At 39.7% G+C, this 144,179-nt stretch overlaps 1 protein-coding gene across 6 annotated transcripts; it reads left to right on the forward strand.

Moving 5' to 3' along the window:
* Positions 1-42,252: 42,252 nt before the first annotated feature.
* On the forward strand, positions 42,253-117,590 carry UREF (urease accessory protein F). 6 transcript variants are annotated; one of them, XR_016260616.1, is made up of 2 exons: positions 42,253-42,931; positions 78,529-79,407. XR_016260616.1 is itself a non-coding variant. In XM_089431715.1 (2 exons), exon 2 carries the CDS (start codon positions 116,560-116,562, stop codon positions 117,370-117,372), a length of 813 nt encoding a protein of 270 aa, XP_089287841.1. In that variant the 5' UTR covers positions 42,253-42,931; positions 116,424-116,559; the 3' UTR covers positions 117,373-117,590. The 6 variants fall into 6 exon arrangements, 5 of the variants coding, with proteins under 5 accessions (XP_089287841.1, XP_089287842.1, XP_089287844.1 ...); XM_089431715.1 differs by lacking the exon at positions 78,529-79,407 and adding an exon at positions 116,424-117,590; XM_089431716.1 differs by lacking the exon at positions 78,529-79,407 and adding an exon at positions 116,424-117,590 and having other exon boundaries at positions 42,253-42,901.
* The last annotated feature ends 26,589 nt before the right edge of the window (positions 117,591-144,179 follow it).

Here is a 144,179-nt window from a genome sequence, read left to right on the forward strand (position 1 = left end):
CTCTCACCAGGAGCAAATTCGAGTACCACCGAGGCAGGATAGGGGTTGCTGATAATCCATATCTTGTCGAGAGGGAGTGTTGAGATTGCAACAAGATTATGGAGCTTAGTGAAAAGAGTCGCCTTCACTAAGTGGGCCCGCAGGCTATTTTTGGCGCAAGTCTATTTTTAGACTATGTCTATTTTTAGACATATGGATCATGTCTATGTTTATGGATGATTGATCAAGTTGGGAAAAATAGATGGACTTCTATTTTTTATGAAAGTGTGAGTGATCACAGTGTGAGTGATCAAGTCTATTTTTAGACTGGCTGTCAAAAATAGAAAAGTCAAATATTATTATCTCACAATAATATTTGGACTATAAACTTAATCTTATTCTCTTGGAGCACTTCAGTTTGAGCTACGGAAGTGGCACATGCAGCTGTCAGAAGGAAATTCATTTTTCTTATGAGTCAGTTGAGTTGTTGCATGCATGACTTCAGTTAGAACTCAAGTGAGTTGAGTTTAGTGGACTGGAGGTACAGTTGATGGAGTTGTGTTCAGTTTAACTTAGTTAAACTGGTTGTAGTTAGTCTAACTGCAGATAGACTAATGATGAGTTGTTAAACTAATTATTAACTCATAATACAACTAAAGAATACATCAGTTAACTCAGTTGCATGTCAGTGCATGTTCAGTTCAACAGGGACAGGTGGTAGAGAATCAGATTGCTATCAGTTGTGACTATAGTTGTGCACCAGATCTTGCACAATCAAAGGATTGAATATGCCAATGAGTTTGCTCACGTATTTGGCCCGCATTTTAGCCTTTTCTCACGTCCACAAAAAGTGAGTGACTATTTTTCAGGTGAAAATCGAGTTTGGGAAGCTAATTCTCATAAGTTCTTGAGCAGGTATTGAGCAGTGGAGGCAGGCAAGCAGTGGAAGAGATTTGGAGATCAGATCTGAGCTGTATTGTGTGTAACAGAGGTGGAGATACTTGTGAGAAGTATTATGCTGTGTAATGTTACATGACTCAATCATTAATATACAGATAGTGTGGGGTTTTTAGCGAGATGCTTTCCCTGTGATACATACTGTGTTAATGTGTGAATGCTCTTGATGTTTTATTGTTATTGATGCTGCTATATTCTTGATCAACGTAGAGGAGCTTATGTATTGTGTATGTTTTCCGCATTAGTACATGATCAGGATAATATCCATTGAATATGTGTTAAATTATTCAAAAATTTTACACGTTTCACCCAAAAATCGCCCCATAAGACCCTTGAAAATGCTGAAATTTAGTGACACATGTCCACTCGTATTGCCACGTCAGTAATGACATTAGTTTCCATGTCATCTCTGAGGACCAATCATATGCCGCCACATGGGCCCCCCTGGAGGAGAGAGAAATGGCTTGCCCAACCCTATTTTCGCAGGCATTTCCTTTGTTAAATGATTTAGGCCTTTCCTTGGCAATCTAACATTGTATCACAAATTAGAGATATCACAAGGTTCTTAAAGTTAGAACCTCACGGCCACGTTGATCGTCGATATGTGGAATTTACTGTGATACTGCGAGACCTGCAGGATGTGGGATCGTGGTACTAGGGGGTCGCCGATATGTAGGATGTGAGGTGTGGGACTTCCCACCACCGATAAGTCTTACTGTACCATCACGTGGAGAAGAGAGAAAGGGGGCTGCCCTGCCTTTCTTTTTCCATAAAATTCCTTTGTAAACTATTTTCAGCCTCCCCCTGCGATGTAACACAATATCGCAAAATCGGCGGTTCGCAAGTCTTTTAAGTTTAGAACCCTGCCAATCCGTCGATCGCAGATATCACGGGACTGAGGGACTGCGATATCAACGTTCGGCACTGTGAACCACCGATAACATTAAGTCTATGCCCTCGGACCCCACTGATGGCCGATATGTGATTTGGCCCCGGATCTTAGATTGCAATTTGCCTTGCTCCTTTAGTGTTTTCTCTTTGTTTTCCAACTTTCCCAAGGGTAACTTCAACATGCTCTAACTTCTACTCCAGGAGTCCATTTTGGGACTTCCATATACCATTGGAAATCTCTTTCTAAGCATTGTGCAATGGAGGTGGTCTAACTAAGCTCTAGTAGCATTATATGGCTTAGAAATGCCTTCAAATTCACTTCCCTTTTCCACTCTTTTCACAACTGCAAGCATATTTGGCAGTGAGTGATAACAGATCCTTTCAAGAATGAAATTCTCACCTTAGACCTAACAAGGGGGAATATTAGATATCATTGATGATAGACAGGCTTCAAGATTTGAAATCTTATCACAATCAAAATTAAATCGGCATTTGGGAATTTTAACATAGCAACTAGTCTCTCAAATAAATCAAATCAATTATTGAAATTGTAATCATAAGGAATGAGAATGTTTAGACATAATAAATGTTCACTTCTAGATGAATTGGAAAACTTTCAAGCATATCGTCATTGAGGCTCAGTTCAACAGTTTATATTGAACGCGACAAGAGTTATTAGTATAATTATTTAGACTTGCAATTGAGGGGGGAATTTTAGACTGTGAGTCCCTAGACAATCACAAAGTATGATACCACCTTCGTATGAGTTGTAAATCTTATCTTTGATGAGGTGTTGTCATGATATACTAATGGTTTAGTCATTGAGATCTAGATATAGAATGATCCAATTGATGTACTATAAATTCAGATAATGAGGTTAATATAATAAGTTAAGAGAATGAATTAAGGCATTTTTTCCACTTGCTTGTCTTGTCTTGCTTGTTCCAATTCTTAACAATCCATTTATCATATTAGACAACACCTTGTTGAAAACTCAAGGCTGAAAAGTGTTTACCTATTCCTACTTCTAACTAGACTTTTCAGAGATGGGATTTCATTGAAAAGTTGCATAAGATATTGGATGAAGATAACATAGAATTATAATAGTTTAAAACATTTATGATAATGATAATGATAATGATAATGATAATGATAATGATAATGATAATGATAATGATAATGATGATAATGATAATGATAGCGGTTAACGTCCACTGAGACCAAAATGGTCTATCGGACCTATACTTTTCTTATTTTTTAATTGTCTGGCTCCTCGTCTTTCTTGGCGAGATTGATGTTGTAGCTTTCTTCTTTTTTTCTCTACGGTCTTCCAACTTCCTTCATCTTGCATCTCTTCTTTTTCTTGCGACATTGGTGTCTTAGCTTCGCGATCTATTGTGTTCATCCTTTTGAAGATAGTTGGAGAAGAATTTTGGTCTAGGAGATTTGCTTTGTTGTTAAATGAATATTTATTTTGTGCGATATTCGACTCCTCATAGCTGTTGATGCTTGAGAGGACGGGGCTTTCTCCATGCTTGCCTTGAGAGTTGTTTCTTTCTTGCCCGATTTCTTGTGATTCAGAGTTTTCTTTAGAGAATTCTTCTTTGATGACAGTGTAGTGTTCTTTTTGTGCTCCTTCCCACCATGTAGATCTGTGGTGGTTTTTTCTAGCAGAATTTTTTTGTGAGGATTTTGGGCAATTTTTGGCTAGATGGCCTATCTCAAAGTAGGATCGGCATCTGAAGAGGACACTTTCATAATCAAGTTTATAGTTCCACACATAGTCTTTACTTGTTAGGTTTATTTCAGTTGGGAATCCAGCGCTGAAGTCCATTTCCACACAGATGCGTGCATAGGTGGTTCTGGCATATTCCTCTGTTTCTGGGCACCTGCAATAAAATTTCCCAATTGCATTTCCAATGGATTTTAGCGAGGAGAGATTCCAGAGATGCAAGGGTAGGCTTGGCAATCACCCAAACTGGTGTTGAGGTTATGACCGCTGTTGAGGGGTCGAATGATGGGTTCCATGGCTTCATGAATAGGCCTGATTTTTCCCAAAACCAAGGGCCGAAATCTAGAATACATTATCTGCTTTCAGGATTTTCAAAATCTACTATAAAGAAACCCCTAGCACAGGGGTAGATATTAATTTCATCAGAAATGACAGGCTTCCATACCTCCAAGATCCAATTGTGGAGAGTTGTCAGCCGCAGCCAAAAACCATTGAACCGACAAATTAGGGCACTTTCGAAAAACTTCAAAGCCTCATCGAGTGAGGCCTGGACCACCTGGACAGTGGGAGCTGGGGCTTCATTGACGATATGGGCAGGAGCTTGCCCTCCAGAAGCAGACGGAACTGAGCCAGCAGCTATTTTCGCGAAGCTGGGAGCCATATTTTCCTGTAGAAATAAGGCAGAAGATTAGATCCAGATCTAGCGGTAGAAAATAAGGCAGAAGATTAGATCTAGATCTAGATCTAGCCGCAGAAGGTTAGATCTAGAACCCATCCAGAATTTAAATTAACTTCAAACCTTACTAACTTTATTAACCCATTAACCTTATGCATGGATGGCATATCATTGATCTTTATGCTTCCAGGCTCATGACAGCGTACAAATTACCCTCCAAAGAACTTGCGGCTGTGGTTGCGGCAAGAAAATATGGCAACAAACGATCCTTTATGACTAAGTTGCCGCAGAGATGAGCCGCAGAAATAAAAGATTAGATCAAGCTTCGATTGAGCCGCGGAGATATATTGAGCCACAGGGAATATTGAGCTGCAGGGATATTTATCAATTGAGATATAACGTATTTGAACAATTGAGCCACAGAGAAATGAAAAACCCCACGAATTTTCCGAACAGATCCGCAGACATGTATTGAGCCGAAGAGACTACAATTAAAGGCCACTGAGTCGCAGAGACCACCGAGCGGTGAGCCGCAGAGACTACCGAGCGGTGAGCCGCAGAGACCACCGAGCCGCAGAGCCGTAGTGAGCCGCAGAGCAATGATATTTAGAAATGTATTGAGCTGCAGAGACCCTGAAGTTTAACACTTTAGTTCCCTAATTGTACACTTAAAATCAATTATTTTCCTTTTCTTTTTATTACGTTCAACCCAACAAGAACAACTTATATATGTACTAACTTTAAATTCCGTATAATGGGCATTGTTAGGACAATATCAATTGTTCCAATTATTGTTGTAGCTAGCAGTAAAAGTCATCATTATCCTATTATAACTCTACCCATCATTATATTGACAAAAAAGTGTGGTTGAAGGGTTGTGTAAGTTAGGCATCATGCACTTGGAGTTTGTTGCACCAACAATACCATCTTCTAGCAGGTGTTGTTACTGCTAAAAAAATTTGACTGTTAGAGGATCACCATTAATATCAAGTCCATAGTATTTGATATAGATTGGATCATTATATTAATTTTCATCCATATTGATGCTTTTAGAGTGGAAAATTTGGAGGAATAGACTCAAACGGCCATTTTTATCAGCAAGTCCCAATTTGGATAATCAGAGTCTAAAAACTTCTAAAGGAAGTTTGAGGTATCAAACAAAGGTTTTTGGGATCCAAAAAATATCACTTGTGCTATACCCCTTGGTGTTATTCTACATTAAGAGGCATTTCCAAAAAGTGTAAGAAAGATGTCAATTAGAGTTCATATGCAAAAGTTATGCCACCTAGAAGTTGGACTTCTTGTTTAACCACCATAATTCAATAGGATACCACATTAACCCTGATTACCCATGGAAAAGGGGTTAGTCATGTGAAGAATATGAAGAAGAATCTAAAAGGGTAAAATTTGTAACTTTGATTAAGAGTTGAAGGAGTCACTTAATCCCTAGTTGGTTATCAATCTATGTTATAATCGGGCCACTAGGAGGAAAAGAATCCCATTCATATTCAATTGTATCTTATTCCACAGTAGAGCATAACAACTTGGGACAAGGAGTGAGAGAGCATAAAAAAGGGGTTTTAGTGTCTATAGCATCTTATGAGGCCACCGAGTTTAGGTAATACCATAGGGAGTACCTCATAAGGGTTTACCAAAGCATATTTTGTGTTCATTATGGTTGGCAGTTGATTGTATTTCTTTGTTCTCTATTTTCTGCATTTTTTCTATTACACCCATAAGTAGAAATGATAATTAATAAATCTAGAATGTAAGGAAATTAGCCCTCACAACATGTTGAAAATTGGTAGCTTGGGGACAAATTCCCTCCTTAGAGAGGCCCAAAAAACCCTAAGGAACCCCTTCTAGCCCTTGGAAAAATTGAATTTGCTCATGGAAAAATATTATTTTCAAAGTCAACACAAAAGTACAAGTCAGCCCAAAAGGAGAAATTCATCCACCAAATCCACATATAAATACACCTAAGTTCACATCACTTGGAGGCATCACATCACATCAATCATTCTTCTTTATTGGTTCGATCTAGTCTAAAAATTGTAGGGTTCGAGCTCACTCGTGTGAACAGGAGAGAGAGATTATTGTTGATCAATGTTGACTTTTGTTTTGGGGGTTGTTTGAACACTGTTGGTTAGGAGTGTATTGACTTTGTCTGACATGGTTTCTAATTTGTTCTTGAAGGCCAAATTTAGGAGAGATAAGACCAAAGTTTTCTAGGCATTTTGACTAGCGTTGACTGCAAATCTCAGGCTAAGTTTTCTGTAGGTCAAACTTTGACTTTGACCAAAATTTGTGGGCAAAATTTTGTGACTATTTTGACCAAATTTAACTAAGGGAATGAAGCAGCATTCGTTGACTGGTAGACCACAATTTTTAGAATTGATTTGACCATTGACCAAGGACTGGTTAGCGTTGTATTGACTTTGACAAAAAAATAAAAAAATAAATATTGTTTGACCAAATTTGACTATATTGCTCATATTTGATTGGATATTGGATTTGTTGACTTGAAAGTCAAGGATTTGACCTTTGACTTGTTGTTGATGTAGTTGGACTATGTATCTCTTTGATGAACATCTAATAAAAGAAGAATCTGGTTAGGGTTTTCCCCCTTATGGGGTTTTTCCCTAGTCTTTTTCCGAAAATCTCAGTGTCTTTATTGATCTTGGTTGTCTTTTATTGTGAAAATTGTTTACTATTCTATCTATAATTTCTTATTGTTGTTGGGTGATTGAAATTAAATGGAAAAAGTGATTTCTACTGAAAGAAGAATTTGTTAAAAGTGATTGTTACAACTAGAACATTGAAAAAATTAACATGGTGTCAAAGTAGAGGTGAAGACAAGCCCAGGGAGACAAGAATAATAACCCTTTTGTGGAGAATTTTATCTACTTTTTAAGTTCATTTCATTTGGCCAAGATGACTACCTCGTACTTCAAGATTAAGGAGAATTTGAATGACTCTTCAAAATTTTCTCCATGGAGGGTAGGCTAGATCTAACATTGGAAGAAAATCATGTCATGGAATATGTTGTAGGTAAGGTACCTGAGCCACTGGAAAATGATTTTGTTACTGTCAAGAACAAGTACAACAAATGTGAGATCAAAGTTAATAAGGTTAGTATTGACTCTTTGAGAGATCACTTGATTACTTATGTTTTGAAGTTGAAGAAGTCTAAGGAAATGTACAATAAGTTGGTTGGGATGTATGAAGTCAACAACTTGAATCAAATTATTTCTTTGAATAATCAAGTCAAGGACATCAAGATGAACAACGGTGAAACCATACAAGTACAATTTGTGAGAATATCTCAACTCAAAGGTCAAATTTTGATTGTTAGAGAGATTGTATCTGATATAGAGCTGGTGTTGATTTCCCTTGGAGGTATTCCTATGATTTGGAAGACATTTATCACAACCATTAGCAACAATGATAGGTTTCCTTCATTTGATGTGCTATTGGGAAAGTGCACTCAAGAGGAGACCAAGATGATCTCTAAAGGAAGAATTCAAAAGCATGAAGAGGCTGAACCTATTGCATTTGTTGTTAAAGCCAAGAAGAAGAAAGAGAAAGGAAGGCCCTCAAATTGGAAGTCAAAGAAGCAAGGTCAACGATCCAAGAACAATAATCAAGGATTCAAGAAAAACAATAGGGGCTTCAATAAGGACTTGTCGAACATCCAATGCTACAATTGTCACAAGCATGGTCACTATGCCCTAGATTGTCCATAAGAATGAAGTGATCCCAGTCACAACTACAATCTAAGGAGAAAGAGAGGAGGACCCCCTACTTGTGAAGAAGGCCATCATCCTCAAAGAGATCAAGAAATACAAGGTATGGTAATATTGCAACTAAAACTCAATATGAATACTTTCTTGTTTCTGATCTTTCTAGTTCCTCTCCTCTAGATTCAATGGATAACTGGTTGGTAGATAGTGCAGCCTCTAGACACTTCACTGGCTATGGAGAAGTCCTCTCAAATTTGGTTGAGAGGGAGTTTGATTTGAATATCATTCTTGGGGAAAATTCTAAATATCCTATGAAGGGGTTTGGATCTATTTCTTTTCATTTGAACTATGGTCAAATCATGCATCTACATGATGCCTTATATGTGTCAGGGTTAAAGAAGAACCTTGTCTCAATTTCTGCTATGGAGGATAGGGGTTTCAAGGTTGCATTCATTAATGAAAATGTCCTTGCTCGATTAAAGATAACTAGCATGAGATATTCCTTCACTCTTGGAACAAAAAAATGAAGGCCTATATAAATTTTGTGGGAGCCCTATGTGAGCCTTGGTTCATGATGCTTCTCATCAATGTGAACTGTGGCACCAAAGATTTGCTCACCTTCATTATGAAGCCTTGCCTAAGGTGAGGAATACAGTTTATGGAATGCTTGAGGTTCGAGTAAATCATGATGGATTTTTTCCGGGATGTGCAAATGGAAAGGAGGCAAAGGGACCCTTCCCTTCAAGTAGGAGCTGGACCAGTGGAATACTTCAACTCATACATTTTGATCTATGTGGACCCATGTCAGTGACTTATCTTGGTGGCTACTTGTATTATATAATCTTTGTGGATGAATTCTCCCGCAAGACATGGATTTTCTTCTTGAAGCACAAGGACCAAGCATCTGACATGTTCAAGGACTTCAAGGCACTCATAGAAAATCAAACAGGAAAGAAGATCAAAGTCTTTAGGTTTGATAATAGAGGGGGGTTCATTTCAAATGATTTCATTGACTTTTGAAAGAAAGTGTGAATAAAAAATGAGACCATTGTACCATACAACCCTGAACAAAATGTTGTAGCTGAAAGGAAGAACAATACTATCATGGAAGTCGCTAGAGCTATGTTGCATGATCAAAAGTTACCAAAGTTTCTATGGGGAGAAGCTGCCAACATTGTTGTCTATGCTCAAAATAGGATCCCTCATCAAGCCCTGGGTGACAAGACTCCCGAAAAAGTTTTCATGTGTAAAGCCTGAAGTTGGACATTTGAGGATCTTTGGTTGCCTCATCTACTTTCATGTCTTGAAGGAGAAGATGACCAAGCTGGAATCTTCTGGAAAGAAAGCTACTTTGTTGGTTACTATGAAAATTCTAAAGCTCATAGAATATATGTACCTATTCAAAGAAATATATAGTTTAGCAAGGATTTGACATTTGATGAAGATGATAACCTTGGGAAAGTAAGGGACACTCCTACCATTGCCAATGTTGGAAGAAGGGTTGATGCCATGGATGATCAAGAAGAGCCTCCTATGACCAAAGTTAAGTCTGATCTTGCTAATGATCCTTTGGAACCTATTGTCATTGCGACAGACACCCTCCAAAATTTTGTGTGCACTCGAATTCTAGAGCCTACTGTGGATCTTACAATCGTTTGTTCCATAGTCACTTCTTGTTCGACTGATGCTTTTGAGCTCCCTGCTTGGATCGGAAGTGTCGAAGTCACTTGCTCACACATGCTCAGTCTGCAACAAGTTCATGAGTTTATCCTTTTACGCAAGCTTGGACAAGCATATCACGTTCCATCAATACTGTGCCTATGCGATGTCCAATCCATGTCGATAGTCAGTGTGCACTCACAACGACAGTTTCTCACATTCTAGTTGCATTTGTACTTCCATTTTGGTGAGTTTTGCAAATTGTCGCTTCCGCACACATTTTTTTTTGCGAGTGTCATTTTCATGTTTTCGGTTGTCTCTTTCACTTTCCTTCACTCTAACTAGTTTCATTTTCATGTTGTATTTTCTCTAGCATGTGTTACTTTCATTCTCATCCAAATATCGTAAGATTCGTTCAAACTTTAGCAATGGGCATCTTTTCACATGTTCGTTGTCGCACAATGTATGTATGCATGTTATGGTGGTTTCAAGGGGTTATCTTTGTGAAAATGAGTTGGTCTAACCATGTAAACATAATTCACACTCATTCCCAAAGTTTTTAGCACTATCGCACAAGTGTCGTCATGGTTGTCGCAAAGTGTACCTTTAGTGTCGCACTTGTCGTAAAGTCGTCGCAAGGTTGTCACATTGAGGGAAATATGTTATTAACGTGTTCTGGATTATCTATGTTGTTTTGTCATCAAAGTATTTCAAGTGTGTGATCATAGCCAAGTCATATCACTATCCACATCAGTCTCTTTGGTCCCACACTTAGCCATTTTCAGAAGTTCCCCAGGAACCTAGCCTCATTCGGCCTTCCTCAACTGCGCACTATGCAATTCTAACCCTCGCGCTGCATCCTTGTCCCTTGACACTACACAATGCACAAAACCTACTTCTCAGAAATGTTGCACTGCGCAATTCCAGTGCTCAAGCCCGATCTTGCCTCCCAGAATTGCACAATTCATCCTCCTAGCCTCGCCTTAACTGCACATTATGCAATCTCTAGCCTCAAGCTCATCCTTTAGCTCCCTAACTTCGCAATTGCGCAATGGACTAGCCTCCTTTGCCTCCCATAACTACGCAATTCTCCCAAGCAGTGTAAAACCCCGCATCTAAGCTCACTGAGTTCAAAAATTGCATAGTTTGTCTCCCCAGTCCTGCCTCAACTGCGTAGTTTTATGGCTCAAGCTAACTAGTCTCAGGGCTCAAGCTCACTACTGACTCCCTGAGTTGTGCAATTGCACAATCAATTCAGCTCAATTTTCCTACATAACTACGCAATAGGTTGATCCAATGCCTATCCCCTCAACCTTTCACCCTGAGCTCCTAGACTGCATAGTTTTCTTCCTCAACCTAGCTTGAACTACGCACTACACAGTCTAAAGGCTCAAGCTCACCCCTGACTTCTTGAACTTCACAATTGCGCAATTACTAATCATCTTTCCCAGCTTGTCATTCAGTTCCAGCTTAGTCAGGGGGATCAATATACACCATCTTAGATTAGGGATTTATCATACTGATATCATCTTGTCATGAGTGGATTGCAGACACAGGTACTCTATCATGCTATGGCAAGATGATGAAGAAGGAGATGGAGAAGGAGGACATGCTAGAAGACACATATGGAGCTGAAGAAAGAATATTATCATCAGGCAGGAAGACGAAGGAACACCGAACTCTAACAGAAGATGAAGATCACATGGAAGACCCCTCATCTTCGAGTCATAAGGAGGAGGAAGAAGAATAACATGTACCATCTTATGTTCGAAAACCACACTAGCTAGTTCAAAACCCGTTGGCAAAATTTTCTCCTATGTGATTTCTACCGAAAAGACTCTTCTTAATGTACCATCTTTTCGAGAAGACACAAAGAAAGAGGCAGCAAGAAGGACAACTTCGCATTGTTACATCATCATGTACTTCAAGTCATCAGTGTCATCTCATGTCTTGTCACAAGTGAAAGAACTTTGACACACATATGATTGAACACTCACCAGGCATGCCCCCCTTTTTTTCGAAGGCATATTTGCATTCCTCTCTCTTGCTCACAGTCGAAGTTAAGGAAAATATCTAATAATACATGGCAACTAGGCCGATATTCCGAATGTGGATCCTACTCTAAACAGTGTGAAGTCTATTCGAGACTTCACATCGGGAGACCCCTTGGTTGACATATTTCTAGCACCATCAACAACTGGCGCTAGAAGGAGGGCCAGACAACAAGCTATGCCCATTGAATCTATTTTGAACCTCTTATCTCAAATGACTCATCCTCAAATCTTAATCTTGGGTGTTTCTATAATTTATCCATTTATCAATTTTCAATCCCCGATGAGCCTCTCTATCACTTGTCTTAGTTAAAGTTTGATGGTGAGGATGGAACATCCATAACCGAGCACATTTCTGATTTTCTTAAATTTTGTGAATCTTACGAAATCGATGATGAAGAGTTTGCTTGTGTGCTTTTCTTCCTCACCATTAAAGGTCATGTTAATCGCTGGTGTCATACCTTGCCACCTGCTTCCATCCATTCTCTTCATATTTTCCTCAGGGAGATCCATCAAGCCTTTGATAGGTATAATTAACGAGATATTTATAAAAGAATCAATCACTTAAGAATGAAGCATAATGAATCAATTGCGGTTTTTTCTGATCGATTCCTTCACCTTTGTTATGAATTTCCTAAAGAAGATATGGATTGGGATTTCTTAAAACACGAGTTTGAGGATTTTGCTCTTATCTCTTTACACGGTAAACCTGAACCACCTGATTTTCCTTCTTCCCCAACTCTTGTGAATCATGACACACCTCTAATTTCAAAGGAGGAATTTACTGCTCCTTTTGTTCTTTGTCCTCCTTATTTTCCAGTTCTGATGAGGGTGCCTCTATGCAATGGTAATAAAGCTAGAAAATATGCAAATCAAATTCCTAATCCATATTCTCATTTTTCTTTTGTTTCTCGTGACTTAGATTCAATGGAGGAAATCCCAAAATGACTCATAAAGCCTACGGTAAAGACTAACTTCCCCATTCTGCAACATGATAACTCCAGCCTCCAGTCTAATTTACATTCCAGTTATCCTCTATCATCTACATTCCATGAGTCTTTGTATTGTGATCTGCTCGATCAATATGCTCCACCAGCTATTTTTTCACACTCTCTTGATTTTCACGTTGTTGGTTCAAATTGTGATCATGTACAAGGTAGTCACATTACATAGGCAGAGGAGCAGGAAGGTGAAGATGCTTTCAATATTTATTCTATTTTCCAAAATCCTCCATGTGAATATGATGCGCTTCCATTCTTGGATGATTTTCAATTTCCCAATCTTGGTAGTGAATCAAATGTAATCAATTATTTTGATCAATTTGTAGCATTTGGAAATAATCATTCTAATGGTGATAATTTTGTTGATGTAAGCGATGATGAACGCCCAAGTGCATTGTGTGATCTTCTGGTTTCTCACGAAGACTTTAGATCTAGAATCTAATTTGGTCAAATAACGTGTCCTCATCGAAACTTCCTCTTCATCTCACTACCCCTTGTGCTCTACCATTTGTGATGCATCTACTTGCGACGAAGATACCCCATTCTCTTTAAGTTCTTCATCCGATGAGTTAACTTCTCAATTGACACAAGGTGGTGATATTACCAATGATGAAAATGAAAATAATCAAATCATTGAGTACTCTTTCCATCCCTCATCATCTCTTCTCTTACATGAAGACAACCATCCAAACCAACTTGCTCATGAAATTTTTCCGATTCATGTATCTTCAGATTTGTGATTAGATGAATCTTTCAACTTGAGTAATCTAGTTGTTGAAATTGAAAAATCTAATCAAATTAGTGAAAGAGATGGATGCCACCCAGTTAATAATTATCTCATCAAAATCTGTGAAAGCAAATATCCTCGCACCATGCATGATTTGGTTCAATCTTTAGAATGCGATTTTTCAATCCTTGAAAATTTTTGGACTTGCTAGGGAGTCAAGGCACTTCAACTTCCATTGATGGTTATGTCAGGATCTCGCAACTCTGGCAAGACCCCCAAAATTAGTCAGGTCTGGTTTTCTTCAAAAAAATATTCTTTCTGCATGGTTTCACTCAATGTAAATTATTTATTGAAATATATTTGGCATTGTGAATATGATCTTCCGAACTTTCAAGATTCGATTTTTGAACGGATTCAAGATGATTCATCTTCATGTAAGTCTCTTGTATCAAACGCGGGTTTGGAATGTATCTATCGGAAAATCATGGAACTATGAAGTTGATTATTCTAAAGATTATTTTTTTGCCAAAGGAGTCATATTTGTCGCACTCTTTTGAAAGCAACCAACTCCTAATCCTTCTTGTGAATACCTTGATGTTTATCCTTTTCTTCATTGCACCTGAAATCCTCTTGAGCGTCAGTGAATGCATAGATTATTTGATGAATCAAATTCTTCTTCACTTTTTTTACCCTGATTGATTTCATGTGTTTGTTATAATAACATTCCTTTTTACTTCCTTTGATGATTACGATGCTAGTGTAGTGTGTAACCAGTCACAAGAAAACGGTTTGTTACACTTATCATGTGAGGAAGATGATTCTATTATGCAAATTTTCATTTGCGGAATTGTTCGATTTGATTTGTCTTTGGTAATTACAAACTAGGAATCTCATGCTTTAATAAGCCCATCTGATCATGATTATTTTTCTGATGATTGTCATTTAACTTACTATTTTCCCGTCAACACATCAAATGACAATCATTTTACACCCTTTGATTTTTATGGCTTAACATCTCACTATCTAGGTACTTGTCAAGCAGTTGAGGCACTTCCGCACTCGCAAATGGTTATGTCAATTCCTCCCTACCCTTACACACCTATTGAATATGATCAGATCTATTTATCATCATAAGATTCTCATCGCGATCCTGTGCCTTTAATTGAAAATTCGTCTTTTCAAAGATTTTAGGGTTTTCAAGAGGATTGTCATGAGTTTTACGATCCAATAGTTGAATGGTTGGAGAAATCTTACTTGGTAGGCTATGTCGCAAATAACAAGTTTTGATCTGTTTGTGTGCTTGCTAAGTATTTTGGTTTAGTTGAAGACATATTTGCAAGAAGCTTCCAAGGTTTGTTGAATGATGGTTTTCATAAAAAAGGTAAGAATGTGAACTGGTTAGAAGTAGCGGCTATGGCCTATCTTTTTGCTAACAAGCCAGACCTTCAAATTTTTGTGCAAGCTATTAAAGTTCTTATATTTTATATTGCACATTGTTTTATATTTGTTTTAATCGATCACATATTTGTGATTGCATATCGGGGACAATTACGGAGGCTACATTGGAAATTCCATTATACATGACCCCGATCTTCTAGCCATTAGGTTAGGAGTAGGATTAGTTTCATCCTAGTTTTCCCTCTCTTGCACTCATCCCGTGCTTGTTCTCTTCAGTCTCTCTTGTCTTCTTACTTATGTCTTGCATTATGTTTTGGTTTAGCCTCTTTTTCTTATGCTTCAGTTTTTCTTTCTTGTTGTATTGTGTCTTTTCTTTTGTTCCATCGTAACACCATGCATAGAGATGTTTTCTTGGACCAAAAGGGAATGTAGAAAAATAGAAAAGGACTTTGTAACACTACAACATTTGGCTAACTCTTTGTCCTTATTCCTTTTCTGGGTTACATCTTTTGGTTGATGATGTTCCAATAGAAAATATGTTCCTTGCGTTAAAAAAACCTTGTGTGAACCATGACCTCCATGTCTATTATGGAAACCTCATGCCTACACTCAGGAAAATCTAAACGAGCAAGCCAATATAATAGGCCTTATATATGCTTCTCTAAAGGGAAAACCTATCCCACTCTTAATAAGTCGAGATCCCTCTTCCGCCCATGAAATAAATAAATGTTGATGTGCAGTCTTATATAAATAAATAAATAAAGGCAAAAGAAGAGAAAGGCTTCCTATGCCAAGAGGTGAAGCAAGAAACTTTGTCGGGGTACTGTCCAGGCTCGCTTGTAGCGGATAAATGTTTGTGTCCCTGAAGTGACTTCATCGGGGTACTGTCTATGCTTGCTGGCAGCGGAGCAACACCAAAGATGAAAAACTATACTCTAAAAATCTAAATCTTGCGAACTTTATTACCCTATCTTGATTCGAAACATTGCGTGATCATTGATCTTTTGTTTTTGTTTAACCAAGTAAAGGAATGAAGGGGACTATGTTTATGCACAGGGTAAGTGGGGAAGCCATGGTAATCTCAATGATGAATCAATACTTCCTGAAGAACTAGACCTTACACGAAATAATTGACCAAGGTAGAGAAGTTGGATTTATATCAGTGTGTCGCCAAGTGTTTTCACTGCAACAAACACCCTCCAAAATTTTGCGTGCACTCGAATTTTGGAGCCTATTGTGGATCTTGTGATCGGTCATTCCATAGTCACTTCTTGGTTGATTGATGCTTTTGAGCTCACTGCTTGGATCAGAAGTGTCGAAGTCACTTGCTCACATATGCTCAAGCTGCAACAAGTTCATGAGCGCATCCTTTTATGAAAGCTTGGACAACCATAACATATTCCATCAAGATTGTGCATGTGTGACATCCAATCCATGTCGACAATTAGTGTGCACTGACAACAATAGTTTCTCACATTCTAGTTGCGTTTGTGTTTCCATTTCGGTGAGTTTTGCAAACTATAGCCTTCGTGCACCTTTGTTTTCGTGAGTGTCATTTTCATGTTTTCGGTTGTCTCTTTCGCTTGCCTTCACTCTAACTAGTGTTTTTTTCATGTTATCTTTTCTCTAGCATGTGTTACTTTCATTGTCGTCCACATATTGCAAGATTCATTCACACTTTAGCAATTGGAGTCTTTTTGCATGTTAGTTGTCGCACAATGTATGTACGCTTGTTCTAGTGTTTTCAAGGGGTTATCTTTGTGAAAATGAGTTGGTCTAACCATGTAAACATCATTCGCACTTATTCCCAAAGTTTTTAGCATTGTCGCACAAGTGTTTTCATGGTCGTCACAAAGTGTAACTTTAGTGTCACACTTATCATAAAGTCGTCACAAGGTTGTCACATTGAGGGAAATATGTTGTTAACATGTTTTGGATGATCTATGTTGTTGTGTCGTCAAAGTGTTTCAAGTGTGTGATCACAGTCAAGTCATATCATTGTTCACATCAGTCTCTTCAGTCCCACACTTAGCCATTTTCAAAAATTCCCTAGCAAACTAACCTCATCCGGCCTTCCTCAACATCACACTGCACAGTTCTAACCCTCAAGTTGCATCCTTGTCCCTTGACACTAGACATTGCGTAATTCTTGCTTCCCAGGACTGCTAAATTGTGCAGTTCCAGTGCTCAAGCTCGACCTTGCCTCCCAAAATTGTGCAATTCATCCTCCTATCCTAGCCTTAACTACACATTACGCAATCTCTAACCTCAAGCTCATCATTGAGCTCCTGAATTGCACAACTACGTAATGACCTAGCCTCCTTTGCTTCCCATAATTGTGCATTTCTCCCAAGTAGTGCAAAACCCCATAGCTAAGCTCACTAATCCTAGAAACTGTGCAGTCTATCTCCCGAGTCCTGCCTCAACTGTGCACTGCGTTGTCTCAGGGCTCAAGCTCACCACTGAATCCTTGAGATGAGAAATTGCGCAATCACTTGGGCTCATATATCCTCCAAAACTATGCAATAGGCTGATCCTGTGCATATCCCTCAACTTGTTACCTTGAGATCCCAGACTACACAATTTTCTTTCTCAGCCCAGCCTGAACTGCGCACTGCGCAGTCTCAAGGCTCAAGCTCACCCCTGACTACCTGAACTGCGTAGTTACTAAGCCTCTTTCCCATCTTCTCATCTAGTTTCGACTCGGTCAGTGGATCATTATGCACCATCTTAGATTAGGGTTTTATCAGACTAAACACATTTTATCATGAGTGGATTGCAGACATAGTTTCTCTATCATGTTATGGCAAGATGATGAAGAAAGAGATGGAGAAGGAGGAAATGCTAGAAGACACATATGGAGCTGAAGAAATAATATGATCATTAGGCGAGAAAACGAAGAAATATTGAACTCTAATAAAACATGAAGATGTTGACATAGATTGCCATTGATGTCAATATGGCAATATTCTAGGAGCTAGAGGAAGCCAAGCAGAGCTATCAGAGCTACAGGAGGAGCAATATATATATGTCATACATATATGCCTAATAAGAACCTATCGGAGGAGCAAAACAGAGCTATCAGAGCTCAAGAGGAGCCATATTGGGAGCAAGGTATACCAAAGAATACACTATTGGGAGCAATATATGCCACAAAACAGTTAAAGGAGGCAGAAGAGTTAAAAGAGGCTAAAAAAACACACACACACACACACACATATATATATGCAATATCACTATCGGAGATAGAAAAGGGTGTATATTTCGGAATACACTATCGGAGGTGGCAAATACATATATATCAGCGGATCGGCGTCAGCGATGCCACGAGACAAGGGAAAGACCACTAGGGCCATGCGACATGCGATTGCGATGATCGACGATCACAATATCGCATCGCCATGATGTAAAGTAGCGGGGCCTATAACACATGCTACTGCCGATTACGATTACACAGGCAGACCCGATGGGTTTTATAAACCTGACTTTATAAATTTTAAGTTCCGCACATAAAGGGTTTTTCTGTGTATTGGCGGGTTTCGGTGTAAAAACCAAAATACAAAGGAAAAGTCCCAAAGGGATAAAGACCGAACTTGAAAGGATTTTTTAGAAGCGGCCCTATAGTACGTAAGTTTCATAAGCAGGATTTTAGGCATGCCTTAGGCAGTAAATGGTATTGGGATGGCTCCGCCCGATCCCATACAATGGGTAATGAGTGGCTAGCGGAGGAAAGAGAGAAACCGCTTTCTTCGGGCAGGTAACCTCCGTAGTTTTGGGCCATCCGAAAATGAATATCGACCTCTAGATTGAGGATCCCGCAGATCGACGGTGGGCTCACGATAGCGACCAAAGGGTGACCTAAAGCAGTTATAGATGCAGGTGTAAAGTTATTTGAAGTCCGCCCTTAAGCGTTTTGGTCGGGATTTTCATATATTTCTCATGTATTTCAGTATTTGTGTTGCCCAGGGTTTTTTAGGCCAAAAAGCTTATAATTTGGGTTTCGATAGTTCATTAGACCTGAACAAAGCCGATTTTGATTGTGATGGTGACGTGGTAGGTGGGGCCTCCTCGTTGGTACTATCTCTCTAATAAAATCTCTCCGTAAACAATAAAGTCCGCTAGATGCACATTATTATTAAAAAAGGCCTCTGTGACAATTTTTTAATGTGCAACAGTCTTCTCTGAGTACTTTTGGTCCTCGTTGTTAAATCAACGTGTCCCTGAAGTGTTGATGAACATGAAGAGATAGAGGAATCCGAAAAGCTGGGAAGCCGAAGGACAAGCCAGCGCATAGGAAACCAAAAAGCCAAGAAGTCGAAGGGCCAGCCAACGCAGAGGAAGCCAAAGCGATGAAGAAGAGGGAAGCCAAAGGACAAGCCATCACAGAGGAAGCTGAAGCAAGCATTGAGGCAGCCAAAGAGCCAGTGGAACATAGAAACCAACAGCCAGAGGCATCAGGAACATATAAAATAGGAAAAACAAGGAAAGTTTTTTTGTGTGCATATAATCAGAGCGAGAGGAAGCCGAAGTTCAGGCAGAGGCAGGAGAGGTAGGAGAAGCAAGAGAACAGGAGTGAAGCAGAAGCTCAACAGGCTTGGGAGCGGAGAACTACAGCAAAACAGTTTATACCAAGTTAGGGTTGGAGCCCATGAGGTTGGAGCCTCAGAACTGAAAGGATTGGAATCCTTGGGAGTTGGTGCTCCTAAGTGCAGAACTATTGCCTTGGAAAAACAGAGTTGGTGCTCTAGAGGTTGGAGCCTCACAAAAGTCCAAGTTGGTGCTTGGCAACTGATTGCAACCATTTATATATTGTATCTATTTCATTGCACTGTTTGTGTTAATAAAAGCATTTATTCCAGCTATCTATTTCTGTGTTCCATATATAAATGTTTTGGTGATAAAAAGAACAATTAAAAAGAAATATTGATTCCCCCCCCCCCCCTAGTATTTCCAACAATTGGTATCAGAGCAGGCTTCTTCATATTAGCCTAACTGATTGCAACAATTTATATATTGTATCTATTTCATTGCATGTGTTAATAAAAGCATTTATTCCAGCTATCTATTTATGTGTTCCATATATAAATGTTTTGGTGATAAAAAGAACAATTAAAAAGAAATATTGATTCACCCCCCCAAGTATTTCCAACAATTGGTATCAGAGCAGGCTTCTTCATATTAGCCTAACAGCTTGAAGAAGGATTCATAGTCATGATGAGAAATCACGAAGTGTCAGGAAAACCTCCTCTATTCGATGGCACCAATTTTGGTTTCTAGAAAAAGAGAATGACCTACTACTTAATGTCCCTTGGACCTGAAGTCTGGCATTTCGTTCTAAATGAGTACCCAATTCCTCCCACTCTTCCAACAGATCAAGACGAGAGGAAAGCCTACATTGCAAATGCAAAATCCTTGAACTCCATCACTAGTGGAATCACTGATTCCGAGTTTACAAAAGTCATGAATTGTAACTCTGCCAAAGAAATGTGGGATAAGCTAATTGGCTTATACGATGGGGACTCAAAAGTCAAGAAGGCAAAGCTTCAAACTCATAGAAGGCAATTTGAAAGTCTAAAAATGGAAGATGAAGAAGATATTGCATCATACTTTCTCCGAGTAGCTGAAGTGGTCAACTCTCTTAAAGGATTGGACGAAAATATTGAAGAAAGTACCATTGTTCAAAAGGTCTTAAGATCTCTTCCAGACAAATTTGACTCCAAAATAAGCGCCATAGAAGAAATAAAGGATCTAGATACTCTCAAGATGGATGAACTCCATGGAATCCTCACTGCCTATGAGATGAGAAAAGGTGGCCCAAGCTCCAAAGATGCAGCATTCAAGGCTTCAAAATCAAAGAAGGGGAAAGAAAGGAATGACTGTAGTGATGACTCCGATGTGGAATCCAAATTGGCACAATTTGTATGAAATCTTAAGAAAGGATCTAAGCTAAAAGGTAAGTACCCTCTTATCTGCTTCAAATGTGGAAAAATATGTCATTATGCTACAAAATATCCTCATAAGCATGATAGTGATGATGAAGAAAATTCTAAAAGAATGATATACAAAAATAAAGGGATCAATAAGAAGAACCTCTTCTCTAAGCAAGATAAGTTTGATGAAGATGAATTTGTAGTCATCAAAAAGAAATCAGATGAAGAAAGTGACCATGCTGAAATCCAAGAAACATTATTCATGGCATTCACAAATGATGATGACTTGAGGCTAGAAGGAAATGTAGATGAGATGTTAATAAGTGCCATTGAGGAAAATGAGAAATTACGGAATAAAATCATTTCTCTCAAGGCATAAAACGAGGAAACAAAGAGAAGGGAATATATCTTGGAAACAAAGCTAAAATAAAAAGGAGAAACTTGCGAAGGACGTGAAGCCGAAATAGTATCTCAAAGGAAGGAATTGGAGCAAGTTAAAAAGGGTTGGAAAAGATCTCAAATACTTAAAACTATCCTAAAAAGTCAAAAATCTCAACATGACAAATCTAGAATAGGTTTTAAAGGAGAATCATTAAGCACTAAGAATAGTGCGAAAAGCTATGTTGATGCACTTTCCAGCAACCCAAAAGAAGAAAGAGTATCTCATAAAAGGCGCATCCCGAATCACAAGAATGAAGAGAGAATCACTCCAAAAAAGAATGTGGATTCGAATCATGGATATTACAACAGATACAAACCATTATTCCATCAAAGGCCCATCTCAAATCCAAAGAATAAAGCGGGAGTAATTCCAATGAAGGAAGTTGATTCAAATTGTGGCTACTACAACAGGTACAAAACTATCTTTCTTGGACATTGTTTCCATTGTAAAACTTTGGTCATCAAGCCAAACATTGCATGGCTCGAAAGAATGAAACACCAAAACTAAAGGATCAAGTAATCAAACCATATGGCCCCAAAAGGCATGGACAAATCAAGACCTACAATTCATTTGATCCCTTGACCAAATTTGATCTAATTTGCTCATTTTGCTACAGTAATGGACACTATGAACAAGATTGCTCACTCAAAAGAGGAAAATCAAGTAGTGAGAATCCCAACGCGGATAAATGTGGCCTGGCTCTATATGCTCAAAATAATGAAAATCATTGGTTTGTGGATAGTGGGTGCTCCAGACACATGACAAGGGACAAAAGGAAGTTTGTCTCATTGAGAAAAAAGGAAGGAAATGTATCCTTTGGAAGTGGATCTGCCAGAATTGCTGGAAAAGGAACTGTTACTCTTATCAATGGAAAAGGAAAAGCCCAAAATGCTCTGCTAGTAAACGGGCTCAAACACAACCTCCTGAGTGTTAGCCAAATCTGTGATCAAGGACATAATGTTGTCTTTAGCACCAAAGACTATGAAATAAGGAACTCTTCCTTAGGGGAACTTGTGGAGAAAGGGGTTAGAACACTAGACAAAATTTTTATTTCTGAACAAGATTCAAGACGATAAATGCTACTTAAGTCAAATAGATGAAAGTTGGTTGTGGCACAAGCGACTTGGACATACAAGCTTCGACAACTTGATCAATATTAAAGCCGTACAAGAAATTCCAAATTTATTCAAACCAAAACAAGGAATATGTGGTCCATGTCAACATGGGAAGCAAACCAGAGCCAGCCGCAAGACCAAGGAGTTCTCTACATCAAAGCCTTTGGAGACCATCCATGCTGATTTATGTGGACCAACTAGAAATCAGGCACTCCAAGGAGAAAGGTACTTTGTTTTATTTGTTGATGACTATACTAGAATGATGTGGATATTTTTTATAAAATATAAATCTGAAGCATTTGAGTGTTTTAAGAATCTTAAAGCTCTTGTAGAAAATGAAAAGGACACAAAGATTAAGTGCCTCAGAACAGATAGAGGGGGAGAACTCGCATCAAAAGAATTTAATGAGTTCTGTAAAATACATGGAATTAAAAGAGAATTCTCTGCTGCTAGAACACCCTAGCAGAATGGGGTAGTTGAAAGAAGAAACCAAACAGTTCAAGAAATGGTAAGAACAATGCTATTAGCAGCAGATTTGTAGCCAAAATTCTAGAGAGAAGCAGTCATGACAGTTGTATATACCTTGAATTGAGCTCAATTAAGACCAAATCATGAAAAAACTTCTTATGAACTATGGAAAGGAAGACCTGCTTCAGTAAAGTACTTCAAGATCTTTGGAAGCAAGTGCTTCATAAAAATCAATGATGGCTCACCAGGAAGGTTTGATTCTTAGGTTGATGAAGGGATCTTCCTTGGATACTCTACATGGAGCAAAGCCTACAAGTGCTACAATAATCGACTAAGGAAAATAGTGGAAAGCATTGATGTAAAGATTGATGAATACCTTCCAGAAGAAGAAATTGAAGAACATGAAGTTGATCCTTTCATTGAAGAAGAAGAACCTGAAAAAGAAGAAATAGATCAAGAAGAAGCCAAGGAAAAAGAACCACCTCATACCCCTTCAAAGATGAAGTTTCTCTAGAAATATCATCCAGAAGAGCAAATTATTGGCAATAGAGATGAAGGGATGCAAACCCAAAGAAGGATGATAAGTACACCAAATAAAAACGATATTGCTCTTCTATCCATGATAGAACCAGAAACATATACTCAAGCAAGTAAGGATCCTCATTGGGTAAAAGCCATGGAAGAAGAGATGTCCCAAATTGAGAAGTATGAGACATGGGAGCTCGTACCTCGTCCAAAGGAAAAAAACATTATAGGAGCCAAGTGGGTATTCAAAAACAAAATGAATGAAGATGGACAAGTCATCAGAAACAAGGCAAGGCTTGTTTGTAAAGGCTATTCACAAATTGAAGGAATTGACTTTGAAGAAACATTTACACCAGTAGCTCGTGTGGAAGCTATTAGGATGTTTTTGGAATTTGCTTGCTCAAAAGGATTCAAAATCTATCAAATGGACGTAAAATCAGCATTTCTAAATGGGGAACTCAAGGAAGAAGTCTACATGGAGCAACCAGAAGGGTTTGATCTAACAGAAGGAAAAGACTTAGTCTGTAAGTTGAAAAAGGCATTATATGGATTGAAACAATCTCCTAGAGCTTGGTATGCAAGATTGGATCACTATCTACAAAAACAAGGCTTCAAGAAGGGAGTGGCAGGAATTAATCTCTACATAAATACGGATGAAGGTAAGCTACTAGTCACACTTGTTTATGTTGATGATCTGATTTTTGCTAGCAATAATGATGAGATGAGCCATGAATTTTCTCAAAACATGTCAAAAGAGTTTGAGATGTCGATGATAGGAGAGTTATCTCACTTCCTTGGACTACAAGTATCTCAAACCAGAGCAGGATTGTTTATATCTCAAGCCAAATATCTTAAAGACATGCTTAAAAGATATGGAAAGGAAGACTGTGCACCCATGAGCACACCTATGACCGCAAATTGCAAATTGAGCAAAAATGATGACTCCCCTCCAGTAGATGCAACTCATTACAAGTCAATAATTGGAGCCCTTCTGTACTTAACTGCTATGAGACCCGACATAATGCAGGCAATAGGAATGGTGGGAATATTTCAATATGCTCCTAAACAATCCATTTGTTAGCTATAAAAAGAATTCTCAGACATCTGAAAGGAACTCCTCATTTCGGTCTTTGGTACCCTAAGAGCTTAACACTGACTGTAACTGCATACACCGATGCTGATTGGGCCGGAAGTGTAGATGATCAAAAAAGTACTAGTGGAAATGCATTCTTCCTGGGAGACTATTTAGTATCTTGGCTCAACAAAAAACAGACATCCATATCATTATCCACAGCCAAAGCCAAGTATATAGCTGCAACAAACTGTTGTACTCAAATACTATGGATGAAGGAAGCTCTAAAATATGTCAACATAGGTACAAATCAACCAATTACCATCTATTGTGATAACACAAGTGCTATCAGTCTCAGCAAAAATCCAGTGATGCACTCAAAGACCAAACATATACCAATCAAGTATCATTTCCTTCGTGAACAAGTAGCTAAACAAAACATCATCTTGGAATATATCAATACTAAGGAGCAGATAGTTGATATTTTCACAAAACCTCTTCCTCGAGAAGCATTTGAACATCTTCGTCAAAAGATGGGGGTTATCTCTTTAGCATCACTCAAGTTCATTCATAAAGATGTTGCAGGACAAGGGGAGCAGTTCGACAGGGGGAGTCTGTATGCATTCCTTTGCCATTGATGTCAAAGGGGGAGAGAAGAAGAATATTGCCATCAATAACAAAGGGGGATATTGTTGACATAGATTGTCATTGATGTCAATATGGCAATATTCTAGGAGCCAGAGGAAGCCAAGCAGAGCTATCGGAGCTACAGGAGGAGCAATATATATATGTCATACATATATGCCTAAGAAGAACCTATCGGAGGAGAAAAACAGAGCTATCGGAGCTCAGGAGGAGCCATATCGGGAGCAAGGTATGCCAAAGAATACACTATCGGGAGCAATATATGCCACAAAATAGTTAAAGGAGGCGGAAGAGTTAAAAGAGGCCGAAAACACACACACACACACACATATATATATGCAATATCACTATCGGAGGCGGAAAATGGTGTATATTTCGGAATACACTATCAGAGGTGGCAAATACATATATATTGGCGGATCGACGTTGGCGATGCAACGAGGCAAGGGAAAGACCCCCAGGGCCATGCGACATGCAATTGCGACATAAAGGGTTTTTCTGTGTATTGGTAGGTTTCGGTGTAAAAACCGAAATACAAAGGAAAAGCCCCGAAGCGATAAAGACCGAACCCGAAAGGATTTTTAGAAGCGGCCCTATAGTACTTAAGTTTCGTAAGCGGGATTTTGGGCGGGCCTTAGGTGGTAAATGGTATTGGGCTGGCTCTGCCCGATCCCATACAATGGGCGACGCATGGCTAGCGGAGGAAAGAGAGAAACCGCTTTCTTCGGGCAGGTAACCTCCGTACTTCTGGGCCACCCGAAAATGAATATCGATTGTTGGATTGATGATCCCGCAGATCAATTGTGGGCTCGCAATAGCGACCAAAGGTGGACTCGAAGCAATTATAGATGCGGGTGTAAAGTTCTTTGAAGTCCACCCTTAAGCGTTTTGGTCGGGATTTTCATATATTTCCTGTGTATTTCAGTATTTGTGTTGCCCGGGGTTTTTTAGGCCAAAAAGCTTATAATTGGGGTTCTGATAGTTCAGTAGACCTGAACAAAGCTGATTGTGATTGCGATGGTGACGTGGCAGGTGGGGCCTCCTCGTTGGTACTATCCCTCCAATAAAATCTCTTCGTAAACAATAAAGTCCGTTGGATGCACATTATTATTAAAAAGGGCCTCTATTACATTTTTTTAATGTGCAACAGTCTTCTCTGAGTATTTTCGGTCCTCGTTGTTGAATCAACGTGTCCCTGAAGTGTTGGTGAACACGAAGAGACAGAGGAAGCTGAAAATCCGGGAAGCCAAAGGACAAGCCAGCGCAGAGGAAACCGAAAATCCGGGAAGCCAAAGGACCAGCTAGCGCAGAGGAAGCCAAAGCGATGAAGAAGAGGGAAGCCAAAGGACAAGCCAGCACAGAGGAAGCTGAAGCGAGTGTTGAGGAAGCCGAAGAGCCAGCGAAACGTGGAAACCAACAGTCAGAGGCATCAAGAACATATAAAACAGGAAAAACAAGGAAAGGGTTTTTGTGTGCGTATAATCAGAGTGAGAGGAAGCTGAAGTTTAGGCAGAGGCAGGAGAGGCAGGAGAAGCAAGAGAACATGAGTGAAGCAAAAGCTTAACAGGCTTGGGAGCAGAGAACTACAACAAAATAGTTTATACCAGGTTAGGGTTGGAGCCCACGGGGTTGGAGCCTCAGAACTGAAAGGATTGGAATCCTTGGGAGTTGGTGCTCCTAAGTGCAGAACTATTGCCTTGGCAAAACAGAGTTGGTGCTCTGGAGGTTGGAGCCTCACAAAAGTCCAAGTTGGTGCTTGGAAACTGATTGCAACCATTTATATATTGTATCTATTTCATTGCATTGTTTGTGTTAATAAAAGCATTTATTCCAGCTATCTATTTCTGTGTTCCATATATAAATGTTTTGTGATAAAAGGAACAATTAAAAAGAAATATTGATTCACCCCCCCCCCCCTCAGTATTTCCAATAGAAGATGAAGATCCCATGGAGGACTCCTCATCTTCAAGTCATAAGGAGGAGGAAGAAGAAGAACATGTACCATCTTTTCGAGAAGACAAAAAGAAAGAAGCAATAAGAAGGACAACTTGGCACTGTTACACCATCATGCAGTTCATGTCATCAGTGTCATCTCATGTATTGTCACAAGTCATTATATGCCACATCATTATTGTGGATTATGAAATGTATTGTAAAGTGGAAGTCCAAAGGATACATTCAGAATATGAAGAGTCATGTAAGGCCAAAAATTCGTAGGAAGTCAAATAGTCATGAAGGTAGTCAAAGGGTCACAAGGAAGGTGAAGCATCACCTCTTAGTTATGTATACACCCTCATTATATAAGGAAATGAATTTTCACCTTGGTTCCTCCCGCAAGGAACTAGAGAAACAAATTAGTTCTTTTGAGGAGCAAGGAGTGGCTCTACTGCTCCACTATCGGAACTAGTGATGTTCATTGTATACATGTGTCGTGGAACTTTTACTTAATTTAAGAAGCCTTATGGGCCAACTTGTTCTTTATGCATGGATTATGGATATTTGTAAGACTATTCTGTGAATGCTTGTAATTCATGTTTTCTTTCATCTGTGCTAAATTAGTTGAATTGTTTCGGTTATTTTGGTACTTATCATATTGAGAATGCGATGTAATTGTTATTAATTTTGTCGCATCTTGATGGACTATTCTACTAGATATTAGATAGATCCTCCTCATTACCTTGGTTGCACCGACTGTCGCATCTCTGTGGACTATTCCGCTTGATGTTGTACAAATCCTCCTTGTTTATGTGTGTCTATACTAGGGTGGTACTAATACCTCTCTCTTAGAGGCTCACTTTTCCCACTCTACACAGTGAAAGAACTTTGACACACATATGATCGAACACTCACCAGGCACACCCTCTGTTAGGTCCCCATAATATTAGTGTATTCCCTTATTATTATTGTGATTGTATCCCCTTATTGTTATTGTTGTGCCCATCTTGTCCCCATATTGTTATTATTGTGCCCCATAGAAGCCCACTATTGTTATTGTTGTTCCCTTATTATTTTTATTCGGCTTTGACTATATTGTGACCCCTTAGACTCCTATATATAGAAAGGAGGTCTTGTCATTTGTATCATCCAAGAATTGTTCATTTGTGTAATGTAAAGGAGGTTGCCCCCTCAAAGAGGCTGATTTTGAAGTCGTTGATCTATCTTTTCTTATATTTTTTGAGTTGGTTGCATAACAATTGGTATCAGAGCTTTGGATTCTAGGGTTTCACTGCTTCAAATAGGTCATCGTGGAATTTTCGTTCTAACTTTTTTTCTACGACATTTCAGAAGCTAAAATTAAAACCCATTTGAGCCGAAATATTGATGAACCTCGAGTACGAATTTCAAATCTTGTCTCACTATATTTTCGGAGATATGATCCAATGAAGTTAGGGTTTTTGCAGGCTCCCAGATTATATCGCAAATAGGTGACCTGGGGAAAATCGTCACAACTTTCTCTCTGGGCATCAGACTGAAATGTAGTAAAAAAGGTACAGAAATAGGACAGACTGTAGTTTTATGTGTATCGGTTTTAGGTCCGAAGGTCGAAACAGTGACACATGGCACTTAGTACAAGTTCGCTCTATTGAACTAATCTATAATCAAGTCATCTTGGGGATTTGGAATAACTCTTTCTTGGAGAATCCAATCTTGATCAAACTTGTGGGGTTGGAACGAGGACTCAGAGGGTGACCCCAGGTCTATTACAACCTTTATCCATTCCAAGCCAACGTTGGGAGGAGGTTTCAATGGATTTTATCACAGGTTTACCCAAGTCTGAAGGAAAGAGTGTCGTCATGGTGGTAGTTGATAGACTTATCAAGTATGCACACTTTTGTGCATTATATAATCCCTTTAAAGCCAATACATTTTCTACTGTATTTATGGAAACAATTCAAAAGCTACATGGAAACCGAAATATTATTGTAAGCGACAAAGATCCCATTTTCACTGGAAATGTTTGGACAAAATTATTTTATTGTCTGGGTACTCAGTTAGCTCATAGCTCTTCTTATCATCCTCAATCTGATGGGAAAATTGAGATAATGAACAAATGTTTGGAAGGATATCTTCGTTGCTTTGTATATGATAAACATACACAATGGGTCAAATGGTTGCCTTTGGCTGAATGGTGGTATAACACTTCCTTCCATACTTCAACAAAAATGACCCCATTTATGGCACTTTATGGATATCACCTACCGTCCATCACATCGTATTTAAGAGAAAATTATAAGGTTCAAGCAATGGAAGATCACATCAAGCATCAACAACAAGTTCTCCAACTCTTAAAGGATAACCTCACTTTGGTGTAGAATAGAATGAAACAACAGGCAAATCAACATCGCAGTGAAAGAAGTTTTGATGTAGGTCACTGGGTATTTCTACGGCTACAAGCATACAAACAAATATCCCTCAAGAAATTATCACCAAAGTATTATGGTCCGTACAAGGTGTAAAAAATTTGGTACTATGGCATACAAATTGGAGCTTCCTACAACTATCTAAGTGCACCCAATTTTCCATGTTCAATGCTTAAAGAATGTTATAGGTGATAAGCTCCCAGTTCAAACAATATTGTTAGAACTTGACGAGGAAGGAAAAATCATATTGGAACTTGAAGCAGTCATAGAAACAAGAACTCGACAACTACAAATTCGATCAATTTTAGAGTATCTCATCAAGTGGAAGAACTTATCCACTGAAGATTCCCCGTAGGAGGATGAGAATTTTATACAGACGCATCTAGAACCACTCAAGCATTTAGGACAACACTTTTATGAAGGAAAGGGGCATGCTAGGTCCCTATAATACTAGTGTATTCCGTTATTATTATTGTCATTGTATCCCCTTATTGTTATTGTTGTGCCCATGTTGTCGCCATATTGTTATTATTGTGCCCCATAGAAGCTCACTATTGTTATTATTGTTCCCTTAAATTATTATTATTATGTCATCTTTGACTATATTGTGACCCCTTAGACTCTCATATATATAAAGGAGGCCTTGTCATTTGTATCATCCAAGAATCGTTCATTTGTGTAATGTAAATGAGGTTGCCCCCTGAAGAGGTTGACTTTGAAATGGTTGATCTATCTTTTCTTCTATTTTGTGAGCTGGTTGCATAACACCCCCTTTTATTTTCAAAGGCACATTCACATTCCTCTCTCTTGCTGACAACCAAAGCCAAGGCATATCTCTAAGAATACATGAGAACCAGGCTGATATTTAGAATGGGGCTCCTACTCCAAATGATGTGAGGTCTAATTGGGACTTCACATCGGGTAGACCCCTTGGTTGATGGATTAGTGCTCATCGTCAACAAAACCCACGAACCCCTTGGTTCCCCCTCCATGTGATACTCCTACTATGAAGAGACCATTATGGCTTCATGGCACTTTACAGGAGGCGGAGGGACATGTTGCTACAAGAGGAACCTTAAGGGAAAGCAAGAAGCCATGCCAATATCATGGTTATGTTGTAGCTATGAGAAACATCATTCTAGCCAAACGATGCACCTTTGAAGAAGAAGTGAAAGAGAAAGTGTGGAAGGACGCTATGGAAGAGGAATATGAATCCATTATGAAGAATGATGTGTGGGAAGTGGTTCCGAGACCCAAAGGCAAATATGTTGTGACTTCAAAATGGATCTACGAAATTAAGCATGGTGTCAATGGAAGTATTGAAAAATAGAAAGCAAGGTTCATGGCTAGAGGATTCTCCCAGAAAGAGGAAGAGGATTATGATGAGATATTTGCACTGGTTTCCCGATATACTACCATCTAATCGATCATTGTTGTTGTCGCTAGGCAGGGATGGACACTACACCATATGGATGTGAAGACCTTGTTTCTCAATGACATACTTAAGGAAGAAGTATACTTGGAGCAACAATAGGGCTTTGAGGAGAATGACAAGAAGACTCATGTGTGCAGGCTAAAGAAGGCTCTCTATGGATTGAAGCAACCCCCTAGGGCTTGGGATGCCCATATTGATAAATATTTGATGAAGCTTGGATTCACAAGAAGCAGTGTTGGTTCGAATCTCTATTTCAAACTTGTCCAAGGTATGCCCCTAATTTTGGTATTATATGTTGATGATTTATTCTTGACAGTTGGAAAGCCTCTTATTCTTCAGTGTAAGAAGTAGCTGGCCTCTGAGTTTGAGACGAAATACCTTGGTTTGATGCACTACTTCCTAGGCTTAGAGGTGCGGCAAAGACCTGATGATATTCTCCTTTCTCAAGGGAAATATGTTGTGAAGTTGTTGGAGAGATTTGGTATGGTGGAATGCGAATCTTTGGCGACACCGATGGAGATGAACATTAAGAAACTATGTGGCGAAGTTGTGGGACCTGATATGGAAAATACTTCTAAGCATCGACAACTGATTGGGGCATTAATGTTTTTGGTGAACAATACACTAGACATATGTTTTGCAGTCAACACTCTAAGTTAATTTATGGTGGAGCCTCTACATGCACACTGGGTTGTTTCCAAGCATGTTCTAAGATACCTGCATGGGATGATCAATCTTGGATTGAGATATACTATGGGAGATGTGAGACTTCATGGATACACTGATGTTGATTGGGTCATAAATCTTGGAAGAGCACATCAAGGTGTTGTTTTATCTTGGGGTCTATAATGATATCTTGGATGAGTAGGAAGTAGAAATGTGTTGCCCTTAGTATGGACGAAGCTGAGTATCTTGTTGTGCTAGCATGGCTAGTTGCGAGGTAGTATGGTTGAGGAAGCTCTTTGGAGAGTTGTTTGAGTAGGTATTGGATATGACTATGATATATTGTGGCAACAAGAGTGGGATCCATCTCTAAGAGAATCCTATGTTCCACGATGGGTCCAAGAATATTGAGACCAAATATCACTATATCCGGGATATGGTGCAGAGAGGAGTTGTTAGACTCCATCACATTTTGACAGATGACAAGATAGTCAACATCCTTACCAAGCCTTTGCTAAAAGGTAAGTTATTGGTCTTTAGAGAGAAACTTGGACTGGTGGAGATGACCCTTCAAGGGAAGGGTCACGACTTATCACGAACACTGAGCTCTGGGAGCTCCTAGGGGCATGGGGTACTCCTTTGGAGCTATAAGGTTGGAGGATCCTTGTATTTTGATAAGTTGATCTCCCCTAGTCAAGTTGAGGACTTAACGAAGTACATACCCCAACATGTATCCTACCCACAAGCTAGGTTTGTTAGGATTGCCATTAATCTGGTTAATGAGTGAGGTGACTTAGGTTTGGAGGATATTTACCCCTCACGAATGCGTCTGGTAAATTGATCTCCCTAAGTTCGGGATGCATGGTGTTCAACCACTTGATCACTTAAGATCAAGTTGGGTGACATAGGGTTTGGAGGATCTTTACACCTACAAAAAATTGATCTCCCCTATTATCTGGATGGATTAGCCGATCTGACAAGGGTTTGGAGTATCTTTACCCTAGAGGTAAATTGATCTCCCCTATGATGATTCTTCTGCTTTAGATCGAGAATGTTCAACAGATGAGCAAAGATGTGCAAAGATGAGCATAAATGAGATATGATATGATATAATGGTGATGACGTCGAGACATCTAAGATGAGACTTATGACGCAGTCAGAAATTCCTCCCTAGCTAAGAGGGAGTGTTGAAAATTGGTAGCTGAGGGAGAAATTCCCTCCTTGGAGAGGCCTAACAGACCCTAAGGAACCCCATCTAGACCTTTGAAAAATTAATTTGCTCATGGAAAATAATTATTTTCAAAGTCAACAATAAAAGTACAGGTCGGCCCAAAAGGAGAAATTCGTCCACCAAACCAACATATAAATACACCTAAGGTCACATCACTTGGAGGCATCACATCACATCAATCATTCTTCTTCTTGGTTCGACCTAGTTTGAAAATTGCAAGCTCTGAGCTCACACGTGCGAAGAGGAGAGAGATATTTTTGTTGAATAGCATTGACTTTTGTTTTGGGACTGTTTGACCAACGTTGACTTGGAGGTTATGACTTTGTTTGACTTGGCTTTGGATCTGTTCTTGTAAGAAGAATTTAGGAGAGAGACAACCAAATTTTTTTAGGCACTTTGACTAACGTTGACGGTAGATCCGAGGCTAGGGTTTCTACATGTCAAACTTTGACTTTGACCAAAATTTGTGGGCAAAATTTTGTGACCGTTTTGACTGAGTTTGACTAAGGGAAGGAGGTCGCATTATTTTACTTGTTGTCTGAATTTTTGTAGTTGATTTGACCACTGACCAAGGACTAGTTAGGTTTGTGTTGACTTAATTTTTTGGAGTTGATTTGACCACTGACCAAGGACTAGTTAGGCTTGTGTTGATTGCTGTTGACTTTAATAGAAAATAACAAAATTGTTATTTGACCATATTTGACTTTATTGCTCATATTTCATTGGATATTAGATTGGTGGACTTGAAAGTCAAGGCTTTGACCTTTGAATAGTTGTTGATGTACTTGGACTATGTATCTCTCTGCCAAACATTTGATGGACATCTAAGAGAAGAAGAATTTGGTTAAGGTTTTCCCCCTTGTGGGGTTTTTCCCTAGTCTTTGACCAAAATCTTTATGTCTCTACTGATCTTGGTTGTCTTCTATTGTGCATATTGTTTACTGTTCTATCTATAATTTCTTACTGTTATTGGGTTATTGAAATTATTTGGAAAAAGGGATTGCTACTGAAATAAGAATTTGTTAAAAGTGATTGTTACAACATAGAACATTGAAAAAATTAACACAACGTAGATTTCAATCTATTTTAATCAAATTTGTTGTGACAACTATCTAGTGAAATATCCACAACGGTTTATGGATCAAGATCTTACTCAAATGTGGGTGGATCAAACACTAATGGTAAGAATATGAAACAAATTTTAGTTCAAAGTTTGAACCTACTTCTTCCTGGTGTAGGTTGGTGTCAAGGCTATCGAACCTTTCTTTTCATGTTATAGGTATAGTTGGGTGGGAAAGTGCCCTTGCCACATAATTTTCCTTTGCAACCTTGTTTGAATGATGTAAACACCATCCCAAGTTATCAATATTTGTACAAAATTCAAAGTCCTGATGCAAACTCTATCTCATGTTATTGATATTTGTACCAAAATTCAAATTCATACACATAAAACAAACTTCCAATTGTGAAAATGACAAATCATTATTTTATATATAAAATAAAATAAGTAATGTCATTGTAATTGTATGTGTAGATTAGAAGGACTTGAAAGAAGACAACAAGGAAGAATGTTGAGACTCATTGCTCTTGTATGTGTTGAGTTTACAACCATATAACGCCACTTACACATCCATAAGTTTTCATCTCCCTTGTAGTAGATGCTATCATAAAAATGTCATGGTTGGTTAAACATGTTTGAGTGTCTCAAAGATTAATTATTGTTAAGTAAAAGTGATTATGGTTGAATATGGGTGAGTATAAATATTAATAGTTAATTGTGGTTGATTATGAGTGGACATTGATTAACTCTTGGACAATATTTGATTATGAATGACTATGTTCGACTATGGTTGACAATAGTTTACTACAATAAACCTTGTCAATAGGGCTAACATTAGTTGACTATTATTGACAATGGTTGGCTTTGGTTCATTATAGATTTTAATAGTTAACTATAATTGATTGTAGATTGAGTATAATTATCTTTGGTTATTTATGGTTGCTAGTGTTTGACTACGATTAAACGTGTTTGAGTGTGTCAAAAATTAACTATTGTCCATTAAAAGTGACTATGGTTGAGTTGATGGTTGAATTAGGCCAAGTAGAAATCATAATGGTTAACTATGGTTGATTGTAGGTTGACTTTGTTTAACAACGATTGACTATGATTAATCATTATTGACTATAATATATCGTGTTGATAAGGTTGATCATTATTAACTATGGTTGACTACTTTTTATTTTGTTTGACTATGGCTAATTATTGTTGACAATAGTTGACTTTGGTTCATTATGGTTCTTAATGGTTAACTATGGTTGATTGTAGATTGAGTCTAGTTATCTTTGATTGATTGTGGTTGATTATAATTGATTATGATTAATAGTGTTTGATTATGTTCAAATGTGTTTGAATATCAAACAATGACTATTGATAAGTAGAAGTGATTATGGTTGACTAGGATAAGTAGAGATCACAATAGATAATTTTATGTTGATTTTGGTTAAATTTGATTAATAATGATTGGCTATAATATATGGTTGAATTTACTCTATATTAACTATACTACGTGATTAACTTTGATTTAATTTTATTTACGCAACTTTAAATGAATATCACAATGTTTAAGATGATTTTTTTAATCATTTTGTTCTCTCTCCTATATTAATTGCTTCTTCTTGAATAATAAAAAAATTACACTATACTATATTTAATCTCTCTTCATAATGTTTCATAAATAAAAATTTAAAGTTACCAAAATGGATTAAATTCTTCATATTTATGGAGAACCATGACACTCATTAATTGTTTTCAAAGGCGTGGTGTACTAAGGCCAACCCGCAAATTTGTCTAGACTGTCAAAAATGACTAGAACCCAATAAATATTTTTTCAAAATATCTGGCGGAAGGAGTGTTTGAATAGTGTTTTTGATGGTGAAAATGGATTCAACACAATAAAAAACCTTAGATCTGAGACTTTTGTGATCCATATTGTAGATGAAAGTCTTTCGGATTAATCATATCATTAGGATTGGGTCGACGTTTCGAACCAGCTAATGTGATATGATTGGGTCGACGTTTCGAACCAGCTAATGTGGTTCGAAGGATGAACCACATTAGCTGGTTCGAAACGTCGACCCAATCCTAATGATGTGATTAATCCGAAAGACTTTCATCTACAATAAAAAACCCCCGAGGCACCCAAAATCTTGAAGTTTGACAGCTGTAATTTGGATTTACAAAATTTTATGTTAGATTTTATCAAAATCTTACCGAAATTTCCATGATTTTCCAGACAAATTTGAAGTCGGGTTAGACTATGGTGTTTTCAAAAGGTTATATGTGGTCTTCTCTAATCATGCATAGGAAATGCAACGAAGACCAAACATTTCCTTTGGCTTTGCCTATCTCTTCAATGTCTTTGTTTTCTCATCTACCTTGCGTTGTGTTGCTTGGCATTGGAGGTATATTGAAATAAATAACCAATCATTAGAGACGTTGTGGTACAACAGTTAGGTGGGGAGGTTTGAACCCCACAGGTCTTGTGGTCCAATCCTGGGCAGGACTATGTATGCCTAAGAGTTGCTCTAGGCACAATTTCTTCAGTTGAAAAAAAAAATAGTCATAGAGAAGTTGTTCACTTTACGAGGGTGGGGAGGAATTTGTGTCTAATTCTTCGTGTGTTTGAAAGAGATTTGGTGCCATAGCGAGTGCTAGTAGAGAGCCACCAATGAAATGTACTAATCGGCCAAGAAGGTCTGAACCACCCTCTTCGGTTCTAATTCTTGGGAGTAGTCATCCGAAAAAGAAAACCCAAATGCAACATGGTAATGTCGTGGTTTATTTTGTTAAATGCGGGATTGTGATTTTTTCCTTTAAAATCTGGTTTTGAATGTATAAATAGATTTAACTCCTAAGAATTACTAAGGTATTTGAATTGTACATTTTATAGTTAAAATTTGTGTTTCCAATAAATCTCTACAAAATTTTGAGTAAATCTGATCCAAAAATATATCAAAAACTCCAAAATTTAGAACTATTAAACTAAATAGTAAACTTAACTTAACTTTTAAAATGAGCTTTTGAATATATATGGCTGAAAATTTCCAAAAATACTCAATTACGACCTAGTACAAAGTTGAAAATTAAGATTCCAATAAATATACTTAGTTACCACTTAGCACAAAGTTGAAAATTAAGATTCCAATAAATATCTGTAGAATTTTGAACAAAATTGACCCTATGCCAAAAAAACGAGAGGAAGAAGAACTTATTTTAATGTCCACAAGGCTAAAGATAGCCTATGGGACAAATTGCTTCTCCATCTGATTCTTGTATTCAACCATTTTCCTTTGAAGTCTCACAATAAACGCTCACAGCTTCTCAACAAACCCCTCGCTGAATAGATTATCCCAAGAGCTAGCTGCCAGAATATCTACATAAATTTCCCTACTGTTTTTGAAAGTCTCACATTTTAAAATGAAATGCTTTTCTGTTTCCACTTTTTCAGAAGAACAAAAAATACATACACTTTCATCCCACACTTCTTTTGGCCTTTTATAACGCCATGTTTCACAACGAAGTTGATGAGAATTAGTCCTTAACTGCGCAATACGAATTTTAGTTCTCGAAGAAATATTGGCCCCTATGTACGTTTTTTGTTGATGATTATGAGTAGGATTGAACTCTTCAATATAATACTTTTTCTTTCTCCCTAGCTCTTTATCCCAAGTATGCTTGTGGAACTTATTTATAACAAAAGTTTTTATCTCTTTACTGTTTATGGGACACATGTTCAAGCAAATACCCCATCTACTAAACCATTTGTTATTTTGCTGCATCCAAGTCTTCTTTCTTTTGCACAATATGTCATTAAAGACAACCTTAGGCCATATGTTCTATTCCATTTGCTCAATTTTTTTTGAATACCTTATTACTCACATCATAACAACTCTTTCAATAGGAGCAACCCCTGCGTCACTTAACCAGATAACATAAATAAATGCACTTTTAATTTTGAATTTGTAGAAATCAATTCCGAAGTGAATTACAAGTTCTTCCCCAATAGAACTTATGTTTAACTTATATTTTCTTTTGTTAAAAAACACTCTTAAAAAAACCAACAAAGTATAACCGTCAAACTACTGCTTCGTGAAACTGTCGGTATAAAATTGCAGAGCGGGTTTGTAATACCGGCGGTAAGGACGATCTGTGATAGGGTTGACAAACAACAGTTCTCAGGCTGCAACAGGCCCTGGACAGATAACGAAATTGGTAAGTAACCTCTCCACTTAAAAAGGGCATGACAGCGTTTCACAACGGACAGCTGACAGGCCACAACAGGCCCTGGACAAATAACGAAATTGGTAGAAAGAAAGAAAGAAATTATTTTAACGTCCACGAGGCTAAAGATAGCCTATGGGACAGATTGCTTTTTCATTTGCTTGATGTATTCGGCCCTTTTTTGTGAAGCTTCACAATAAATGCTCCCATCTTCTCGACAAACCCCTCGTTAAATAGATTATCCCAAGAGCTAGCTGCCAGCGTATCTGCATAACTTTCCCTGTTGTCTTTGAAGGCCTCACATTCTAAAATGAAATGTTTTTCTGTTTCCACTTTTCCGGAAGAACAAAAAATGCATACCCTTTCCTCCCACACTTCCTTTGGCCTTTTCCAGCGCCCTGTTTCATAACGGAGTTGATGAGAATTAGTCCTTAACTGAGCAATAAGAATTTTGGCTCTCCAAGAGATATTGGCCTCTATGTATGCTTTTGGTTGATGATTATGAGTGGGGTTAAACACTTCAATATAGTAATTTTTCTTTCTTCCTAGCTCCTTCTCCCAAGTACGTTTGTGGAACTTTTCCATAACAAAAGCTTTTATCTCTTTGCTGTTTATGGGGCACGCGTTCAAGCAAATATCCCATTTACTAAACCATTTGTTATTTTGTTGCATCCAAGTTTTTTTGCTCTTGCACAATCTATCATTAAAGACAACCTTAGGCCATCTACCCTCTTCCATTTGCTCAATTTTTTTTAAATAACTTATGACTCGCACCATAGCAGTTGCTTCAATAGGAGCAGCCCCTGTTTCACTTAACAAGATATCATAAGGCACTGCACTTTTAATCTTAAATTTGTTTGTAATCAAACGCTTCTGAATTTTCTCAATTTGTCTCCACTGCATGTCGGAAGTACTGCTAGCCCACAGTGCACAACCATATAGAATCACTGGAATCACTACAAGCCCAAAAAGAGTTTGAGTGGTCTTCCAGTCCCATAACTCTGCCTCTCTACACCTATTTTGAAAAGCATAAAATTCTTTCCAACCCCCCAAAGTTCTTTTCTTTCTACAACCATTCCAGCTTAGATTTTTGTTGAAGTCAACTCCGAGGTATTTGTATTCCGCAACTTCTTCCAGAATGTTGCCTTCAAAGTAGAACTTATGTTGGTTATGTTTTCTTTTCTTAGAGAAGGCCACTACTTTCGTTTTGCTGATATTGACTTGCATCCCCACACTTCTACAAAAATGCTCAAGGGATAGTAAGTGCTCTTGCAAACCAAGTGCCGATTTAGCAATCAGAATAAGGTCATTTGCATACAAAAAAAGCCTTATAACAAACTTGCACAAATAGATACCATCACCCCCTTGCGAATTTAACCACTCCTCAAGCTTGTCGATATATAAACCAAAAAGGGTAGGAGACAATGGGCAACCTTGCTTGACCCCGATATCACTTCTAAAACTTTCAGAAATGCCTGCCGAAGTTCTAATTTTGACTTTCACCTCTTCATACAGCCTATGCACAGCTGCTCTCAAATGTTTAGGAACCCCAAGTTCCTTCATTCTTTGCCAAAGTTTATCCCTAGGAACCGAGTCAAACGCTTTTCTGAAATCAACAAAGCAACAAAAGACTTCTTCCTTATTCTCCCAAACTTTTTCAATGATGTGCCTTAAAGTTATGCAATGATCAACTGTTGAATGCTTAGGTCTAAAACCTGCTTGCCCTTTAGCACGCTTATTTATTTCTTTTGCCCACTTGCTAATTTTGTTTTCTAGCATGCTTCCAAATAGCTTTGCAAACAAAGGGTTTATCATGATGGTCCTATAATTGGAGGGATTATTGATGTCACCGCTCTTGAAAAGAGGTATTGCCAGACTAGTTGTCCAATCTGTGGGGAGCCCTTGTTGTATGATGTTGTTGAAGATTTTTGTAATGTGAGGTGCAAGGATCTTTGAGCCCCACTTTAGATATTCTGCTTGGAGTTCAGCTAAGTCTTTTGCTTTTCCAACACCCAACTTCTTGATATCCATCTCTACCTCTTGTACCGTGAAGAGTTTAGTATCCGTGTTGACCAAGGGGGGAGGGTCAACCTTGGGAACCTGCTCATAGAGTTGTCTTGCATAGTCAAACCATTTAGACGCTGTAATATTATTTCCAATTTGTATCTTTTTCAGTTGGAGCTCCTTCCAAAATAATTTGGGATTATTTTTCCCAAGGAAGATTAGTTCTTCCCTCCTTGAAACCATGAAAGCAATCTTTTTCTTGCTTAATAAATGCTTGTAAGATTTGAGCTTTATGTTGTCCTTGTTTGACTCTTTCCAGATTCTCCTTGCCTTTTTGCATTCCTCGTCAAACCAAGCATTAACTGGAAAGCAATTTGTTTCAGACTTCTTAATTTTTGTTCTTTTGCACTTTGCAAGTGCGCATTGAATTAAATGTGTTAATTCATGACTATGAAGGCTGTGAATTGTAATTTTCTCCTTCTCAAAGAGCCTCTCTAACGTCATTTTGAAGGTATTACAATTTTCTGGGGTCAAAAGAATTCTGCCCTGCGGGAGATTTTGTTGGACATGCTGAATTTTTGACTCTAATTGTTTCTTTCCAATCCAAGAGAAACATAAATAAATTGGCTTGTGATCTGATTTCAAATCCCACAGCTGATCTCCAACCAGAACTTCGTCCATTTTCTCACACAAACCATGCGAGCAAATTACATAATCTACCACACTTGCTCCATTGTAAGTATTGCAAGTGAAATTACCGGACTTTGCCCATCTAGTCAAGCCATTACAAATGACTAAATCAAAGGCCCCACATAGAGTAAGCAATTGTTCACCAAAGAGATTGCAGCCCTTGTCCTCTGAAATTCTTTCCCACTGATGATTGCTTTCTTCTGTAAGCCAAATAGGGTCACAATCATCTTTACAACAAAGAATGCTAGCTTGCTCACTTGCAGTCCTAGCATTGAAATCACCCACTATAAGGACTTCACCTAGCTAAGAATATGTTGCAATATCCGCTTTTAAAGTTGCAAATGGATCTTTCTGGTCAAGCCCTCTACCTTTGTAGATTTTTGAGACCTGTGGCGCAAAATAGCATGCTACAATTCTGATGTGGTTTCCATTTTCTGATATTTTAAACCAAATGAATTGCTTATTTGAGTCTTCTTTTTCTAACTGAATGAGACGACCTTCTTTCTCCCTTACTAAAACCATGATACCCCCGTGCCCTTTGCCATTCCCTGTTGCCTTGTTCCACACTGCCATCTTCCAGTATCCTTCAAACAAAGGTGTCTTGCACCCTTCATGCTCATGTGTTTCTATGAGGCAAATTATGTCTCTATTTTCCGCAATAGGCCCTAACCTAGGTCCTCGTCTCCATGGGTAACCTCTGCAGTTCCAACAAACTAATCTCAAGGAAACCTGGGTATGACTTGATTGCTATTTATTTTGACGTGCAAGACTCACATTTGAGTCTTTGTCCCTGTTTTCCCATACTGACCTTGCTTTCTGATTTCCTGTTGAAGAGTTTGTTGCCTCTTCTTTATTACCATCTTGCTGCTCTGTTTTGGAAGGAGGTCCAAATTGCGCTATCACAGCTTTGCCTTTATAAATCCATGCTCTCTTTCCTTCATCTCTTGCTGCCCTAACCTTTAAAATTTCCTCTCTTCTTTCCTCCTGTTGTTTTACAGTTAAATCTTCTTCTAGGAAAAAACGAGAACCCCTCAAGAGATGCTTCTTGCTTAGAATAATATATTTATCACGTGAGCTAGGCATAATGACTTTTATGGGCCTGGCTCTCTCCCTGTTAAACTTACCCACCCTCCATGCTTGGTATATTTGTCCTTGCCATAGCAACTTGTCTTTCAAGAAGTCTCTTGCAAGGTCAAGAGTACATTCATTTTTTCCATAGTCTTTCACCCCTTTAATAATTATGTTTGCTGCCCTATTTTGTCTTTCCTTGCCTTCACTATCTTGCATGTTGTCAACCTTATTAGCAGAATTACTAATAACTTGAGCCCAAGTTTTGGAAACTTTGGTGGAATCTTCTTTCATTTCTTCTCTTGCGTTCTCTTCATGGTTGTTTATTTGGACAATCATTTTCCCTTTATCCTGGGATGATTTCACATTCACCACCTCTGTACTTTCCACTACAGATTTCTTTACATTTTGCACCTCCGCCTTCATGCGTTGCCATTATGTCTTCCCTATCAAGAGAGCTTCATGTAACAATACCACTTGTTCTTCTAAAATTTTATTGCTTTCTCCACTGAAAAACGGCATGATAGTGTTTCACAACGGACAGCTGGTAGGCCGCAACAGGGCCTGAACAGACGACGAAATTTGTAAAGAGCCCCGTTAGAACGCATTTGGCGTAATTAAATAAAAACAATGCAAGTGCTTGCTGACATCGGCATTCACATTGTACATACAATATATTATTATTCTTATGACATAAGGAGTGGATGCTGACATTGCCATTGACATTATTGGATTGGTAGCTGTGAACATAGTTGACCTTCGAGGATAGAGGCCAAGCTCATTCGCTCGCTTCACAGTGCAGAGTTTCAGCTATCCTGAACATCTCGATTGCATTTGGTTTCTGAGTTGAAAAGGAAAAATAAAAGTATGAGCAGAACTTCTGAAACAGTTTGTTCCCAGGCTTTTTCTTTTCTTCATTGTCCATTCTCTTGTATTATCTTTTTAGAATCCTGGGCACGAAAGGCCTAAAACAATGGGTCACAGCGTTTGGTAGATAAAATTAATTAAACTTACCCAGGGCAAGGGGTTAATGATTTGTGCACCAATCGATCACTCTCCGTTTACTTACCTTCGTCGATTAGAAGCGTTGGTTCTTTCAGGTGGGCCGTAAGTTGCTTCCCAGTAAGGCCCCGATCACTTCTGGCACCACGCGAATGGTTAGTTTTTCGAGGACAATTCTTTTCAGAGTAAGATTCCGATCGATCCAGGAAAGTCTAATCAATCCCAGTTCAAATTATGAACCAGTATAGTAATAACATAATATAATTTGTTGTTGCAAAAAGATGATGCTATGAGTTGTATTGAAAAGATAAAGGCTCACTTTGCAGACTTGTAATTCAGAAAAATCATTTAATTTGTTTACTTCAATCTGAACTTTGTTATCCAGCGTTCATGAAATAAACTAGTAAATTTGGCAGCTGTTTTAACTTAATTTGTAAATGCAATTTATTCCACGCAATTTTTAATTTTGTTCAGATTCCGATTCCGTTAACGCCCCTTAAGTGTATATATATATATATATATATATTGTTAGCAATTGGAGAACTTTATCTTACCAAAAATGATTTACATAGTATACAAGCGGCTGTAAACAGTAGAAGTGTGTGTTCAGACAGAGAGATGTCTGCAAAAAGCCAATTCTGGCCTGAAAAGCATTGGTGAGGGACCATCTCCCCTTAACAGGGAAACCGGATGATCCCTTGAAGGAAATATTAAAAATATTTAGACAGTTTTGAGCATATTCAGTACAAAAAAAATGGTGGTATCTAGATGGTGTAGTTATAAAATAGGTTACTGATCAAGAAAGAAGGTTAATTTAACCAAGAAAGGGAATGCAACTGAACATAACCATACAAGTAAAAACTCAAGATTTACGTGGTAAAACCCTGACAGGGTGTCAAGGAAACATCCACGGGGCAAGGGATTGGAATCTCTATTCAATCAATAAATGATTCTCCTTACAATAGTTCGGGCATTCATCAGTTTTATATATGAGCCTCCTCAGTTACATAACTACTGATTCGGTATGAAACTAACTTGTCAATAACTAATACAATTTACCCAAATTTACATTAATTAGTTGTCAATTACCAACAAACTCCACCTTGACAACAATTTTCCTAATCCCTTGCCCATGCCCATTCATCATCTCTTCTGCAAGCCAAGAGAAGCTAAACACCATCGCAGCTTCTCTACTGTAACTGGCTTTGTGAATATGTCTGCACAATTCTCCTGTGTATGGACCTTTTGAAGAGCTACTTTTCTGCCATCGATCACATGTCTCAGAAAATGATACCTTACATCAATGTGCTTGGTTCTGCTATGATAAGCAAGATTTGTAGCCAAGTGAATAGCACTCTGACTGTCACAAAGTACATTCACTTTCTCCCGCGTCCTTCCAATCTCATCAAGTAGACCCTTTAACCAAATTGCTTCTTTACTAGCATCTGAAGCAACTATATATTCTGCTTCGGTAGTGGACAACGCAACTATTTCTTGAAGCTTTGACATCCAATTAATTGCTCCACTTGCAAGACTAAAGACATAACCTGTAGTAGATCTTCTTTTGTCCAAATCACCTACATAATTAGCATTTACATATCTGTAGACTGATCCTTCACTACCATTAAAGATGAGGCACCCATTTCACTGCTCGCCAATGTTCTTCACCTAGATTTGCCATGAACCTGCTGACAACTCCAACTGCATGTGAAATGTCAAGTCTTGTAGATACCATCGCATACATTAAGTTGCCTACAGCATTTGCATATGGTACATGAGACATATACTGCTTTTCTTCATCAGTTTTAGGACTCAAAACCGAAGAAAGTTTAAAATGGGAAGCTAATGGAACATTAACAGGTTTCACATTGTTCATACATAAATTTTCAAGTACTTTCTCCACATACTTCTGCTGTGATAACCAAAGCTTACCATTTTTCCTGTCTCTGTGTATCTCCATGCCCAAGATATGTTTTGCTGCTCCAAGATCCTTCATATCAAACGTCCTAGAGAGCTAAGCCTTTAACCTGTTGATCTCTTCCATGCTTTTGCTTGCAATAAGCATATCGTCAATATACAAAGCTAAGATAATGAATATGCCATTGAAACTTTTGAAGTATACACAATGATCATACTCACTTCTAATAAAGTTCTGGCTCACCATGAAGGAGTCAAACTTCTTGTACCATTGTCTGGCTGATTGCCTCAGACCATACAATGATTTCCTGAGCTTGCAAACTAATCTTCTGCTGCGACTTTGTACAAAACCTTTGGGTTGTTCCATATATAACTCTTCATTCAAATCACCATGTAGAAAAGTTGTTTTAACATCTAACTATTCTAACTCAAGGTTAAGTAATGCAGTTAGTGCCAACACAGTACGAATAGAAACAAGTTTTACAACTGGTGAAAAAATCTCATGAAAGTCGATACCTTCAACCTGAGAATACCCTTTTGCTACCAGTCTCGCCTTATACCTTTTGATACTTCCATCAACTTCTGTTTCAGTTTGAAGACCCATTTGCATCCAACAACACTTCTCCCTTCAGGAAGTTCTACAAGATCCCAGGTATTGTTCTTGGCTAAGGAATCCATTTCTTCTTCCATAGTCGTTTTCCATTTTTCGCTATCCGTATCATCTACTGCTTCCTGATAACAAGAAGGTTCCCCATCTTCAGTAATCAAAGCAAAAGATGAAGCAGAATCTTCATACCTTTGGGAGTTTTTCTTTCCCTTGTAGACCTTCTTAGAGTGACAGGTTGTTGATCTAGTTCAGAAACTTCAGCAGTTTCCTTTGTATCTTCAACACTTTTTTCTCCAGAAGTCTCTTCTTCCTTTTGACTATCACCGAAAGGTCTAGCCTCCAACTGAATTTGTTGATTTGGTGATACTTGTTCCTGTTCAATTCTTTCAACATTTGATTTTAAAAAAGATGATTCATCAAATGTTACATTTCTACTAATGACTATCTTCTGCGATGTAGGTGATGAGCCCCAAAAATGAGTAACTTATTGGGCTCATTTTGCCTATTATTCTCGATTAATCCACCATTCTTCATAGTTTATGCATGCTTTTGAGTATATTTATGTTAATTGAATGAATGAGGATAGGTACTTGACCATGAAGTCTAATACGTGCTTATTGCAGATTTTTGGACATCTTTTGGACCAAGGTCAAGCATTTATGAGCCAGTTGATAGCCAAATACGAGGGAACAAGGCTGAGGATTAGTAGGAAGGGTGTCTCCTGCATTAAATGGCCCCTTCCTCGAGTTCTCCACCATCAGCTCGGAGTTCAGCAACCCACCAAAGATGATTTCCAAGGGCAGCCGAGCAGTGTTTGTGAAATGGTTGATTACTTGCAGTTTTGAACAGCCAAGCCCCTCGAGTTAAGGAGGGTTGTTGGAGGTCCTCGTGGTGCATAAGAAGGAAGGCTTCAAGCCTTGGTAGTTTAGCTCTTGAATAGTTGTTTTTCGCACTTTGGTGCTGCTCTGCCTTTCAGCTCATTTTCGAGCTTTTGTTATAAACATTTATGGGACATGGTTATTTTTTGAGTAATGGAGATACATTTCATTTTGTACCAGCGCTGAGCTTTTCTTAGGAGGCTGTAGCTCTTGGGGTTGGGCCCAACCCAAGTGCCAGTACCTCCTTTGTGTACTATTATGTGTTTTCTTTGCATTCATAGAATAATTTCTGCTATTTAGGTTAAGATCTTGCTTTGTTACTTAGGTTGCTTTTGATGATTAAAATAGCTTTTCATGCTTCAGGTTGATTTGACAGTTTGAATACAGAAAAGTTCTTCAAAAAAGGCCATCAAGCAACCCTTGATCTCACCTCTCCCTCCTTGGGACCATGAGCTGAGACCAAGGCATACTTGCTGCCACAAAAACATTGTTTTGCCTTTCAATGCAATTGCAAGTGTTGGATTTTTAGATGGAAAAGTGATACCAGTTGTGCTTGCATATTTAGATCTGTTCTTGCTTAGATTTCCATAGTTCTCTTGCATGATTTCCTGTGCATATCTTGCTGTTCATCATGATTCTGGTTTCTAGGTTAGATTAGGTCAAAGTAGATAGATCTCTGATTTTTTAGTCTTTCTTTGATTAGTTTTGAGAGATAGTGTGCAGATCACCTGTAATCCATCCCTGCCTATCCTTCCTTCCTCACACAACCTGCTCCAACCCCTAATCCAAGATTCCTTCCCTTCATTTGCCACACTTTTTCAATTTGCCCTAATTTGTACATTCTTGTGCAACATTGCTCCCTCCATCCTTGAATAAATCCAACCACCTTAATCACTCCTTAGCCTCATTTACGAGGTCCTAGACTCCTTTTCATCTTCATCCATCCTCCATTTCCACTTTCCCACCGGTTTTCCATCATCAACCCTCTAAAATCTTCTTTCGGCACTTCCTGTAGAACATCTTGTAGAACATCCTGTAGAACCCTTGCAGACTTCCTGTAGAAGATCACGTGAGCAGTTGTTCGAGATCTGATCGCTGTGAAACTCTTTGGAAGGGTGCTAGGGACCCCTTAGGCCCTATTCTCACCTTCCCAACCTCCTGCAAACGCCCACTCCATTTCCTTTCGCCAATAAACCCTTGCACAATGAAACATAGTTAAAGCACATGCATAATAATCCTGCAAAATTACTCAAAAATACAAAAATATGTGTTTTCCATATTTTCCTTCAGAAGTAGCTTAGTCACATGCATTTCACCGTTCCAAGAGTCAATGGCATCCATTTCTGCAACTTTCATCTCTTTTCTTGCACCAGTAGGGCTAGTCGGTAAAACTAGGGTTTGCTAGGGTTTGTGTTTCCTTTCAGCTTTCAGCTTCTTTCTGCAAGTAGATTAGCCTCCTTTGAGTTAGCTTTCGTCCATCACAGTTAAAAGCTTCTTCTAAGAGCTCATAGAAGTTGGCTTAAGCTCCTAGTGGACTTGTGCCAGCTGATCAAGTGACAGCCTGCGGCAAGAGCTAGTACTTGTGCATACAGCACCGTCGCTTCCAAGTTTGTTACGAACTACCGGGTTGATAAAAGTAAAGAAGGGAGTCCCAGGAGTTGCAGCATCATTGCTGCAATACTGGAGCCCACCATCGGGGAAGCGTCAGAGTATTTGTGATTGTTGCTTTTCTTCTATTTTCTACTACAACTTTCTGCTAAGTAGTTTATTTCAGCAAGAGTAGAGTAGTTGTTTCATTTCCATTCTGCAATTTCATTTCTGCAAAAGTAGGTTAGACATTTCCTGCTTTCCTAAGTCACCTGACACGGGGATTCGGGACACGTAGGATTCGTGGTGTCGGATTCGGACACGCTGACCCCCCGGAACATGACACGTTATATATTATTTTATTAAAATATATATATATATATATATATATATATTTAAAAATATATATATATATATATATATATTAAAAAATATATATATATATATATATATATATATATTAAAAATTAGATATTATCATATTTCTTACACAAATTTTAATTAATGATACAAATTTATTGATTTCAAACATAGATCTTCATCTATAGCTATTACCATGCATAGTACATACAAAATTCAAATACATGTCAATCTATTATCTATTTCTTATGCTTGGCCCTCTTGCCACCACGAGAAATGTCTAATTTTTTAGTCTTGTTGGAAACTCAGGATCTTTGTCATTAATATCACCCTCTAAGCATTAATATCCAGAGGTATCTTTGTCATTACCTCTGTATCTGTATAGGGATCTTTGTCATTAATATCACCCTTTAAGCATTAACATAAGATAGAACAAGCATAACATGTCAAGTCAAGATTTTGTTTGAGTGATGCGTACATTTTTAGGAGGGTCATGATACAGGAGTTCGACAACCAATGTCACTAACATCAAGGTACATAGAGGGATTGGTGCTCTTGATTAAATACGAGTTCCATACCCTAATACATGACAAAATTCAATGGAAACATTGCAATCCCCCAATCCTAAAATCCTGAAAAACTGATAAGTCTGCTGGATTTTGAATGAAATCTAAAATTCTACTTTCTCCATATGAAATCCAATGAGGCCGGAACCACTCTCAAACATCCTGAGTCATTTCATGGTAATGTTAAAAATTTAAGTAAAATGATGAAAATGAAGATTAAGGAGAATGTCACTTTTACTTTAAGAATTTAACATTACCATGAACAGGACACGTTTCCCAAAATCGCGACACGCTTTTGAAAATCGTGACACGACCTCGGATTCGACGTGTCGGAAAAGGACACGACGTGTCATATGATTTGGACACGAATCCGGACCGAATCGTGTCGGATTCGCTGGATTCGGGATTCGTAGGGGGTTTAGGACGAACCCGATGACTTAGCTGCTTTCCTAGACTAGCATTTCAATTTTGCAACCATAGATTAGCATTTCCATTCTGCAATTTCAATTCCGCAAGCGTAAATTAGCATTTCCATTCTGCAATTTCAATTCCGCAAGCGTAAATTGTCATTTCAATTCAGCGATTTCCTTTCAGCAGCATAGATTAGTCATTTCCTGCTTTCATTTCAATTCTGCATTTTCATTTCAGCAAGATAGATTTTAGTTAGTTGCAGTTCAATCTATTTCAGTTTTGCAGGTACAAGCAGAAAAAAGCAAAAATCAACCAAAAATATTTCATTTCATGCCTCGTAGGAACAGAGACCATATAGGAAAATTCTTACCCAACACCCCCACCACATCACTGAGTCACCCTTCTCTCTTCTTCGGTGGCAGTGATCCAGAAGAACCTATAGGTGAACCTCCAAAGATATACGAAGATCCTATAACAGAAGAAGAGCAAGAAAACGTTCCTCTTGAGACCATGGCTGAACATAGGAATGGTATAGGGAATGAGGAGAGAATAGAAGGTGCCTTTCCCATCCGAGAGACAAATGGGGACACAAAAATGAAAAACATAAGTCCCTCAGCCTTACCTCACTTCCATGGATTGACCACTGAAGACCCTGATACCTTCTTGTTTGAGTTTGTTGTCCTTTGTCGAACTTATGACTATGCAGAAGACGAGCAAAAGTTGAAACTCTTTCCCTCTACCCTCAAGGATGCAACACTACGCTAGTTCATGGGGTTACCTGGAAACAATATCACAACTTGGGCTCAAATGCAGCAGGCCTTTAACAACAAATACCGGGACTATTGTAGGTCAAAGGAAACGAAGGGAGAAATCTTTCGAATGACCATGGGAAGTGATGAGTCTCTGGAAGACTATGAAGAAAGGTTCCAACTCAGTTATAAAAGGGCCAGGTGCACACTTGACCCCGAATATCTGAAGCTAGTTCTACTCCGAGGAGTCCCTGAAGACCTTCTAGATACCCTCCATTTGCTAGCTGGAGGAGACATCTACCAACTACCTTATGATGACATAAAGACTGTGTTTGGAAACCACTCTAGGGCAGCCCGGAAAAGAGGTAGGGGGAATCCACTTTCAGCTATTGCCACCTTCTCCAAACATGAGTTTACAAATCAGATGGAAGACCTTAAAAGTGAGGTGAGACAGACCATTGCCATGCAACTGGATACTTTCCGAATCCAACAGAAAAAAGAGGAAGCTGAGAGGGCTTTGGCCATCTTTTGTCCCAGATGTACAAGGAAGCATCCTAAGAACGAGTGTCCATTGCACTCAGTAGAGGTATGTTTCGTTTGTGAGGAAGACCACCCTACAAACTAGTGGCCAACCTTACCCGGACTTAAAGCTATGTACCAAGGGGCTGAAGGAGCCATTGAACCACTCTACTTCCTCAACCAAAGGAGGCCACATGGATCCAGACCTTACCATCAGGGGATGCAAGGGACATCCCAAACGTATTACAACCCCAACAAATCCATTCACATACCTTTTTGGGGTCCCCATGCTCATCCTTCCTGGTTCGCACCCCCTCCTTGGTCATATACACCTCAATACGATACTCAACCTGTTGCTCATTTGTTTCATTCTCATGTTCAGCCACAACCTCAGTGGAATGCACCGCAACAGGGGTGGAGGCCCCAATACAACTCTCCTCCCGCCATTTTGCCTCCACCACCTGCTCAACCACAACCATTACCTCCTGCTCCTCCAAGACAACCCCAAATGCCTGCTCAACCGAACCCGAACCCCAATAACAGACAGGCCCAGCAGGTATATACTAGAGAGACAACATGCCCTACCTACGCTGTGGAGATTCAGGAGATCAACCTTTGATCTGGGAAGGTCCTCCCAGATAGCCAACCTCCTCCTAAGGAGGATGAAGCAGAGGAACAGGAAAGTGAACCCAAAGCCATTCCACCCTTTCCTGAGAGACTAACTGGAAACACGCAACCAAACCCAGAAGAGACTAAACTTCTGGGAGAACTTAAACAGCTGTGTGTAAAAATACCACTTCTCCAGGCCATCAAAGATGTACCAATCTACAACAAACTGATCAAAGAGAAGTGTTTCAGGCACCCAGGCAGGCGCAAGAGAGATGCCCCAACTATCAATGTCATAGGACAACTGTCTGACCTAATGTTGGGACAAGTAATCTGTCCAAAATATTTGGACCCTAGGAGTCTTGTAGTGGATGTTAACATCAATGGCACCATAATCCCCCACACCCTGATTGATCTAGGGGCTGCCATTAATGTGATGACCAGGGACACTATGCTCAAACTTAACCTTCAAGGTTCCCTGAAAAAGACCTCGACAGTACTGTAGTTAGCAAACCGCTCCACTGTGACTCCCGAAGGGATTGTGGAAGATGTCCTGGTCTCTGTTGATTCTTGGGAGTACCTTGCGGACTTTTTGATCCTTTAGCCAAAGGCAAAACTCACTGGATACCCCCTCATTTTGGGAAGGTCTTGGTTAGCTACTGCAGATGCTTACATCACTTGTCGAGCTGGGAGCATGACCATTAAGAATGGGCCAATATCCAAACAGCTAGTCCTATATCCTGTTGCCCAACTTTTGCTCTAACATGACTTACCTTTCTGGTTGGAGGAGGAAGATGAGGATGAAGTCTACTCTGCACCTGTGTGCACTGTGGAAGCCACCAGGGGGGGTCCTCAAACCGAGGATGACCTTATTGAGAATTTAATCCAAAATCCACCTCCCAGTGTGCTGCCATTAGAAGAGTTGGTAGGAGACACCCAAGCCAGTGCTTTAGTGGATCTCTGTGTGGCTGATCCGACCTCTTCCCGAGTTAAGAATGTGGAATTTGGCCCTGAAAGAACCTTGAAGATCAACTCATCCCTATCTCCCTCTCAAGAGAAGGAGCTGTGTAGCTTATTGAACCGCCATTTGGATGCTTTTGCTTGGAGCTACAAGGAGATGAAGGGAGTCCACCCTTCAGTCTGTACCCATCACATTTACATTAAAGAGGATTGTAAACCAGTCAGGCAGCCTCAGAGGAGAATGAATCCAGCCCTTAAGGACATTGTCAAAGAAGAATTGCAAAAGTTGTTGGATGCAGGATTCATCTATCCCATCTCTGACAGCGAGTGGGTTTCTCCTTTGGTGCTTGTGCCCAAGAAAAACAGGAAGTGGAGAATCTGTGTAGATTATCGAGAACTTAACAAAGCTACCAAGAAGGACCATTTCCCTTTGCCTTTCATAGATCAAGTGTTAGATGGTCTGGCAGGGAAGAAATTCTTTTCCTTCCTAGATGGGTTTAGCGGGTATAATCAAATCCAAATCAGCCCGGAAGACCAAGACAAGACCACTTTCACTTGTCCATGGGGTACCTTTGCCTACCGGGTCCTTCCCTTTGGGTTATGCAACGCTCCTGCCACTTTCCAAAGAGCAGTACTGAGCATATTCGCTGAGCTGGTTCATGATTCGGTGGAAATCTATATGGATGACTTTACTCCTTATGGGTCCAACTTCCAAGAAGCATTGACTAACCTGGGAAAAGTTTTAACCAAGTGTATTGAGATGAACCTGTCCCTTAGTCCTGAGAAATGTGAATTCCTGATGACTGAAGGGACCATGCTAGGTCATACAATTTCTCAGCAAGGCTTACAGGTGGATCCCAACAAGATTGCTATCATCCAAAGGGTTCCACCTCCTCAAAAGGTAAGGGATGTTCGGAGTTTTTTAGGCTTAGCGGGATATTATAGAAGGTTCATTAAAGATTTCAGTAAGCTAGCCTCTCCATTGTTTGGTCTTTTGGGGAAAGATGTTGAGTTTATATGGACTGACAGCTGTCAAGAGGCTCTAGATGTGTTGAAGGATAAGTTGGTAACTGCCCCAATCTTGAGAGGTCCAAACTGGGCCCTACCTTTCCACATTCACACAAATGCCTCGAACAAAGCTATAGGAGCAACCTTAGGACAAGTTGAAGAGAAGCTACCGTATGCCATATATTTTGTCAGTAAAAACCTGTCCAAGGCAGAATTAAACTATACTGTAACCGAGAAAGAGCTCCTAGCTGTAGTCCATTCCCTAAACAAGTTCAGACACTACATCACTGGTTATCAAACATTCGTACACACTGATCATGTTGCAATTAGGTATTTGATGAATAAACTTGATGTAAATGCTCGTATCATTAGATGGTTACTTTTATTGCAGCAATTTGATTTGACCATTGTTGATAGCCCAAGTAAGGAAAATGTTATTGCTGATTTTCTGTCTAGACTAGATTTGCCTGCAGGAGAAGAAGGGGTGGTGGATGATCAACTGCCAGATGAACACCTGTTTGCTATTTCAGTACTCTCGCCATGGTTTGCTGATATAGCAAATTACTTGGTTTCAGCACAATTCTCGCCATACCTATCCTCAAAAGAGAAGAGGAAGATCGTGAGGAAAAGCGCCCCATTCACTTGGATTGAGGGCAACCTATTCAAACTTGGCCCAGATCAGATTTTAAGGCGTTGTGTCAGGGAGGAGGAAGTTTTTGACATCCTCCTGACCTGTCATGATGGACCCTGTGGAGGCCACTTTGCAGCAAAAATGAACCGCTTTCAAAATTCTACAGGCAGACTACTATTGGTCCACTCTTCATCAAGATGTCAGAAAATACATCAGCCAATGTGACCGATGTCAAAGGATGGGGAAACTGACTCCAAGGGATGAAATGCCCCTCCAACCTCAGGTGATTTTCGAGTCATTTGAGAAGTGGGGCATGGACTTTGTGGGTTTTATCAACCCTCCTTCAAGACAAAAGTCTTACATCATTGTGTGCACGGACTACCTGACAAAGTAGGCAGAAATAAAGCAATCAAGGCAGCAACAGAAGAAAAAGTGGCTGAGTTTTTAAAGGAAAAAATCTTCTATATGTTTGGCTACCCAAGGGAATTAGTCACAGATCAAGGAAGCTAGTTTACCTCTAATCTGATTGAAGACCTGCTTGTTCATCACAAGATTAAGCACAGAACTTCCACCCTTTATCATCTGCAAGCAGATGGGCAGGTGGAAGTCACTAACAGGGCTTTGGAAGAGATCTTGACTAAAGTGGTGAACAGTAGCAGAAAGGATTGGGCAGATCGCTTGGTTGAGGCCAGTGTTGTTAAAATCCCGATAAAATCGCGATTTTTTCAAAAAATCGCGATTTTATCCATAACCCGATCAAATCGCGATTTTTATCCATAAAAATCGCCATTTTTTTTATACCCGATTTTTTTGAAAAAATCGGGATTTTTTGTGAAAAAATCCCTACTGGCGCGGGCAGCGGGCTTTTATATGCAAAAATCGATTTTTTTTTTTATTCATTTGGTTGTCCGCACGGAGGACATCAGTGAAAGCAGTGACATTTTCTCGCAAGAGGGGCAGAGGAAATCAATAGGATTAGAGTCTTAGACTTTCATTTTATTGTATATGACATTATGACATGATGAGAGACATTATCATATTTTTTGTTGATATTTTGAGGCTGAGTTGGGACTCAGGACTTACTATTCAGGACATGATTCAATGTTATGTGTGATTTTAGCGCTAGAAATGATATTCAACATCTTATATATTAGTTTTTTTATCATATTTATGTGTCAATGTATTTATTTTATGTTGTAGATGGTTTAGATATTAAAAAAATTGAAAAAAAATGAAAAAAAATGAATATTTTTGTGCCAAACGATTTTTTCCCGATTTTTTCCGCTTTTTTCCCGATTTTTACGATTTTTTCCGCTTTTTTCCCGGCGCCGAATAAATCCTGATCGCGATTTTAACAACATTGGTTGAGGCCACCTGGGCCTACAACACTACTTGGAAAACTACAACAAGTTTCACACCTTATGAGCTGGTCTACGGGAAGAATGCTTTGCTATCCATAGAATTTGAATACAACACATTGAGGTTGGCAGCTCAGCTAGACCTAGATATCAGCCATGCACAACAGGAAAGACTGCTTCAGCTGAATGGACTAGATGAACAAAGAATGCAGGCCTTCCTCCACTCAGAGGTGGTCCAACTCCAAAGAAAAATATGGCATCACTGACACCTTAAAGAGAAGCAATTTCAGCCGGGAGATTGGGCACTGTTATATGATTCAAGATACAAGGATTTCAAAGGGAAGCTGAGGACAAGATGGCTGGGACCATATACAGTGGAGAAATGTAACGACAATGGTTCAGTCCTTATCAGGACCATTGATGAAGAAGCCATCCCCATGCTCGTCAATGGGCATCGATTGAAGATCTACAGGAAGCCCCTTTCTAAGCAGGAGTTCATTGAAACTCTGGATAAATCAGTGCTGGTAGTGGAGCAGGCCCCTGTCTCCACCCCATCCACATTCTGAGCACCAAAAAAAAAAAAAAGAGAAAAAAGAAAAAACAGGAAAAGAATAAAAGATCCTTGGGTGAAAACCTCTTGGAGGCGCCCAGGGCAGGCAATGAGGGTGAAAACCTCCTGGAGGCACCTCGGCTGTCTCAAAAAAAAAAGAATAAAGAAAAAAGAAAGAAAAAACACAAAAAAATAAACCTGACTTCTGTTGAACAATTTGCAGGTTGCAGGAAGGACATTGTAGGTTAGGAGGATCACACAAAACGAGGACAGAGGTCAGCACCAAGCTGCAAGCATCCCTCACAATCAATTCCTCCATGACCACTACCCTTTCCTAAGATTTGATCTCATTCGGGCCAAAATTTCACCTTCTACAAGAAGTTTTGTGCCTTCTACAGGAAGTTCTGTGTCTTCTACACAGATGAGCAAAATTGATCTCAGAAGGGAATCCGAATGTTGGGAATCTGCCTATGAGACCTGCAAACATCCCCGTTTCTGTCCATCGCCATATGTCACCCTCTTCCATCTCTTTGCACCTCCATTGCACCCATTTTTTTATTTGTTCCTGCACAGTCACACACAGAAAACCCTGTTTTCTTCATACTGCCAGCAAAAACTCTTATTGACAAATCAAGCAACAGTTTTCTCACTCACCATGCCTGTCAATCTCCATCTCGACCCCTCAACAGCCGGAACCCTCGTCAGCAGTGTAGCCCTGCTCATTCTAGTTTGCATTCCAAGAGGAGAAGCAGCTACAGGACATCCTACAGGAATCCTGTAGCAGCTGATCCCTCTGGAAGACATACTCCGGAGACAGGGACAACCAAGAACAGCAACAGGGACATGCAAAGAGCTCTTCTTGAACGTCAGAATATTAGCAGCAGCCGAAGCCAAGCATGCAGCAACAACAAACGAAGGAATGGGTTCCAAAACTTGTGCATGCGGCAACAACACACGAAGGAATGGGTTCCAAAGCCCGAAATCTGCATAACGCGGCCGTGACCACGCAGGTAAGTGCCTAAACTCATTCGTCAATTGCATAAATCATATTTTAAAAGCTGCATGCCTATGGGAATGGTTCGGATTGAGTGGAATCGGTGGCCAGTCAACTGGCCACCCTCGGCCAGTTACATATCCTCGTGGGATCCAAACGAGCCCCGTTACATTCAAAATTGTCGACGAGAGGTGCAACCAACATGTGTGGAGTGTCCATTCAGGGAGAAATCGCCGGGACTGGTAGTGGTGGCGGCGGATAACGACAGAGAGGAGGTGATGGCGGTCAGAAACACGCTGAAACATTATGGCTGTGATGTCGAACCAATGGTCCGATCTAGCCACCTCATCCCCTCACCACGAATCACGCCGCAGTTAAAAGATGCCCAGCCGAAACATGCACCACCTTCTGTTCACTCTGCACTTACAACGTCCTCGACTAGAGTACGCATCCACCGCTTCCAAAAACAGTTAACCAGTCGTCCTCCACCAATTTTTCTGCCTGTGTTCGAAAATCTCCCGCGTATCGGGCTCGCTCGGAGGCACAGTGGCATTCTACAGGAATCGGGGGCCTTCTACAGGAAAGACAAAATAGCTTTACGGAGCAGGAAAACCTGGGATTTTCGTTGAATTTGGAGCTCCAAACGAGGTAGGCTCGAAAAAACTCCTCTATGCATGATGTGTTTGTGCAAGGTGGTGAATTGAATGACATCAGATTGAAAAATCAGAGGAAAAGTCTGCTTGTGTATTGGAAGTAAAACGTTTGCCTGCATATTGCACTAAATTTCCCCAGTTCCTCTGCATCAAAAATCTCCTTCACGTTTTCTTTTTAAATTCTCTTGTAAGGAAGATATATACAGCCGTAGAGGCCAGCCTGTGTGTGAAAAAATTTGAATTTGCATATCTACGTGTGCGTTGAAGAGGGAACCTGATCCTTATGCTCTGTCTGTAAAAGAAAAATTCTTCCTTTCATAAACAGACAGTCGAGTTCTGGGTGACAGTGGTTTTCAAACAAGGGAATTGTTGCTAGTTGATCTTGAACACGAGAAATTCCTTCTTGAGTTTAGGGGAAACCAAATTCAGCTATCCTCCATTTCAGATTGGCTGTTTGGTTGCCTAAGCATCTCCTTTTCTGATTAAAACATAAAAAAACACTTTCACCATGCCAGGAGGATTCATAAGGAAAGAACCATTGGACTCTAGCAAACTACACGAGCATCCTGAGGTGGTGGACCTTTTCACCCGAGCAAATTGGATATCCTTCTTTGACAAAATTCGGGGTCATGATGAGGAGATAACTGAGGAGTTTTTAATGTCCCTGAGACCACAGTCAAAAACACATGCCACAGTTAGTTTTAGGGGTTTGACCCTAGAACTCACCCCTGAGCTCATCAGTGTAGTTACTGGTCTACCATTGGGGCTCCCTTGGAGCAAAGAAGAGAGATCATTGGGCCAAATTGCTAAGAAGTCATTCTTTCTGCCCACGGAGCATCCTGTAGAAGACAAAAACGGGGTTAGAAGAACCAGCTTGCCTCCTCTCTGGAGTGAAGTCAGTTTCCAAATTATGAAGTACATCACATGTGAAGGGAGGTTTAGCATCATCTATGGATATCATTTCAGGTTACTGTGTGAACTAAGGCATGGGATTGACTTGCCTCCAGCCAAGAAACTGAGCATCCCCTATTTCCTTCTTCAGTCACTAATTGAATGTGGTACAAAGCTCAATGAGGGGATCCCAGATCAGTTGGCCCATCATGGGCTCATCAAACTATTGGTGGAAGATGCTTTGCACACCTACACTATCCCCATATCTGGGGAAATATTCCGAAACATGAACTTTGGCCGAAAACATCACACCATCCAACAGTGAGGAGGGAGAACACACTGAAGAAGGTGAGAAAAATAATGATGAAGGGTCACAGGACACTCAAGCATAGAAAGAACAAAAAGAAAAAGGGGAAATGGGCCAGATTGCTGAGCCTAAGACAGAGGAAGAAACAACAGCAAAAACACCAAGGGAAAAGAGGATGCAGAGTAGAACAGAGAAGGTCGAAAAAGCCCAAATGAAGGCTGCCACAGCCAAAGTAGGCACACAGAAACAAAAGGAAAAGACACACCCTGAAATCTCAGCAACACAAACAGAAACAATTGACACAAGGATTTCTACAGGAAGCAAGAGGAAAAATCACCTGAGATATTGGCAAGGGAGGCAGCAGCTATGCTTGTTGCCTTAAGCACACCTCCAAAACAAAAAGGGAAGAGAAAGAGGCAAACCTCCATGTACTTTAAAGCAAGGAGAAGCACAAGGATAAAAGTGGGCAGACCCCAGCCACAGTCAAAGGAGCCAATTGTCATTGAGGACACAACAACTAAACCAAAAGAAGTGTCTCCTTCAAAGATGTCTATCACCTATGAACGAGGAAGCCCAAAAACCTCCACCTGGAGAGAGAGAATTAGGATGATGGACTCAAAGACAGCTCTACAGGAAGTCGAGACATCTCTACAGGAAACTCTGGCTAAGTTAAAAGAGATCGAGAAATTGGAGGAAAAGGCAGCCAAATCATCACAGGGAGAGGAAAAGACCAAGGAGATACTGGAACCAAGCCCTTAGCCTAGCTTGGGCTCATACTACAACCTGTTAGAGGGTGGGAAAATCATCCCACATAAATTTGCTGTGCCACTCTTCTTTGCATTGGAACAGGAGAGGATCAGAACACACACATGGATGAAAATTGCCAAATCTAAGGGAATTGAGGACATAGGCCACATGGAGGAGAAGTTAAAAGAGTTAACAGGAGAACTGACCATGGTCAGGCATGTAGAAAGCTGCAAAAGAGCCCAGCTGCAGGAGGAGAATGAGTTGCTAAGAAAACAGTTGCAGCTATAGGAAGTCCACAAGGAAGGTAGCCCGTCCATTTTGGGAGGGCAACAACAACAAGAAGGACCTCCAGCAGACAAGGACACAACTGAGAAACAGCAGAAGGAGGCAGAGCTACAAGCTAATGTGGAGATGCTCACAAAACTGCTGCAAGAACAGGAGTCTCAGGCAGCAGAAAAGATACAGGGTTTAAAACAACAGTTGCAAGAAAAAGACGCCCAGATGGCCTGCATGGCCAGCTGGGCAGTAGAAGCCTTACAATGTAGGCAACCTGCCAAGTCATATGCCTTATATCTTAAGGATCAATGGTTGCAATTTCAAATTAACACCTTGGCCCAGAGGGGCACCGTTCCATTTTAGAATTACCATCAGTTTATGGACTTGTGTGACAGTAGCTCAACAGAAGATAAGGCCAAGTTATCAGAGTTCTATTTACACAATTTGGCCCTTCCGAACATGAATCTGTGGGACCCCAATGCTTCATTGGGAGATGTGCAACTCATGGCCATGGCCTCTTGGTTAAACCATGAGGAAAAGGGGGCAACAAAAATTCGGAATGTTATGGACAGGGAGCTACGGGAGCCACTCATGATCAGAGCAGAACTAGGAGATCCCTTAGCTTTAGTATCTGCCCATCAGCACCTCGCCAACAACCCCCAGGTTCACCCAGACTACGTTGAAAGACAAGCTTAGGCCATTGCTCACTTTGAGGACATGGAAAGCCTGTTGGGGGATAACTGCATTCATGCTTGCACAAGGAGATGGAGCACACTGTCCCATAGTCTGAAAATCAGAGAATACCACTCCCCAACAAGGATGAGGGAGGCCTTGGCAAGAGTACCACTCTATAAATAGTCAATGCAAAATTTGCAGGCCAACTGGATCGGCCTAAAGTTTAGTCCTCCATTGCTTTTAGGACTGCTGGAAGGGGTCAAAGAAGAAGAAGAGCACAGGCAATGGGAGGAAGTAGAGAGAAAAGCAGGGTTTCATGACCAAGAAGAGGACATCACCTCGGAAGCCTGGGATGTTAGAGAGGCAATCAAAGCAATCAAAGATGATGAGCTGGATTAGTTGCTCAGAGGATGAGCAACACATTTAGCAGGGGGGTGATGATGAGCCCCAAAAATGGGTAACTTATTGGGCTCATTTTCCCTATTATTATCGATTAATCCACCATTCTTCATAGTTTATGCATGCTTTTGAGTATATTTATGTTAATTGAATGAATGAGGATAGTCACTTGACCATGAAGTCTAATACGTTCTTATTGCAGATTTTTGGACTTCTTTTGGACCAAAGTCAAGCATTTATGAGCCAGTTGACAGCCAAATACGAGGGAACAAGGCTGAGGATTAGTAGGAAGGGTGTCTCCTGCACTAAATGGCCCCTTCCTCGAGTTCTCCACCATCAGCTCGGAGTTCAGCAGCCCACCAAAGATGATTTCCAAGGGCAGCCGAGCAGCTTTTGTGAAGTGGCTGATTACTTGCTGTTTTGAGCAGCCAAGCTCCTCGAGTTAAGGAAAGTTGTTGGAGGTCCTCGTGGTGCATAAGAAGGAAGGCTTCAAGCCTTGGTAGTTTAGCTCTTGAATAGTTGTTTTTCGCACTTTGGTGCTGCTTTGCCTTTCAGCTCATTTTCGAGCTTTTGCTGTAAACATTTCTGGGACATGGTTATTTTTTGAGTAATGGAGATACATTTCACTTTGCACTAGCTCTGAGCTTTTCTTAGGAGGCTGTAGCTCTTGGGGTTGGGCCCAACCCAAGTGCTAGTACCTCCTTTGTGTACTATTATGTGTTTTCTTTGCATTCATAGAATAATTTCTGCTATTTAGGTTAAGATCTTGCTTTGTTACTTAGGTTGCTTTTGATGATTAAAATAGCTTTTCATGCTTCAGGTTGATTTGACAGTTTGAATACAGAAAAGTTCTTCAAAAAAAGCCATCAAGCAACCCTTGATCTCACCTCTCCCTCTTTGGGACCATGAGTTGAGACCAAGGCATACTTGCTGCCACAAAAACACTGTTTTGCTTTTCAATGCAATTGCAAGTGTTGGAATTTTAGATGGAAAAGTGATACTAGTTGTGCTTGCATATTTAGATCTGCTCTTGCTTAGATTTCCTGTGCATAGCTTGTTGTTCATCATGATTTTGGTTTCTAGGTCAAATTAGGTCAAAGTACATAGATCTTTGATTTTTTAGTCTTTCTTTGATTAGTTTTGAGAGATAGTGTGCAGATCACCTATAATCCATCCCTGCCTATCCTTTCTTCCTCACACAACCTACTCCAACCCCTAATCCAAGATTCCTTCCCTTCATTTGCCACACTTTTTCAATTTGCCCTAATTTCTACATTCTTGTGCAACATCGCTCCCTCCATCCTTGAACAAATCCAACCACCTTAATCACTCCTTAGCCTTATTTACGAGGTCCTAGACCCCTTTTCATCCTCATCCATCCTCCATTTCCACTTTCCCACCGGTTTTCCATCATCAACCCTCTAAAATCTTCTTTCGGCACTTCCTGTAGAACATCCTGTAGAACCCCTGCAGACTTCCTGTAGAAGATCACGTGAGCAGTTTTTCGAGATCTGATCGCTGTGAAACTCTCTGGAAGGGTGCTAGGGACCCCTTAGGCCCTCTTTTCACCTTCCCAACCTCCTGCAAACGCTCACTCCATTTATTTTCGCCAATAAATCCTTGCACAGTTAAACATAGTTAAAGCACATGCATAATAATCCTGCAAAATTACTCAAAAATACAAAAATATGTGTTTTCCATATTTTCCTTCAGAAGTAGCTTAGTCACATGCATTTCACCTTTCCAAGAGTCAATGGCATCCATTTCTGCAACTTTCATCTCTTTTCTTGAACCAGTAGGGCTAGTCGGTAAAACTAGGGTTTGCTAGGGTTTGTGTTTCCTTTCAGCTTTCAGCTTCTTTCTACAAGTAGATTAGCCTCCTTTGAGTTAGCTTTCATCCATCACAGTTAAAAGCTTCTTCTAAGAGCTCATAGAAGTTGGCTTAAGCTCCTAGCAGACTTGTGCCAGCTAATCAAGTGACAGCCTGCGGCAAGAGCTAGTACTTGTGCATACAACACTGTCGCTTCCAAGTTTATTACGAACTACCGGGTTGATAAAAGTAAAGAAGGGAGTCCCAGGAGTTGCAGCATCAGTGCTGCAATACTGGAGCCCACCAGTAGGATCCCACAACCTGTATCCTTTCATCGCATAGTCATACCCAACAAAGACATAACATTTCGATTTTGGATCTAATTTTGAACGCTGATTTTTAGGAATAAGAGCATAAGCATCACAACCAAATATCCTTAAATGTGAATAATCACAAGACTGACCTGACCAAACTTCTTCAAGAATTTTACAATTAATTGCTATTGAAGGTGATCTGTTAACTAAATAACAAGCAGTAGATACTGCTTCTGCCCACAACTCCTTTTGCAAGTTAGCATTGCTGATCATGCTTCTGGCTCTTTCCATAAGAGTTTCAACAACACCATTTTGCTGAGGAGTATAAACAACAGTTTTGTGTCTAACAATTCCTTCATCCTTACAATATTGTTCAAATTCTATTGAAGTGAATTCACCACCATTGTCAGTTCTTAAACATTTAATTGATTTGTCTGTTCTTTTCTCTACCATTGCTTTAAATTGTTTAAAGATATTGAATACATCAGCTTTCTTTTTCAGCATAAAGACCCAAACTTTACGGGAGAAATCATCAATAAATGTTAAAAAATATAGAGCACCTCCATATGATACAACAGGAGATGGTCCCCACAGATCAGAATGAATATAGTCTCAAATATCTTTACTATTATGATTTCCAATTTTAAATCTTTGTTTACACTGTTTTCCATACACACAATGCTTACAGAAATCCAACTTCAAAGATTTCAAGTTGGGAAGAGATTTACGTTTCATTAGTATCTGAAGACCTTTCTCGCTCATGTGACCCAATCGCTGATGCCATAGGTGAGTAACTTCTTCTTTTTTTTCTGACACAATTGCTGCTTCACTGACCTGAGTACTTCCTTTGAGTCTGTAAAGATTTCCGACCTTTTCTGCTTTCATAACAACTAGGGCGCCTTTAAAGACTTTCAACACTCTATTCTGACCTTCAAACTTATAACCATCCGAATCCAACACTCCTAAAGAAATCAAATTTTTCTTCAATTCAGGTACATGTCTAACACTAGTTAATGTTCTAACTGTGTTATCATACATTTTAATCCTGATATTTCCCATCCCAACAGTCTAACATGTTACATTATTACCCATAAACACAGAACTACCATTTACATCTTCATATGAAGTAAACCAATTTCTGTGTGGACACATGTGATGAGAAGCACCAGAGTCTAACAGCTAGCTTTCAAAACCCTGAGAGACATTACATACAGGTGAAGTTTCATCTATCATACATAATTCTTTAGCAGATAAAACTTCGTCTATCATACCTGAATCAACCTGATTTGCTTCCTTCTTCGGGTTATCAGACTCTTTTCGTTTCCAACAGTCTTTCTTCAGGTGTCCAATTTTATTGCAGTGCCAACATTTTGCCTTACACTTCTTTCCCTTTGATTTAGATCTGGAAGACCCCCTTGTTTTTTCTCCTCTTTCCTTTGACTGTCCTCTAGCTATCATGGCTTCTGATGTAGCTGTTTTAGTACTGGATTTCCTTCGTACTTCTTCAGATAAGAGAGCTCCCACAACTGATTCAAATTTCAAAGAATCAGCGGTGCTCAAACTGATTGAAGTTATGAAGTGGTCCCATGACTCGGGCAGAGAACACAACAAGGTTATAGCTTTGTCTTCTTCCTGAATTTTAACTTCCATATCTGATAATTGGCATATAAGTGTATTAAAAACATTTAAATGCTCTGCAATTTTTGAACCCTCCTTCATTCGAAGACTATACAATTGTCTTTTCAAATAAATTCTATTGGTTAACGACTTTGTCATATATAGTTTTTCCAGTTTTTCCCATAAGCCTGAAGTTGTACTCTCTTCAACAATGTTGAAGAGAACTTCATCCGCCAGGCATAACCTGATGGTACTGAGAGCTCGGGCATCCAAGTCCTCCCAGTCTGAATCTTTCATGCTTGCAGGTTTCTTATTTGCCCCGTCCAAAGCTTTGTGCAACCCTTGTTGCACCAGCAAATCCCTAACTTTTAGTTTCCATAGAGCAAAGTTGCTCTTGCCAGTGAATTTCTCCACCTTGAACTTTGCATTCGACATCTTGGCCATTTTCTTTCCTACAAATCCTTCTTTTAACTAGGTTTCTTAAAAAAAAAACAAGGGCTTAAAAAAAACAAGGGTTTAGGGTTTCTTCAATTTCTAGTTTCCTCTTCAGAAGTCTGAGTTTTTTTTTAAATAAAGAAACTCTTTTCTACAATTCTGAGTTTTTTTTGTTTAAAAAACAAAAAATCCCTATTCAGATTTTTCCTGTAACTCTTCCAGAAAGAAAATTTGCCCTTTTTTTTTATAAACCAAAAAACCCTTCAACAAATTTGCAAAAAAAAAGATACCCGTTGTTCTGGTTTGTTCAATTTTCAGATTGCTTTCAGCTTCAATGAACTTCCCCAACTCAGCACAGGCTTCCCCAACTCAGCATAGGCTCGAACTGCACTTACGTTTCCAGACAAGGCTCCTTGCTCCGGTTCTGGACAGGGGCACGTAGAGGCGACCAACATGCAGAGGGCCAACAATAGCTCTTCCTCGACAAATTGGACAGGGCCAGTGATCCATGCTGGTTACACGCAGCTTCTCGACGGTTTGCAACAGACAGCAAATGGAAATGGACCTGGGCCAGCATGCAAAAGCTCCATGCAACAGTTGTTTAACACACAGGCTTCATGCAAGCTTGCAGCTTCCTCGACAGATGGCAACAGGGGCGACAGGAGCTTCCTCGACCACGCAGAGGCACACACGGTCAGCCTCTTTCAGTAACGACGCAGGCTTGACGACTCTGATCCACGCAAAGAATGAGCCACGCAGGGCTTCCTCGCTCCGGTTCTGCTCGACAAGCAACGGGCCTCCACGGATCAGCCTCTTCCAGCAACAACGCAGGCTTGAAGGTTCTGGTCCACGCAGAGAACAGGCCACGCAAGGCTTCCTTGCTCTGGTTCTGCTCGACAAGCAACGAGCCTCCACGGATTAGCCTCTTCCAGCAACAGCGCAGGCTTGAAGGCTCTGGTCCACGCAGAGAATGGGCCACGCAAGGCTTCCTCGCTCCGGTTTTGCTCGACAAGAAATGGGCCTCCACGATTTTGCGCTCTAGTCCACACACGCAGATTGCCTTAAAAAATATAATTTGCAAACGCCTCCAAGACCTCCAACTCAACTCAACTCATTTGCTCTGATACCAATTGTAGTTATAAAATAGGTTATTGATCAAGAAAGAAGGTTAATTTAACCAAGAAAGGGAATGCAACTGAACATAACCATACAAGTAAAAACTCAAGATTTACGTGGTAAAACCTTGACAGGGTGTCAAGGAAACATCCATGAGGCAAGGGATTGGAATCTCTATTCAATCAATAAATGATTCTCCTTACAATAGTTTGGGCATTCATCAGTTTTATATATGAGCCTCCTCAGTTACGTAACTACTGATTCGGTATGAAACTAACTTTTCAATAACTAATATAGTTTACCCAAATTTACATTAATTAGTTGTCAATTACCAACAGATGGACTGGAAAAACTCTGAGGGAACTATGCAAATAGAGAAAAGACGAAGGCATGAAAAACCTAATAAGAGACTTGTTCATGTTGATTGCATGGCGCTGGAGTGTCTTGAGGCTGACGCTGCTTGGCTTTGACATTTTTCTCTTGCTCCAGCATGTCCAGCAGGCGAAAGGATCGTCATATCCTTCAGGCAGCCAGGGAGGATGCTCCCATTCAATTACACAGCCATATAAGCTTGCACCGAGCTGAGAGGATTTCCCGGTAGTGGCTTGGGCTTCGCTGGCGGGACACTGAGGCTGGCTGTGAATTTTTGGTTAAGGCTACTTGCTGGATGGGGAGCCACCACCTTCTGTAGGTCCTTTATCATTTTCCTGGGCCATTGGAGGGTTAGGGCTAGGAGGAATGGCCCGCTGGATGGAAGAATCAATTGCAGCAGAGCTTTCCTCTGAGCTGGAAGACGTAGGAGTAAGAGGAATAGGAGGGAAGTTGATGCCAATAGTCCTTGCAAGGTCACATAGCGAGAGCCAAGTATTATTGAGATTGGTGCTAACCTTCGCCATTCTGCTAATGGCTCTAGCCCTAGCTTCTTCCATAGTCCAAAGGTGTCGTGCGAGCAGGTTTCTTACAACCCAGTGCCCATCTCCTAAACGACGATGCTCCTTCGCCTCCATTGTTGTGGCCAGATGATTAATGTGGCGCAGAATATCCTGATCTAAGATGTCCTCTTCTTGGCCATGCCAAGGAGGATTGGGTGGTCAACCGCGCCCTTTGCCTCTGCGTTTGGATCTACCTCGTTCGTGGACCATACCAACTTGCTTGGAATAGTGTTGCCTGGTGGAAAGGTGTCTGATGATTCTGTGCATGGGAGCATTGCTGCCTTCATCTGAACTTACGACCTGCACGAGGAGATTGAGAGAATGTATGTATAGGCGAATAATCCAAAGCTGGAGCTAGAGACAGAGCTTAAGCCGGAGGGAATGTTCTGGACAGGCTGGAGTAATGTTTACTGACCTCCATTGATGGCGATCTATATTGCATGGCTTCCATTCTGACATCTCCTTAATTGCTGGCTTGAGACCTGTCATGTGGTCTTTGACCGGGTCCAGTGGTCGATGCTGCAACATTAACACCCGGATCCGGGGGCCCCTTAAGTATACTTAAAGCTGCTTAACACCTTGTATTGTTTTGGATTGCGTTTCATTTTGTTTTGGGAAATAGTTTTTTGACCGTTAGATTCATTCATTCTAAATCCTTTTTATATATAGAGGCCAATATCTCTGAGCCAAAATTCTTATTGCTCAGTTAAGGACTAATTCTCATCAACTTTCTTGTGAAATAGGGCGCTGAAAAAGGCCAAAAGAAGTGTGGGAGGAAAGAGTATGCATTTTTTGTTCTTCCGGAAAAATGGAAACAGAAAAACATTTCATTTTAGAATGTGAGGCCTTCAAAGACAAGAAGGAAAATTATGCAGATATGCTGGCAGCTAGCTGTTGGGATAATCTATTTAGCGAGGGGTTTGTCGAGAAGCTAGGAGCATTCAGAAGAAGGGCCGAATACATCAAGTAGATGAAGAAGCAATCTGTCCCATAGGCTATCTTTAGCCTCGTGGATGTTAAAATTTTGTCTGTCTTTCTTTCTTTCTATCTATACAGGGATACCCATCTTTCTATAATAAATAAAAAAATAAGTAAAAAATGAGGCATATTCATATTCATTTCAAATCTCTTTACATACAAGCATATCCATCCTTTCATAATTTGTAAAAACTGAGGCATATCTAATGCTTTTTTAGCTTACATACAAATATATTCATCCTTATATAATTGGTAAAAAATGAGGCTAATATAAATAGAGTCTCCTTTTCACTTCATTATTCATCATTACAAATGTAAATTCAGTCTCTCTAAAAGAGTGCAAGTTAGATGTCTTTTTCGCTTCTTTGGCATAATGTGATATTTTGTGGAATTGACTTGTCTTGGATGTGATTTTTGCCTTGAAGTCACTATTCTAGGATTGAAAGAAAAGTCACTGTGGAAGAATCTTGTAAGTTTATTGCTGCTTTTTAATGTTTTGCATTCTTTAATGTTTTAAGTAGAGTATTGCTCCATGACTAGATGATGATCATTGGTGGAACTTTGCTTCATTATTGTATGTAGAGTTATCTTCTTCATAGGCTGTAAGGGAACTCTTAGTGTGCAGACCTTATAATTAAATTCTCCCTCACAAGAATAGTAACTCCTCACAAGAATAGTAACTAGGGTTTTGCAAGTGGATGCCCTAGTGCACCCCCTTACTTCAACAAAGTCCTTCCTTGGCATTTAATTCTCTTAAGACTCCATTTGCCCATTGTAGGTTAAGGCACTAGTCTCTATAAGTGTGTTGATCAACCCAAATCAAATTAAATTTTCCTTTACCATCTATCTCCTAGACATCTAGGGCAGCTGCTTGATTGCATAGGAGTGACTTTAATTTGTAGGATAACTCATATAAACCTTATAAAAGCAAAATCTAACATCATAAGTCATCTTGCATGCCATAGAAGGACTGATGTCATCCTTATTTATTGCTGTTACACACATCTAACAACCTTAAAACCCTCTTGTTTGCATTAGCCCTAGTCTCTATTGGAAATCCTTGGTTCCTTTTTTGTTGAAGATCATTTTAAGGATTTTTTTAAGGCTGTTATATGTCATTGCATGCCCTAATAAAGAACATCATTCAAGCCCTAACTTATAGCAATGTTGTCATATGTCTAGCTTTAGAGAGCTTGAATGCTAATCTTGAATATCTTGGTCATCTTAGGTATTTCCAAGCCCTTAATCTACCTCTAGGCATCCAGAGTAAGTCACCTAGAACCATAGTATTGGAATACCTTGTAGGTGGCATAGGGGAACCCCCTTGTGGTTGAAATCCCACTCAATAGTAGGAGGAAGGTTGCAGAGGTGACAGTGGCAACCTTTCCTCATTATTGCCATAGGGTCTGGCCTTTGCTTGTTGATTTTTCTCACTGGACCTGCTAGATTTTGCGGCAACAGTACCAAACCCTGAAAACACTCCATCCTATAGTCTCTCTCCCCCATTAGCTTACACAACTCAAGGGAGTGCACTCTCTTTGCTGCACCCATAGTCCATTAGCTTGTGCCACTACTCCTCTAGGGTTCCAAGTACCCTCTAGGCCCCACATAGGGACACTTGTCCCCACACTTGTCCCTCCAATGCTCCAATCGTCCCCAAGGCAACTCAAGGAGAAGTGCACTTCTATGCAAGCCCACCTAGGATCCTTAGGGTACATTAACCAAACACTCTTTGGCTCTCCTTAGTAGTCACATTGGTATCCTCCCAAATGAATGGTGAAATCATTCTTTTATAGACATGGTGCCCCTTACGAGAGAGAGAGATATCAGTGTTTTAAAATTCGGCTAGACCGAACCGGATTCAGCTGAGTCGACCGTGCTGGACCCTTGGCTGGGCCAGCTCGGTAGAAAAATCGGTTCGGTGGCCGGTTTGTTACTGAACTGGCCGAGCCAACAGCCGATCGAGCCAGACCCCTGACTGGTTTGTTAAGGTATTGCGGTTGGTGGATGGGGAAAGATTGGCTATGGGCTTCATTTATGAGGCTACAGATCAAGCAAAGGAGCAAATGAAGGCAACATACAAGGATAGAGTGGCTATACCTGTTGCCTAGTGATGTTTTACAATTTACTTTTGTTGGAGAGGCCATTTAGAGCCTACTTGGTTATGTGTTTTTATTTTGATCTTTATATCATGTATGTATTGGACAGCGCAGTGGGTGACATTTTGATATAATGGATGTATTCATGAGCCTACTTTGATCATATGTTGTCTTCTCTCTATATTCTAGTGCTTTGTGTTTGGAAACATGAATGATAATCTTTAAAATTATGTTTTTTCATAAAAAAAATATTTAATGTATTTTTTACAACGACCGAGTCAATGAAATCAAACCGGCCAAGTCGATACCAAGTCGGTTTCAGAGTCGGAGTCAACCCTCAGCTGGCTCTAAACCCAAGTCGGAGTTTTAAAACATTGATATATATATATACACACACACACACACACACAACGGGGTTGGGCTCATACGTGCATAGCACAGGGTCGATTCTAATTGCTACCACTATAACCTCTAGGTGAAACCACATGTGCCCCATGCATAGCTCACGGGTTAGTCGGGGGGATTCAAACCTTGGATCTCTTAGTTTACATAACACTTCATAACATGACTTTGCCAAGTGAGTTGCCCTCAGGGGCATTAATATTAAAATTGAAGGATATGGCAGTGGGCTTTGATCCACTTATGTGTGAACGGGTCATGAAATCATTTAACATAATCTCTCTGGTGCAACCACAAATACGACCACTACCTCAAGGTACCGCCATGGCTTCAGGTTAAGCCCTCATGGGAATTGAACCTTAACCAACAGTGAAAAGCTCCTCGCTTTCCACCGTTAGATCCAACCCCTTTGGGTGATATTATAAAATATTTTAATATCAAGCCACTTTACCTTTATAACATTGGCTAAGAATAAAATAATATTTCCCTATCTTAGCCCCTAGCCCCTTCACTTTTTCTTTTGTGTAGTCCTAGCCCCCATACTCTTTTCGTCCCATGGTTTGTAGTTGTGGTGTTATTTATTAATCATATATGTATTTACTTGTTACATCTACTAGGCTCACTGGCCTTTTAGCATAAAGGATCCCATGTATAAATCACAGAATCACTCTAACCTCAAAACATATCTATACATCGACCTGTAGGTCCAACATGCTTAAGCCTTAAACACACAGATATGCAGACCTCCAACAAAACCTGGCTCACTAACATAATTATCATGTACCGACTCACCAACCTGAGTATCATTTGTACATAGATATTTACAATTTAGGGGTCAATTTAGAGGTAATTTGAGGTTATTATTGGCATAAGCACAAATGGGTAGAGGTTTGGACTTGAACCTAGGACCTGCCCCTGACTAGTGGTATGCTCTATCATGGAGTTTCACGCCCTTGTTGATGATGATAGAAAACCTTCACAGTTCACTATCAAGGTATGGAGTGCTATCTCCAACAGTCTGGCCAAAGAGGACAACCTAGTTAGTGTTGGAAATTGGTTGTCATTGATGTCAATCCAAGAAAAATCCATATGAAGCCCTGCATTTGTTGAAGTAAATAGATGAAGACAAATTTTTGACCAATTTTTTCAAGTAAATTTCGTCCATCTCGAGGAGAATTCAAGGTTGTTCTGAGAGCCTAAGTTTTGGGTCTGCATAGGGTTGCAATGACTCCATGCCAAAATCCTTACACTGAGTTGTACTTGTGAGAAGGCAAAGCCCCAAGTTTTGATCATGATGTTGTTTGAATTGAGTTAGGTCATAGTATCTGAAGCTAGGTTTAGAGGCATTTCAGGACCAAGTTTTGCAGCAAAAAGGAGGAGGTCAAGCCACAATAAAAGGGACTAAAAGGGCCTGTCTTGAGTTTTGTTTATGTTGGAAGAATTCTTGTTATTGATGTTAAAGGAGACACCAACTTCAAGAGTTAATCACATAAGAGTATATAGGACTTCAAGCCTTTTCCAACGAGCACTTACTTGCCTTCTAACTCCTACTCCTTGATGAGGTATGAAATTTTTAAGTTGAGAAACCCATATTCTTGTCTCTCATCAAGTCGGCCTACATGAGCCAACATGAACTCAAGTTGACCCCATTGTTAAGAGACATGTCACTTCATGAAAGGTTCAATTTGTATAAATACAAGACGTGGCACCTCATTCCACCCATTCAACTCAGTCAAGCATACAAAGAAGACATTCGGATTTGAGGTAAGATAGAAAGAAGTTTACAACTTGTGAACTAAGGAGTTGATCAAGGAGGCAAGATGAGGTTATTATTTTCTGGGTTTTGGTTACATTCTTTTTGAGGTTTTTCGTGGGTTCTTAGATCATCATTAGAGCATAATTTTGGCCCTTTTGGGAGTAGACCTCTTTGTGCATTGAGCAGATCTTTTCGACCCTTTTGGAGCAGATCTCTTAACACTTTGGAGTAGACTTTCAGCTGTCCTATTGATCAAAATTCTTCCTGATTACAGTCATTAAACCTCAGTTCTATAGCTCGGCCTTGAGGCAAGGACAAAACTTAGACCTGTGGCTTATCTTCGGCCCTGTGTGAAGCAACGAACTTTGGCCTTAAGGAGAAGCAATCTCAGCTTTATGAAGGAAATATCTCGGACTTGTGGAAGAGGTATGCTTCAGATCTGTGGGCATAGACTTTGGTCCTAGAAAGTGTTGGAAACATAACTGGCTTCGGTCTTTATAATTGTTATTATAGTCGTTTCGATATGTATCTCATGTAACAAACAAAAAGAAGAAAGAAAAGTTATTTTTTTAAAGCATGGGTTTCATGCTCCTTATTGATGGTCTTCTAGGTAAAAGCATGTTCTTCATGCTTCTAGGTTTTGTTAGGTCATAGGATATATTGCCATGAGTCAAGATAGTCAACATCATGTTTATAAGACCCTTTCGGGCAAGATCTAATTTGTAAAAGAATTTATTTTGTGCCTCGAAAGTCTTGGAAACCTTTGAAGTACAAGTCGGCCCTGGCAGCTACAAGTTGGCCTAAAGAAGGGAATTTGACCCCTTGGAAAGGCTATATAAAGGAGCATATTTGACCTCATTTGACACTCCCTCACTCACAAGTTAGATCTCTCAAGAAGAACTTTGATCTATAGCTGGCAAGCAAGAAGAAAAGGATAACAAAGGTCTAGAAGGCAAGAAGAAGGAAAAATATCTATTTTTGGGCTCTATCTCTCTCACAAGTGCAAAATTCTAGGGTTTCTGCAGCTTCCAAGGAAGGCCAAAATTGCAGTTATGAGTTGCAGGAGAGTGAGTTCCAGTATCAAGTTGCTAGAAGAGCATATATTCTGTGTTGACCTCATTGACCTTGGAAGGATCTATCTTGCTCAAAGGAGGATCTCTTGAAAATGTGGATTAGGGTTTTTGCAACTGCTACAAGGCCGAAGTTGCAGGGTTGAAGCTGGGGTCGATGTTGTAGCTGGTAGCTGGTTGAAGTAGGATCAAGCCTTGTTGATTTGATCTACTTGAAAGGATTTCTTTAAGGGCTGACTTGGTACTTAGAGGAGGACTTGGTCTACTGCTTGGGTCTTGTTGTCTCATTTGAAGCAGATTCTATAAGAAGAGAAGAGTTTTTCTAGGTTTTCCCCTTGAAGGGGTTTTGCCTTGGCTTGGAGCCTAATATTTGTGTTCATTGTCTTTATTTTCTTTATCTTGATATTTGTTTGATGAAAAGATCTAATAAAAGAACAAAAGAAGACAAATAAGATTCACAAGCAAGTATTAAGGAATAAGGAAAATCTGAATTAATAGATGCCATATTGCAATTTTCCAATAGAGAGAAGCTATGAACCTGTGACACACCTGGCATACGGACCTGTGGAAATCTTCAAAATTTTGGCCTCTAGGAGCCTACCTCATTTTGTAGACTTGTTATCACTTTGAAGATCCTCTGTGAAGTTGTGTAATGTTCCCCATTTTTGTGAATGCAAAATTCACTAAGGAGTTTTCCCCTTTTTTGGTGATATTAAATGAGAAAGGAGAAAATATTATTTTGTGAGAGAAAAGTGGAAATTATTATTTTTAATAAAGAATGGCAGCAAAGTAATATCTTATTGGAGAAGGGAGACAAATTGTTATTTTAATGGAGAATGACGACAAATTAATATTTTATTGTAGGATGGAGGAAAATTATTATTTTATTGGAGAATGGCGGCAAAACAATATTTTATTGAGAAAGGAGGCAAATGATTATTTTATTTAAAATGGCGGAAAAAGTCTCAGTGGGAAATGGGCCCCACCAACAAAATAATAGGGAAAAAGGAGAATATAGAAGCTAGAAGGAGGCTCAATGGAGAATTATAAATAGAGGAGGGAGTCAATTGCAAATCATTCTATTCCTATCATTTCTAATTGACATTTAGAAGAAGCTCAAGCAAGTTTGAAGCAAAACTCAAAGCTATTTTCGGTGGACTTCGAGTGCCACCCTAGTTAGCTCTTGGAGAAGATCATTTCAGATCTTCCATTGGTGTTTATTACAGAGAACTCCAGCATATAAATCAATTTGTTTGCAGGGACTCCAACATTGTGAGTTTAATTTTGTTGCAGAGATTTATTGCCATCATGATTCAGTGCTTGCAGGGCTATATTTTCCTATTTCAAGGGCCGAGTGCAATTATTTCTCCAAGAAGATAGAGTACAAGGTTGTGAAGCCAATTTTGAAGGAATTTCCTTTTTTGACTCCAGCTCCAATCTTCAAGGATGAATATCAGCTCCAAATAGGGACGACTTTCAGAGGTTTAGGAGGCTGAATTATTTGCATCTCAGGGATAGGCCGAACACTTGTGTGATTATTCCAGAAATATAGGTCCATTGAGACGAATTTTCAATGTTGTAGCAGACCTCTCAGGCAAGGTGGATCGAACTTCTTATCAGATTGCCAATCACTGTCTACAAGGGCTGAAAATTTAAGGAGTAGAGGGCGTAATATTGAAGATTCAAGCATTATTTTGAAGTGGCCGAGTTGTAGTTTGCATGAGGATATTGGTACCAAGACAAGCAGGAAGGAAATCAAATTTCTGGGTCTAGAAGCTTCTGATTTGTGCATGTATCAGATATGGAGTTTTTCTTTGATGTCACACTTTCATAGCTGTAGCTGCCTTTTTTCAAGTGGTTGAGTTTTTCCTCAATCGTACCTCTACTGGCTAATTGAAGGTGTATTTGTAGAGGCTCCTCCAGCTAATTTAGAGAGGGCGAATTGGTCACAAGTATTTTCAATTTCAATTTCTGTTAGCTGGTGTCAAAGAGAGGGCAGAATTCAAAGAATAAGGTCACTGTTATATGCATGCTTCAGATCTGAAAATTTTCTTGAGGACGTGTCTATATCTAAGTTGCACGAAACGTCTAGAAGTTTCTGAAACGCGGACGGCTCGAAACGTGACCCCCGGAAAATGGAAACACGGCTGAAACGTCACACACACACATATATATAGTCAGGCCGAAACGTCACACACACACACACACACATATATAGTCAATATTAAATAAATTATAATTTACAACACATTATTTTGCGAGAAAAGAAAGAATGAGACATATCAATGACATTTTAGAAGGAAATCCAAATTTATATTAACTTCAAGTCTCCATCAGATGATTACATGATGCAAATATCCAAAATTAGCCTTTATAGATGAGGCTTTACATTATGTGCTAAAACTGAAATAAAACATGAACTAAAGACAATCATGGCTACATCAACATATCATTACTAATACAACTCCTCATCATCATCAGCAAAGATAGAACAAGATGCTTGTTCAGCAGAAGAGGCAACTCTACTAGTGCTTCCAAATGCACTTGCATCACCACTGTCAGAAATATCAAGAGCAGAAAGAGAGAGCTCTAAATCTGAACATTTTGCATCCACATCCCATTCTTTATGAGGTCCACTTGTATATTCTTCACCCCTACGAGACACAAGGCATAGGTTTGAATGCACATATACAAGGTCCTCTGCCTTCTGCGATCCCAACCTGTTGCGCTTCACACTATGAATGAAACTGTAGGTGCTCCAATTTCGTTCTGTTGATGAAGATGCTACTTGTGATAGGATACGAGTGGCAAGACTTTGCAAATGAACACCACTTGCCCCATGACAAGTCCACCACTTAACTGGGTCCATGGTCCTCCTCTCATCCAAAGCTGATATGTCTGCAAAATCCTCTAATCCAGCAGCAAAACAGGGAAATTCTTGCCTTACATCAGTTTGTAAAGAAGCTGGAAATATCCTCTGAAAGGCTTTCTTCACTCCATTGGCCACCTCCTTGTCCTTATGTGGAGCCTTCCTCTTCCCATTGCTTTCAACAATGAATTCTTCATCATAAAATTTTGGATTCAGAGTATGTGCCAAAGTGTGCAATGGAGTGTTGAATCCATTCCACTTGGTAACAATAATGGATCTCACTTGTTCAGCAAAATCAAAATCCACAAAAAGAAGAGTGGGGGCCTCTTGTGTAATAATTTCCATAGTTTTTTCAACCATGGTATCCATGCCATCATAAACCTCTCCTAAGAAAGGTTTCTTTGTGTCTGCAACTCGAAGAAGATCAAATGCAGGCAATGTGAACTTGAGCAAGAAATCAATCTTGCTCCACCAATATTCATCAACCAACACCCTCCTCACCATACTTCCCTTCTCTGAATCTGCCTGTCTCCACTCAGCCCAAGTTGGAGCCACCACCATACTCATTAATGCATTTTTAACATCAACAAGGCGACACAACATGATGAATTTTGAGGCATACCGTGTCTCAGCAACTTTCAACAACTCCAATTTGGAGTATTTTCAATATATTGCTTGAGATTGGTGGTGGTTGGTGATGAATTTTATAATCTCCCTATCCTACCCTGTGACCTCTTTAATCCATTCTGTTTTTGCCTCGATCTCTTCTAAAATCATATTCAAATTGTGGACAATGCAAGGAGTCCAAAATATGTGATTGTATCTACTCTCAACAATCAAGCCTACAACTTTGCAAACAGGTGCATTATCTGTGATAACTTGCACCACATTTTCTGAGCCTACTTGTTCAATAGAAGAAATTAAAATATTAGCAATGAACTTACTATCCTTTATCTCACCCGAACAATCTTCTGCTTTGATGAACATGGCTCCTTTTGGTGATGATGCAATGACATTAATCAAAGGCATGTGTCTTGTATCAGTCCAACCATCTGAGATAATAGAAACCCCTGTACTACCCCATGAGGTACGAATTAGTTTGAGAACATCATCAAGAAGTTGCCTCTCCTTCTTCAGCGAAACTGTTCTGACTTTTTAATAGTTTGGGCCTTTGTAACCTTAAGGAGCTTTGTTAATCGTTCTCACCAAATCTTGCCAATATGGGGATAGAACCACATTAAAGGAGATGCCACAAGCAAAGATGGCCCTTGCCACTTGTTGACCACTACTGGTCAACTTCCCATGCAGTACACCCTCTTTTCTTGGCAGAAAGGGGTAGCACCTGATCAGCGTGTCCGTGCCATCCTGCAGTCATCAGCAGCTTAATCATTTTGATTGTAAACCCAGTCTGCATGTATTAATTGTAAATAATCTTAGCAGACATGAGTCGTGTATGTGAATTGCCTAGGTGGATCCAACTTTCTAGTGGTAATCTACGTCCCGGAAGGTTTTTTGTCTCACCGATCCATGGATCGGCAGAGTTTTCTTTCAAACCTGACCCCAAAGCCGGGATGGATTTTGTCATTGGAATTTTAGGAGAATCCTAGTGTGTTGATCTGCTAGATTATAGTTGTGTCGCAGAACTGAGTGATTTGTGAGGGTCTGTATTAACTGGGTTTGTCCCCTTGAGATGTAAATTATAAAAGTCATTATGTAATGTGTCTTGAGGGTTAGAAAATGTTTTAAATCCCCTCATGAGTCCTAAGTCCTAGGTCCTAGGTGATGTTTCCGAAGGCTTAGTTCGATGATCCATTTAATAAAATAATAAAATAATAAAAAATCATAAAATAAACAAAAACCCTAAAATAATAAAATAATAATATTTTAAGTGAATGCATGCAAAATATTATTTTAATAATAAGTTAACAATTTCGACGGATGAAATTAAGAGATGTCTTGATCCTCATCGACGGTCGAGATCATTTCGACATGGATCACTCGAACTAGCCGTTGGGATCATTTCCTTTATATAGGGTGCTAGGGGTCATTTCAGAGGCGAATAAGATCTGTGAGTCTGGTATTGAAGAAGCTCTCTTGTAAATCTGTTTCTGGTTAATAAAAGAAGACTTTGGGGTCCATATCTTGCTGGTGTTACTCTCTTGAAATGCTGTGAGATTGTTTAATTTTCTGCATATGTTATTTTCAGCCACTAATAATAGCTTTTTGTAGAGTATTGTGAGCACAGATATCTTGTTCACTTGCTAGGGTTTGAGTGTTGTTAGGGTTTCTGGAGTAATGGCAGGTATCTCCATTACTTTTTGAGATCTAGCAGCATTTTTGCCCTCTTTACTGATGGTTGTTTTGAGTTGTGCAGAAAATTCTTTCTGAAGAAGATTAGTGGGCGTTCAGGAAAGTTCTCGGCTGAACCAGCCAACTCCCACAAGCATTTTTTGCTGAGCCCAGTTGGATTTGATCCTAGGTCTATCATTCGGTTTATTTTTCTAATTTGCATGAGAGATTTTCTGAAGTTCTTCACAGTGAAAATCTGAAATCTTTATTTCTTTAAAATATTTCCGTTCTTATTGCTGAATCTGGCTGTTAAGGGGCCAAATCTGTAAATTATATAAGCTGATCTAGGATTTCATATTTTTGCTTTATGCAATTTTCATTAGGGTTTAGGATTTTTTTTTGGTTAGTTTCCGGCATATATTATTTTAGGCTTTCTTTTCTTTTTGCAGGTACAGGATTAGCTTTTCGGTAGCAAGGGTTTTGCTGAATGCGTTAAGGGAAAAGCACTTCCACTTCTATTACCTTAGCGTGATCCTGTGTTAGCGCCGTAATTTCAGATGCTTATTGCATAAAAAGAAAAAGAAAGGAGACAGCAAAGGCGCTTAGATTTCGCTCAAATTTCTCCATTGAAAGCAAAAGCAAAACCGATCCAAGACAGAATTGCTCAGCATTCATCTGCCGTCAAAATCCTTTGCTGCGTTGTGTGTGGAGGTGGATTTGAAGTCGCCAGGGTTACGGTGCCTCTTTTCTTCATCGGCTATGAGCGTATTACTGTTCTGTTTGCAAACCCTCAGCTCTGCGTTCAAGTGAAAAGGATTGATATTCGGCGTGGAAGCTCCAGACCCGCGTGCAGCCTGCCAGTCAATAAACGAGGGGATTCAAAGAAAGTTATTCAAAAAATCGATTTCAAATAGGTTTCTGGCCGCCGACAGTCGCAGTGAGAAGCTCAGATCTCAAAATCGAATTCATCCTGTAAAATCTCAGAAACGAGCTGCGCCATCGACTGTGTCTTTTTGGGAGATTTCTCTGTCGTTTATGCTCTTGTGATAACGCCATCGGGCTAGTAAATTCATGTGTTTGGCATGAGGCGGCATCAAGAAGCATTTTTTTTTGTCTCATCGTGAATACGACTGCGCTGTTGGCAATCTCTCCAAGTCACAGTTTCACTGCATCTGCCATCGACCTGCGTCAATCCGTCGAGTTCACCTCAGTCTGCAATTTTCAAACAACTCACGCGGGCCAAGTGACTCACGAGTTTTGCGTGAGGTGATTTCTGAATGTGCGTTGAATATTTTTCTCCATTGAGCGCCAGGTACGAAATCCGTTTATCGAATCCCTCCAACGTGTATCGTAGGTTTAGGTTTGGTTTCTTATTTTTTAGGCTCACGCATGTATGCGTTGGTCTCTTTAGGTTTAGTTTGTTTGTTTGTTTGTTTGTTTGTTTTTTTTTTTTTTTTTTTTTTTTTATATATATTCATTTCGTTATAAACAATAGACTTTAGACTTTTTCATTAGATTTAGATTTAAATTTTTTTTATAGTTTTGTTTTATATTTAAAATAGATTTTAATTTTAGATTTTAAATTAGCGTAGATTTTAATTAGATCTTAATTTATATTTAGTTTAGGATTTTGTTATTAGAGTTTTGGTTTTAAATTATGTTTAGAATAGATTAAAGTTTTATGTTTTTTTTAGATTTTTAGTTTTCATTTTTAATAAAAATTTATTTATAAAAATTTTAACCTTAGTTTTTTTTATAATTAGATTTTAGAACTTAGACTTGGTTAGATTAATTTTATTTTATGTTTTAGAATTTAATGTTTTATAGTTAGATTTCCATTTTTTAAATTAGATTTTAAGTTTAAAATTATTTTAGATTTTTTCATTTTTATTTAAAAAAAAAAAAAATTGAAAAAAGCATAAAAGAAAAATTTGTGGAAATTTTTCTTCGTCAGATCCAGTTATTTTCGGGAATTATCATCTTTCATGCTGAGATCTAAATTTTCAAGTCGAGATACGAAATTGATATCTAGTTAATGATTTACGATTCTCGTGGTGTTTTAAGGCATTTATCTCTTCAAAATTTTCAGTTGCTGGATATCGTTTTGGTCATGTGATTTAGTTGATACCTTTCGATGACAAATGATTGCTGTTCACGATTTACGTTTCTATATCATCTAACAAGTAATCATCTTAACCATAATCTCTTAAGGCACTAGTCTGCTAAATTAATTAAATCTTTTTAGTGCTTATCTTAATCGTATCTCGTGTCTCCCAACCAACTGGTCGACAGTTGGCCTCATCATCTCACAGGGACTACCCCCCTTAGCCGCGGGAGACAGGCTTAAACGGAGGGATCGGGGATCAGAGTGACAGCCCCCGGTCTGAGCGTTGTCGTGTCAATCTGCGCGACAACATTTTTTGGCGTCGTTGCCGGGCAAATTGTTTTCTCGGCGTTTCAACGACAATCTTTCTTCTCATTTTCATCTTTTCATCTGGCCCGGCAACGCCAACATTTTTTGGCGCCGTTGCCGGGGACAGATTTTTTCTGTTCCTGGAGTTTCATCGACATTCATCTTCTTATCTTTCTCATCTCTCATTTGAGCTGGCAGATTCAACGTTTGAGGTTATCATTTGGATCTTTTATTGCCTTATTTCTTCGGTGTGTTTCTTGTTTGGGTGGCGACTCCGTTTTCTTATTTTTTCCCAGACAAGAAGCCTCCCGCATATCTGTTTGTTGATTACTTCTTGGATCTTGGAATCAGATTTATTGTTCAAGTGGCGACTCCACTTCTTTCATCTTTTGATTTTCTTGAGCAGAGATCTAGTTCTATTATCCATTTCATCCCTTATTGTTCATCATGGATTATTCATTTAAACCATGTCATTTTACTGATAATCTCCATGATCTTCTGAAAGAGGCCATTTCTAAATTATTTAAGTTCTCGGGTGGTGATTCGGTCACTATTAGACAGCATTTAAACAGGTTTACTTGCGTAATGATCATATATTGTAGACTTCCTCAATATAATCATGAAGATTTCAAGATGCGTCTATTTGTCCATTCTCTAGAGGGTGATGCCTTGAATTGGTTTAATAATTTTCCTAATGATTTTTTCACTTCTTTACAAGACATTCTCAATGCTTTTAAAGATAGATATGATAGTCCAAATAGCTTGCCTTCTACCTCTAAAATTGTGCAAAAGAAAGAAAGTAATCTTATAAAAAATCCAGCTGTTGAAGAAAGTTTTCAAGATCAAAATGTGTTATCCACCGGAAATATCGCAGACCAAGTTCATGATAGTGAAAAATCAGGGACAAATGACAATGAAAAGGAAGAGCAAAAGCAAATTATACAAGAACTAATGATGCTGGTAAAAAATATGGAGGCTAATCAAACTAATTATGCCAATGACGTGAGAACTTTGTGCACCCACCTTGAAAAACGTAATAGGGAGATAGAGATTATGCAAAATCAGCATGCTAAAGAAATTGAGGCCATGAAGACTAATCATGAAACATAAATTAGATTCATGCAAAGCAAGATGTCAGGCTTAGAAGAAAATATGGCGACCATGAAAACTGATCATGATAGGGAAATTGATTCTATGCAAAACAAGTTATTAATTATGGATCATCAGTTGGCCACTATGCAAGCAAATCATAAAGAAGAAATAAACTCTATACAGTATTTCTTGATGAACTTAAAGGAAAAGACCGATAAAGTAATAAAAGATATGGAAGAAGACCATGCCAGGCAAATCAGTGATTTAAAGGTTGAACACTCTAGTCAGATGGATGTCACTAAAATACAGGTTCAAAAGTTTCAACAATCGTCAGAGGATAAGAGAAACCAGGGGACATCAACAGATCAGGAGCCTTCTCATTTGTCACAACAAGTTCCATCTTATTATGAGAAGGTCATTGGTTCGAATGAAAGATGGTTAATTGAAGGTGATCCAGATAGACTTAAAAATGATAAAGATCAGATGCAAGATAAAGAAAGACATGTCACACATATCTTACATACTTCATCTGATAGCTTTGAAACAGAAAGTTCCATGTCATCAGTGATACAGCCTGCCACAAAGAAAAAGCGCAAGAGAAAGAGAATGAGAAGAAGATTTCATGCATCAGATGGCCGTGAGCAGCTTGATTTTCGGATAGGAAAAAGTTCTACCATATGCAAAATTGGACATGGTACATCCGACAAGCAGCCGACAGATTTGCCTGAAAGCAGGCAAATGCTCAGTATACACTATATTGAAAACATCTAATGCCATGGGGCATCCTTTGTATCGTATTTCTAACCCTACTTGTTTTTTTCGCATTTCATTTCTGTTTTAGGATTAGATTTACTTTTCTAGATAGTTAATAAATGAAGAGCTTTTATCTTTCCTGTGCTTAATGTATATGATGATTTTTTGGATGGACGCTACTTATTTTTGTGTTGTATGGATGCAGATTCTGGATTCTCACATTCCTGCAAGCAGCAACGTGTCCCCAAGTGGAGCCAGATGTTGACCACTACTGGTCAACTTCCCATGCAGTACACCCTCTTTTCTTGGCAGAAAGGGGTAGCACCTGATCAGCGTGTTCGTGCCATCCTGCAGTCATCAGCAGCTTAATCATTTTGATTGTAAACCCAGTCTGCATGTATTAATTGTAAATAATCTTAGCAGACATGAGTCGTGTATGTGAATTGCCTAGGTGGACCTAACTTTCTAGTGGTAATCTACGTCCCGGAAGGTTTTTTGTCTCACCGATCCATGGATCGGTAGAGTTTTCCTTCAAACCTGACCCCAAAGCCGGGATGGATTTTGTCATTGGAATTTTAGGAGAATCCTAGTGTGTTGATCTGCTAGATTATAGTTGTGTCGCAAAACTGGGTGATTTGTGAGGGTCTGTATTAACTGGGTTTGTCCCCTTGAGATGTAAATTGTAAAAGTCATTATGTAATGTGTCTTGAGGGTTAGAAAATGTTTTAAATCCCCTCATGAGTCCTAAGTCCTAGGTCCTAGGTGATGTTTCCGAAGGCTTAGTTCGATGATCCATTTAATAAAATAATAAAAAATCATAAAATAAACAAAAACCCTAAAATAATAAAATAATAATATTTTAAGTGAATGCATGCAAAATATTATTTTAATAATAAGTTAACAATTTCGACGGATGAGATTAATAGATGTCTTGATCCTCATCGATGGTCGAGATCATTTCGACATGGATCACTCGAACTAGCCGTTGGGATCATTTCCTTTATATAGGGTGCTAGGGGTCATTTCAGAGGCGAATAAGATCTGTGAATCTGGTACTGAAGAAGCTCTCTTGTAAATCTGTTTCTGGTTAATAAAAGAAGACTTTGGGGTCCATATCTTGCTGGTGTTACTCTCTTGAAATGCTGTGAGATTGTTTAATTTTCTGCATATGTTATTTTCAGCCATTAATAATAGCTTTTTGTAGAGTATTGTGACCACATGTATCTTGTTCACTTGCTAGGGTTTGAGTGCTGTTAGGGTTTCTGGAGTAATGACAGGTATCTCCATTACTTTTTGAGATCTAGCAGCATTTTTGCCCTCTTTACTGATGGTTGTTTTGAGTTGTGCAGAAAACTCTTTCTGAAGAAGATTATTGGGCGTTCGAGGAAGTTCTCGGCTGAACCAGCCAACTCCCACAAGCATTTTTTGCTGAGCCCAGTTGGATTTGATCCTAGGTCTATCATTCGGTTTATTTTTCTAATTTGCATGAGAGATTTTCTGAAGTTCTTCACAGTGAAAATCTGAAATCTTTATTTCTTTAAAATATTTCCGTTCTTATTGCTGAATCTGGCTGTTAAGGGGCCAAATCTGTAAATTATATAAGCTGATCTAGGGTTTCATATTTTTGCTTTATGCAGTTTTCATTAGGGTTTAGGATTTTTTTTTTTTTGGTTAGTTTCCGGCATATATTATTTTAGGCTTTCTTTTCTTTTTGCAGGTACAGAATTAGCTTTTCGGTAGCAAGGGTTTTGCTGAATGCGTTAAGGGAAAAGCACTTCCACTTCTATATACCTCAGCGTGATCCTGTGTTAGCGCCGTAATTTCAGATGCTTATTGCATAAAAAGAAAAAGAAAGAAGGAGACAACAAAGGCGCTTAGATTTCGCTCAAATTTCTCCATTGAAAGCAAAAGCAAAACCGATCCAAGACAGAATTGCTCAGCATTCATCTGCCGTCAAAATCCTTTGCTGCGTTGTGTGTGGAGGTGGATTTGAAGTCGCCAGGGTTACGGTGCCTCTTTTCTTCATCGGCTATGAGCGTATTACTGTTCTGGTTGCAAACCCTCAGCTCTGCGTTCAAGTGAAAAGTATTGATATTCGGCGTGGAAGCTCCAGACCCGCGTGCAGCCTGCCAGTCAATAAACGAGGGGATTCAAAGAAAGTTATTCAAAAAAATCGATTTCAAATAGGTTTCTGGCCGCCGACAGTCGCAGTGAGAAGCTCAGATCTCAAAATCGAATTCATCCTGTAAAATCTCAGAAACGAGCTGCGCCATTGACTGCGTCTTTTTGGGAGATTTCTCTGTCGTTTATGCTCTTGTGATAACGCCATCGGGCTAGTAAATTCATGTGTTTGGCATGAGGTGGCATCAAGAAGCATTTTTTTTTGTCTCATCGTGAATACGATTGCGCTGTTGGCAATCTCTCCAAGTCACAGTTTCACTGCATCTGCCATCGACCTGCGTCAATCCGTCGAGTTCACCTCCGTCTGCAATTTTCAAACAACTCACGCGGGCCAAGTGACTCACGAGTTTTGCGTGAGGTGATTTCTGAATATGCGTTGAATATTTTTCTCCATTGAGCGCCAGGTACGAAATCCGTTTATCGAATCCCTCCAACGTGTATCGCAGGTTTAGTTTCTTATTTTTAGGCTCACGGATGTATGCGTTGGTCTCTTTAGGTTTAGTTTTTTTTGTATATATTCATTTCGTTATAAACAATAGACTTTAGACCTTTTCATTAGATTTAGATTTAAATTTTTTTTATAGTTTTGTTTTATATTTAAAATAGATTTTAATTTTAGATTTTAAATTAGCGTAGATTTTAATTAGATCTTAATTTATATTTAGTTTAGGATTTTGTTATTAGAGTTTTGGTTTTAAATTATGTTTAGAATAGATTAAAGTTTTATGTTTTTTTTAGATTTTTAGTTTTCATTTTTATAATATTAAAAAATAAAAAAAAAATAAAAAGAAAAAAGATTTATTTATAAAAATTTTAACCTTAGTTTTTTTTATAATTAGATTTTAGAACTTAGACTTGGTTAGATTAATTTTATTTTATGTTTTAGAATTTAATGTTTTATAGTTAGATTTCCATTTTTTAAATTAGATTTTAAGTTTAAAATTATTTTAGATTTTTTCATTTTTATTTAAAAAAAAAAAAAAAAAAAAAAAAATTTGAAAAAAGCATAAAAAAAAAAAAATTGTGGAAATTTTTCTTCGTCAGATCCAGTTATTTTCGGGAATTATCATCTTTCATGCTGAGATCTAAATTTTCAAGTCGAGATACGAAATTGATATCTAGTTAATGATTTACGATTCTCGTGGTGTTTTAAGGCATTTATCTCTTCAAAATTTTCAGTTGTTGGATATCGTTTTGGTCATGTGATTTAGCTGATACCTTTCGATGACAAATGATTGCTGTTCACGATTTACGTTTCTATATCATCTAACAAGTAATCATCTTAACCATAATCTCTTAAGGCATTGGTCTGCTAAATTAATTAAATCTTTTTAGTGCTTATCTTAATCGTATCTCGTGTCTCCCAACCAACTGGTCGACAGTTGGCCTCATCATCTCACAGGGACTACCCCCCTTAGCCGCGGGAGACAGGCTTAAACGGAGGGATCGGGGATCAGAGTGACAGCCCCCGGTCTGAGCGTTGTCGTGTCAATCTGCGCGACAACATTTTTTGGCGTCGTTGCCGGGCAAATTGTTTTCTCGGCGTTTCAACGACAATCTTTCTTCTCATTTTCATCTTTTCATCTGGCCCGGCAACGCCAACATTTTTTGGCGCCGTTGCCGGGGACAGATTTTTTCTGTTCCTGGAGTTTCATCGACATTCATCTTCTCATCTTTCTCATCTCTCATTTGAGCTGGCAGATTCAACGTTTGAGGTTATCATTTGGATCTTTTATTGCCTTATTTCTTCGGTGTGTTTCTTGTTTGGGTGGCGACTCCGTTTTCTTATTTTTTCCCAGACAAGAAGCCTCCCGCATATCTGTTTGTTGATTACTTCTTGGATCTTGGAATCAGATTTATTGTTCAAGTGGCGACTCCACTTCTTTCATCTTTTGATTTTCTTGAGCAGAGATCTAGTTCTATTATCCATTTCATCCCTTATTGTTCATCATGGATTATTCATTTAAACCATGTCATTTTACTGATAATCTCCATGATCTTCCGAAAGAGGCCATTTCTAAATTATTTAAGTTCTCGGGTGGTGATTCGGTCGCTATTAGACAGCATTTAAACAGGTTTACTTGTGTAATGATCATATATTGTAGACTTCCTCAATATAATCATGAAGATTTCAAGATGCGTCTATTTGTCTATTCTTTAGAGGGTGATGCCTTGAATTGGTTTAATAATTTTCCTAATGATTTTTTCACTTCTTTACAAGACATTCTCAATGCTTTTAAAGATAGATATGATAGTCCAAACAGCTTGCCTTCTACCTCTAAAATTGTGCAAAAGAAAGAAAATAATCTTATAAAAAATCCAGCTGTTGAAGAAAGTTTTCAAGATCAAAATGTGTTATCCACCGAAAATATCGCAGACCAAGTTCATGATAGTGAAAAATCAGGGACAAATGACAATGAAAAGGAAGAGCAAAAGCAAATTATACAAGAACTAATGATGTTGGTAAAAAATATGGAGGCTAATCAAACTAATTATGTCAATGATGTGAGAACTGTGCACCCACCTTGAAAAACGTAATAGGGAGATAGAGATTATGCAAAATCAACATGCTAAAGAAATTGAGGCCATGAAGACTAATCATGAAACAGAAATTAGATTCATGCAAAGCAAGATGTCAGGCTTAGAAGAAAATATGGCGACCATGAACACTGATCATGATAGGGAAATTGATTCTATGCAAAACAAGTTATTAATTATGGATCATCAGTTGGCCACTATGCAAGCAAATCAGAAAGAAGAAATAAACTCTATACAGTATTTCTTGATGAACTTAAAGGAAAAGACCGATAAAGTAATAAAAGATATGGAAGAAGACCATGCCAGGCAAATCAGTGATTTAAAGGTTGAACACTCTAGTCAGATGGATGTCACTAAAATACAGGTTCAAAAGTTTCAACAATCGTCAGAGGATAAGAGAAACCAGGGGACATCAACAGATCAGGAGCCTTCTCATTTGTCACAACAAGTTCCATCTTATTATGAGAAGGTCATTGGTTCGAATGAAAGATGGTTAATTGAAGGTGATCCAGATAGACTTAAAAATGATAAAGATCAGATGCAAGATAAAGAAAGACATGTCACGCATATCTTACATACTTCATCTGATAGCTTTGAAACAGAAAGTTCCATGTCATCAGTGATACAGCCTGCCACAAAGAAAAAGCGCAAGAGAAAGAGAGTGAGAAGAAGATTTCATGCATCAGATGGCCGTGAGCAGCTTGATTTTCGGATAGGAAAAAGTCCTACCATATGCAAAATTGGACATGGTACATCCGACAAGCAGCCGACAGATTTGCCTGAAAGCAGGCAAATGCTCAGTATACACTATATTGAAAACATTTGATGCCATGGGGCATCCTTTGTATCGTATTTCTAACCCTACTTGTTTTTTTCGCATTTCATTTCTGTTTTAGGATTAGATTTACTTTTCTAGATAGTTAATAAATGAAGAGCTTTTCTCTTTCTTGTGCTTAATGTATATGATGATTTTTTGGATGGACGCTACTTATTTTTGTGTTGTATGGATGCAGATTCTGGATTCTCACATTCCTGCAAGCAGCAACGTGTCCCCAAGTGGAGCCAGATGTTGACCACTACTGGTCAACTTCCCATGCAGTACACCCTTTTTTCTTGGCAGAAAGGGGTAGCACCTGATCAGCATGTCCGTGCCATCCTGCAGTCATCAGCAGCTTAATCATTTATTGTAAACCCAGTCTGCATGTATTAATTGTAAATAATCTTAGCAGACATGAGTCGTGTATGTGAATTGCCTAGGTGGACCTAACTTTCTAGTGGTAATCTACGTCCCGGAAGGTTTTTTGTCTCACCGATCCATGGATCGGCAGAGTTTTCCTTCAAACCTGACCCCAAAGCCGGGATGGATTTTGTCATTGGAATTTTAGGAGAATCCTAGTGTGTTGATCTGCTAGATTATAGTTGTGTCGCAGAACTGGGTGATTTGTGAGGGTCTGTATTAACTGGGTTTGTCCCCTTGAGATGTAAATTGTAAAAGTCATTATGTAATGTGTCTTGAGGGTTAGAAAATGTTTTAAATCCCCTCATGAGTCCTAAGTCCTAGGTCCTAGGTGATGTTTCCGAAGGCTTAGTTCGATGATCCATTTAATAAAATAATAAAAAATCATAAAATAAACAAAAACCCTAAAATAATAAAATAATAATATTTTAAATGAATGCATGCAAAATATTATTTTAATAATAAGTTAACAATTTCGACGGATGAGATTAATAGATGTCTTGATCCTCATCGACGGTCGAGATCATTTCGACATGGATCACTCGAACTAGCCGTTGGGATCATTTCCTTTATATAGGGTGCTAGGGGTCATTTCAGAGGCGAATAAGATCTGTGAGTCTGGTACTGAAGAAGCTCTCTTGTAAATCTGTTTCTGGTTAATAAAAAAAGACTTTGGGGTCCATATCTTGCTGGTGTTACTCTCTTGAAATGTTGTGAGATTGTTTAATTTTCTGCATATGTTATTTTCAGCCATTAATAATAGCTTTTTGTAGAGTATTGTGAGCACAGGTATCTTGTTCACTTGCTAGGGTTTGAGTGCTGTTAGGGTTTCTGGAGTAATGGCAGGTATCTCCATTACTTTTTGAGATCTAGTAGCATTTTTGCCCTCTTTACTGATGGTTGTTTTGAGTTGTGCAGAAAACTCTTTCTGAAGAAGATTAGTCGGCGTTCAGGGAAGTTCTCGGCTGAACCAGCCAACTCCCACAAGCATTTTTTGCTGAGCCCAGTTGGATTTGATCCTGGGTCTATCATTCGGTTTATTTTTCTAATTTGCATGAGAGATTTTCTGAAGTTCTTCACAGTGAAAATCTGAAATCTTTATTTCTTTAAAATATTTCCGTTCTTATTGCTGAATCTGGCTGTTAAGGGGCCAAATCTGTAAATTATATAAGCTGATCTAGGGTTTCATATTTTTGCTTTATGCAGTTTTCATTAGGGTTTAGGATTTTTTTTTTTTGGTTAGTTTCCGGCATATATTATTTTAGGCTTTCTTTTCTTTTTGCAGGTACAGGATTAGCTTTTCGGTAGCAAGGGTTTTGCTGAATGCGTTAAGGGAAAAGCACTTCCACTTCTATTTACCTCAGCGTGATCCTGTGTTAGCGCCGTAATTTCAGATGCTTATTGCATAAAAAGAAAAAGAAAGAAGGAGACAGCAAAGGCGCTTAGATTTCGCTCAAATTTCTCCATTGAAAGCAAAAGCAAAACCGATCCAAGACAGAATTGCTCAGCATTCATCTGCCGTCAAAATCCTTTGCTGCGTTGTGTGTGGAGGTGGATTTGAAGTCGCCAGGGTTACGGTGCCTCTTTTCTTCATCGGCTATGAGCGTATTACTGTTCTGTTTGCAAACCCTCCGCTCTGCGTTCAAGTGAAAAGGATTGATATTCGGCGTGGAAGCTCCAGACCCGCGTGCAGCCTGCCAGTCAATAAACGAGGGGATTCAAAGAAAGTTATTCAAAAAAATCGATTTCAAATAGGTTTCTGGCCGCCGACAGTCGCAGTGAGAAGCTCAGATCTCAAAATCGAATTCATCCTGTAAAATCTCAGAAACGAGCTGCGCCATTGACTGTGTCTTTTTGGGAGATTTCTCTGTCGTTTATGCTCTTGTGATAACGCCATCGGGCTAGTAAATTCATGTGTTTGGCATGAGGTGGCATCAAGAAGCATTTTTTTTTGTCTCATCGTGAATACGATTGCGCTGTTGGCAATCTCTCCAAGTCACAGTTTCACTGCATCTGCCATCGACCTGCGTCAATCCGTCGAGTTCACCTCCGTCTGCAATTTTCAAACAACTCACGCGGGCCAAGTGACTCACGAGTTTTGCGTGAGGTGATTTCTGAATGTGCGTTGAATATTTTTCTCCATTGAGCGCCAGGTACGAAATCCGTTTATCGAATCCCTCCAACGTGTATCGCAGGTTTAGTTTCTTATTTTTAGGCTCACGGATGTATGCGTTGGTCTCTTTAGGTTTAGTTTTTTTTGTATATATTCATTTCGTTATAAACAATAGACTTTAGACCTTTTCATTAGATTTAGATTTAAATTTTTTTTATAGTTTTGTTTTATATTTAAAATAGATTTTAATTTTAGATTTTAAATTAGCGTAGATTTTAATTAGATCTTAATTTATATTTAGTTTAGGATTTTGTTATTAGAGTTTTGGTTTTAAATTATGTTTAGAATAGATTAAAGTTTTATGTTTTTTTTTAGATTTTTAGTTTTCATTTTTATAATATTAAAAAATAAAAAATGAAAAAAGATTTATTTATAAAAATTTTAGCCTTAGTTTTTTTTTATAATTAGATTTTAGAACTTAGACTTGGTTAGATTAATTTTATTTTATGTTTTAGAATGTAATGTTTTATAGTTAGATTTCCATTTTTTAAATTAGATTTTAAGTTTAAAATTATTTTAGATTTTTTCATTTTTATTTAAAAAAAAAAATGAAAAAAGCATAAAAAAAAATTTGTGGAAATTTTTCTTCGTCAGATCCAGTTATTTTCGGGAATTATCATCTTTCATGCTGAGATCTAAATTTTCAAGTCGAGATACGAAATTGATATCTAGTTAATGATTTACGATTCTCGTGGTGTTTTAAGGCATTTATCTCTTCAAAATTTTCAGTTGTTGGATATCGTTTTGGTCATGTGATTTAGCTGATACCTTTCGATGACAAATGATTGCTGTTCACGATTTACATTTCTATATCATCTAACAAGTAATCATCTTAACCATAATCTCTTAAGGCACTGGTCTGCTAAATTAATTAAATCTTTTTAGTGCTTATCTTAATCGTATCTCGTGTCTCCCAACCAACTGGTCGACAGTTGGCCTCATCATCTCACAGGGACTACCCCCCTTAGCCGCGGGAGACAGGCTTAAACGGAGGGATCGGGGATCAGAGTGACAGCCCCCGGTCTGAGCGTTGTCGTGTCAATCTGTGCAACAACACCACTCTTGAGTCAGCTTCTTCTCTCCCTTGACTATCAAGCATTTTCACCAATCTGTTGTCTTGAATTGGAGTTGATGCCTTTGATAACTCAACTTCTACTTCTAGTTCGCTCCTCTTTCTTGCTTCTTGAACAATCCTTGGCTCAACGCTATCAGACATGCGAGGATTGGTAGTGCCTATTGATTTGGGGTAGCATCGGATGTGCTCTAGCCATGAAAATTGGTGGAGAGGCTAAAGCACATGAGATCTCCAAGACCCATAAATGGTTTGGGCAGATTCTAACCAGTTTGGGAGATATTAAAATAATTAATATTTTTAATGAAGTTCTTAAGTCTAAACTTAGGAAAAATAAAATATTAATGGGTATTAATATAAAATTGGGTTAGAAGGGTCCAAAAGTCATGGATTAAGCCAAATCTAATCTTAGCCGTTGATTAGAGATTTAATCTTGGCCGTTGATGGACCAACGAGAAAAGTATAAGAAGAGGCTTGAGGGTCAGTTGGAGAACACACTGAGGGAGACCAGTCAGTTCGATTTCTGGAGCGAGGTTAGCTGAGAAATTCTAACTAGTGGTCTGGAGAGCAGCAAGAGACAACAAGTATGGAGCAGAGAGTCTTGAACAACGCCAAGAGACTAGCGCAGAGGTTGGAGAGGCAGACGTAGAGCCTCTCAGTTATACGCAGAGGCAACAACAGACTGCGCAGTCACTGGAGGGCCTGCGTGGGTGACGCAGAGAGGCAGGGGTTGACGCAAAGTGTTTGGGAGCTACGCAGAGGTCAGCCAGGCTGACATAGAGACTGGAGAAGTGCTGGAGAATTTTCTCTCTGTTGGGTAAGCCAGTTTGGCACCCTCTTGTACTGAAGAATCGCTGAATAATAAAATCCTCCCTTGCTGCACTGGTTTTCCCACATTGGGTTTTTCCGGGGACTGTTGTCCAAAATATCTGTGTCGATTCTTGTGCATGTGTTTGTTTCTGTATTATGGTGTGATATCTGCAACATAATTTATTTTAATGTTTATTGAAGGAATTTCATAAATAACTTATTGGAAAATAAGTAGGTAAAGTAAATCAGTTGTTGCAATGATAGATTTTTCACAGTGCCCATGCCAATTTTGCTTTTTTGATCCTTCAACCTTTGAACATCATCGCTCTCTTTCTTGAATCTAGCCCTCATCTCTGCATTTTTGGTATGTGCACACACATCAATACCCTTCATCTCTTCATGCAAAATGTGAACCTTCACTCTTGTGTAAGAGCCCTTGAAGGTCTTTTCATTTTTGCACAAGTTGTACTTCCATTCCCATGTACCACCGAAACCCATCTGCTTCACTTTGGTAACATACTTCCATAGAGGATAGTATTCTTGCTGCCTGCTTGCTTGAGTGGCTTTAGGGGCACTTGAAACACAACTTTGTGAAGCCATGATTGCTGCAAAATTACAATAATACAAAATGAAAAACTCACCCAATCTAGAGGCACTACTTTGAGAAGCCATGAATGATGCAAAATTAGGAAATGAAAACTCACCAAACTAGCTGCTGGCCGCACTCTTCCTCTTGCTGCCCACGCTCCAAAACACAAACAAACTCCTTGTTGCTGCTATAGGAAGCTCTTCTTGCAAAACAATGTGTGAGAAATGAGTGAATGGAGTGCCTATTTAAAGAAAAGAAGAGGCTCATAGGGTTTCTAGAGAGTTCTATTCTTTTCATCTTCTAGAGAATTCCATTTGTAATTTATTTATTAAATTTAGCTAACGGCCACATAAAAATTAATTTAATAGTGTGTTTTGGTGCTAGATGGGGCCCACGCCCTTTTTCGACAAGTTGAGATGGCCGAAAAAGGCTAAATAAATAAATAATTATTTTCCATCGTTGAAACTCGGCCTATTGGGCTGAAACTTCGCCAAAATGTTGTCGGCCGTACTGTCCTGCGTTTCGAAATCGCGAAATGCTGTACGGTACGACCGGTAGTGTTTCAACTGTGTTTTGGCGTTTCATTGCATCCTCGGTACTGGTATGCCACCAAAATAGGCGTTTCCTGCAACATAGGTCTATATATATCCATACCTGTAGCAACTCATTTTGGAGAGGATGAATTGGACATATGCCTGTAGCAGCCTATGCAAAGAGACCGAATTGGCTTAAGGATTACATTTACATCATTCAACCCAAGTTCTGTCAGTAGGTGTTCGTTCCAGTGTTGCACACATCGCGATCGGGATTTAATCGGCGCCGGGAAAAAAGCGGAAAAAATCGTTAAAATCGGGAAAAAATCGGAAAAAAGCGGGAAAAAATCGTTTGGCACAAATTGAAAAAAAATTGAAAAAAAATGAATATTTTTGTGCCAAACGATTTTTTCCCGCTTTTTTCCGATTTTTTCCCGATTTTTCCGATTTTTTCCCGATTTTTCCGATTTTTTCCCGATTTTTTCAAAAAATCGCGATTTTTTCGATAAAAATCGCTATAAAAAAAAGGGGCGATTTTTTCGATAAAAATCGCGCTTTGAATCGGCAAAATTAAAAAATCGCGATTTTATCGCGATGTGTGCAACACTGGTTCGTTCCAGGTGTTTCCTTTCCATTGGCATTGTAAACATGATAATTAATTTCAGATTGGAAATCTTTCTTCAATGCCCTTGTAAAACAGTGTTTATGCTCTCAATTATAGATCTGATTTGCCTCAGAATTATGGCTGTTCCCTCTCAAGTTTGATGCACAAATTATATAATACAATTCCGTGTTGTCTATAGAAGTGTTTGGATACAAATTGTCTTATGTCATTTATTTCATACACTGTGTGGAATATAAAGACCATGCCATCCTAGTTCATCAATATTTTATCTTTACCATGTAAATCTCGTTATTTTCCGAGTATTTTATGAAACATCAGTTGCTGGTAGGGAGTTGGCTTCACCATTTGTTTGGCATTTTATGATTGCCTTCAGTGCCAATAATAATCTACCCCTACAATAGTGTGTGGTAATGTGTTTGACAAATTCTCACACAAAAAGGGAGCATTAAAACTCAAAATATTTATTGGCCATTTAGGATCTTTTCCTATTGGAAATATTACATTGGTATCACAGCATGATCTTGGTCAGCTGTGGGGAAGCTAGCAAGGTCATGGAGGTGTTAGACATACATGCTCAGTGATTGGTCAATTTATGGACAGGCTAATGATGCAAAAAAGGGATCATGGGTGAGTTGGTGAGGCAGAACCAACGAAGTTGAGGCATGACTAGGAGATTCTAGAGCTGATGTGATAACTGGCGAGCATACCAATACAAAACATGCAGGGCACCAAACCTCCTCAAAAAGAGTGGACAGGACAGGAACAGTTAGAGGGTGAGACCAGGAGGCACTTCTGTTGCTGGAGACCTGGCTTTAGATATCGGGAGCTTGAGGAGGAGGTTGAGCATGAGGCTGAGGGCACGCAGGATTATGAGGAGCACGTAGATACACCCAATGTGACGCAGGAGTCACCCTTATTGGAGATTCCTTTGATAGCCATTGTTGACACATTGGTGGAGATAGTTGAGCATACACCTATAGGGCCATCTGTTGATGAGGTGCTAGAGGTACCCACCATTGATGAGGTGCCAAGAGACAAAGATACCCGCCGCCGTTGACGAGGTGGCGAGAGGCACATCCAACGTTGATGAGGTGCTAGGACTCGCAATGTTGCGAACATCAACATCGGGATAAAATCGGCAAGGGTTCAGAAAAACAAAAAATCGTAAAACCGAGAAAAAATTGGCAAAAATCAGCAAAATTAAGATACCATAAAAATATCTTTAAAAATAAGCAAACATCGACTATGCCAAAAAATCGTGATTTCGAGATAAAATTGGGATGTTATCGAGATGTTAGCAACACTGGCTAGGAGACACAAAGGTACCCAGAGTTGTGACCGAGTTTACAGATGTTCGCTGCCCACATTAATTTCATCAGCTCCAGGCCAACCTTCTGGCATTGAAAAAGAAGGCCACGATAGTCCAAGAGACCATTCTACATTAGAACAAGGAGTTGGATGGCATGAGAGCGGTTTGTGCCAAGTCAGCGGCCAAGCTGAGTTGCGTTGGGGAACAACTGGATTCCCTAATGGTACAACTAAAGGAGTACAGATTGGAGTGTCGGAGCAACCCTCTTCAGGCATACATAGATGGGGCTTGCAACATTGTTGGGTTATCTCTGCGTATTGGAGAGAAAGAGGCAGAGTTACCTAGACAAACCTCATGTGTTGACCAGTTCAGTGAGTTGAGGCAACATGAGTTGCGCAGGGTGCAACATTTGCATGTTGGGGTTGTTGCATGTATAGGTACACGTGCATTCAATCCTTCCCTTGTGATTGGATGGCAAGAGATTCTGAGTTGGTACTTGGTGGAGTGGGCTAGGATTATGAAGATGGTAGCGGACAAGGGTGAAGCTCAGCAAGAGTTTCCATACACTAGGGATACTGGAAGCCTAGACTGGGATTGGGATCCAAGTGGGACTACTTATCATTTACCAGATACGCTAGTTGACGATGACATTGGTGGTATAGTTGACCTAGTGGTTGAGTGCATGCATTTGCGAGGGGAGTTTTAGTTAGCACCAGTGGCCAATTAGTTTATGTACAGACTCCTTGGGTAGCATCGGATGTGCTCTAGCCACGAAATTTGGTGGAGAGGTTGGGGCACATGAGATCTCCAATACCCAGAAAAGGTTTGGGAAAATTCTAAACAGATTAGGAGCTTTTAAAATAATTAATATTTTTAATGGAGTCCCTAAGCCTAAATTTAAGGAAAATAAAATATTAATATGAATTTGTGTTAGAATGGTCCAAAAGACATGGATCAAGCCAGATCTAATCTTAGCCGTTGATTAGGGACTTAATCTCCGCCATTGAGATGTCAATAGGAAAAGTATAAGAGGAGGTTTGAGGGTCACTTGGAGAACACACCAGATGATTAGTCATTCTATTCTCTAGAGCAGGGTTTGCTAAGAGAGATAGAATCAGTGATCGGGAGAGCAGCTGAGGGGCATTGAGTACAAAGAAACAGAGAAGGCAGAGATTGTGCCGGGAGAGCAACGCAACATCCAGGGAGAATGACGCAGAGCTAGCAAGGGGTCACGCAGGGCCACGCAAAGGCAACCAAGTGCTGCGTAGAGCACCAGAGAGGCCAGCATAGCTGACATAGAGGCTCCCAGAGTTGATGCAGGGCCTCTTGGGGCTAACGCGGGCCAAGAAAGGCTGACGTAGGGCTAGCGTGAGACAGAGAGGGGCTGACGCAAGTCTAGATTGGGAAGATGTTGGGGTTGCAGGAGCAGTTTTGTGCCGCCGGAAGGATTTTCCGGGGTTTCAACCAAGAGATTTCTCTCAAACTGTGAGGTATAGCTGCTAAGGAAATTCTCTGTTGTAGGTCAGTTTTGGCACTCAGATTGTATTCTGATATTGTTTAATAAGAAAACCCTCAGATAGCTGCACCAGTTTTCCTGCATTGTGTTTTTCCGGGGACATTGGTCCAAAAATAATGGTGTGATGTGGTGTGTTTGTTCTTGTTTCTTTTAGTTGCTGATCTGTAATATGTTGAGCATGCACTGGTGTTTATGTTCAATATTTACTTTGTAAATAACTTGTTAAAGGAAAATTAACAGGTAGGTAGGAATAAATCAGAAGAAGTGCATGATGGGTTTCTAAACTAAGTAAACTTAGAAACTTCAACATGGTATCGGAGCGAGATTGCAGATTACAGGAGGACTAAAAGACAAAAGCCGAGCGGAGAAATAGTAGCAGAAACAGATGTCCCAAGGTCACAAAAGTTGTTTCTAGTAGTGCAGAAGCCAAGGAAGTGTGACGCAGAGCCAGCTAGAGCCATGTAGAAGAAGCTGGGAATTGCGCAGAGCCCCAAAGAGGCCAACATTGTTGACGCAGAGCGCCAGAGGGCTGACGCAGGGCATTCCAGGGCTAACCCAGACCCATCCAGGGTGACGTAGAGCCAGCGTGAGGTAGAAAGATGCTGATGCAATTCACAGAGAGGCAGTTGTTGGGGTCTAGAAGGCTGCAGGAATATTGCAGAGTGGAGCTGGTGAGGTACTATAGTCAGAACAGTCCCTAACAAAGCAGGGCTAGAGGAGTTGTTTCCGAGGGTTTCTAGCCGAGGAACCTGGATCAACAGTGCAGTTGCATAAGACGATCAGAGTAGGGGGCATCTCGACAAGCGGAAAAAGGATTTCTAGGAGGGAAATCAGGTCTCAGAGGGAGTCCAGAAGAGAACTTCCAGACGGGAAGTAGAGACTTAGAGTCGTCGAACAGAGAACTTCTAGGAGGGAAGTAGAGGAGCGTCATGGCACTACACGGGGTAAGAGACCGAGATAGACTGGACGGAGCATCGAACTTTGCAGTCTGGAAGCCCAGAATCTTATCAGTGCTTGACAGGAATCATGTCAAGAACTTAGCCTTGAAGACAATAGCTATCCCAGTCGACCCAAATGATAATGACAAGTACGAAGAGGCAATGGCGAGGGCCAAGTGCATTATTTTTGATGGGGTCAAGGATCATGTGGTACCACATATAGCCGAGAAGGAAACGACAGTTGAGATGTGGGAGGCTCTCAAGAACCTGTACCAACATACTTTTGTGCAGAGAAGAATGATGCTCGAGAACCGGATAAGGTCGTATCAGATGAAGAAGGGTCAAACGATTGACTCTTTCTTCGGAGGACTGAATGAGATTCGAGATCAGTTGACTGCTATAGGAGCGACACCGGATCAAGAGCTTATGGTGAGGACAACCTTGAGTGTTGTCTCAGAAGAGTGGGAAGTGTTTGTCCAGAGCATCCTGGGCAGAGGGACTCTCCTACCTTGGGACGAGATGTGGGCAGCTCTTCGCCAGGAAAAGATCAGACGACAGTCAAAGACAGGTAGCAGCAGCAAAGGGATCAAGGTCAAGTAGGAGGAGGATGATGTGGCCCTAGCATCTGAGGGAAAGCAGGAGAAGCGGAAGAAGAAAGATCTCTCCAAGATCAAGTGCTTCCACTGTGGGGAGATGGGTCATTATGCGACCTCGTGCCCAAGGAAGAAGAGTAAGGGAGAGTCATCCGAGAGTAAGGCAGCGCCAGCACGGGCAAAGAAGGAAGTCTTGACAGACGATGACTGTGCCATGAGTGCACACGCGCCACTTGAGCGGAAGTGGGGAGACATCGAGCTGTAGTCAGGCGGACTACAGGCGATGAGGGGCAGGATCCTCGAGGTACCCAGCCTCTTGGATTATACCTTTGCTATGGGAGCCCTGACGAGGAGTAGCAGGACTGGCTGAGTGGGTAGAGACAGATGCAGATGGAGTAGCAGAGAGATCTACAGTGCAGGAGTCCCGAGATAGCGCAGAGCTAGCAGGCTGCAGCAGTGCGAGAGGCACAGGAGTGTTGCACCAGTGCAGGAAGGCACAGAGAGGTGTGCAATAGTGCAAGATGCAGGGAGTTGTTGCAGTAGTGCAGAGGTTAGAGAGGGAGCACTTGTCAGTGGCAAAGGGAGCTTCAGCATCAGTGGGTGTCTAGCTCAACAGGGAGGTCAGATTGGGAGATTAGTTACTTACATCTCAGTAACTGAGTTGTAGTGCAGCAGTGGGAAGCACGATGCAGCATGATGAGAAGAGGTGCAGTGCAGATGCAGTGTTGGGAGAAAGGACCAGCAGTAGCACGGATGCAGAGGGAGCTATCGTACAGATGCAGCAGTGGCAGTGGCAGAACCATGGGTAGCAGTATAGGAGGCAGCAGTGCAGAGGATTTTGGGCAGGAAGGCCTAGCATCAGCACAGGCACCGATGTCAGATGATCAGAGTAATACTCAGTGAGGAATATTGCTAGAGCACAATCCTTGCTAAGAGGGAGTGTTGATTTGGGGTAGCATCGGATGTGCTCTAGCCACGAAATTTGGTGGAGAGGTTGGGGCACATGAGATCTCCAATACCCAGAAAGGGTTTGGGCAGATTCTAAACAGATTAGGAGATATTAAAATAATTAATATTTTTAATGGAGTCCCTAAGTCTAAACTTAGGGAAAATAAAATATTAATATATATTAATATGAATCTGTGTTAGAATGGTCCAAAAGACATGGATCAAGCCAGATCTAATCTTAGCCGTTGATTAGGGACTTAATCTCGGCCATTGAGATGTCAATAGGAAAAGTATAAGAGGAGGCTTGAGGGTCACTTGGAGAACACACCAGATGATCAGTCATTCTATTCTCTAGAGCGGGGTTTGCTAAGAGAGATAGAATCAGTGATCGAGAGAGCAGCTGAAGGGCATTGAATACAAAGAAACAGAGAAGGCAGAGATTGTGCTGGGAGAGCAGCGCAACTGCTAGGGAGAGTGACACAGAGCCAACAAGGGCTCATGCAAGGCCACGCAGAGGCAGCCAAGTGCTCCGCAGAGCACCAGAGAGGCTAGCATAACTGACGCAAAGGCTCCCAAAGCTAACGCAGGGCCTCTTGGGACTGACGCTGGCCAAGAAAAGCTAACGCAGGGCTAGCGTGAGACAGAGAGGGGCTGATGCAGTCCAGATTGTGCAGATGCTGGGGTTGCAAGAGCAGTTTTGTGCTGCTGGAAGGATTTTATGGGGTTTCAGCTAGGAGATTTCTCTCAAACTGTGAGCTATGGTTGCTAAGGAAATTCTTTGTTGTGTAGGCCAATTTCGGCACCCAGATTGTACTCTGATATTGCTTAATAAGAAAACCCTTAGATAACTGCACCGATTTTCCCGCATTGGGTTTTTCCGGGGACATTGGTCCAAAAATAATGTTGTGGTGTGGTGTGTTTGTTCTTGTTTCTTTTAGTTGCTGATTTGTAATATGTTGAGCATGCACTAGTGTTTATTTTCAATATTTACTTTGTAAATAACTTGTTAAAGGAAAATTAACAAGTAGGTAGGAATAAATCATAAAAAGTGCATGAAGGGTTTCTAAACTAAGTAAACTTAGAAACTTCAACACTACCTATCAGTTACCAAATATGCTAGTTGACAACGACATTGGTGGTATAGTTGACCTAGCGGTTGAGTGCATGCATTCGCTAGGGGAGTTTTAGTCAGCACCAGTGGCCAGTTAGTTTATGGACAGACTCCTTGGGTTTTATTGGTATGATAGTTGTACATTGGATCATAGGATGATCAACATACTCTGGCAAGAGTTTGTTGGAGGAGCTGGCATTGACGGGCCACCCGAAAGTGCCTTGTATGGGGTTGAGGGTTCTCCCTAATTATGTGGGGCACAGTGGTCACAGAGGAGCAACACAGTGGTGGTATCACCACTGGTACATAGGAGGATTCACCTCTCGTGTCTCTTAGGGAGGATTTGGAGGCGGGGCCCATGCATCAAAGTGTATGGTGATGCGACAATGGAGGTGGTGATATCGGTAGGGTGCGGGCCGACGCATACTGTCTCATCTTTAAATCATGGCATCTAGTGGCATGTAGGAGCATACAACATTGAACAGTGGTTTGCAGGTGATGCACAACAGATTGTTGGAGCATCTCCTTTGGAGAGATCTCTTGATGGAGACAACAAACATATCATTAGGTTGGGCTTACCCAAGATCGATGAGGGCACTAGGGAGCATCTCTTAGACATATCCCATTGGGCTCACACACCTATTCCTCCCTCGTATTGTTCACAACCTTTGAGGAATCAATTGTTCCTTGACACTCTCAGCACGACCAATAGGGTGAGGGGAGCTCATCTGAGACAGTTGTATGGGATTTAGTGCACTAGGGAAGAGACCTCTGAGTAGTGGAAAATGGTAAGGGCGCGTGTTGGCAAATGCAGGTTTGGGGATGGGTTGATCTTTTGTAGAGGTAGCACATGCTCCACCTTTGAGCCCACACTTAGGGAGATGCCTGACACCTTTTGGGCGAGATGTTCTGAGGTGCCTCAGGAGCATATACAACGGGTGGTGGACCTTCCTTACAGACAGATGTTTAGGCTCCAGGGAGTATTGGGGAGCGTCTTCAGGAGATAGGATAACAGAGCTCGTTGTGGGGTATGGCAGGCACAGGGTAGTTTTGCATACACCAGATTGATTCATGGTGTATGGAGTCTATATACTGAGTGCATGCAGAGACCAAAGATGTGGCATAGGTGGGTTCCAACAGTCGTCAGGGCTATGCCACAGTAGATCTGGTCATGGGATCTAGGGATTTAGTTGGCTAATAGGACACTCCATTTTGTGATGAGCAGGATCATGGGAGAGGGTGATTTAGTTCACCTTGGGTGTGACACATAGGAGATCATTGATACCTCCATTGTATGGTGTCCTGTTGCTTCTTGGGACCGAGATTGATAGTGGATTGGTAGACATTGACATCATGGAGATGTCTGGGCAAGATGAGCTCGACCTTCGCAGTTATTTTGTCATCAGGGTCTAGGAGGGGAGGATATAGTCTGCGCATGATGGGCAGTCTGTCATAGTCAGAGTAACGTAGCATCAGCATGGTGACACCCTTTTGAGACTAGCATGGGAACCGAGTATCACAGGATTTTGCGGTTCAGCTACCCTCACAGGTGAGCTAGTTTCTACAGGGGGAGATCATTCAGATCTTCCATTGGGTTTTAGTGATTCGCTGATGACATGGGGAACATCACTAGTATGGCAAGATGTTCAGTAGCTAGGAGTGGTTCAGTGGCACATTTGGGACCTTGGCGTTAGCTAGGCCAACTTTTCGAGCAACAACATATTGCTTGAGGACAAACAATTTCTGGTGGGGAGAACTATAATGTTCCCAATTTTTGTGAGTGCAAAATTCACTAAGGAGTTTTGCCAATTTTTGGTGATAATAAATAAAAAGGAGAAAATATTATTTTGTAAGCGAAAAGTGGAAATTATTATTTTTAATGAAGAATGGCGGCAAAGTAATATTTTATTGACGAAGGGAGACAAAGTAATATTTTAATGGAGAATGGCGGCAAATTAATATTTTATTGGAGGATGGAGGAAAATTATTATTTTATTGGAGAATGGCGGCAAAATAATATTTTATTGACAAAGGAGGCAAATGATTATTTTATTTAAAATGGCAGCAAAAGTCTCCTAGTGGGAAATGGGCAATAATAGGGAAAAAGGAGAATCTAGAAGCTAGAAGGAGGCTCAATGGAGAATTATAAATAGCCGAGGGACTCAATTGCAAATCATTCTATTCCTATAATTTCTAATTGATATTGAGAAGAAGCTCAAGCGAGTTTCAAGCAAAAGTCAAAGCTAATTTCGGTGGACTTTGAGTGCCACCTAGTTAGCTCTTGGGGAAGATCATTTCAGATCTTCCATTGATGTTTATTACAAAGGATCTTCAGCATAAGAATCAATATGTTTGGAGGGACTCCAACATTGTGAGTTTAATTTTGTTGCAGAGGTTTATTGCCATCGTGATTCAGTGCTTGCAGGGCTATATTTTCCTAGTTCAAGGGTCGAATGCAATTATTTCTCCAAGAAGATTGAGTACAAAGTTGTGAAGCCAACTTCAAAGTGATTTCTTTGTGACTCCAGCTCCAAATTTTCAAGGCTGAATATCAGCTCCAAATAGGGATGAGTTGCAGAGGTTTAGGAGGCCAAATTATTTGCATCTCAGTAATAGGCCGAACACTTATTTAATTATTCCAGAAATATATTTCCATTGGGACAAATTTTCTATGTTGTAGCAGACCTCTCAAGAAAGGTGAATCGAACTTATCAGATTGCCAGTCACTATCTACAAGGGCCAAAAATTCAAGGAGCAGAGGGTGTAGTATTGAAGATTCAAGCATTATTTTGAAGTGGCCAAGTAGTAGTTTGCATGATGATAATGGTACAAAGACAAGCAGGAAGGAAATCGAATTTGTGGGTCTAGAAGCTTCTGATTTGTGCGTGTATCAGATCTGGAGTTTTCCTTTGATGTCACACTTTCATAGCTATAGCTGCCTTTCTTGAAGTGGCTGAGATGGTTCCTCAAGCATACCTATACCAGCTAATTCAAGGTCTATTTGTAGAGGTTCCTCCAGGCAATTTAGAGAGGGCGAATTGGTCACAAGTATCTTCAATTTCAATATCTGTTAGCTGGTGTAAAAGAGAGGGAAGAATTCAAAGAATAAGGTCACTGTTATATGCATGCTTTAGATCTGAAAATTTTCTTGAGGACGTGTCTATATATATACATACCTGTAGCAACTCATTTCGGAGAGGATGAATTGGACATATGCCTGTAGCAGCCTATGCAAAGAGACCGAATTGACTTAAGGAGTACATTCACATCAGTCAACCCAAGTTCTGTTAGTAGGTGTTCATTCTAGGTGTTTCCTTTCCATTGGCACTGTAAACCTGATAATTAATTTCAGATTGGAAACCATTCTTCAATTGCCTTGTAAAACAGTGATTCTGCTCTCAATTATAGATCTGATTTGCCTCAGGATTTACGGATGTTCTCTCTCAAGTTTGATGCACAAATTATATGATACAATTCTCTATTGTCTATAGAAGTGTTTGCATACAAGTTGTTTTCTGTCAGTTAATTCATTCCCTGTGTGGAATATGAAGGCTATGCCATCCTAGTTCATCAATATTCTATCTTTACCACGTAAATTTCATTATTTTCTGAGTATTTTATGAAACATCAGTTGCTGGTAGGGAGTTGGCTTCACCATTTACTCGGCATTTTATGCTTACCTTCAGTGCCAGTAATAAACTACCCCTACAGCAGTATGTGGTGATGTGTTTTACAGATTATCCAACAGAAAGGGAGCATTAAAACTCAGAAAATTTATTGGCCATTTAGGACCTTTTCCTATTGGGAATATTACAAGTTGAGTTGAAGACCATTGTTAAGGACACTCTTGAAGTCTTGTTGGAGCAACCTCTAGAAGAATTATTGTGCAGACCTTGAAGCCTCTTTGGAGCATTTTTGAAGTCATCATTGGAGTAGCTGTTGAAGAGTTCTTTTTGCAGGCTTGAAGACAGAGTTGGAGCAGACTTGTCAACCCTTATTGAAGATTTGTTGAGCTGATATAGGTCTCTTGTTGGAGCAGACATCCTTGTCTATACTTGGAGTATTATTGAAGACTTTCTTAAAGCATTATTGAAGACATTTTTGAAGCATTTTTTAAGCAAGTATTTCTTGTAAAGTTTTAGTTTGTTGGAGCTTTTAGTTGTTGAGAGGATTGGAGTCCTCATTTTTGACAAAGTTGGAGCTTGGAGTTATTGAGAGGATTGGAGTCCTCAATTTGACCAAGTAAGAGCTTGGATTTGTTCAAGGTTGGAGATATAGGTCTCTTGTTGGAGCAGACATCCTTGTCTATACTTGGAGCATTATTGAAGACTTTCTTAAAGCATTATTGAAGACATTTTTGAAGCATTTTTTAAGCAAGTATTTCTTGTAAAGTTTTGGTTTGTTGGAGCTTTTAGTTGTTGAGAGGATTGGAGTCCTCATTTTTGACAAAGTTGTAGCTTGGAGTTATTGAGAGGATTGGAGTCCTCAATTTGACCAAGTAAGAGCTTGGATTTGTTCAAGGTTGGAGCCTTGAAAAGGCCAGAGGTTTTGTTGTACAAGTTGTAGCTTGATTTATTGTAAAAGAAGGACTTGAGTTCACATTATCTTGATAATAAAAAAAAATTGTTCAAATTCTTGTGTTCTGGTTTAACTTGTGATAAAAATCTTAACTGACATAATATAACAATTGAAAGAAATATTGATTCACCCCTCTTAGTATTTTCAACATTTTATGCAATTGAATTAAGACTTGTTTGAAGGGCTGATCCGCAATACAATCTGAAGCAGTTGTAAGGGGTTTTCTCAGCTGTTGTTGAGGGCCAAGGACAGACCTATATAAGGCCTGTTTTGAGGCTTGTTGAGAAGCTATTGAAGGACAGATTAGGAGCATCTTCAAGGGGAGATAATTTGACAAATTCTGAAGCAAACAATGATAGGGAAGGCATACTTTGGCAATAGACTTGTGTTAACTTTCTCATGAAAGCTAAGGTATGAACCGAAGCATTTATCCTTGTTAATTGTTCATCCTATATTTGAAATATTTAGTGAAGTGTTGTGACGAGTTTGGACAGAAGAGTAATAGCAGACCTCCGGCAGTATTCAAGAAGCAGTCCTAAACTTTTGATCTCTGTAAAGTGACAGCTTGACAAAGTTTGTTGATTGAAATTCCATTGTATTCATCTTGTGATTTGAGAACATATCAGCAGAAACAACAGTGAAGTTTCATTTATATATCATTGTAAGTTTCTATCTTCTATTTTCATGGTGGTTGGGTGGTGCAAGGCAGAGATTGAAGTCTCCTTCAGGTTGGAGCCCGAGAACACTTCAGGGTGGTAGGGTGGTGCTAGGGCAAGTGTTGGAATTTCTAAGTCTGACATGTTAGAAACCTTTCATGCACTTTATGATTTATTCCTATCTACTTGTTCTATTAATTAACATGTTATTTACCATGTAAATACTGGAAATAAATACAAGTACATGCTCAACACATTACAGATCATCAACTGAAGGAAATAGAAACAAGCACACAAGTGACACCGTTGTTTTTGGACTAATGTCCTTGGAAAAACCCAATGCGGGAAAACCGGTGCAGCTATCTGAGTGTTTGATTTATTAAGCAGTTTCAGAATACAATCTGGGTGCCAAATCCGGCTCACCCAACAGAGAAAAATCTCGGCAGTAGTACCTTTCTACTTGGAAGCAGATATTCCGGCTGAACCCCAGATAAACACTTCGGCAGCCCCACAGCTCCAATCTGCCCCATGAAACCCCAGCTTCAACCTCTCTCTGGCCTAGCGTTAGCCTGGCGTCACTCTGGCTTGGCCTGTGTCAGTCCTCTGGCCCTTTGCGTCACCCATGCTAGCCCTCTCAGGCACTGCGTCAGCCCTTTGGCCCTGGGTGAACCCTTGGCCGCTTCTGCGTCCCTCTCTCCGGTTACTACGCTGATCCTCTTGGTGCTATCTTTGCCTCTCTGCTTCTGTATTCACTGCCCCTCAGCTGCAACTCTGATCACTCTCTCAACTTTCTCAGCAAACCCAGCCTTAGAAAGTCGAAATCTTTATCTCTTGGTGTGTTCTCCAAGTGACCCTCGACCCTCCTCTTATACTTTTCTTGTTGACACATCAACGACCGAGATTAAGTCCTTAATCAACGACTAAGATTAGATCTGGCTTGATCTATGACTTTTGGACCATTCTAACATAGTCTTATATTAATTCACATTAATATTTTATTTTCCCTAAGTTTAGACTTAGGGACTCCATTAAAAATATTAAATATTTTAATATCTCCCAAACTATTTAGAATCTGCCCAAACCATTTCTGGGCATTGGAGATCTCATGTGCTTTAGCCTCTCCACTAATTTTCATGGCTAGAGCACATCTGATGCTACCCTAAATCAACAATATCTCTTAGCGAGGACTATGCTTAGTAATACTCCTCATTGAGTATCACCCTGATCATCCGACATCGGTCCCTATGCTGATGCTAGCCCTGTTGCCCATCATCTGCACTATTGCATCCTGTACTGCTACCCATGGCCTTGCCATTGCCACTGCTGCATCCGTACTGCAACTCCCTTTGCATTCGTGCTACTGCCCATGGCCCTGCCACTACCACTATTGCATCTACACTGCAACCCCTCTCATCATGCTGCCTATAGCACTACCACTGCTAATTGTTGCACTGCAACTCAGTTATTGAGAAGTAAGTAACTGACCTCTCGACTCTGACATCTCCGTCAAGCTAGAAACACTCCTAATGCTGAAGCTCCCTCTGTCACTGACAACTACTTCCTCTCTGATCTTTGCGCTATTGCGACAACTCTGTGCATCTTGCATTGTTGCACACCTCTGTGCCATCTTGCACTAGTGCAACACTCCCGTGCTTCTCGCACTGCTGCCTCACGTTGTCCTGAAAATCCTGCACTGTAGCTCCCTCTGTCGCTCCATCCGCATCTGTCTCTCCTGACATTCGCCAGTACTGCTACTACTCTTCGGGGCTCCTATAGCAAGGTTTAATCCAAGAGGCTGGGTACCTCGAGGATCGTGCCCGTCATTGCCTGTAGTCTGTCTGACTGCAGCTTGATGTCTCCCCACTTCTGCTCAAGTGGTGTGTGTGCACTCATGGCATAGTCATCGTCTGTCTCCACTTCCTTCTCTGCCCTTGCTGGTGAAACCTTGGTCTCGGAGGCCTCTCCCTTGCTCTTCTTCCTTGGACATTGGGTCGCATAATGACCCCGCTCCCCACAGTGGAAGCATTTGACCTTGGAGAGGTCCTTCTTTCGTTTCTCCTGCATTCCCTCAGATGCTAGGGCAGCATCTACCTCCTCCTTGATTCTGATCCCCTTGCCGCTGCTTCCCGCCTTGCTCAACCTTCTGATCTCTTCTTGACGAAGAGAAGCCCACATTTCCTCCCAATCTGGAAGGGTCGCCCTACCCAATGTGCTCTGGACAAACACCTCCCAGTCTTCTGAGACTGCGTTCAGGGCTGTTCTCACCATCAACTCTTGATCCAGCGTGGCCCCTATGGAAGTCAGCTAATCCCGGATCTCCTTCAATTGAACGAGGAAGGGGTCTATCTATTCTCCCCTCTACATCTGGTATGATCGCAGCTGATTTTCTAGTAACATCCTTCTTTGCATAGAAGTATGCTGATACAATTTCTTTAGGGCCTCCCACATCTCATTTGTCATTTCTTTTTCAACAATATGTGGTACTACATGATCCTTGACCTCGTCAAAAATGATGCTCTTGGACCTCACCATTGTCTCCTCGTACTTGTCGTTATCATCTGGTTTAGCTTGGATAGCTATTGTCCTCAAGGCGAAGTGCTTGACACGATTCCTGTCTAGAACGAATAGGATTTTGGCCTTCCAGACTACAAAGTTTGAGGCTCCGTCCAGTTTGTCCTGGTCTCTTACCTTGTCCACTGCCATCTCGCTGCTCCTCTACTTCCCTCCTGGAAGTTCTTGATGTGACTTCTGTGGAGTCTCTCTACTTCCAGTCTGGAAGTTCTCTTCTGGACTCCCTTTGAGTCCCGATTTCACACCTGGAAATCCTTCTGCCAATGTCAAGTTGCCTCTCTTTGATCGTTTGTGCAACAACAACACTGATCTGGATTCCTTGGCTAAAAATCTGCCTCGGCAACAACTCCCTCTACCTTGGCCTTACCCTGTTAGGTATTGTTCTGACTACAGTACCCCATCGGCTCCACTCTACAACTTACCCACAGCCTCCTAAACTCCAACAACTTGAAGGTTAGAGCTCCTAGGCTCTGTGCAATCCCGGCACCGGCAAATCAACTTCCTCAACCAACTGCATCAGCCCTCCTGGCCTTTGCGTGAGCTTGTCTTTGCCTCCCTTAGCCTGTGTGCTGCCTCTTCTTGGCTCGAACTTGATGACGCAGGCACTGCATCACCCCTTCCTTGCTGCTTCTCTGCTAGGAACAACTTTTGTCACTCGGGACAACTGTTTTCTGCTGTTGCTGCTCTGCTCGGCTCATGTCCTCAATTCTCCTGTGATCTGTAACCACCCTTTGATACCATGTTGGAATTTCTAAGTTTGACATGTTAGAAACCCTTAATGCACTTTACTTATTTATTCCTACCTACTTGTTCTGTTAATTAACAAGTTATTTACCATGTAAATACTGGAAATAAATACAAGTACATGCTCAACACATTACAGATCATCAACTGAAGGAAATAGAAACAAGCACACAAGTGACTATTGTTTTTGGACTAATGTCCCCAGAAAAACCCAATGCGGGAAAATTGGTGCAGCTATTTGAGGGTTTGATTTATTAAGCAGTTTCAAAATACAATCTGGGTGTGAAATCCGGCTCACCAAACAGAGAAAAATCTCAGCAGTAGTACCTCTCTACTTGGAAGCAGATATTCTGGTTGAAACCCCGGATAAACACTCCAACAGCTCCATAGCTCCAATCTGCCCCACGAAACCCCAGCGTTAGCCTCTAGGGACTGCATCATCCTCTCTCCGGCCTAGCGTTAGCCTAGCGTCACTCTGGCTTGGCCTGCGTCAGCCTCTGGAGGCACTGCGTAAGCCCTCTAGCCCTCTGCATCACCCACGCTGGCCCTCTAAGGCACTGCGCAGCCCCTGGCTGGCTCTGCGTGAGCCCTGGTTGGCTCTGCGTGAACCCTTGGTTGTTTCTGTGTCCCTCTCTCTAGTTATTGCGATGATCCTCCCGGTGCTATCTCTGCCTCTCTGCTCCTGTATTCACTGCCCCTCAGCTGCAACTCTGATCACTCTCTCAACTTTCTCAGCAAACCCAGCCCCAGAAAGTCGAAATCTTGATCTCTTGGTGTGTTCTTCAAGTGACTCTCAAGCCTCCTCTTATACTTTTCTCGTTGACACATCAACGAAGGAGATTAAGTCCCTAATCAACGGCTAAGATTATATCTGGCTTGATCCATGACTTTTGGACCATTTTAACACAGTTTTATATTAATTTACATTAATATTTTATTTTCCCACTCCATTAAAAATATTAAATATTTTAATATCTCCCAAATTGTTTAGAATCTGCCCAAACCATTTCTGGGTATTGGAGATATCATGTGCTTTAGCCTCTCCGCCAATTTTCATGGCTAGAGCACATCCAATGCTACCCCAAATCAACAACAAGTTGGAGCTTGCAAGGTTTTGGAGCATTTTTTTAGTTAACGCTGATAAAACTAGGGTGTTGGAGCATTCTTCTAGTTGGAGTTGGTAAAAGCAGGGTGTTGGCGCATCCTTTTAGTTGGAGCTAATAAAAGTAGAGGGTTGGAGCCTTCCTCCAGTCGTTGGTAGAGAATCTTGAAAGTTGAGCTCCTTGTTGATGTAATTTTCAAGACATATATAGAAGCATTCAGTGGTTTCTCTCCTGGAAGGGGTTCCACCAATGTTGCACAAAATGCACCCCTCACCCCCCCCCCAAGGATCCTAACCGGGAACCGTGTCTTGTATGGATCCACCTTTTGGAAATTCGGAACCGCGGATCCGGTCGAGAAAAACGGTTCTTAGAAATTCGGAACCATGCTAGCCCAATCCGCGGTTCTAAATTTCCGAACGGCGGATCCACGATGGATCATGCATGGATTCATATTGATTCCGTGCGGTTCCCCGGCGACCGACCTAAATCAATTTTTTTTCTTTAACTTCAGTTGGGAGTGAGTTTAGGTTGAGTTAGGGACATAATAAATGGGGATAAAGCTCATTTCCTCACTCCTATATTTTTGGAGAGCTTGGATAAGAGAGGAGAAGAAAGCTTGGAGAAGAGAAGCTTGAGGAGAGCTTGGAAGAGGAGCTAGGCGCAGTGAAGGAGGAGGAGCTTGGAGGAGTAAATAAGGGCTTCCATCTACAAGAGTTAAAGAGGTAAGTGCAAACCCCAAACTCCCTATTTTTTCTGTTATTGTTGTTTGTATTTTTTCTCCTCCCTCTCTTACTTTTTCCCATTCTTTCTTCTTGCTCATTTCATTGTAGGTTGTCCATCTATATTCATATTCCAAAATGGTGTTCTTTTGGCTTTTACGTATCATTCCACTTTTGGTTTTCATAATGGCAAGGGAGAATAGGGAATAGAAGGATAGAAGAACAAGAGGACAGTGGTCCCCATATGAGTGACCCAATTTATGATGAGGAGGAAGGGTTTGAAGAGGAAGGAGATGAAGAGAACATTGAAATGCTGGAGGAGAATGCTATGTTGACACCCTTGTGGAATTATGTGACCAAACTTGAAGGGGGGAAAGGTGGTGGCAGCTACAAGTTTTTGTGCCCTCATGGTTGTCATGGAGGAAAACCATATGGTGGTTGATATATCCATGTGAGGAGGCATTTTGTGGGGTGTTGGAAAGTGATCACAAAAAGGGTGTCGTGGGGATGCAATTTGCCCTAAAGTTTCAATTGAACAGAGAAGAAAATACATCCAAATAGAGGAGGCTGCACAATAGAAAAATAAGAAACAAAAACTCATTCTGAATCAAGTGAAACCTCTAGATTCGGTAGCTTATCTCCTCGTGGTACTTTTGCAACCTCTGGAAGTAGAAGAACAATAGGGGATTTCCTAAATGTTGTTGGGAGGGATGATGTGGATGGAAAGATAATCTGGTTTCTTTGTGCTTGCACTGTACCATTCAATGTACTTCACTCTTCCTATTGGCATGATATGGTTAAGGTCATCAATGAAGCCCCAAAAGGATACAAGAGCCCCAACTATGAGAAAGCTAGAATAGTGTTATTAGAAAGGGAAAAAGTAAAGGTTCAAAGAGCTTTGACATGTTTTACAAATGAGTGGGTGGATTGTGGGGTATCCATTGTATCAGATGGGTGGACAAATGTTAGAAACCAACATTTGATAATTGTTCTTGGTGTTTATGCTAGTGGTGTAGTGTTTATTGCATGTCATGACTCCTCCATTAGTGCAACTTCCCAAAAGATTGCAGATTTCCTATTGCAATCAATCAAAAATATTGGTCCTAATAATGTGGTTCAAGTGATCATTGATAATGCAACAAATTGTAAGGTAGCAGGAAAAATTATTGAGCGTAATCATCCGCATATCTTTTGGTCCAGGTGCTTGGTGCACACATTAAACCTTTTGATGCATGATATTGTGAAGCATAAGAATATGGATGGACTAATGAGATTTACAAGAGAGGGAAGTAACTCATTAAATTTATCACTGGGCATACAAGGGTAAACTACTTTTATGGCACTTACTCCAAGTTGCAATTGCTTAAACTTGCAAAAACAAGATTTCCAAGTTATTACCTCACCTTTAGGCGGCTAGGGAAGGTGAGACAATATTTAACTAATATGGTGACCTCTGAATCATGGGATGACATTGACATTGATAGAGATGGTACTAATGTAGCCAAGGACACTATTCTTGACAATTACTTTTGGTCACAGATAAACATGTTTTGCAATATACCAAACCAATTTATTACATGATCAAGTTTGCAGATTCAGATCAGCCAATAATTGGGAGGTGTATGAGCAAATGGATATCATGTTGGAGCAGATTAAAGACATTATTGAGCCTAGAGATATCACCTTATACAATTATATTTGTGCAAAGGTGGAAAAACGATGGGATATGCTAAACATTCCATTGCATGCTTTAGCATATGTTCTGACACCAAAATGCTCTCATCCATCATGACTTTCAACACCAGCACCTGGTGGGAGCAGGAGAAAACCACACCTAGATCAAGAGGTTCTATCTGGTTATATGAAGGCATTGGATAAATTAGACCCTAATGAGGAGTTTGCCATGCTACGGAAACATTGGAGCAACTATACGCTTAACACTGGTCCATTTGGGAGCATGCACATAATTAGAGATCGAGAGAATTTATCTTCTCTTATGTGGTGGAACATGCATGGAGGTGCTACTCCACTTCTACAAACTTTGGCATTACGGGTGCTATCACAGGTCGTAAACACTTCTTTTGTGGAGAGGTGTTGGAGCTCTTATTCTTTCATCCACTGTGTTAAAGGAACAGGTTAAATTTAGACAGGGCAGAGAGCTTGGTTTATGTTCACTACAACTTGCGATTGTTGTTCCATTACTCTGATGATGCAAAGACTAATAAAGACCTTAAGGTTTGGGACAAAAATCTAGAGGAGCCCAATTTGGAGGATGGAGTGTTGTGATTAGAGCAATTGGAGGATGCTCTTATCCAGGATGATGATGATTGAGTTGATATGCCATCCCCATCTGGTCCTTTGGTTCCCAAGTTCCACGCTTCAACACCAATAACATGGGCTTCATCTTCATCGGTTCCAGTGCCACAACTTCTAGAGCCACCATCTTCACCATCTTCTTCATTGCCACGATGTGGGGAATCACGTCTTGTTCGTGGTGGAAGGAGAAGAGACTAGTAGATATATTCACAATTTACTACTTTTGTCATAGATTAGACTTGTAGTCTTCTTGTGAATTTGAACTTTTTTGTCTTACTCTTCCTATTTCAGTGTGTACTTGAGTCTTGGTGGTGGCCAAGTGGCCTATTTTGTAAACACTATTATTTGAATTTTGGACATGACTCATGTTGAGAGTTGCTCACTTGCTAGATAAGTTACTAGAATGTTTGATGAATTTATCTTCTAAATGTTTTATGTTTTATCAGCATAGTTTTAAAAACCGTTTTGAAAAACCGGTAACCGGTCAAACCGGCCGGTTAGCTAGCTGGCCGGTCGGAACCGGCCTAAAAACCCGGTTTAACCCATCACTTGCCGATTTTTTGACCTAACCGGTAAAAACCGGCCGGTTTAGGACAAAACCGGCCGGTTTGTAACAAACCGGCCGGTTTTGTCCTAAACCGGCCGGTTTTAGGCACAGACTCTGTGACTCTTCATGTTGCTCTTCTAAAGCCGGAGACAAGTTTGATTGTTGCTCAGCACTTGTGCTTTGTGTCCTTTCTGCATTTTCCCCATTATTCCTTCCATGTTCTGAGCCTTTAGTCTATCTTGCTATATTAATGAGTAAAGGATCTTCCTTTGTTTCCACATTCGCATCTGGAGAACTACTGGATTCTTTGTTCTTTTCATCTGTTGTTATTGTCAGCTCTGTTGTCTGCATGCTAACTGTTGGAAGCATCCCATCAATGCTTCTGCTCTCTGGCTCTTTTAGCTCTTGAACACCACTGCTTTCAAGTTCAACAACTTTTGCATCCCCTCTTTCTTCATTAGTAGCCTCCGCTGTTGCATCAATGACAGAAGTCCTATTGAATTCTTTATGAAGTTCTTCCTGTAGTCTTATTTGTTTTAATTCCACTGTATCATCCTTTGCATTAAAAGTCTTAATGACTGCTAGTGCTAAAATAGTAGGTTGAGCTATGTCGGATTCCTCATATTTCTCTTTCAATGATGGAGATGACACATTTAGTTGCTCATCAACATCTATATTTTTATTATTCTGGTCAACTTTAATATCCTTGCATTCAATTTCCACATCTAGTACAGCCTCTGCTGCAACATTGTCAGCCTGAATGTCTTTTTTTATTGTTGTAGTTGTACATGATAGTTTGTGATGTTCTCCTGTTTGGAGTGTGGCATTTGTTCTATCCATCATTGGAATATTAGCGTTTGATGTTACTGCACTGGCAGGTGGTGCTGGATATGGGTCTTTACCCTTGTCTTCTAGAGGGTCCTGCTTTTTTTCATCATATATACTTGCTGTCTCTTCTGCTTTCCTGATCTTAATACTTTGAATATCCATGCATTGCCCCTGTGCTGCTGTATTTAATGCTGTAACATCTACCTCTTTTGTTGCATCAGTTGCTATTGGATCCAGGACTTTGTGCAGTTCACCTGAAGTAATTGTTGGGTCTGCTTCCCAGGCATTATTCCTTGTATGAAGCATCTCTCCATCTTTTACTTCATTGATAAATGGAGCTGACTGCATTTTTCCAAAGCAGGAGACAAGGTCAACTGTTGCTTATCATCAACTGTGCTTTCTGTTTTTTCCACATTTCTCTTGTTACTGTTTTCATATCCCATACCTTTATCCTCTGTTGCTGCATCAATTTGTAGAACAGTTCCCTCTGTAGTCACATCACTAGCTAGAGCTCTACTGGTTTCTTTTTGCTGTTTATTTATTTGTTCTGCCAGGTATGCTATCTGTTCATTTTCTTTGGTCGGAAGTATCCCAACAACTTTTGTTGTTGTAATATTTGCTGGATTACTTTGTGATTTTGTCTGTTGATCTTCCATAGCTGGAGACAGAACTGTTTCTTGTTGGTGATGGACTTGTCGATGATATGTATTGCACTCGGTGCCATTTTGATATAATCACCTTTGCATGGTATATAAATGAGCAAACTTTGCATATTTTGTCTCTATTGGCTTGGAATCATGGTTTTACATCTTAAAAATAGTTTTGTTTCATTAAAAATTAATTATTTAATGTATTTTTTTAAAACCGGTTCGTTTAGACCAAACCAGTCCCGGTTAGACCGGTTCCGGTCGGTAAACCGGTTCATTAGGTGGACCGGTCTGGTCACCGGTTCCGGTTTTAAAAACACTGGTTTTATGTTTTATGATATGCGTAAAAATTTGGTGTATGTTTGTAATTGCTAGAATCTAAATGGTTGATGCTCGAATAATTAATCATTGATGTACAATGGAATCATGGATGCCATATCTATCTTGATTTATGTAAAAATATGCATGTTTTTCATGTCCTCTGTATTTTGAATGTCTTTTTGAATATAAATGCAAAAAATATTATATATATATATAGTAGACGCTTGCTTCTTAGATTTTTGGATTTTTGGGAAATGACGCTTCCGAGTCCCCACTTAGTGCAACTTTGGTTTCCATCTAAATATTTCTTGTGTACTGTTCATGTGATGTGATGTGTTGCTGATTATCATATTTGATTTGTGGAATCGATATTTAATACTCTGAAAGTAATTAAAATTAGGCAAAACACTGATTCACCCTCAGTATTTCCAATAGATAGAACTGGCTGAGACAAAGGAAGAAAAAACCGTAGGCTAATTTTCCATTTCTTCTTCACCATCCTTGGCGCTTGATAGTTTCTCTAGTAGCCCTTTCACTGCATTATCTGATGACGTCGTGTTAATAAATTCTATTTGTCTCTGGAGTTTTTAAAAAGAGATGCAGTTTCCTTGCTTCTTGGGAGTTCGACATGCAGTCGCAATGGTTTTCCAATGTTGTGCACAGCCTAGCGTTGATTGTTTTTTCGTTCTTTTTGATCAATAAAAATGAAGATGACTTTATTCTCTGGTCTTGTTATTGATGCATTTTGATATAACATGAATGAGAAATACATACTATAGGCTAATGCGGTATCTTTTGAAGTTTTTCCTGGCCAGTATCTTTTGAAGTTTTTTTCGTCAGACGGTGATTATTGATTAACAAGCTGTTCGTTTTTATGTTGCAGGAAGTGCAGTTGTACAATTTGTGGTACTGTGGTTAAGGGAAAAGATGGATATTACGAGTCATATGACAATTTTTTCTCAAATTTGTATTTAGGGCCATCGGTAGTTGTAAAGAAAAGTAATATCTTCACACTAAATATGAGTAATGTTAATGGCACTGTAGATCGAATGTCAGCCAACAGTGCCATTGCCATTACTATAACAGAGGACCAGCATCATGACGTAGATGAATTGCCAGTGGATCTATGTGAGGAACCTTTGTCTATCAGCCACAATTGCTCTAGATGGAACCTGTGGCAAATGCTAGATTCTGTTCTTCCAACTGGTGGCTTTGCTCACTCTTATGGTCTTGAAGCTGCAGTTCAGGCACAGATAGTTCCAAATCCAGAAGCATTAGAAGCGTTCGCAGTTAACACATTGGAGAATACCGGGAGCTTACTTCTGCCCTTTGTTTACAGAGCCAACAGATTTCCCAACATAGAAAACTGGATTAAAATTGATCAAATATTGCATGCTACCCTGACTAATGGAGTTGCGAGGAAAGCATCAATTTCCCAAGGATCAGCACTATTGCGGGTGGCATCAACTGTGTTTGTTGAAATTCCAGATCTAAAGCATATGCGAGAGTGTGCTCGAAAGCCAGGTATAGTCCATGTTCATCATGCTTCAGTTTTTGGTATAATCTGTGGTCTTCTGGGATTTGATTCTTTTACTACACAACAAGCATATTTATTTATGACATTGAGAGATTTACTTTCGGCTGCAACAAGGCTTAATTTGATTGGGCCATTAGAGTCAGCATCCATACAACACCGTATCTTTAAAGTTGCAGATGGAATCTTGAAGAGACACATGAATCATTCAATTGAAGAAGCCAATCAAACTGCCCCCCTGTTGGATACTGTGCAAGGTTGTCATGATTACTTGTTCTCTCGCCTATTTCGTTCTTGAAGTTACCAAAATTGGATTTTAACATAGAAAAACTTCCTTCAGGCGTTATTGATTGTGGATGAGTCAGAAATTGACTGAGACATTTCAATTGTGTTTTTATTATTTTACGATCTAGTATGATTTAGTACGAGGGAGATGTGTAATTTTTTTCATGCTTAACATCAAGTTGAAAAGATTCAGTATTTATCATAAATAAAATATTTCAATGTCTATATATATCTATATAGAGCAATAAAAGTAAAAAAATTCTTATAGTTAAAACATTTCAATAGTGTACTGCTCAGTATGAGAAAGATACTGAGTTTATTAATAATATGAAATTAACATATATATAAAATCAGTTTAAATCCATTTTAACTCCAAATTATTATGAATTTAGGGAATCAAATCTTTTGAAGTGATTTTTTTTTATTAAAAAATTACACCCCAGGAAATTTTTCATTTTTCGTTTTCATTTTCATTTGATATCTTTTGATACAAATAAATCCAAAATTTAAAAGATCTACGAAGTATTGAATATCGTATGAAATTAGTGGTTTGGAAATCATAACATCATAAGTATAACTAATGATGGGAATCATGCACTACTTCATATGGTCTGCTGCTAGAGGTTTAGATTTCCTAGATGACTATTTTAATCAACCTCCATTATCAACTGTAAGGGGAACTGGTGATATATTTCCAATGCTATTAATAGTTTAGATCAAAACTTTGGTTGTGACAATGGTATTTTCATATTTTTGTAGGAATGAATAACAGATATTGTAGGAATAACTTAGAAGTTAAAGTATTCACCATGGCCAGATCTTAGTAAATAAATATTTGCTGCATGTTTGACTAAATGATGAGGGACAGCTTTGTACATTATCATAAGTTGTGTAATGTAGTCATTTATTTTCTTTCAACAAAATGAATTTTGCATTTTACCATGATTAAGTACATAAATCCGTGCGTTCTTTTTAGCAGTTTTCTTTGTGTTTTTATAAACTAGCTATGGTACTCTGTTCCTTTATATTAAATCATATTATGGTACAAGAATTGTATGGCACAACACCAAAAAAATGGTTCTTTTTACTTAGCAGTGCCATGAAGTAATTTGCTAATGTGTGGACACACTAATGTACTTTTGCCTCCGTTCCTAGACTTGCATAGATAAAAGTAGCAAGGGAAATCAATTTAAGCCAAGGTTAAATCCTCCAAGTAATCACATATACTTAAATCGCAACATGTATATCTCAGAAAAGTAAACTTTCATGAACTATGTTTTTCTTCAATTTCAGAGCAGCACATATACATTGAGTTTCTACGAAATAAGCTGGGCAGTGAAGTCTCATGTTGGTAACTCAGCCAAACCTTCACGGAGGTCGAGCTCAACTAGAATGCGAACCACCACCCGCGAAGTATCCACCTTAAAGTGCTCATCAACCTCTCAAACGTTCCAATACTGTTGCCAATAGCTTGAAAAACTTCCACCGACCAAAGTTCTAAAGCTAGCTTTTTTACCCAGACCGGGTGAATGGTTAGCCTCTCGATGGGAGGGGCTGGTTCATTGATGAGATATCAATGAGGAAATCTCATATGCAGTTCCTAGCTTAGGTGTTACGACATAAGTTATTGTTCCCATAAGCTCAGTTCCGATATCTGCCAATGTAGCTATAAGCTTTGTTCTGGCGGGCTGTTGACTAATGGGTACGAAAGCGTGGGATGATTAGAGCTGAAATATTGAATCATCAATAAATAAGTTTCTTTCTTGCCAAGCGTCCCACCAACATACCCAGATCGAGTGTATTCGTTCCCATCCAGGGAATATTAGCTTATCGCCTACCTCTGCCAATTTTTTCATTTAACTGTCAAGTAACGATCAACAATTGATAATCGTCAGAAATTGATTTTGGCTTGTCATTATTCCTTTGCAAGAAAGAAATAAATTTCCAAGATTACTTCCTGCCTCAGGCAAACCTACAGGCAGAAGTGTTCCTGATACATACTAAAATACACTACCTGTAGAAGAGATTGATAATGTACTGACAGGAATCTGACAAATATAGAGGACCCACCTTGGTTACCTCTCCTGTTTGCACAATTGCTTCATCAAGGCTTTTTTTAGCTATAGATTAGGCAATAGAAACTTGAACGAAGGAGGGTTGATGTTACCCTTTTGTCTTGACTGGTCTGTGAAGGTCAAGTCTCATACCATCGTTTTTTCTTCCTCTTGGTTTGCCTTCTTTTATTTGGGGATTACAGTCTAGTTGGATTCTTGTACTTCTTTTCCAGCAGATGAGATATATTCCATAATTTTATTCCTGAACCAATTGGACTTTTTCCTGCTTTGAAAACCGGCCCTTGTCATCGCTATAGAATCTGGCTCTGTGTTGGCTGAGATTGAAGTTTTCGGCACTAAACTTCTCTCATTCCTTGTTGGCTTAACCATAATAAGCCAAATTGCATTTTTATCATCTTTTGATATTAAATTCAAGTTTAAACTATTGGGATTTTTTATTCATCCACCATAAAACTTTCTTTGGAGGGGTCAGCTATGTTACCAGAAACGAGAAACGGGAAACGAGAACGGTACGAGAAACGAAGTTTGGAGGTTTCGCATATAAGAAACGAGGAGAGAGAAAAACACCATATTAAAGGTGAATAATATAATATAATATAAACTGGATTCACGAGAATGTGGGATTTTGGTGGTTCACAAGATGACGAAATTGATGAGCTTCCACTTGAGGTGCTACAAGACAACGCTGAAGACATGCTTGATGATACCATGAAGTCTATTGACCAAAATAATTCTTTTGGAATTGGCTCAAGCTCAACAACTATTCCAGAAAATGAGCTTCAAAATCTAGATTATTAGGTTTACTTGCATTTTGATATGAATTGTTGAAAGTGACTTTAGAGATATATATTCAAAAGAACAAATTTAATTATTTATATTTCAAATCTCTTATTCTTATCAATATTTGCTATTTTCTTGGAATTAATGATGGGTAAATTTTTGGATCTTTAATATGGAATTATATGGCTAAGCTTATGTTTGGTCATTGGTGGCCATGAATAATAAAAGAAATAGCGAGAATCACTGCTCAATTTTCATGCTCTTCGGTGTTGATTTCTAGACTTGGGAAGTGTGCACCATACAATAATGATGTGTTGTGTTGTAACTTGTCACTTTATCTGGCGGTGATTTAAATATAAACCTCTACTAGATCCGAACTCGTTGTTAATGATGCATGCTTTACGTGCTCATTAGAATGTAATTTTCAGGAAAACACTGTAACTTGAGCAATATTATACCAAGGTTTCATCATGTTAATTTCAATGTCAATTCTTCGAAAACCAAAATTCCACATTGCTAGATCAAATGACTGTTGGGTAATTTATATAGCTTCTTAGTCCTAAAAATACAAACCACGTTTCTTGACGCTAATATTCGGTGGTTATCTTGAACTGAACTTGAGATTTTGAAAACATCATTGAAACATATAGGTTCATTTCAGTATTTCTACCCAATTTCGACACTTTACTTGATGAACCTGTAGACTTCATCTTTTCCATGTGACCGGACCAAAAATAAATGATTGAGGGTTTTAAATTGTTCACCTTGTAATCCTTATTTTACGTATGCTGTAATCCTTATTTTAATTATGCTGAGACTTGCGAGGATACGACATAGAGTTCTCGATCTTATGAGTTCAAAACTAAGACAGGGCATAATACTCCTCTAATTTGTGTGAATGAGCTTGCAGCTCGAAATCTTGTAAACCATATGGATGTTATATAAACCTCGGGGAAATTTATTTTACTTATGCTGAGACTTGCGAGGATACGACATAGAGTTCTCGATCTTATGCTCTTACTTCAAAACTAAGACAGGGCATAATACTCCTCTAATTTGTGTGAATGAGCTTGCAGCTCGAAATCTTGTAAACCATATGGATGTTATATAAACCTCGGGGAAATAAATGTAGAACATTGTAACGGTTCCTGTGATGCAAAGGCATATTCCAGAGAGGAGAAAAGTCGTGACAATTTGTACCCAAAAAGGTCCACGCTAATTGGTTCTTACTGTTTTCGGATCAAAGGCACGAGTCTCTTTGTTTGTGGAATTTGATACATCTTCGGATCTTCCTCTAAATCAACGGCCTCATATAAAATATCTGGGCTTCCAATAGATTCTGATATCGGGTAGTGATCGTTAAAACTGTGGGCTGGGATTTCTCCATTAAAACACATTGAAGATGCATCAGAAATTCCAAACCGAGGTGAAGGTCTAATGGAAGACCTAGGAAGAGAAGGAGATACTTGTTTTTGACCGCTTGGCAATGCAAGTTTCAGTTTCAAGCATCCCTCTTGATCCATATGGAACTGAACAGAGAACTGCAGATCGATTTATAGTCATAGTACTTACAACAGGAGAATGACAAGACCGTATAGCAGAGAGTTCAAAATCCGCATACATGATACAACTTGGCAAGCATACAAGGATATTACGGGACTGAACACAGGGATAGCGCATTATGATATGAACAGTTGATCCCAGCGAACCTTACCTACCCAAATCTAGAGAATTGTGGTCTAGACTCTAGAACGAGCATTCATAAAAGAAAACCAGAGATTGAAGTGTGTAGGTAGTACCTTTTGACAATGTTGTTGAAGATGCGGGCGTGAAGCTGCTTGGCAACTGGTGTTTTTCTTTGGCAACGCTCTCACAATGCTTTCACAATACCCTGCGTTCTCAGCTCGTTCTGCTCGCTCACAAATACCCTGGATTCCGCTCACAAATACCCTGGACTCTGGAGTTCTTATGTTTAATTTCCAGAAACTAACAGTCCAGCTCAGAAACTAAGAGTCCAGCGCAACAGACTAACAGTGAACTGCCAATTAAAATCTCTGTACGTGTAATCAATTGCTAATTAAACTTGATTTAACCCACGTTTGAAAAAATTAAATTTAGTCTGAGTCTGAAAAAATAAATTTAACTGCAAGTCTATCCGGAAACGGCCAGAAGAAACTGCAAGTCTATCCGGAAATGGCCAGAAGAAACTGTTTCGTTTCGCCGGAAACCGTTTCTTGCCAGTGAAAACGAAAACGGCCGTTGCAGACGGCGTTTCTAGTATGGTCGCGGTTTCTGCGAAGGTTTCTGCCGGAAACGGGGACATCGTCCCATTTCTGGTAACTAGGCTTTCTAGATTGCTTCTTAGGGTGGGAAGAGCCCGTGAACTGCTTGGACAATGTCTGTAATTTCAAGGTGGTGGATTTAAAGGGTTAGTATTTAGAGGCCGTCCTAACCCAAATGGAAAGGCAAAATCAGCAAAACTGTCTTTTGACTATAGTGAACCTGCTTTAGTAGTGCATTATCAATTACTGCGGGCGAGATATGGGAATCATTTAGAATGACAACCTTTTCCAAAGCATGCAGTTTTCCTTAGCCAAAAACAAAGATTTCTCTTTGAGCAACTAGGCACGTTTTTGTTGTTGATTGACTAAATGCAGGAGAATCTGGACTTTTCCTTGTTTGGGAGCAACTAGTTGGGCTGAGCGACCATGGGGATACCCTTGACTAGTATCATTTTAAAGAGTAATAAGCCACTGGAAGGAGTACAAGTATGCTCATTTAATCCAATCGGCTTGGAATGAATCTTATTGAAACATGGCTCCTAGCATTCTCATAGAAATTGCCAAAAATAATAGATCGATGGAATGCATATTGTGAAAGGTGAATGGCTGCAAAGAGCCTCAATGTGAAACAAGCAAAGTGCAAAGATATTCAATCCCATTCTCAATGTTTATGTATATTCTTTTCACAAGGTCAAAGGATTTAATCCATACTTTCACTTTGAAATAAAAGCTAAGAGTTAGGCTTTGGGCGTCGATTTTTAATTTTTTTTTTCCTTTCTGGTTAACCAGTAGAGTTTGTGTAAGGCATTGACTTAGAGTGTCATTAGTAGTGGTAAATTGGTGAGCTCATGCCATGGTAGCCTTGGTGGCTGACTCACAGTGTAGTGTGAGGAGGTGATGAGGGTGTAACAAAGTGGGATCATGGGCAAGCATGTTGGGAGGGATCGAGGAGCATGTCTGGTTGAGTAGGATAAGGTCTGTAATCAATGAGGGTCACACTTTGGGCTTGGTTAAGGACATTGCTATTTGGCAATTCCATAGTTGTGTTTGTTGGATTGGGTGAGTTGACAACGGTGGTGGTAGTGTAATCAAGGATGTGAGGTTTCTTTTTGTTAGACACTTAAATTTTAGGGATGAGTGAATAAATTGTAAGTATGTAAATAGAGGAAAATGAATAGTTAGAATCCCAAAGGTCACACCTCTATGTCATGGTAAATTTTAGGGGCGAATTTTAGTCCAAGGGTGAAATTTAAGGGGTTTTCATTTTAGAGGGGCGAAATTTTTATAAAACACCCATTTCATATATTTAGCTCAACTTTTATTTAAAAAATAATTATTTTTTTCACTTTAGCCCAAAAAAAAAGGGCAAATAGACTATGAAAGGTCACTTGACCCGATTCGCCTCGTTTGGGAAGTTATATTCCATTACAATCGCCCGATTTTCTGTTTTTTTGGTTTGGGAGGTTGTATTTGATCCCAATAAATAAAAATAAAAATAAAGTGGAGGTATGGTAAATAAATAAAACCTCTTTTTATATTTAGTCCATAACCCTAGCTTGTGGGCCAAATATCATATTTATAAAAGAGGTATGGTAAATTAATAAAAATATAAATAAACAAGAAGTATGGTAAATAAATAAAACATTTTTTTGTATTTACTCCATAAGTCACTTTATATTTACGAACACTCAAAAAATATTTAAGGGAAGCCTATGGGCCAAATACCATGGGCCAAATTATTATTAATACCATGCAAAAAAAATTATTAACCCTAATATGAGTATTAACCCATGGTATTCACGTGGAATATAACTTATTTAAAGGGGGGAATTAAACCAACATAGATCCATCTTTACTCTGGATCTACTAAGCCATGCAAACTAGCATAGAGAAAAAATATTTGATCCCTCTCTGGGCTTGGTAGATCAAGAGTAAAAATGGATCTTGTAATTTAATGTCACTTAAACATTTTAACTTGGTTAAAATAAAAAAATGAAATAAAAATCAATTATTAATTTTATTAATTTTTATAAATTACTAATAGTAGTTTTTAAACTCCATGTTTATGATAATACCATGGTATTCATATGAACATAGACTATTTAAAGGGGATAACCCATGGTATTGACCGATGGTAATACCATGGTATTCATGTGAACATAGACTATTTAAAGAGGAAATTCTATCAGCTTAGATCCATCTTAATTCCATCTTAATTCTGGGTGCTGAAAGGGATAAGATGGATATAGGTTGGTTTTTATTATAATAAATATATTAAATAGGCTTAGGAAATTATATTGTAAAAAACATCTTAAGGTGAATTGTTAAAGCTACATTTAGTCACTTCACAATATTTAATAAAAAATACCAATATCTCCATTAATATTGGTTTTTTTGATTTAACAAAAAAAAATCAAAACAGTGAAACCTTATCACTCTTTCCGCATCACCCCCCCACAGAAGAGAGAGAGTGGATTCCCAGATTTACCACCATTTTTCAAATGTTCTCAATATGATATCTTCGTGAAAAAATTAAGGTATTAATGTTGGATTAGTTGTTTGAAAAATATGTTGGTTTGTACAACCTTTCATTTTCTCTGTTATTCTTAGTTTGTGGTAATGATCTGTAGGGGTTGGGCCACTGCATCATATTGTCCTAAAAGGCGGAGATTGTGCACCAAAAAGGAAATTAATCCACATGTTACAACGCTCTTGAAAAATGCAAGACGTATGAAAGTAGTGAATTATGCTAATAAGCAATTTAGATTGTGAGATACGTAATTAAATTTTATTATTTAATTGAAGATGTTCGATTAAGATAATAATAAATCTACATTTATATATTGATTAGAAGGCTTCTGACAGGTAGTGAATTATGCTAATAAGCAATTTAGATTGGGAGAGATGTAATTAAATTTTATTATTTAATTGAAGATTTCCAATTAAACTAATAATAAATCTACATTTATATATTTATATATTGATTGGAAGGCTTCTGACAACGGTCACTTCTTTCCATTAGATCCCCTTCAGGCCTTTGGGATACCTACTACTTTTTTATATTATATAGTTGGGGCTTGCTACTTGTTGGCGTGTTGGGGTAAACAAACTTGATGTGTTTTTTTTTATCTCGCAGTTGGAGTCTATGGAATAAGAAAGAAATTTGATAGCTTGACAAAAGTGGTAGAGAAAAGATTAATCTCTCCTACCTTGACAGAACTGGTGGTCAAAATCAAAACCTACAAGAACTTTGTTGTGCAATATTATCAAAACTAATAGAAGGATATGAAAGAGTGTACAGTAAGAACCTTGACAAACACGGTCACTGAAACTTGCAACATTGTTTGTAGGAAGAGAAAATTATGTTTATTTTTTCCAAACATGTATGTTAGTATATTACAGTGTAATGAATATGTTTTCCTATTATCATATATGGTTTCATAGTTTAATAAAACATTTGCGAAGACTTTACAATGTTTTATTATTCAGTGAAAGATTTGCCAAGATTTTACAAGATTTTATAATCTAGTGAAAGATTCGCCATGACTTTACAAGATAATATAATCTCGTGAGAGATTCGCCAAAAAAATTATATATACATATTATATTATTGATAAAATCGCCTCCCATTTTTCCTATGTATCATGGGGATTCGCCCATTTATTATACATATAAATTTAGGGTGGTTCTTAAAATTTTCCTTGCTCCACGTTATATAATTATATTCACATCAATGCAATTGCATCAATTTGAGAGGTACTCCTTGGCTGACATGGTATTAGAGTACACCTCCTCATATTAATGCAAGTGCATCAATTTGGGAGTTACTCCTTGGCCTGACAAGTTTAGATATACTTGTTAGCATAACTCCTTTGCCATTTGCCCTCGGTTCAACCTTTGGCTTGCTCCTCTCCCTGTCAGTTCTGCCCACCTGCACATCATAATTATTACCTTTGTTCATAGGAACCCTATCGCTCCAATGTGTGCTTGCTTGATAGAATGGTTACCTCTCTCTCAATTAGTTCATTCTCCCCACGCCCAAATTGTCTTTATTTTGGTGTTGATCGTGGGGCAGTGTCGCCAAGACCTAACGACTTAAGAGAACCCCGCCATTGTTGCTTCCAAGAACATTACCCATAGATAACCAACAACACTGTGAAGCCAAAAATAAAATGAATATCAACACAATGAAATACATGCCAAGAAAATCCATGGAACATACACACAACAAGTTTTGACCACTTATATGTTAAATTTGCTAGTTGACTATGGACATCAGATGTTTCTCCCAATCGTAGACCGTACTTCTCTAGTTTTATTAGCAACAAGCCACCCCCAAGGTGGGGCCATGACTCCACTAACATCAACTTTTTGTGCCAAGTACATGTTTTGTACCAAACATAGCAGGGCGAAGGTACCAAACCCGACAACTTTCAACCAGCAGGCTCACATCCCCCATCAACGACTATCTTGACAAGTTAGGGATGTTCTAGAGTCCTAAGGCTCTAGGAGTTCCACTGCCTTCTTGGGTTTTCCAGATGCCCTTCCAGGTCCTCACACAACCAAGTACATGTTGCCTCAAAATCTAGTAGGTCTTGTGAGGGTAACTCACAAGTCAAGAACTAGACCAAGGGACAACAATATGAGGTGTGGCATATTGTCACCATAGGCACCACTTCCTTGACTTTAGTGGACTTTCACCACAAGAGAGGCTTCCATATACTAGGTCACCTAAAGGATTTATCAAGTACTAGGGATACATGTGACAAAGATAGGCCAAGGAGGGTTGCTCTTCTTGAGAACAAGGCTTAGCTAGCACAATAGGGCAATTCACGTCCTCCAAAAGGCCTAATTAAGGAACAATGTAACCTTGGGCTTGAGAATAAGCAAGGTTAATAAGCTCACCTAGGATCGAAAGGCCAAGAAAAGACTTACAATAGGTGTATACTCTAATAATACTTCAATAAACCTCAGGTTGAAGCCTAGGGCAAACTAGGGCTCTTCTAGGGCACAATTTACCTAGGGCATAAGGCATTTGCCCTAAAGTGGAGGAATTAGCCTCTAAAAGAGGTTGATTTTGAGGCACATAACACACAACCAAGTGTTGAATCCCTCCACTAAGGAGTGTTGCAAACCCTAGTTGAAATTTATGCCTTGGCCCTAGCTAGTGACTTTCCTTAAGAGTCTGAAATCTTGGTCAGGAAGAAAATGGAATTTAAGGTGGGTTTTCAAGGTAATAAAAAATGTGATCAAGGCAAGTGCCTTGACCTTGGGTGATGGAGTTTATGGGTTGATTAAATTAGGAGAAAACAACTAAACCCCAATAAGGAGTAATGGAATTATGAAACCCTAGGTTTCAAAACCCTAGCTATCACTTTTGTGAGGGTGCAAAGTCAATGGGAGAGCTAGTTAAAAGATTCAAATATGACATTGTCATACAAATTCTATAAGTGGGTAATGCATGCAATACTATTACCAAGATTCCATAGAATAATTTCCAACAATAACTAGCATATAGAAACCCTAAATAATTAAACATTCAAGACAATAGCCACAAAATATAAAGACTTATCAAATACAAGGTGCACTTACAAGAAACCTCAATATATCACATCTCCTCAAGATACAAGGTTCAGTTCAGATAGGCTGAATTCTTTAAGAGGGCCGAATTAGATCACAAGTGATGATGAGAATGAAATGAGCCTAATCCTCTAATTATACGAGGCTTATGTCTCCTAATTTAGCCTGCAAAGCCCATGAAAACAAGTTTAATCATTGAATGAACTTGGGTTACAAGCTATCCCATTAGCTAACAACAAAATTAGCCTAATTAGCCCACACGTGTGAGTTGCTAATTGCTGATGTCATGCCCAATTATGGCTCAAAATGCCATGTTAAAGAGTGTCTAGGTGTCAAAAGAGTGTATAAATGCCTGGATGATCTAAAATTTGAAGGTTGGTCCTCAGTTCCACCTTAATATCTCTTGTGGGGTCCCAAGTGCCAGCTGGGGTGCCATCAAGTGGTCTCTATGGGTCTCCAATTATCAGATAAGGCCTCCTCTCTAGTGTTAGGGCTTCCTCTAGTGCAACAAACCCTCCCTAGTCTCTCAATGGGAGGCCATCCTCATATGGGCTTTGAATCAACTCTTGACCATTAGGTTGTTTCAAGGACAACCTGGTGGCATTTTGGGTCCATTGGTGTCATCCTAAAGAATCCTTGAAACCAGGCCAAGATTGACCAACATCCTTGGTCCTCGAGGTACTCTGGGCATCTGTCATCTACTAGTGCTGTCAGGAGGCGCCAATCTCTCAATGTTGCACCTGCTTATGCCAATATACTTCTCTGAAGGGCTTGGGTACTTATGGAGTGGGTGCCCAAAACCTGGATTGTAGTGATCCACCTGACAAAAACAACATGGATTCTAGTGAAAGCAAGTATCCATCAGAGACTAAGACCAATAATGCATCTAAGTGAAACAAACTTGAATGTTTAGGGCATGTTAATACTTCAAACAAAGATCCCTTTCCAAAATCAAGACCAAGTTCTTGCAAAGGTGTTTTCTCCATTGGTAGGGTTAGCTAATGGTCAACCCTATTAGGTGCTTCAACCCCCATGGGGAAGTGACATTTCCTTGGTCCACCCTTCAATTGATAGGTATTAGTGTATTAATGTGGTAACAGAGGGGAAGAGACTTCATGGTCAAGTGTCATGGTCAAAGGGACTAGTTGATGGGGGTGTCCACATTTTGAGTTTATAGATGTGAGGAGGGAGCATTTGTGGATGTGTGAGCTACCACCTCGGCTTGATTTTTCACTCCTCTTCTACATCTTTTACTTCTTGATTGTTTCTTGTATTACCACTTATAGTTCAAGGGTAAAAGCTTTCTTTGTATGATGTAGCATTTTTCTTGCCCCTTTAGGATGAGTTAGTTTATTGCTTATTGGGGTTGGGACATGCAAGGGTTCCTCTTTGATGTAATGGAGCATCATGTGCTCATGCTAGGCTTTTGCCCATGTGCTAATCTTTATGTCTCGACCATCATTTGCATTTTGATTTTCTTTCTTTTATTTCATTGTGGCCACGATATGCCTTTTTTATTTCCTTTTAGCCACATCAACTTATTAGGGCAGTGTTTTTGATCCCTACTCAAGATATGTGAACATATGAGTGCCAAATCCCCAAGAACCAATGATAAGTTGAACCTGAAGAATGGAGGTGAGATATGGGGCTTGTAATGTGGCATGAAAAGTGTTAAGTATGGTATAGGGAGAATGGAACATGTTATCTCAATCATGGCTTTCCAAGTAGTGCCCCTCTTAAAACCAAAAGGGCCTTAAGGGAGGTCCCATTAGACTAGGGTCAAAGAGAAAAAGTTCCTCCTTTGGGGTTACCCATTTTTGTGGGTAATAGTACCAAACCCGACAGCCTCCAACTAACAGGTTTAATTCCCCATCAACTTGCACCAAAGTGGTGCACACCCTCCTATGGACCTGCAATCCCTCAGGTTGTGCCACCACCTTCCAAGGTGCCTTAATCGGTCGAACGGAAATGTTCCTAGAGTCTTGCTACCCTCATGGGTCTCTAAGTACCCTCTAGGCTCTCATCTAAGGATACCTTTCCATTTTCTCTCTATTTATCTCACTAAATATGGGAAACTCCCTTTTATAGACTTTGTGCCCTTTATATTATAATATTATAATATATATTTATATCATGATACCTTTTTGTCGTGGAGTCTTGGCCCTCGTACTCTTTTATCCCTTGGTTCACAGTAAAATGAGAAGTCAGCTAGGCCCACTGGCCTGATCATGACATCGACTCACTAGCCTTAGACTCATAAGTGTGCTGACCCACCGACTTAATATATCTATACATACAAAGGCATGCTGGGGCTCAATAGAATTCCGGCTCATTAACCTATTCAACATTCTAGCTCACCAACATAAGTGTCAAATGTACAATCAAATTTACAGTTTGGGGGTCAAACTAGGGGTGTTACATTCCCCTTCCCCTTATTTATGCATTGTCCTCAGTGCATTTAGGTGTGCATATGAAATCGGATTACCAGAGTTTGCAAGTACTATTGTTGCCTAACATCCTCGGGCCCTTTCTTGCAACCTCAGGTTTGTATAGGAGCATTAAATTTATGTCCAACTAATGACTTTAGTTTAGAGTACCTCCATTTTCTTGTCCACTTTGTGTACTTATGGAACTTGCAAGTCAAATCCAACATGGCCATCATCACACTGACAAAGAATAGAATAGGGAATTAATACATGCAATTATTAAATCCATGTACAAGTTGATAAAATAATTTAACCGGTAGAGTTAAAAATATCTCTTAAGAAGGAGGGGAATCTTCTAGAACTAGGAGTTGTGAGGTTCAGAGAGGCATTGAAACCAATACAACATTCTAGTAGAATTTGTATAGTACCAAATACCCAACATGCTACTAAAACAAACTTTTGTTTGTTAAACATATAAACAATTTTGCTTTGTAATCTCTTTTGGAAACGGTCCCAACTTCTTTGTATCCTTCTTTTTATCGAGAATGCAAACAACTTCATTTTTATAAGACCAAAAGTTCTGAAATTGTAGTTGGTCAAATAGCTCTTGGACTTACTTATTGATATCCTCATTCTCCGCTAGAGTCAATTTGTATGGCATCTTATTTTGCAAACTCCAACTTGTAGTCAAGTTAATTTGAATGGAAATTCTCCTTACAGGTAGTAATCCCTTTGAAAGTTGATCTCAAATAAGTTCCTTAAACTTCATTAACAACCCTTTGAACTCTATTGGTATCTCACTTTCAATTTTGATATTTTTGGGCATGAGTGTGAAACAACACCTAGATTTCCTATCCTCTTGGAAAAGCCCACTTATACAAATATTTAGTCATTACCATTGCCACAGTTATTGTTGATGTCCCCTTTTCCCTTGAACTGTTGGTTAGCAATGCTTGTGTTGACCTCTTCTCCTCTCTTTTTTTTCCACTTCTCTGTCTTTTCTAGACATGGTTATGCTTCTACATCACATTCTTCTACCTCATGAACTAGGTTGTTTTCTCAACAACTTCGCTTTGGCCTTCAAGGTTGGTTGGCATGCCTTTGTGAGAGAGCCAAAAATTACCATGCGAGTTCATCTTTGATAGCACATCGAATGCCACTGATATACCTAGCAACAATCTAATTATATTCATCACTTTGTTTAGATATTGTGAACAACCTTTACAATTCTTCAATATATTCCTTCACCATCATTTCCTTTTGTTTCATGTTTTTGCAACTTTCTGGACAGATTCAACAAATAGTCAATATGCAAGTACTTACCCTTCATCTTGATAATCATCTTGTTCCAAAGCGTAAAATTGTTTTTGTGCTTTCTCTCTGCTTATCCAATTTCAAATTATCCCACCCATTGATGCATTCCCTTTTAGTGTGGTGCACGCAAACTTCACTCTCTTGGAGTCTTTGATTTGCTTGAATTTGAAGAGCTCCATTTTCTTAACTTAATAGATGAGTTATTCCAGCTTCAAGCTCCCTATGTAGGTAGATGTTTCTATATTTGGTCTACCTCTCAGATCTATTAACCATTGTGTAAGTATCATCTCTTAAAAACCCAAACCATACGCATAGAACGGGAATAATTTACCATTCTAACCTCTTTAGGCACTACAACTATAGTTTCCATCATCAAATATGAAATATTTGACGTTTCAAACATCTGTGTATTTGGTTCACTTGTTACAATCCCAATTGATGTACTAACTATATGCATAAATAAAAATGCATATGCAATCCATTCAATTCATGCACAACTTGAATATAATTATATGTACAACATAATAATTAAGTTAATAGTTTTAAATTATAAACATTAAATTTGATAATTAATTAAGGTACAATTAATGCTTTTAAATAGAAGTTAGCATATTATGACTATCTGATAGTGATTAATTATGTAAGGGTTAATTAATTAATCCATAATTTTTTAGGCCCAATTAAAGCTAAAAAATATGATTAATATTATAAGACTAATATTAACACATTTTAATATTAATTAAGGTTAGTAAAATGGGAATTTGACGCAAGAAGATGGTTTGAGGGTGACTAGAAGTGCATCGTAGTGCTTTCTTAGCCATCGATGGGAAAAGATTTAGTAGATCCATGAGGATCTACTCATTATGAGTAATGATCTTTTATGAGCATATTAAAAGGAAAACTTACACCTATCACTTTATAAACATGTGTGAGCGGAGTAAGAACTGACAAGGTCCTAAGTTGTGCTAATAAGTCTTGTGTGTCATGCTGATATTGTGCAGTTCAAAATGGTGAGGATGCGGGGAAATCTAGGTTGAGGAGGGTCGATCCAAGGACCACCTCCTCCAAAAAACCCACTACCATCACTGGATTTGGCTCTTATCTTGCGCTCCCTAGAGGCAATTAATGAGACATTAAGAGGGTGTGAAATAGATGAGGTGGAAGTAGAGAACCCTCCATCAAGGGTAGGAAACCTCAAAGGATTGAGAGACTTTGATAAAGGATCGCCAATCAAGGAGATTACTAGGGAGCTCTAGAAGACTAAGCTCCCAAAGTTTGTTGGAGGTTGTTTAGCGAATAGGAAGAACATGATTGGAGGGAATGAGAAGATGTTTCACACTAAGAGAATATACTTCTAATTAAAAGGTTAAGATAACGATATTCCAACTCAAAGATAGTGCCCTGAACTGGTGGGGTAACCTAGAGTGACAACTATACTCCACTCCTGACACAATTACTTTGGATTTATTTGAGGAAAGATTCAAGAAGAAGTACCTACCAACATATTATGAAGAACAACATGTAGGAGCCTTCCATGCTTTGGTACATGGAAACCACACGGTAGAGGAATATGAGATTAGATTCATGGAATTGGTTAAGTATATCTCCTACATGGATACTGATCAATGGAAAGAAAATCGTTTTGTTTATGGATTGAACCCTAAGATTAGGGCAACGGCCTAGATGTGGAAACCATCCTTAGTTGTAGAAGTTGTTGAACAAACTCGCTATGTAGAAGAGCACTTAGACTTGAAAGGGGGAAACAAAACCATTTTTCCACAACAACCAAGGTTTGTAGGGAAGGCCCCTTGGACCTTATATAGGGGAGGAAGTTCGAGGCCACCACCATATAGAAGCAAGGTTGTACCCTGAACACCTATAATAGGGATTTCAATGGCTACTAGTGCAACATCACCGAAAACTTCAGGGATTCGTACAAATCGAGGTCAGAAGCGAGGAGCCACAAGTAGGGGCATGGGTTCCAGGTGAAGGAGCTCTTTCCAAAGAACCCACAACATTCCAGTCAGAGTTTACCACACATTACTTGTTGGGGATGTAGGGGACCTCGTTACCAACAAAATTATCCTAAGTTACAAACTGGTAACAACCGCAGAGAAGGAAAATCATCGATGGGAGGAGCAGGAAACTACCATAAGATCTATGCACTATTTGATAACCAACAAGTTGAACACCAATGCACCATGGTAGAAACCTCAGGTATAATAAACCATGTAAAAGTTAAATTTTGTTCTATAGATAGTTTCATTTCACTAGTTGATTTAGAAAATGTAGGTTAACAACCAATGAGCATGACGACTTTAAACAAGTCAAAATGGCTTCCGACATAAAACAAGCGGTAGGACCTAGTGTTGATCATTGTCTTGTAAACCTCGGGCATGTACAACTAAGTTGAAGGCATATGTCACAACACTGGGATGTATGATGTAATCATCAGAATGGAATGACTAGAAGCTCATCAAGCTTTGGTAGATTATTTCAAAAAGAAGGTGATCAATTGATATTTGTAGTGTTAAGAGAGGAGTGTCCCTACGATTCATCTCAATAATGAAGGTAAAACGTTGTCTCCTATAAGGCTATAAACTATATGCGGCCAAGACTATAAGTGACCAGAAGGGACCCTCCCTAGATCAACACCCAATTTTGTCAGAGTTTGAGGACATTTTCCCCAAGAAATTTCTAGGATTACTCACGGTGAGGGAGATCAATTTCATAATCGACCTAAAATCTAGTGCAAAACCAATATCCATGACACCCTACAAGATGATGACTCTAGAACTTTGTGAGTTACAAATGCAATTAAAAGAGCTATTAGACTTGGGAGTTATTACACTGAGTATTTCACCTTAAGGTGTGTCAATGTTTTTTGTCAAGAAGAAGGATGGTTCCTTAAGATTGTGCATAGATTATAGGGACTTGAATCGAGCCACAATAAAGAATAGTTACTTGACACCCATAATATATGGCATCCTCAACCAAATGAAGGAGCAACCATTTTCTCGAAAATCGATCTACGATCCAGATACCAACAATTGAGGATTAAGGAAGGTGACATCCCAAAAATTGCCTTTCGATCTCAGTTTGGGCACTATGAGTTCATAGTAGTACCATTTTGTTTGACCAATGCACCAACAGTGGTCATAAGTCTCACGAATGGCGTGTTCCAGAAGTATTTGGACCAATTTGTGCAAGTCCTTTTGGACGATATTCTCGTGCATTCCAAGAATGAAAAAGAGCATGAAGAGCACCTAAGGGTTGTATTGACATGCTTAAGGGAAAACTATTTGTATGGAAAGCTATCAAAATATTCTTTCTTTCAGAAGAAAATTCATTATCTTAGGCACATCATTTTAGGTGAAGGGATTTTAGTTGACCCAGAAAAGGTAAATGCCATAATGGATTGGCCAATACCAAAATATGCTCATGAGGTGTGTAGCTTCATGGAGCTAGTGGATTATTAGCGAAGATTCGCGGAAGGGTTTTCGAATATTATGAAACCCATCACCACATTACAACGAAAGGGGGTTAGGTATGAATGAACAAATTAATATGACACTACATTCATTGAACTAAAGAGATTATTAACTGATACACCAATCCTTTGAGTGCCTGACATGGAATAGGACTTCATTGTTTATACAGATGCTTCAAAGTAGGGATTGGGAGTAGGTTTGATGCAAGAAGGCGGGGTAATAGCTTATGCATCAAGTAAGTTGAAGAAACATGAAGAGTTGTATTCTACTGATGACTCAGAATTAGCAGCAGTGATGCTAGCTTTGAAACTGTGGAAACACTACCTCATCGGGAGAAGCTTTGATTTAAGCATTGGTCATGAGAGAGAAGCACCTCTTCACTCAAAGAGATCTGAATGCTAGGTATAAGTGGTGGAGCGAATTCATGGGTGAGTATGATTTTTGGATTTTGTACATTAAGGAAAAGAGAATGTGGTGGTCAATGTACTAAGTAGGAGGCCACATACCTTCTCCCTGGTTCCCTTGAGGGTAAATTTGAGGGAGTGTGTGTTGGAGAAACTCTTTGAAGATAGTTGGTATCTGAAGGTTACGTCAACACTCCAGAGTGGGAAGCAGATAGAACCAAAGTTTTAGGGCTACATCCTTGAACCAGGTGGATTTTTGAGATTTCAAGGGAGAATGTATATCCCTAAGGAAGGGTGTATATGAAGAACCATCCTCGAAGAGTCACATAGAGGACTCTACTATGCACATCCTAGCGTGAAGAAAATGTATGCAGACATAAATAAACTCTTTTTTTGGGCAGACATGAAGCATGACGTAGTCGAGTTTGTCGCCAAGTGTCTTGAATGTCAGTGAGTGAAGGTTGATCATCACCACCTAGAAGGACTCCTACAACCATATGACATCCCTATGTCTAAATGGGAGGTCATTTCTATGGATTTCGTTGTGGGTTTACCACTCACTTAAAAAAGGCATAATGCTATATTGATTGTAGTTGATAAATTGACCAAAAGTACCCATTTCATCCTAGTGAGATACACATGATGTTACGAATTGTGGCACGAGTTTTTATAAGCGAAGTTATCTGGATACATGGATTACCCACAAAAATCATTTCTGATAGAGAATCTCGCTTTACATCTAGATTTTGGATTAGTTTGCAGTAAGTGTTAGGGACTTAGTTGAACTTGAGCATTGCACATCATCCGAAAACAGATGAGCGGAATGAAAGAGTAAATCAAGTTATGGAAGACATGCTTAGAATGTATGTCATGGATAATCAAACTTGGTGGGAAAGGTGGCCTATAATAACAATTACCATAGTTCAATAAGGATGCCTCCTTATCAAGCAATATATTGGAGGCCATGCAAGACACCATTGAGTTGGGAAAGGTTGGAGGACAGAGTAATAGTTGGGCCAAAATTGGTTTAAGAAATGGAGGAACGGGTAAGACATATTTGACAAAGGTTAAAGGAAACACAAGTTAGGAAGAAGAGTTATGTTGATGCACATAGGACGGGGACCAAGTTTTTATTTGTATTTGACCCAATAAAAACATTATTTGGTTTGGGAAAAAGACAAAGCTATCTCCTCGATTTATAGGCCTTTTAGAATCAAAGGGAAAATTGGACTAGTTTCCTATCGTCTTATACTGCCACCCCGTTTTGTAATGTTCCAAATTGAATTTTACAGCTAATAACAGACACATGAACTAGGCTATAGCAAATAAAATCATAAACACACATGCACCATAAAAAACATCAAGAATTTGGGCAAATAAGTTGAGTCATTTGATTAAATTATGAGTTGTAAGGAGTACATATAACAAGGAACAAGTGCACCTGGGCTTGCAAAGAAAATTGGAGCAAACCCAAGTGGAGGAAATGACCCCAAGAGCTAGGAAACTTTGGCCCAATATCCTTCTGCGCAGACCCTGAAATTGGCAAATGCTATTGTACTAAAAATGTTGAGAATTACCCTCTATGATGCTTAGAATCGTCTGAAAATGTAGTTGTAGCTTCTCCCAAAAATAGTCATCCAAACCTAGAAAGGAATCTGCCCCAAACCAACTACCCAGAAAACCCACAAAATGGTGCAATTACTGGCTAAATAATAAAACGTATTGTTGGAAAAAAGGGGATTTCTGGCCTAAATACTGCATGGAAAATTCTACAAATTTAACCCTGGACTCATCTCAACAAACCCACAAAAACCCAAAAAGGGTTTTGGCTAATTCTGACCTTCCAAAATTGCTCTATTTTGGCCCTACGCCCTCCTGAGCAAGATTACGCCCCAATGATGAAAATTGTTGAAATCCTCCTTGTTTCTCCTCAATCTGCAATAAGAATGACAAAAGATGTTTTCCTAGATGTTGAGGAGAAGTCTCACATCAAATCCCGACACAAGATAGTTGAAATCAACTCCACATAAAGTTGTCCAGTGACCCCCTGTGTAGGCCCTAGGAAGATAAATTCATTCCTCTCAAAGACAATAATATCCAGCCCCGAAATTCTCCACAAATCTTAGGTTTCTCCTGGAGCAACTTCTCTAAATTTCTCCTTGTAAACACCCTCTGGAAAATAACTGAAATAAGTGGCACCAGTTCCTCTACTGCGTCCTCGTTGGAGCACGAAATAGCTGAGGGGAGTGGCTGAAACATGCTCCCAAAATTCCACAAGCCTCCCTTCAAATGAAGAAACAAATTTTACCTCCCTAGGGTGGCAATCAAATTCCATCGAAAGAAGGGTGAGTTCTCCCCTTGGAGAACTCTCTGCTAAACATCACTTGTGACCCAATTGAACAACTTGAGCAACAATACGTAAATGTCAAATTTTCAAAAGTGCAAATTGTTGCCCCCAACCTTCTATTTATAATTTTTGCCTTACTTTTCCTTGTGGGTCCCTCCAAACATTTCGAGCTCCCTTCACTAGAAATTTGATTTTCTCCCAAGTGGTGCGTATTTCTTATGGGTGTGGCTCCCACATTCCACTACAAAAATAATTCTCCATTTCTCTAAGTCCCATACACCAAAAATGTCTCCAATGCTCAAGTTACAAAATTGTGTTATTCTTAGCACCTCCCCAATAAACTCCATTAACTCCCTCATATGAAAAAAAAAAATTGGGGACATTACAGTCCTCCCCACCAAAAATAGCTTGTCCCAAGCAATGCCTGAACTAGCGCCCTCTCTGATTGTGAATCCCCACTGTCACCGCAAACTTCACCAAGGTCCCAAATGTGCCATTAGATCGTCCCTAATCTTTGTACTGTCTTATAGTAAATGAGTCCCTCGATACCAAGATCCCAGGCCAACTTGATCAATGTGAAGCACCCATTTCTCCACTCACCATCCTGCTAGATATAGGCGTTAGAAGCCCTTTGTCTACTGCGAATATGTAGAGCATCTCGAACGACGTAAAACTTTGTCCAAATCCTCATGAAGCTTCCCTACTAAGTAGTCTATCTCATGTTACCTAATTTTGGGCCCCTGAAGATACAACCCACTCCCTTTGTGAATGAAATATCCACTGCATGAGCTCCTCTTGAAATCCCTCGGCTGGCCAACTTTCCATGTTGATGAAATCCCCCACACCATCAACGAATCACTGAAACTTGACGGAAGATATGGATGACCCTCCCCTGTAGAAATTAGCTCACCCCTATGGGTAGATGAACTGCTAAGTACTATGACGCTAGGGTCCCATGTCCATTGTAGCAAGAAATTGTCTTGCTGACCCCGCGACACCCTCATCATCACTGACTGCCTAACATGCTCATACCATAGCCTCCTCTCCCATAGCTCTCAGCCATAATCTATGCGATGATCAAGGCTAGGCTCAACCTGTCAAAGCGACTAAACAGTGCCAACACCTACCACTCCATGGCAAGCCCTAATCCTTAGCAACTGAGGGCTTTAGTGATCCCCCATGTGTCTTCCTGTGAATGAATCAGTTCGTCTATTATCTTGACCATGCTCAATTAGGAGTGGAGTATCCCACCAATCCATTGGATCCCTGGATCCCATAACCATGCTAGAGGTCCACAACCTCCAATCCTCACTGCCTGTTGTTGTGTTATGTTGCTAGTTGTTGGTACCCCTCTCTGCTCCGTCTTTGTCTCCTATAGGTATCCAATAGGTAGACACTGAGCATCAAGAACCTGTGTTGCAAATAACCAACTGCTTTCCGTTTGCCAAATCACACAACAATATCTTCTATTACAGCTCCTGATGATGTGCATGGGTATTGTCGTAAGCCAAGGCATCATCCTGCCAACAAGGACTACCATCCCTCCACCTCATTCTCACCTAACGCCTCGAACTGTCCAGCTAAAATAATGATATGAAACTCCCTCGCGGTCGCCTCCCCAAGTGTGAGCCTAGAGGTGGAACATATTCTACCTCGACAATCAACCATGCCATCCCTAACCCTGTATCTGTCAACTCGTGCACCTACCAAGTGTCTCAACTGGAGAGTCTCCTCCTGGCTCATGACAAACGGTGTCTCATCCAACTGTCTGGGTGAGCCTCTCATGCCCTGTTTCTCGAATGAAGAGTGTCAAGGGGCAACAACCGACCACTCTGCGACTGTAAGAAACGCTAGAAGATGATGGGTGGGTATGTCCCAAAGGGTATGATCAAGAATATCTCAGAATACTCAAGAGTAATCTTGTGGATGACCCTCTCTCCACCTCATATTTGTTGATAACCCCTTCGAAGCCCTGTCTCCACTAAACACGGTGTCCCTAGATGCTCAACAATGTCCTCAACGATCCTAAGTGATTTGCATCCAATGGTACACCTAATGCCCCTGTCCATAGGCCTCCTTGGAGGCAATGCTCCAAGAGCCCGTTGTGCCACACCATACATCACTGCATACCACCAAGCAACACCGCACTCCTTCACATGCCAATGTATGTCGCAACTTGTTCGTGTATGCCAATGGACACCCCAGGCTAGGACTATACCATCTTGTATCGTCTTGTGTCCCGCCCGTGTCGCTACACCTGTCACTCCTCGCATGTAATAAATGCGATGTGAGGCACTCCCACTCCACAACACAGTCCAACATACTACGACACACCCCCATGTGTCTCCATGCCCATCTGTAGACCACTGCTCCTCATTAGATGCTCCTACCCATCCCTGAATGTGATGGCTTAAAGTTGTGTCCATATGCGTCCACCCGCATCCAACCTGTATCATCACCTCCACTATCGCATCACCATGCTTTCTGATGAGGGGACCTCCCCTCCAAATCCTCCCTGAGGGGCCCAAGAAGTGAATCTCTTTAGGTACCAGTAGTGATGCCACCACTGCTCTATTCCTCTGTGTGCTTTGTGCCCTAAACAAGTGTGAGAAATCCCCAACTCCATACAAGGCATTATCTAGTGGCTTGCCAATGCCACCTCCTCCAACAAACTCCTGCCATAGTATATTGATCATCCTGTGATCCCATGCACAACTGTCATACTAAGACAACCCAAGTAGTCTGCCCATAAGCTAGCTGGCCACTGGTGCTGACCAAAACTCCCTTAGAGAATGCGCATGCTCAGCTGCTAGGTCAACTATACCATCCAGGTTGTAGTCAACCGGTATACCTAGGAAAAGATAAGTGGTCCCTCCTAGATCCCAATGCTAGTCGAGGCTTTCAGCATCCCCAGTGCCTAGAAACTCCTGCCGAGCTCAACTTGGGTTCACTACCATCTCCATAGCTCACTCCACTGGGTACCAACTCAAAATATCTCGCCATCCAACCCTAAGAGAGGGATCAAATGCACAAATGATCTGAAAATGGGGCACTTAGGCTTCTTGTCTAACTTACAAGGACCTCTCCCACTTCCAAAGCTTAAATATTCCCAAGTCTTATTGATTAACTAATGCGGAATTGATAATATGCTTGAAAATATAGGTGTATGCTTATGTTTGTTTTAAACTGTTTATGTACCTTTAAAATTATGTTGTTTGTGCTGATATGTAAATACATATGACAAATAAGCAAACACATAAGCCAACAATTTAATATGGAGTTCACCCAAAACTCTTGGGTTACGTCTCCTTGAGCTCTAGTCAACTCCACTAGGCTCTCTAGGATTATGTCAAGTCCTTTTTACAAGCTCTTGGCTCAACTCCATTGTTTTATACTGAAACAATGGGCTCAGAACACCATCTCTCCCTGGCTCTGAAGCTCTTCGGCTTTCTGGCTCTGGACTCTCGCTCTCGGCCTCTGCGTGCCTCTATGATTCGCTTGACCTCCACGTGATCCTAGGCAACCTTCCAATGACCTTTTGCAACTTTGATTTCAGCTTTCTCTGGCTGCTTCTGCTAGCTTCTTCCTCTTGTGCTCTCAATCGTGCTCTCTGGCTCTTTTGAGGCATCTTCTTGGCTTTTTGGCTTCCCTGGCTGTTTCTCTATGATTCATTGTCCCTTTGTGGCTCTGTCACTTCAAAATGCGTCATTTCCTGTAAAAACGCCTGTTGCAGCTTGGCATGATGATCAGGAGCAGTTACAGAAGGAATCGGGGCCGTTGCATAGGCGAAAAACTGAAAAATGGAGAGAAGCCTATTACATAAAAAATGTCTGCAAAAACACTATCAGGCGTGATTTGCGGACTTGAAATCCCATTTAATCGCCCCTAAATACTTGTCGGGTCCGCCATTAGGTGTCATATCGCATCACATTAGTGTATTGGGAAAAATCCCAAATACACGGGAAAACCTTCAAAAACCCAACAAAATTCGTCCTATCGGACTTCAAATTATATATGAAGTTTCCCTAAAATCACATCAGGTCCGCCTTTGGCTGCTATCGCAATCCCCACCATTGATCTACGGGATCCTCAATCCAACGGTCCATATGTGATTTCGGGTGGCTTAAGGGTGCAGAGGTTACCTGCCCGAAAAGGTGGTTTTCCTCTCTCCTCCGCCAGCCACGCATCGTTCGTTGTATGGGATCGGGCGGAGCCGGCCCAATACCATTTACCACTTGAGGCCCGCCCGAAATCCTGCTTACGGAACTCAAGTTTCATTAATCATGCATTTAGTTCCCCTTCGGGTCCGGCTGTATCACTTTGAGGGCTTTTTTCTTTGTATTTCGGTTTTTACACCGAAACACGCTATTACACGGGAAAGTCCCTTTTTCCGGAACTCAAATATTATGATGTCGTGTTTATAAAGCCCATTGGGTCCGATGATTGCATGTGCATGTACTATCGCCCCTTTTATTGCCGCGATACGACGTTGCGATACGATATATCGCAATCGCTCGTCGCATAGCCCCGGGGGTCGGTCCAGTGATCGCATGTGCATGTACTATCGCCCCTTTTATTGCCGCGATACGACGTTGCGATGCGATATATCGCAATCGCTCATCGCATAGCTCCAGGGGTCTGTCCCTTGTATTATGCCATCACCGATGCCGATCCGTCGATCGATGATCACAATGTCACATCGGCCTGGGTCCTTTCCTCATATCATGCACATGTGTCAGCCTCCGATATGATATGTCGAGGATCATCAATTAGGGGTTTCTTCCCCTTTTCGCTTAAGTCCGCTCTTTTGGTCCCTTCCGATGCGATTTCCCTTTTTAAGGGTTTTTTTCCCATTTTAGGGGATTTTGCCTCTTTTTCCAAAGAACCAAGGGCATCTTTTTTCTACGATAACTTCTGCATCCTAAGTCCATTTTTTCCCATTCGAGTTGCAGTAGATTCAAAATGAGACAATCTCTGCAATGGGGTATTTATAGGAACTTCCTTGGACTTTCATTTTCCTCTGTGAGGAACACTTAGACTTAGGAGTCTATCCAAAATCCATTTTGATCACGCCTTCCCACTAAAAGAACTTTTCGTCTCCAAAACACTGATATATTGATTTGAACAGTACTTGAGAGTAACAACACCCTCTTCTTTCACCCTCCCTACACTTGCCTTGCACAGTGCCTCTGAACCAAAGTCTCTGACCACTTCACTTCCTGGATGGGTTGGTCTTCCTGGGAAGAACTGTCTTCCTCCTTGCCTTCCTGCAGAACTCCTGCTGAAATGGTCACAGAAGGTAGTTTGAACTTCCCTGCCTTGATTGTTGATCCAAGGTGGCTCAAACAAATGTGAAGTACACCCTCTCCATAAAACTTTCATTTGTACCTGTTTGATAAGCTGTCAACAACAACTGTTAACAACAACAGAAATACAGACAATAATTGGATGGCCTAACCTCCTGCTTCAACAAAAGAAATAGATTTTCACATCTTGTGAACACCTCCATGTCTTACATCTACATACAAATGATGGACTAGACAACAAACCCACAAAACATGCCTTTAAAAGAAATGACCCTTCAAGTCAAGCATGTAGAAAAATACCATTAGGACTCTTTTAAAAAAAAATCGAACACTTCATCATTATCTCCATCTTGGAGACCAAGTTAACTTCTCCCAAGTCAACATTGCATCACATGCATGTCAAAGCAATCAACTCTACAAGTTAATTACACATACTTGTTCAAAACAAGGAAAACATCAACATCCCTGTGTCCTGCACATCATGCTCATGCATGCATTTCATCCTTCAACTTTCACTTAAGTACACTGTATTTTCGAAGCTGAATTGAAATATAATGTTGCAGCAATAAAGTGAGTCTCCTACTCAACTTTTCCATTCACCTTCTTGGTAAGACCCTGCAACTTGCATCTCATTAACAAAGAAATGCAAATAGATGCATCAATACACATGCAACCTTAATTGGATAAGAACTCTAGCCATTTCTCACCAATCCCTTTCAAAGGTACTACCTTTGTCTTCACATTAGCATCAACATGTGAATCATCCAGAGACACATCATCCATGGAATCTTCCTTTCCATTTCTGCCATCGTCTC

Source organism: Pinus tabuliformis, chromosome 5_1, assembly GCF_031772625.1.
Source record: "Pinus tabuliformis cultivar Carrire ecotype Pingquan chromosome 5_1, CPIR1, whole genome shotgun sequence".
NCBI classification, from domain to species: Eukaryota; Viridiplantae; Streptophyta; class Pinopsida; order Pinales; family Pinaceae; genus Pinus; species Pinus tabuliformis.

Bases quoted from the DNA above. Each gene is read 5' to 3' on its own strand.
- UREF (XM_089431714.1), top strand. From the start codon at position 90,412: ATGTGCGTTGAATATTTTTCTCCATTGAGCGCCAG. The intron at 90,447-116,423 runs GTACGAAATCCG...TTTATGTTGCAG, and splicing joins TTTTCTCCATTGAGCGCCAG to GAAGTGCAGTTGTACAATTT.